Here is a 144,179-nt window from a genome sequence, read left to right as displayed (position 1 = left end):
AGCCTCAGAATAGTCTTTTTTGTTTTGCTTGAATTTAACTCCTATATTCAATTTTAGGACTTTAGAGTATCCTGTACTATGATTATATGAAAGCTACCAAATTAACACAAGGAGCTACTATTTCCTGTTTATTGTTAGAGGTAATATGAACCTTTTATATGAAATAGAGTATAGAGAAAATTAACAAAATTTACAGGAGAAAAAATGAATTATTAATAAGGTTTATGATTTGATTCTGTGATCAAAGATTGTCTGAATATGCTTTTGTCTTTGTTTTGAGATAGGAAATTTGGAAAGCTCAGAATATCACAGACAGGGCTGCTGAACTACACTCAAGGCTAAGCTGCTAGATTTAAAGCCCAAATCTTGCCAAAAGGAGAAAACAAAACAACAATAACAAAGACACTTCCACAATCACTGTGAACTATACTTCACAATTTGTATTATTTGCTTTTCTTTGCCAGGATCTTGAATTTGCTTGAAGCACTATTGAATCCTACAAGACCTCCTCTTTTCTGCCAGTGATTCACCCATCCACCTTTCCTCCACAATTACCTTTATTAGTCTAAGACTTAGAGAGAACTTCTTGTGACTCTACTTGCTCTCCTCCTCTCCTTTATTTATCACCAGCACCTGAGTCAAGCTCTGGTCTGGATTCTTCTGCATGGCATATCATTGGCCATATGCTTCTTGACTAGCTGTTAGAAGGGTGGTAATATAAATATATCAGGGAGGGGAAGCATTTTCACAGCCCAACAGAGTAAAGTCCTCCAGAATTTAAAGGATTCATATCTAGCAGAAGAAATCAAAGTTTCAGCTTTAAATACAATTATCTGTAAAACAGAAGCATACTTTTGTGTTTTATAGTTAGTATTGATATTGATGGCAGTGGTAATGGTGGTATATGTATATTTGATTAGTTTTGCTTTTATCTATTTTCTTTCAATCCACTGAGACAGAGTATAGGTTTAGGTTGTAATATGAATAATTCAGCTTTATTGTTAGGAAAATAGCAAATTACAAATGTAAGCATTGAAACACTATCCTAGGGAGTACTATGACAATAGTTTTCTTTCTACTTTTGCTAGAAGTGTTGCAACATAATAAGTATTTCTGTCATTGTCCAGATTGTATGTCATGTCTAATTCAACATGAAGCTTTATTGCAACCCTAGTTATTAACCTTCAAGTATAGTATTTTTGCCACAACCCCTCCTTAAATTTTCATTGAGATCATGCGTTTCATGGCATACTGTAGAAAAGTATGAAAAATACATATAATTCTATCCTTCCACAATCCTTAAAAATGCAGTTTCCTGTAAGATCCTAAAGCCCTGCTTCTCATATATCTATAAGTAACTGTGTTTTCAAAGAATGTCTTCTAAAAAAATAGAAAAAATAATATATTCTCAGACGATATTTTCATTCTCTTCATCTAATTTTAAATAACAGCTCTGTAAACTTCTATTAAATAAAATCTGACATTTCAGAAGAGACTTAAGCAAACAATAACTGGAATTGTTATGAAATGACAAAACTTTAGAACAAGTCTCCATTGCCATCTTTTTAGTTATCATAAAAAGAATTATTTTGCTATCTACAGGCATGCAATTAATAAAATCTGATCAAGTACAGGAAAATGATTATTATCTGTTATTTCAGATCCCATACATGATTTTGATTGAGTTTGAATTGTATAAAACATGTTGAACAAATGCAAATTAGAACAAAGATAAATTCTTGTCTCGTTTGACTTTAAATAACAATGTTTTGTAGCTGAAAGTCATTAGTTACTAAGCTTACAGATTTGTTATATCAAATGAGATAATGCATTTGCAAATACATTGTAAACTTTGAAACATTAAAATAAATATTCAACATTACTGTTTTCAAAGATAAAGCAAATGACCTAGAGCAAGCAAACTTATCTAATTAAGAAAAGACACATGCCTGCATTAGGGAAAAAAAATGTTCCCACCTGCTTATTACATTTTATTTTCAGATTGCTAAATTTATAAAATAAATATTGTGGATGGTGAGTGTGCTCTAGCTAATTCTTAAGCAAATGTTATCAACTTGAATTGATCAAAAATGACTGTAAAACTTACTAAAGCAAAGCAAAACAAATAATACATTTAGTCTGACAGCTTATATGTCTTATATGAAATGTGACTATTTTATATTACCCTTAATGCAATCGACAAAATAACAGCACTGGAAATGAAGTTCCATGCACCCTGAAATATGCGCACCTGGACATTTTCAAAGTTAGGGTTAATGCTAAGAAACATATTATATTAAACATCCTGTAGTCTGAATATCCCAACAGCAGGGAGGGGGGATATTGCCTATCAGCCACTTAATTATCTGCAATGTATATGCAAATACTCAGAGTTTGATGAGGTCTTTACATTTCACCTCTAAGCACCACATTAGTAATTCATGAATCCACTACTAATGTTTCTGTGGCATTCATGCAGCAGTGAAAAATTAAGCAATAATGACTTCAAAGGTGGAAGAACCACAAAATAACTCTGTACCTTTGAGGTCATTTTTACCATTTGAACACAAATTATATGAGTGCACTTCATTGGCTTCAGCATTTGCAAAGCATTGCTAATGAATAGGGAGGATATTTAGGAAATGGAGTGCAGGAGGTGGATATAGATAGAACACTGACGCTTAGCAGAATTGATTCCAAATATAAAAAGAAACACATTTATTGCTTTTAAATGGCCTCAAATGCAAAATCCACAGATGAAACAGATTTTGAGAAAATCCAGGGAATGCACTAAAGTTGTTCAATCAGCATTATCAACTTCAGGTACTTGCTTTCGTGAATCTTCCTTGGCTCAGTAGGAACTCACAACTAATCATATATAAATGCCTCTTTGCTCTGTACAGTAGTTGTTTTGAAAATGCAGTCATACAAGACAAAGTATACCCTCCTTAGGATTGCTTAAGAGCAATTTTCCTTTAGGTGACTAAATTGTACATTGATACATATTATCATTGTGTTAAAAATATTAAAAATGTAGTAAAGCAAATTGACTCAGCCTTAACTGTAAAACTTCACCATTATAAAAATAATAAAGGAAATATCAATTTGCAAATGGTCTATTGTTTCAATTTTTTGGAAATCATTATGCAAAATGGTGTAATGCTAAATGTAAAACAATATATTTTGAAATATTCTATATTATTTAATTCAATGGAAACGAGGCAATCATATTACAGTATGTATTAACTACAAATAAAGACATTCCCATTTTACCATCCGGTAACCATAAAAAAATCAGAAAATCAACAATGATATATTAATACAATGTAATTCTCAGCCCCCATTCAAATTTTGACCATTATCTCAATAATATCCTTTACAGAAAAAAGATCAAATCCAGGATCACTCAGAGAGAGAGAGAGGCAGAGACACAGGCAGAGGGACAAGCAGGTTCCATGCAGGGAGCCCGTTGTGGGATTCGATCTCCGGCTCCAGGACCACGCCCTGAGCTGAAGGCAGGTGCTAAACCGCTGAGCCACCCAGGGATCCCCATCCTTGACACTTTTAATGATTACAGGCCAGGTATTTTGTAATTTACCCCTCCATTTGGTGTATCTGATAGTTTTATATCATTAGATTCAGGTTATATTATCTTGCCAAGAATATCACAGAAAGGGGATCCCCGGATGGCTTAACGGTTTAGCACCTGCCTTCAGCAGGCCCTGCCTTCGGCCCAGGGTGTGGTCCTGGGGTCCGGGATCGAGTCCCACATCGAGCTCCCTGGGTGGAGCCTGCTTCTCCCTCTGCCCGTGTCTCTGCCTCTCTATCTCTGTGTGTCTCTCATGAATAAATAAATAAAATCTTAAAAAAAAAAAAGAATATCACAGAAGAATATTCTGCTCTTCTCACAGCATCCCAGGAAGTGTACCCAGGAAATATCTGTCCCACTTCCTGTGATATTAACTTTGGTCACTTGAATAAGGATCTATCTCACTACTTTAGTGTAATTCCTTTTTACCTTTGTAATTAATAATATTTTATGGGACCATACTCTGAGACTATGTAATTATTAATCCTTATCGATATATTATGTTGTCTTATTAGCAGCTCTTGCTGTTTCTTGCCTGAATTAAATTTAAGTATGATGGTGGCAAAGTAATTTTCTAATTTCTTCAAAATGATTAGTTGGCATTATCCCATAGAAAATATCTCTCTGGTCCCCCTATTTATTCATGTCTTCATTTAGTTTATTTATATCAGTAAGAACATGTGAATTGCTCATTTATTCAGCAAGTTATAATCTTTTATTTCAATTATCTGCATTAATGTTTTGGCCAACAAGAGCCCCTTCTTTGTCTTCTTGACATGTTTCCATTATTTTTTCAGCAACCTGTAGCTTTCTGAAACAAAAAGATATCCCTTCACCGGCCTTGGAATCAGCTCTTCCTTCAAGAACCCCATGAAATGCTTTTCCAAGTAATACCTTATTCAAGTGATCAAAGCTAATATTACAAGGAGTAGGACAAATCTGTAATGTGAACTGCCTTATGAGGTGCAATGAGAAGAACAGGACATTCTTTTGTGATTTTGTTGCCAAGATATATAACTTGAATCTAATAATGATGTTTGAAAATCAAGATTTGAGTGTTAAATATGCTCACTGCCATTGGAGATTGCTGTTCTCAGGTCCTGTATGTGGGTAGAACTTGGGGTTACAAAATATAAACGGATGTGTATATCTTATTTTTCTGTATATGTCTGCATGTATTGAAAACTGTAAGTGCACATTAACAAAACCAAATTTGGTCTAATAGCAGAAGGTTCATTGTAGTGTGTTATCCTTCATAATATTTGGTCATACATGGGACACTAGAACCCTTTGACCATGAGAAAAATGGCTGCTATTATCTTCAATATTTTTACTCATTTGATCAATCCTCCTGTGAGTAAACAGTTCCTTTCACCATGGAAGCCAATGACCCTCTTTATGGCTGCACTCTTCACATTTCTTGTGCTTTGATATCCTGGACCAGGTCAGGCCAGTCAACGTGGACCACCCTCATCGTAGCTCACTCTCTACATTAACATCTTCTCCATCAAGCCTGGGCCCTGACACCCTACATCAAGATTCATAGATGTGCTTGTCACTCCACTCAGGTCTGACAGCCAACCAGGTTAATGCTGTCACTGCTCAACCTGCACAGACTCACACTTTGCTCAGTCCTCTTCAGCCTCCCCTAATGACTTTCAGACTAAAGGAATCAAAGGAGAAAGGGACTTATCATGATCTTTCTCTTGATATATGCCTATGATCTGTATATATAAAATACATAATGCATATATGTGTAGAATGTATATTAATACATTGTATTTCATATGCATACAACATATATTTGTATATACATATATAATGTAAATGCATTAAAATATATATGCAAAATATGTATAGATAATATCTATGAATCATAAAATATATATGTATTTATAAAATATATATTATATGCATATATAAAATATATATGCATATATACATATGTATGTATATATATTTTTATTTTTATGAATCACATAGCTTATAATCTTAAATGCTAAAACAATACAAATTTTATGTTTTGTATTTTACCAAAGACAAAATGAGGTTCAAAAGTGTTAAGTGACTTGCCCAGGGTCACCCCACTTAAAAGTGCTGGAGTTGAGATTTAAACTCATCCAACTGATCTCAGAGCCAGAGCTGATTGCGCCCCATTACACTGGCCCCTAGATCTTCATCCTAAGGCAAAGAGCAGCTTGTATTGATTATTGGTTTGAGGGTTGCAAATCAGTGAATAGGTGAATCTGCAAATATGGCATCCACTAATGGCAAAAACAACTATTAGCATACCTATACATTTATATATGTTTATATATCTATATCTATGTTATTTCATATAAATACGATATAACACATTCATATATATATGATATAATATAATATATATATATATATATATATATATATATATATATATATATATGATAGTGTTGAAGACAGTTTTCCCTGTATTTTTCATGTTCCTGAACCATCTGGGCCTTCTGAGAAAACGGCATGTGTGAACAGCAAACATGCCTTGGAAGTTAGAGAACATGTTTTCCTAAAGAGAGAGACCCCAGAAATATCCCAAGGCTAATAATAAAGATAGAGCCTTCTCCATGCTGTCCCATGGACAGCTGTTTCCATTCCAAGGTAACGAGTCATCACTTTCTCTGGAAGGGGGTGTGAGCAAATGAGTCAGCCACTCATAAAAACTTAGCACTTCTTAATTTGGAGGTCCTCTCCTGTGATGCAAACCCACTGCATGTGCAGGTAGACAGCTGACCTTGTCATGTCTCACCATAGGGATGGGCATCTGGAAATCCAGTATTAAATGTATCTGGCTGTTCCCTTTCCTATGCCTTATAAACCATCTGTGTCTCTGATTCAGGTTCTAGTGTCTTCTGTCAGCATATTCCATGAAACTGAGGCAGACTGACTTTCTAGCTTTTAAGAAAGGAAAAAGATTAGATCCTTCATAGCCATGGTTTTGGACTTAACAGTAATCTTCAAGAAATATAATAAAACTAAAACAAATAAACAAACAAAAAATCTTAACATTATATTTGAAATAATTATTTCTAAAATTAACAGATGAAAGAAAATACCTTTGCTAATTGCAGTATTGATTTTTATATACCTAACTCTGGCCACTGAAAGGAATAGGGAAATTTTTTTTTTCCCAACTCAGCCTAAGAAGAATCCTTGATACCTCTTCTCTCTCTGTTTCTCAAACACACACACACACACACACACACAAACGCACACACGTCCATATCCAATCAGTCCTCAAGTGCTGCTGCTTTCGTACCTTGTATTACTTAGAATAGTGTATTTTATGCAAAAGAAAACTGTACAGTCAAAAATATCTGCTTGACTAATGACACTCAATATATGCTGATTCATATTTTCAGTCTTTTTCCAACTTGATTTTTCATGAAACTGTTGGCTGCTGAAGTCTTCTATATTCATCTGGCAGCCAGCAAAAGTGTTAAAATAACTTCCATTTGCATTTCACTGTCCTCAGATTCTACCTGGATTCAGTAAGGTCCAAGAAATGTACCCATGGCTAACCATTTAACCAAACAGCAAGTTTACATTATATAAGAGGGCAGTAAAATTTTTCAGTTGGAAATACAACTATCTCAGTTATACCTTAATATATACCCCTCCTCTGTATGCCCATTTTGATCAACCACACATAGATTTTGGCCATAGTTTCATAGGTATTACTAAAAAAACTCCCAAAGTAATTTCAATGTGTCCTCTCTTCTCCTATCCACTAAAATCCACTTTCTCTCTTCACGCAAATTGAAATCCTAATTATAAAATTAAGCATGCTATTTAATTTAGTATGCATCCAGGGACTATTCTCTGTTTCTCAACATGATTTATGAAGCGTCTGTAATAACTGGCCTCTGCCTATGTTCTCACTCTTCACTTTGGACAATTGAAGGCTCACCTTTTATGATCCAGAATGTGAACTTGTAATTTCTCACACATCACTTCCTTTTCACCTTGAATTACCATTAAAATACCAAGTCAGAAGTGATCTACTATGTAACCTTTGCTTATTCAAATTGGCTGGTTTATACAACATGACAAAATGCAGTATATGATAGTATTTTTTATTCTATTGTATTATTAACAGGACCAAATGATATGTCATTTAAGACTTTAATTTGGAGCGTGCCTGGGTGGCGCAGTTGGTTAAGCGTCTGACTCTTGATTTTGGCTCAGGTCATGATCTCAGGGTCGTTGGACTGAGCCCTGCATTAGGGTCCACACTCAGCACAGAGTCTGCTCAAGATTCTCTCCTTCTGCCTTCCCCTTGCTCAGGCTCTCTCTCTCTCAAATAAATAAATAAAAATGAATGAATGAATGAATCTAATAGATAATATGAAATTCTGTTTCACTTGCTATATACCATGTTGTTTCAAATATCAACATATTCAAAAGTCCATCTTGTTATATTAGACAAAGTAAATGACTGTGCCAGTTTCTCTGTTCCAATAGCAGGTTACATATAACACTATCATTTCATACGCTAGAACACATTTTGCTATCTTTATCCCCAATTGACCTGTAATAGCTTAGAGTACAGAATGCAATTTAAAAAAAAATTACTGTTGAAGTATAGTTGACATACAATGTTATATTAGTTTCAGATGTACAGCGTAGTGTTTCAACAATTCCATGTGTTATGTATGCATTGCTCACCACAGCAAGTGTAGTCGCCATCTGTCACCATACCACATTATTATAACATTATTGACTGCATTCCCTATGCTATGCTTTTCATCTCTGTGACTTATTTATTTACTTATTTTATTTTAGCATAGTTAACACAGTATTACATTAATTTCACGTGTATAGCTTAGTGATTTGACAAGTTTATACATTATGCTATGTTCACCACAAGTATAGCTACCATATGTCTCATTACATTGCTACTCTAATATCATTTACTGTATTCTTTATGTCCCTCTTTTTATCCCAGTGGCTTATTCTTTCCATAACTAGAGGCTTATCTGGTCATTTTTTATCTCCTGTGTTAGCAGAAGATTTAGATCACAGATAGTAAATAGGTTTGCTAAGTTTTATGAAATGTGGTATGTTTCAAATAAAACATTATTTTTAGAAATTGGGTAAGATGCATTAATATAGGATCTTGACTGGAGCAAGATATTTTTGAGACTCAAATACAATAACTATAATAAAGGACTTTGTTCCATAAATGAAAGTGATAGAATAATATAATAAAAATAATTCTAACCATTCGACTTTCCCATGAGTTCCTGAAATTTAAGCTCCATTTAACATTCTATCTCTATGATTTCAATTTAGGGAAATTATCATTTTCCACTCATGTGAAAAACCATTCTACTTTTTAATTTTTTTTTCTGGCTCAGAGATACAGGGAGGGACCCAGAGATAAATTGGGAACTGCATTTTTGCACTGCCTTTTAAAATCTTTACCTAGAAAAAAAAAATAATATAAATAAATAAATAAATAAATAAATAAATAAATAATAAATAAATAAAATCTTTACCTAGTGCTTTCAAATTGATGCTACCTTTCTTTTAAAGTACATCTTTGACTTTCTACATTTTAACCAGCTTTGATTCTAAAATATTTGTCATTTTAATGGACTTTTGGAGACTAGGTTTTTGTTTTGTTTTGTTTTGTTTTTTTTCTTATTTGACATTTTGGGGAAATTTTTCCGAAGACTCTTAAAGTGCACTAACATTTTGATACCATTATTACACTTAGTGACAGTTTTTAAAAAGGTGAAGATTTAATACTGTGAAATATTTCCTTCAAACATTTTTTACAGATTTTATTTATTTATTCGAGGGAGAGAGAGAGGCAGAGACACAGGCTGAGGGAGAAGCAGGCTCCATGCAGGGAGTCTGACGTGGGACTGGATCCCGGGTCTCCAGGATCATGCCCTGGGCTGAAGGCGGCTCTAAACTGCTGAGCTACCCGGGATGCCCTCCTTCAAACATTTTGTCTGTAAAACTGAATTACACCTTAATTGGTAAGCTGCTAAATAACAAATCTTTATTCAGCTGCAATCATGTAAATTAGTGGAATTATATATGCTATGCACATATTTAACACCTAATGTTCTATTTATTGTTTTAAAAAATAAGAAGAGTTTTAAAAAATAAGAGGAGTAAGACAGTGATACTAAACAGAAAAAACTGAGCATGACTTCATTCATATATTCATCAGATAAATCCCAATTGCCTTCCATTTATATGAGACACTTTGTTAGAAATGGGGGCTTTGTATAGGAGTTGTATATTTATTTCTTGTTTTCTTTTTTTATTTCTTGTTTTCCTTTCAAGATAAACGAAATAATACATACATAGCAAAAACATCTATGTGAAGAACAGATAAATGCCAGAAAATATTTTCTCTCTATCTCAATATACATACAATCCAAGCTGTATTTTAATCTCACAAAATTAAGGGCTGGAGAAATAAAGGATTATAACTAACTCCCAAAGTGACTATATCTTCTTCCAAAGAGCTTGGAATGTATATATTAATGTGTTCTAATTATACAGTCTAAGAAGCAAAGCAATGAAATCTCCAGGTAGTGACTTCATCTTTAGGTATATATCTAATCATTATCACTGTGTATTCTCAAATAGGAAGAACATTTTTAATTTAAGGTATGTACAACTTTTTTTTCATTTCTAATATGAAAAATAAAAGTGCTTTATCATAAAAGATGGAAATAAAGTCAAAGACAATTTTTTTGGATCTATGTTGTTTGCATTAAATCATTTTTTAGGTGATCTAAAATAATGGATTTGAAATTTATAAAAAAAATAACTAGATAATTTATTTTGGAAGGGTTGGTCAATAATTAAGTCATATAAAAAAAGAAGTCATATACTGAGTAGCATGGCTATGAGACTGATGAAAATAAAATCCACAGTATCTATTATAAATTAAAATACTAGAGAGATTACTGGCAGGTGGATAAAATCAGATAAATATGTGTTTTTTTTTAATTGGTAAAGAGTAGTTATAAAATGCATACTATGTTCTTTCTATTTGAATTATTATTATGGAAGAAAATGTATTAATCCAATAAATATTTATAGGAAATTTACTATATACTATCATTGAGAGGCTGCAGGGGAAAACAAAACAAAACAAACAAACAAAAAAACAAATCCCAAAAATAATAACATCAAAAACCTATCCCTGCTAAAAAGAAGTATAATGAGAATTAGATTCAATAAAATCATGATCACAACAAAATTTGTTGGTGGTCCAGCAGCCGTATACAGGGGAATCTATAAGGGGACAGAGGTGGTTATAGATTTCATCTCGGTAAGATAAGGGCATTCCCCTGGGATAAATAGGATTTAAAACTCTTTTGAAGTACTATTGGAAATTGGGAAGCTAATTTGGCTAAATTTAAAGTGTTCCAAATAATGGGAACGATGTTTACAAATTAGCTGATGAGTTAGATCAAGTATTCTTGAAGTGATTCAGTATAACAGGAATAAAGAGAGAGGGAGACAGAGAGAGTGTGTAGGCTTTGACTTCCATCTAGATCGCAAGCTTATATTTTATTGTTACTCTAAGAATTCTGCCTGTATTTTGAAGACTGTAGCACACTTTGCAGTACATATATATGCTATTGTATAGTTATTCGATATTTCCTACAGGTGGCTAATTTTATTTAATAAATATCAAATTAAATGGCACTCTTTAAGACTTCTTGAACTTCCGAGTGGTTTGTTTTCCAATTTCAGACCCCCGTTTTTCATAAACAACAATTTACATTCAGTAGTATTATTCTGACTGTAACAAGAATTTGATAAACCAAATATGGAAGAAACACTTTAGGCTAAACTGCCAAAATATTCTGAGGAGGCTTAGCTCAGTTTTATTAAAATAAATTAGTTCTCTTATCGATTAAATAAAGTATACTTGGCAACAAGTTATGCCATTTCTAAAACCTTCAAAATATTTTCTAAGATAGTAAATCATACACTCCTCTATATATGCTTTCAGTAAAACATTCTTATCCTCATGCAAAAACAACAACAGAATACTATTTAGGAGTAAACAGACATCTCTAATGTGGGATATTTCACTCACAAACATAAGGCTAATAAGAGTAACAAAAAATGTGCCCACAATACATCCTATTTATATAAAGTACAACAGACAATCAGTTTACAGGGTTAGGTTGTAATGGTGTGTAGTGACTAGGAGAGAGAACAATGGGGTCTTCTGGGTGCTGACAATGCCATTTCTTGATCTGGGTACTGCTCTAAATAGGTGTGTTCTCTTAATGAAAAACCATCAAGCTCTGTATTTATGATTTGTGGACCCTAAAGGAAGTTCCCTTAAAACGTTAGGAAGATCTATTTACCATGATTCCCATTTTTCTGCATTTTAAGGGAACCAATTTAGCATTAGTTCTGACTCGCTCATAAAACATATATATCAATGGTATTTAGAAATTTAAAAATCATATTCTTGGATTTATGGTATGAGATCACAGAGTAAAATAATTTTTGTAAGTGTTGGGGGGAAAACTGATATTCATGTTAGTGTCAACCAGGCACTATGGAAGACTTAAAAAGGATTTTTCTAATCTAAACTATTCATATGATGGCAGCCCAGGTGGCTCAGCGGTTTAGCACTGCCTGCAGCCCTGGGTGTGATCCTGGAGATCCAGGATCAAGTCCCACGTCCGGCTCCCTGCATGGAGCCTGCTTCTCCCTCTGCCTCTCTCTCTCTCTCTCCCTGTCTCTCTCATGAATAAATAAATAAAATCTTAAAAAAAAAAAACTATTCATATGAAACAAAGATTTAACTCTACGTTGAAAAAGTACAAACTACTCCTTTATTCAAAAAGCAAAGAATGAAATGAATGTTGGCAGTCTGAAGATTGCATGAGGAACCAAAGCAGATTCAGGACAGATGCATTTTCACATAAGAATGGCTTATCAAGGGCAGCCCTAGTGGCTCAGCAGTTTACCTCAGCCTTCAGCCCAGGGCGTGATCCTGGAGATCCAGGATCGAGTCCCACATCAGGCTCCCTGCATGGAGCCTGTTTCTCCCTCTGCCTGTGTCTCTGCCTCTCTCTCTGTGTGTCTCTCATGAATATATAAATAAAAAAAAAAATCTAAAAAAAAAAAAGAATGGCTTATCAAAATGTTCTAATTGATAAGCTTTCTGGTAAGGAAATGCACTCATCTTCAAAGTTAGTGGGGTCAATAATTCAAAAACTATTCATTAGATTTTGTAGCTGTGATCTAAAGAAAATATAAATTTAAATTGTTTAGTTTACAGAGAAAATCTGTATTCAAATCATGAAGCTGCATGAAGGTCTGTTACTAATCTAGCAGTGTATTTTTTAAGTAGGATACAGTTTATGTGCAGTGCACTGTTCAGTCTTCCCAAACCAGTGACATAGGAGTTATTTTTAATTTTATTTAAGCCCAATTTGCCCACATATAGCATAATGCCCAGTGCTCATCTCATCACGTGCCTTCCTTAGTGCCTGGCACCCAGTTACCCCATCCCCCCACCATTCTCCCCTTCTGGAACCCTTTGTTGTTTCCCAGAGTTAGGAGTCTCTCATGGTTTGTCTTTATCTCTAATATTTTCCCACTCAGAGTCTCTCCTTTCCCTTATAATTCCTTTCACTATTTCTTATATTCCACATATGAGGGAGACTGTATGATAAATTTCTTTCTCCATTTGACTTATTTCACTCAGCATAAACCCTCCAGTTCCATCCACCTCAAAGCATATGGTAGGTATTTGTCCTTTCTGAAGGCTGAGTAATATTCCATTATATAAAGATTATATATATATATATATATATATATATATATATATATATACACATACATATATAATTTATACATACATAAGTATATAATGATATATATCATATATAGATATCATATCTTCTTTATCCATTCATCTGTCAAGGGCCACATAGCACAATTTGGCTGTTGTGGACATTGCTGCTATGAACATTGGGGTACAGGTGTTTCATCATTTTACTAGATCTGTATCTTTGGGATAAATACCCAGTAGTGCAATTTCTGGGTAGTAGGGTAGCTCTATTTTTAACTTCTTGAGGAACCTCCACAGTTTTCCAGAGTGGCTGCACCAATGTGCATTTCCACCAACAGTGCAAGAGGGTTCCCCCTTCTACACATCCTCACCAACATTTGTTGTTTCCTGTTTTGTTAATTTTTGCCATTCTCATTGGTATGAGGTGGTATCTCATTGTGGTTTTGATTTGTATTTCACTGATGTTGAGTGATGTGGAGCATTTTTCATGTAGTTGTTGGCCATGAGTATGTCTTTGGAGAAATGTTTGTTCATGACTTCTGCCCATTTGTTGACTGGATTGTTTGTTTCTTGGGTGTTGAGTTTGATAAGTTCTTTATAGATCTTGGATACTAGCCCTTTATCTGATATGTCATTTGAAAATATCCTCTTCCATTCTGCAAATTGTCTTTTAATTTTGTTTGCTATTTCCTCTGTTGTACAGAAGCTTTTTATCTTGATGAAGTCCCAATAGTTCATTTTTGCTTTTGTTTCCCTTGCCTTCATAGACGTGTCTTGCAAGAAGTTGCTGTGGCCAAGTTAAAAAAAAAAAAAAAGTTGTTGTTGTGCTCTCCTCTAGGATTTTGATGGATTCTCAGAATCATTTTGAGTTTATCTTTGTGTAAGGGGTAAGAGAATGGTCCAGTTTCATTCTTCTGCACGTGGCTGTCTAATTTTGCCACCACCATTTATTGAAAAGACTGTCTATTTTCCAGTGGATAGTCTTTCCTGCTTTGTTGAAGATGCATTGACTGTAGAATTGAGAGTCCATTTCTGGGATCTCTATTCTGTTCCATTGATCTATGTATCTGTCTTTGTGCCAGTACCATATCGTCTTGATGATCACAGCTTTGTCTATCACTTGAAGTCAGGCATTTTGATGCCCCCAGCTTTGGTTTTTTTTCAACACACTGCTGGCTATTCGAGGTCTTCTCTGGTTCCATACAAATCTTAAGATTATTTGTTCCAACTCTGTGAAGAAAGTCCATGGTATTTTGATAGGGATTGCATTGAATGTGTAAATTGCCCTTGGTATCATTGACATTTTCACAATATTTATTATTCCATCCATGAGCATGGAATGTTTTTCCAGCTCTTGGTGTCTTTCTCAACTTATTTCATAAGAAACCAAGTAGTATTTTATGCCAAATTAGAAGAGGATTTCATTCTTTCTTTAGAGGAAGTTTTATCTTTGTAATTTTTATTTTATTTTTGTTTTGTGGGAGATAGTTGAATATATGATGCAACATTAAAAACTTATTTATGGGGGGATCCCTGGGTGGCTTAGCGGTTTAGCGCCTGCCTTTGGCCCGGGGTGCGATCCTGGAGTCCTGGGATCGAGTTCTGCGTCAGGCTCCCTGCATGGAGCCTGCTTCTCCATCTGCCTGTGTCTCTGCCTCTCTCTCTCTCTCTCTCTTCTCTGTGTGTGTGTGTGTGTGTCTATCATGAATAAATAAATCTTAAAAAAACTTATTTACAATATAAAATCTTATTATATGTTTTTAACACCTTATATATGATACGATAACACTTCTTTATGGACAGTGATTTATGAAGAATTTCTCTGTCTCCATTAAAAAAAACATAGAACATAAAACAACTGTGCTTCCCTGTATGGTGTAATTCGAATTTTGGATTTTCTACAAAAGACACAATGATCCATTTTAAAAGCTGGTGGCTCAGTTATTTAAGTATCCGACTCTTGATTTTGGTTCAGGTCATGATCTCAGAGTCATGAAATCAAACCCTGCAACTGGCTCCATGCTCAGCTGGGAGTATGCTTGAGATTCTCTTTCTCCCTCTTCCTCTGCCCCTTCCCTCACATGCTCAATCTCTCTCTCTAAAATAAATAGTCTTAAAAAAAATCAATCAATCAATCAATCAATCAATCAATCAATCAATCCTAGGTATAATGAAGAGGCTCCCCATGCTGTTAGATGCTGGGTTGAACAAAGACATACATTAATGATTAGAAAAATATATGAAAAGATAACATGAATGAATATAACATTATACAGGAGCTGACTTGTATAGGCTGACAAGAGCCTATTATTAAATACTCAGTAATTTTTGCACAGGCTATTAAATACAAATGTTTTTTGAAGTAAAATATATGAATTGTACTATATATACATATATATATATATATATACACACACACTTATATTATACTAAAACAAAAGTAATGGTAAAAAAAAACTTAAAACATAAACTTTTGGGGTACCTAGGTAGCTCAGTGGTTGAGTGTCTGCCTTTGGCCCAGGGAGTGATCCTGGTGTCCCACGTGGCTCCCTGCATAGATCCTGCTTCTCCCTCTGCCTATGTATCTGCCTCTGTCTCATGAATTAATAAATACAATAAAAAAAAAAACTTTCATGCTTTACTAACTTTTACTCTTGTCTATGCCTTGAGGTTATTTTTGTCTATTGTACCTATAGAGTAGAAATGATAATAATCATGTGCCTATTTCTTCCTAACTCTATGTTGTTTTTTTAAATTTTATTATTTTTTATTGGAGTTCAATTTGCCAATATATAGCATATCACCCATTGGTAATTTTCCATTTGTATAGTAAAATTTTCACTATTGATTTCTGATGTCTTTTAATTATATCTTCCATTGAGTGAAGGTTTATTTGCATTAAAAATAGTTGGATGAAAGATGAATGGATAAAGAAGCTGTGGTCTATGTATACAATGGAATATTACTCAGCCATTAGAAACGACAAATACCCACCATTTGCTTCGACGTGGGTGGAACTGGAGGATATTGTGCTGAGTGAAATAAGTCAATTGGAGAAGGACAAACATTATATGGTCTCATTCATTTGGGGAATATAAAAAAATAGTGAAAGGGAATAAAGGGGAAAGGAGAAAAAATGAGTGGGAACTATCAGAAAGGGAGAGAGAACATGAAAGACTCCTAACTCTGGGAAACGAACTAGGGGTGGTGGGAGGGAAGGAGGGCAGGGGGTGGGGGTGAATGGGTGACGGGCACTGAGGGAGGCACTTGACGGGATGAGCACTGGGTGTTATTCTGTATGTTGGCAAATTGAACACCAATAAAAAATAAATTTATTATAAAAAAATAAAAATAGATGGATCCAATATGTGGATTTTATGTGTTCCAATTTTATTTTATTTTATTTTTTCAGATTTTATTTATTTATTAATGAGACACACACAGAGAAAGCGAGGCAGAGACACAGGCAGAGGGAGAAGCAGACTCCATGCAGGGAGTCTGACGTGGGACTCGATCCTGGATCTCCAGGATCACCCCTGGGCTGAAGGTGGTGCTAAACCACTGAGCCACCCGGGCTGCCCATGTGTTCCAATTTTAATACATCATAATGCATAAGTTAGATTTTGTCACTGCTCTCCTGAAAGGCCAATTGCTTCTAATATTATTTAGAGCAAAAGTAAATCAATTATATTTAAGCTGTCTTTTAATCCAGAAAAGCTTTAAATATTATTTTTGCAAATGATTCTAAGATAAAAATGAGTAAATGTGAGTCTAAAATATGTTAAATGGTGATTATTGAGCTTAACAATTAAAGCAATTCGGACTCCATTATAAAACAGAATATAGGGATGAACCCGATATATTCCTTTGCATTTTCTTTTCTTTTTGAAGTGATCTGAAGAATTTTTTTTTTTTTTTTTTTAGCCAGCATTCCAACTATATCTGAAAAGAGAGTAAGAAAGATTAAGAGAGGGAGAGAAAATAACTTTGTAATTAAAATCTCATTCTCACTAAAGACAGTAGAATTTTTATTATAATGCAAGTTACAAAATAAATACACATTTGATGACTACAGATTAAGGTCAAATTTGCCTAATATGAGAATAATGAGCTGCTCTAGTTTAAGAAAACATTTCTCAACCCAACCAAAACATAGCTCCCTGCCACATGTAACTGAGCCTCATACACTAGAATGAATGTCGTGAATGCAGAATTTCAGAGCAAATTGGGATTTGACATGACTAATTTTATACCCTCCGTAGGTAAATATATTAAAATGGTAAAAATCACAAGTGTATTTTTGATTTTAAAAAGCTACTCACAAAAAAATTAAAAAATTAAAAATAAAAAGCTACTCACAATTTCCAAAATGAGTAACTGATATTATTGTGAGTTTGCCTGATCAAGTCATTCTGCTGGGCATTCTGGGTGGCTCAGCGGTTTAGTGCCGCCTTCAGCCCAGGGCCTGATCCTGGAGACCCCGCATCGAGTCCCACATCGGGTTCCCTACATGGAGCCTGCTTCTCCCTCTGCTTGTGTCTCTGCATCTCTCTGTGTCTCTCATGGAGAAACAAATAAAATCTTAAAAAAATTTTTTTAAGTCATTCTATTTAATTTCTTTATTATCACATTTTGAGAATAAATATATTCTAGGAATTGACCTATGGAAACATTATCAGTAAAGACTAGTTATGGTTTTAAGGTTACAAAAAGTACCTCCAGCTGGCTGAGCCATCCTGCTAGGCCTGGATATGGCTGGGGTTTTTTTATTATTCAAATTTTTTTAGTTGTTGTTGCTGTTGTTTTGTCTGTTTCTTTGTGTTTGTTTGAGGCTTTTTTTTTTAATAGGGAATTTTTATTAACAATATGATATTTTGTATGGACAGAAGGTTGCCAGAAACACACTCATGCGCACACACACACACACACACACACACACAAAACACACGAAGAAAAAAAATCATACATCATAACCAGTGTAATCACACATATCCCAAGGAATAGCATATTTATACAACCCCAAAAGCTGCATCTACCTTAACTAATCAAAACTTTCTCCCTCCATCCTTAATGAAAATATAATTAAAGTTTCATGATTATCATTTCCTTTATTTTCTTTATACTTTTGCCCCATATAAGCATCTCTAAAAGCAGAACATTTTATTTTCTATTTTAAAAATTTATATTAATGTACTCATGATGTCAGTTTTTCTTTGTGCCTTGTGTATTTTCCTTAATATTAGTTTATTTTTTATTCATTCTTCTTCTACTGGTATCTACAGTTTATTATTTTCATTATTGTATGGTTTATGTGTTAATATACCGTAGTTATTTGCTCATCCATCCTTTTTCTGGTAGATATTTTGATTGCAAGTAGTTTTTCAAAACAACGGAAATTTCTGCTATGAACTGTTTTGTATAATCTGATAAGATAGGTGCAGGCATTTTTCTACTGAATTTAATCAGAAACGAAGTTGCTGGATCAGAAAACACATCTTTTCAAGTTTCCTAGATAATTACTCCACATTTTCCAATGTATTTTTTATCAGTTTATGCTCCAATTATCAACGCATGAGATTCCCTTTCTTTAGAATACTCCTTGACGCTTAGTAATGCCAGACTTGAGTTGCAATGGTATCTTGTGATTTAACTTGTATTTCCTTAATAGATATATTTAAAAAATGATATGCCAAATTCATTTAAAATAATACTACTTAAGAACATAATATGAGTGAGTCATTTAATCAGTGAAGATATGGTCAGAAAAGCAGAAGATGCTCTAGGTATAACCTGGAAAGAGATTTATCCTAAGAAAGTAACAGAAGCAACTATTGGTAAGTCAGGCAGAAACTAGAATCATAGCAAGATGTCAGAAATGGCTGATTCACAGGAGATCGTTTGGAAGCCACAGTGAATCTCGGCCATGTTATTAGAAACTAAAAATACTAGAGATTTTTTTTTTCAGGAACTTTCTTCAAATCCTCAGGAAATCTCAGCAATTGAATTGTGTTTTAGATGTCTACTACACCCATGCTGTTGATTTCCAAAGATTTCTCTCTGCTTGTTTTACCTGCACCTTCCTCCATGGAAGGAGTTTTCTCTTCTTTTTTCTTCCAATTCCATTGAGAACTCTTTAAGTGCAATCCATGTGGAGAAATGGATCCTGAGCACATCTCCAGCTCTCCGTCTACGATGTCTGCAACTGCACAGTGCTGCAGCTATGCAGCCCAGTCAGCGCACAGCACCTAGATATCCTTTGAGCTGCCCCCAGCTCTCTGAAGCAACAACACTGCAGAATACCCTGTGCTTCCACTGGGTGGAAGTTCAACTATCTCTTGCACAATAGAAAACAGAAATCTGTTTAAAAAAAAAAAAAAAAAGATTGTATTTATTTATTTACTTGAGAGAGAGAGAGAGCACAAGCAGGGGTTGGGGTAGGGAGGGACAGAGGGAGACAGAGAAGCAGACTTTGTGCTGAGCAGGGAGCCCAAGGTGGGGCTGGATTCCAGGACCCTGAGATCATGACCCGAGCCAAAGGCAGACACTTAACCGACTGAACCATCCAGGTGCCCCAGATTTATGCTTTCTCCTAAAAGAGTAGGTAAAGCTCATAAAAGTTCATCCATTTGTGGGTGACAATCAGTGTTACTCTAGCTTTGTACGTATCACATTATAAAAATCTTGAATTATAGGTTAATATATCCAGGAAGAGGAAACTGACTAGTGTATACAAATATGTACATAAAATTACAGAAGAAAATGTGACTAGTTTCCCTATTTCTTGTCCTTCCTAATGGCAGCCATCAGCCATGTAGCCATGGTGCTATGTATAGCATCCTCTCTCTGCTCTTCAATTGATATTCTCCATTTTTAACTGAGAACCTCATCTGGCTGTAGAACTTCATATTCAATTTCATGAAAGAATTTACACACTGATAAAATATATGAACTCGATAATTTCAAGTGGTTTGAGGAAAAATATCTATATAAGGCCCGCTCATAATATTCTTAAACATTATTAGAACTATAATAATGCATTATACTCAGTAGAGTTCTAATACTTTAGTCTTGGTGCATAGCAGCTGATTTCCATGATTAAGATGCTTACCATATAGGAAGTATAGATCTTACATCAAACCCATTGCTCTTGCAGTAAAATTACATGCAAAAAAATCAAATGTAAAAAAATATAAAATATGAATGCAAGAGCACTGAATATATAAGTAAAATAAAATACAATATAGCACATAAAAATGCACACCTGATCAATTGAAATTAAAAGCCAACTTTAAATAAGACTGACATTAGTGTTATTTCCTCATATTCCTATGGTATAGTTTTTGTCAATAATATTAAGAGATTGGGGGGCACCTGGGTTGTTAGTTGGTTAAAAATCTTATTCTTGATTTGGCTCAGGTCATGATCTCAGGGTCATTAGATCCAGCCCTGCATCAGGCTCTGTGCTCACCTGGAATCTGCTTCTCTCTACATCCCCCGCTCTGTCCCTCTTCCGGCTCATGCTCTCTCTCTAAATAAATAAAGTCTTTAGGGATGCCTGGGTGGCTCAACAGTTGAGCATCTGCCTTTGGCTCAGGGAGTGATCCTGGAGTCCTGGGATCTAGTCCCACATTAGGCTCCCTGCATGGAGGGAGACACAGGCAGAGGGAGAAGCAGGTCCATGCAGGAAGCCTTATGTGGGACTCGATCCTGAAACTCCGGGATCACACAGATGCTGAACCGCTGAGCCACCCAGTCATCCCTGCATTAATCTTTCACTATAATTTCTTATTTCCCAAATGATAAATTATTGCCTTACTATTTGCATTTTTAATGTATTTTTCCTCCTTGTGGTTTATTTTTTTTAATTTTTTTCCTCCTTGTGGTTTAGAAAATCTAATATTGTCTTATGTGTAATTTTTTGTATGTAAAAACCATATTTAAAACCTTTTATGTTTATATATTATTTTCAAGTAATAACTACTGCTCCTTTTCCCCACCTCCTCAGAGATAAGACATGTAAAGTTGATTTATTTCCTAATTGGTTTCCCTACCCATTTCATGGATTTTGCTAAAATGAGCTGGACTTTCAAAACCAGGTATTATCACATTTTCCTTCACTCTATTTTCTTATTCTCTTCGGTGGCAAAGGATGGTTTATGTGAAATTACACTTTTTTCTCTGCCCTGGTATGACATCTATATTCACTGCTCCAATTATTATTTAGCACTCACTCCCTTTTGTTTTTGTTTTTGTTTTTGTTTTACTATATTGCCTCTTCCCTCAATCATACAACAGGGATTGAGTAATAATTTGTCCTCCTTCCTGCATGTGTAAATTGATGTTGGAAGTGCTCCTTACATCAAAATTTATCGATTATCATTTCATTATAAAAGAGATGCCCTTGTGAATCTTATTTAATTAATTTTTCAGATTAATTGAAATATTTTCTATCATCTCACTAATTACAAAAAGTGTTAAATATCAGGAATGATGCTCAGAAATAATTTTATTAAAATTAGAGCTGTTAATTATGTTCCCTTGTATAGATGATAAAGTTATTTGTTACAGGAATTTGACCTTACACAGGGATTTTTAAACAGGCTCTGTGAGGCTGTTGTTTTCATATCTGAAGCCTAAGCTGAATAGGGAAGATATGCAGCAAAAATTGGAGAAAGTAAGAACAAGCTGGGACCTATAAATACAAATACAAGCCACAAGATAGACTGGAATCTATGTGTTTATGGGTTCTGGCCTTTGTGATGTAGGTATCTTTCAGAAATTAGGGTCCTTAGTTCCAGAACTAAACACATACAAACCTGACCCAATAGTAAGAAAAATTAAAGGAGGGTCTCATGGAAGGAAGAGCAGTAGACGCACAGCAACTGTGTGATGCTCACCAAGCGAGTCACTAGGTCAGTGACAATGGGTATGAACCATTAAATGGTTGTAGCTTCACGACCACCTCTCAAATCTTTCACAAAAAAACATTCTCATGACCCACTCCAAACAGGGACATATAAAAATGGGAATTCTTGAAAAGATAGTCCACCTCGGCCAAGTTGTCACATCACAAGGTCACCAAAATGAGCCAAAGCAAATACTTTAGCTCTGGAGATTTTCACTCTACAACAAAATTAAAATAGAGGCATATTTAGGTAACTCTCAAAAGGACCTTAATAATGATTGATGGTATGCATGCCTTGCATTCATTTGGTTTAATATCTCAGAATGATTTGCAGAAGCAAAGTAAATAATAGATCCAATTTTAATGTCTTGGAAATTTCAAATTTGGACAGGTTATGTTTTTCTATGAAGGAATAAAGGAATAAAGAAGTTTGATTACTTGATTAATGAAATGTCAAACATTTACCTTATCTACTGAATAAACAAAAACATGCATTATGACTCTATAAGCAGTGATTTATATTCTAAATAATATGCGATCTGATCTTTTTAGAGAAAAGCAGAACTTAACAGAGAACAGTTTAATTATAGTCTATAATCATTATGATGAAAGGGTGATTTTAATAAGGATGGACTGATAAAATAACAATATGGTTATGATTCATATTTTTTAATAGAGCATAAAGACTCTTGAATAATGGAGAGTATTCTTCTATAATATATCATCCATTATAATGTGCAACTTAGACAATCTTGTAGAGATGGTTAAATCTTCCATGAAGTGTTAGAAAGGATAATTGTCTTCTGTTTTCAGTGTATGTGCTCACGATGCTCCAGCATATGTATTTTTTTCCTATGATGGAAATGAAATCAAAGAAGGGGAGATAATTTTTCAATTCTTTGTATTACATCCTGTAGCATAAGTAGGGTTTATGTGCTAGAATATATAATAAATGACAGAGAATCTGAGAGGTTAAGATTACAATATTGTCATCATTGTATTCAAGGCTGATTTGACAAGAACAAGTTACTGTGACACATTCCAGATACTGTCATTCAAAACTGAAAGCAAATATTGGATCTACTCACATTTTTTGTAGAAATAGTTGATAGGGATACTAAGTCCATTTAAATAAGTGGTGATGCTTTCTCTCCAGCCCTGGCCTCTGTGCAAAGCTCTCAGTTCTTATATTTGTGTATTGAAAATCTTTCGAGCAAATGAAGATTAAAATTTCCCAAACTAAAATTTTGATTTACTTCTAATATCACTAGCTCTATCAACTCTGGTCTTTCTCCATGGAGCCCCATGGACTCCATGGAGTCCTCTCTGTAAATAGTAGGACAATTTACTGTGTTGTCCATTGTTCCTGGATCTTCCCTCCCAGTAATCTCAACTCCAATCAGTCTATAGCAATGATGATTGCACTTTCAAATATATCTATATTTGGAACACGTCTTGCTCCCTTTCCACTCTATATACCATAAGGATAAAAACATCAAGTATAGGAAATAGACTTACAGAGATACGTTGTACTACTAACTAATTGATTTATTTATATTTTTGTAATGACTTGGTATTTCTATGCTATGTAAAATGTCAAGTATTTCTTTTTAAAAATGTTTTAATTTAAATTCCAGTTAGTTGGGGTGCCTGGGTGGCTTGGTCAGTTAAGCATCTGCCTTCAGATCAGGTCGTGATCTCAGGATCCTGGGATTAAGCCCTGTGTTGGGCTCTCTGGGTAACAAGGAGTCTGATTCTCCCTCTCCCTCTCCTTCTGTGCTCTCTCTCCCTGTCTTCCTCTTTTTCAAATAAATGGACAAAATATTTTTAAAAAATAAATAAATTCTAGTTGGTTAATGTACAATGTAATATTAGTTTCAAGTGTACAATGAATTCAACACTTCTATGTAACACCTAGTACTCATCACATGTGCCCCAATCCCTATCACCTACTTAACCCATTCTCTCACCCACTTCCCCTCTGGTAACCATCAATTTGTTTTCTATAGTTAAGAGTCTGTTTCTTGGGTTTGCCCCTCTCTGGCTTTTTTCCCACCTTTGTTTGTTTTATTTCTTAAATTCCACATATAAGTGAAATATATGATATTTATCTTTCTCCAACTGACTTATTTAAAATGTTTGTGGTTATTGGATTTTTAAAATTGAAATGGCATTGTAATTCTCTATTTTAGATATATGTTTACCTTTTAAAAACTAATGGGAGTATATATATCTATATCTGTATCTATATCTATATCTATATCATCTGTATCATCTCTATCTATCTCTATCTCTATCTCTAGCTATCTCTATCTCTATCTAATCTATCTATATAATCTATACCTATCTACTTTCTCCTAAGGAAGAACCCTCTGAGTTGTATGGGCTTTATAAGTAAGCTCAGAGTTAATGAGGACTCATCTCAATTTTAACTCTCCAAAAACTTCTTGAAAGATAAAGATATTAGCAGATATTCTGAGGAGCACTCACAGTGGGTTGTGCCCTTCCACAATTTGGGTAGAATGGAATAATATTAGCAAAGAAACCAAGCATAGATTCAATGACAGCTTTCCAGAATCTATGAGGTAGATCAGATAACCATCCACAAAAAGGTAAGTCCTCTTACTTACTATATAATTACCAGTAGGAAAAGACTGAAAAGCCAAATACTGTATTTCCAAGTTTCCCTCAACCCTAAGGTTGTCATGTGACTGTTACTTGCCAAAGAATATAACTAGTAGGAGGATATCACTCTCTGGTTTATGGCATTTAGACAGGTAATGAGCCTTTTTGTCATATTCCCCTTACCTGAAAAATTAACAAGAACCCACATATGTTGTAATCAAAAGATAGAAGGACAGTAAGACCCTAAATCACCATGTGGTGGAAAGATACTAATCACCGCAATCCTCTTGAAGAGTCCTTTGACTCTCTTGATCATTACAAGAGTGATGATGAGGCAATCATCATTAAATGTTGAAAACAGGCACCTGGGTGGCTCAGTGGTTAAACATCTGCCTTCGACTCTGGGTGTGATCCTGGGGTCCTGGGATTGAGTCCCACATCAGTTCTCTTGCAGGGAGCCTGCTTCTCCCCCTGCCTATGTCTCTGCCTTTCTCTCTCTGTGTGTCTCTCATGAATAAATAAATAAAATATTTAAAATAAATTTAAAATGGTTGAAAACAGAGCCTATTACAAAACAGCCATCTAAAAATAAAATTAATTATCTTTAAATTTTCTTTATTACATAATTTTAGAACATTACTCCATGATTTCTGGTTTTATTTATTTATTTTTCTAAACAGAATAGTTTCACTGCCTCAAAAATCTCTGTGTTCCACCAATTCATCCATCCCTTTTCCCTCAACTCTGGCAACCATGGATATTTCTAATACTGCATGCTTTGGTCTTTCCTAATATGATATATAGTTGCAATTATATAGTATGTAGCCTTTTCGGATTAGCTTCTTTCACTTCATAATACGCATAATAAGTCTTTTCATGCCTGGATAGCTCATTTGTTTTAAGCATTGAATAATACTCCATTTCTGAATATACCAGTTTATCCATTCACCTACTGAAGAACATCTTGGTTGCTTCAAAGGTTTGGCAGTTATGAAAAAAGCAATTATAAACACCCATATGCAGGTTTTGTATATACACAAGTTTTCAGTTAATTTAAGTAAATATTAAGGAGTGCAATTGCTGAATTGTACAGTAAGAGTATGTTTAGTTTTGTAAAAAATTGACAAATTATCTCCTAAAGTGGCTGTACCATTTTGCATTCTCACCAACAATGATATTTCTACTGCTCCATATCCTTGCCAGCATTTGGTATTGTTACTGTACCAAATTTTGGCCATTTTATAGATGTGTAGTGAAATTTCATTGTTGCTCCAATTTGCACTTCCTTGATGAAATCTGATATGGAATATCTTTACACATGTTTATTTGCTATCAGCATATCTTCTTGAGTAAGATACCTGCTTAAGTCATTGGTTATTTTTAACCAAGTTGTTCATTTTCTTATTGTTGAGTTTTGATAGTTCTTTGTATATTTTGAATAACAGTCTTTTGTCACGTGTGTTTGAAAAGATTTTCTCCCAGTCTGTGGCTTGTCTTCTCATTCTCTTGAATGTATAGAAGTTTTTAACTTTAATGAAGTCCAGTTTATCCAGTATTTCTTTCATAAATCATGCATATAGTGTTATAGTTTAAAAAGTTTTAACATCTCATGGTCACCAAAATTTTCTCCTATGTTATTTTCTAGAAGTTTTATATTTTTTGTCTTATATTTAGGTATAAGAAATAATTTTTGGGAAGGGTATACATCTGTGCTTAAATTCTTTTGTTTTTCTTTTTTGCTGTTGATGCCCTGATGTTCTAGAACAATTTGTTAAAAAGTCTAGTTTTGCTAGACTTACTCCTTCATTAAAAATCACTTGATTGGGCAGCCTGGGTGCTCAGCGGTTTAGCGCCTGTCTTTGACCCTGGGTAAGATCCTGAAGACCCAGGATCGAGTCCCACATCAGGCTCTCTGCATGGAGCCTGCTTCTCCCTCTGCCTGTGTTTCTGCCTCCCTCTCTCTGTGTGTGTCTCTCATGAGTAAATAAATAAAAATCTTTAAAAAAAAAAAACACTTGGTTTTCTTTGTGTGGATCTATTTAAGAGCTCTGTACTCTGTATATCTATTATTTTGCCAACACCATACGTTTTTGATTATTGCAGTTCTATAGTAAATTTTGAAATAAGGTCACATCAGTTCTGTGACTTTGATACTCTTTTTCAAAATTGTGTTGGCTATCCTAGATCTTTTGCTTTTCCACTTAACATTAGAATCAATTATAGATATCTATAAAATAGCTTGCTGAAATTTTGATTGGGAATATGCTAAAAGCTAGAAATCTAGATGGGAAGAACTAACACCTTGATGATATTTGGTCTTCTTATCTTTGGACATAGAATATTTTGTTTTTCCTTGAATTCTTTCATTAGAATTTTATAGTTTTCCTCATACAGTTTTATAGTTACGTATTTTAGTAGATGTATACATAAACATTGGCTTTTTGGGGTGCTAATGTAAATTTTATTGCATTTCTAATTTCAAATTCTACTTTTTCATTGCAGATGTATAGGACATTGATCTACTTTTTTACATCAACTTGTTTCCTGCAACTTTAACATAATTGTTTAATAGAGCATTTTGTTTTGCTTTGTCTTGTTTTTTTTTTGTCAATTCTTTTGATTTTCTACATAATCATTTCATCTGTGAACACAGACATTTCTTTCCTTGTATCTGTATATATCTTTCATTTCTTTTCCTTATCTTATTGCATTAGCTAGGATTTTCAATATAACGTTCAAAGTCATCTTTGACTTCTTCCTGAGCTTAGTAGGAAAGCTTCGAGTTTTTCACCATTAAATGTTAGACCAGTTTAGTGACTAGTTTCTCACCATTAAGTATTTTAGATAGTCTTTATCAAGTTGAAAAAAATCCCCTCTATTCCTACTGAACTGGAAGAGTCCTTCCTTTTTCTTTCTTTCTTTTTCTTTTTCTTTTTCTTTTTCTTTTTCTTTTTCTTTCTTTCTTTCTTTCTTTCTTTCTTTCTTTCTTTCTTTCTTTCTTCTTCTTCTTCTTCTTCTTCTTCTTCTTCTTCTTCTTCTTCTTCTTCTTCTTCTTTTCTTTCTTTCTTTCTTTCTTTCTTTCTTTCTTTCTTTCTTTCTTCTTTCTTTCTTTCTTTCTTCTTCTTTCTTTCTTTTTTCTTTCCTTTTCTCTCTTCACTTTCTTTTTCTTTCTTTCAGAATGGGTGTTAGATTTTATAAAATGCTTTTTATCATTTTTCCAGCTTTTTTTTCAGTCTGTATTTTTTGGTCTACAATTCTTCTTCAGTCTGTTGATATGATGGATAATTCATAATCTTAATATGTTCATAATTGCTTTATAAATATAATATATTCTCATATATATAATACACATGCACACATCTCAGATCTGAACCAAGAGTTAAACCATTCATCAGAATGTAAAAGCTGAAGAATAGGGATACATATGTAAATAAAGAGAAATAGGTAAATATTGTATTTTATACAATTGCAGATTTTTTCTTTGCAATAATAATAAAAAAGAATAATTCCTAGAAAGTTCAATGAAATAAATGAAGTGTATATATGTCATCATTTATACAAGCATAATATTGAATAACAATTTTATTAATTGATAAAAAAAGCCTTAAGTATTATGACAAACTGATTAAAATAGAGGAAATAAAACTAATTCCAATATATGCAGAAGAGACTAATATTGCAAGGAATGGATTCCTTCATTTGACCAAAGACATGATGTTGATCATAAATGACACATAATTTCAAAGTCCAAAAGAGAGATATTATATGCTAATTTAATATACAATTTCAATTACTTATAGAGTTAAAATGGTTCCAACTTTCCTATTTTCCTCAAAATTTAATTTAAAAAAATAAATACTTGCAGAAAGTCTGAGTGACTTGAAAGGGATTTGAAGGCATCAATGACACTTCACACTTGAATAACTTATCATGAAATTTGTAAGTGTAAAGACACTGGTTTACATAAGCACAACATCATAATATCTATCTAAAGAAACTAGCAATCACCACAATTTATAATCTACTCTCTTGTACAAATTCAAATTTCTCCTTCTTGCCCAAAATGCTTTTTAAAAGATTTAATCAAGACTTATGAATTGTATTTATTTGTTAGATTTTTTTTTTTTTTTTTTTTGCAATTTAAAATCAGGGACAATAACCCCATTTATTTTTCTTGAATTGTCCTTCAAAAAGTTTACCTATAGGTTATATCTCATTGTTTCCTTATGTTGTCATTTAATTTAATACCATCTGTATTTTATATAAAAATGTCAGAAGATGAATAGACTCAGACTAATCAGATGATTATGAATCTTTTCCATTAGAAAGTACGTGATGATTGTTATACTGACATTAAAAAAATATCTTTGAACAGTTAATCAAGGTGATAACTGCCAAATCTTTCCATTATACAGGTATACATTTCCTTTTGTAACTAGATAAATAATCTGTGGGGAGATGCTTTTAGGTGCCAGTAATATCTTATTTTCCAAGTCAATCATTCAGTGATTCCGGCTCACACTGATATTCCTTCTATAAATCATTTATTGTATTAGGGATTATAAACCAGTGATGTTTCTGATTACATTATTCTTTTTTTCTCATTAGTTACTTGGTGGTATTGTGTAAAGAAGAGTTTTATTAATTCTCACTTTTTAAATTCTTATCAAGGATTTTTAAAATTCATTTCTTCATAATCCATTATGATCATCATTTGTGTTTTTAACATTCCAAATCTGTCCACTTAGTGCCCCTTTATTGTTAGTTCCCCTATTCTTTTTCAAGGAGGATGTCTCAAGGCACTTCTTGAAAGCATGCACTACCCTGTTTCTCTACACCAGAACTAGAATAAAAAAATTATCTAAGAACACTTGAGTCCTGTTATTGGACATAGGCAATGCTAATTTAAATCTGAAATCTGATCTCTAAGCGAACAGTTTGTAACTATTTATAGAATTAATATGAATAAAATTAATATGTCTATTTTCTTTTTCAGTTGTATATTTCTTCATTCTGTAGTATATTAAGTCAATTTCCTATTTTTTTATTTTTTTATTTTTTTCATTTTTTTTCAATTTCCTATTAATAGTTATTTTAGTTTTCAGTCTTTTATCAATACAAGTAGTACTACTTATATATAGCTATATTATTTATAGTATATATTTTTTAAAGATTTTAAAAATTTATTTATTTTAGAGAGAGAGAGAGAGAGTGTAGGGACAGAGAGGGAAGAATTGGGAGAAGCTGACTCCGTGTTGAGCATGGAGGCAACAGGGTGCTTGATCTGATTACCCTGAGATCAGGAATCAAGAGTCAGTTGTTCAACCAACTGAGCCACCCAGGTTCCCTGTTGCTTTATTTATTTATAATACACTTCTTGAAGTTGGAAGTCAAATAGCAATTATAATATATATGTATATATTATAATTATAATAATATATATGTATATATTATAGTCACTATTTATTATGCACATTATGTATATACACAATATGTGATATACATACAATATATTTATTTAAATATGTATACATACATAATTTATATATATAATGTAAATACAGCCACATGTGTCAGATATCACCAAGTTCTATTCCATAGGTGTTGTATCATTTTATTCTAAATGCAACTGAGGGCCTTTAAATACAAGACAGGGTCTGTTTTCTCAAGACTATCAAAAAAGTGCTGGGATAATTCTTGAATATGTTCCAATTTCTGACTTAAATGGCCAACATTAATATTCTGTATGATAAGACCATATTTACTTTTATCCACTAGTTCACGGGACAATAGTAATACATGCCAGGGATGCTTTAGATGGAATCTACACATTAGAAAAAATCTGACCTTTGAGATTCTAGAAATCTTTATCATTAAAGTAAATGAAGATCAGTAATTTAAAGGTTTGCCTACCTCCATTCTGAGTCAGAAGTTTTAAAATGCTTTTGAAATGGGAGAACCTCATTTTTTTTATATTAGAAATTCTTAGATATCCAAAAGACTAAAGGTCTCCCATGCATGAATGGTTCTAACCAGTTCTGGTAATAATCTAGCATTGCTTCAAGGACATATTCAACTTCGTTACAATTCAGGACTAAGCTGCAAAGAAGCATCACTTTCACTGAATTGAACTTATGTAAATAGTAAAGCATAGCAGGTCAGGATGTAAAATGTCCTGTCAATGTAATATACATGGTTTAATCTTTTGTACAAAAGAAAATGCCAATGAGTTTCCACCTAATATTTGTTTTTGTAAGAAATTTATTTGGTGCATTTAAAGTATTGGTTTTATTTAGCATGTTTTAAATGTTTTTGTGTGTATATATATATATTTTTTTTTACTAAAAAGATGTGCCTAACATTTTTCATTTAGGAAAATTACATCCACCTCCTCAAAATTTGAAGTGGTCCATATCTTTTCATATCAACACATATCTTTTTTAAAGATTTTGTTTATTTATTCATGAGAGAGACAGAGAGAGGCAGAGACATAGGCAGAGGTAGAAGCAGGTTCCCCGAGCCTAATGTGGGACTCTGTCCCAGAGCCACCCAGGTGTCCCAATATCTATACATATCTTGAAAAGTTCTAGGTGTATCAGTCTTGCTTATGTCATCAATAGCCTTTTCATAATACTTTATAAATATGACGAAGTTTAATGTCAAATTCAACTAGAAAAATGCATATGAACAAGCACAAGTCTTTTTTAAAGAAACAATATCCTGTACTTGTAAAGTTAAATTTGTAAATAACATCAAAATTCATATATTCCTTTCTGCTATGATTGGTTCTTCTGGGAGGTCTCAAAATGGTTACGACTTTAGAATATCCTAGCAATCACTACCTGATTTTAGTTATAAAATTAAGTAGAATGGTTCACTCAACATTTTTTCAACAGAAATAAACTAAATTGTTCTAGAGTAATCTGATTAAAATAAATTGCATGTAATTACTCAGTTAAGCATTTAAGGAACTATTGTTTCATGTTATAACGAGAAGTACTATTTATTACTAGAAAAAGTAAATATGATTTCTCAGTTGGAGAAGTGCAATGTATTTTTATTTTCTGGATGATGTATAGGACAAACAGTATCAATCTGGTTTCTCTTTTTGAGCTTTAGTAAATTTACTTTTATTTAGTTGAAACTTATGACTAGATCTTTGAAAGCCAAGCATTCATGACCAATGACACATATCCTACACAGATCATATGTAAGAACCAGGAAATCTACAAAGAAGCTTAAAAGTCTATTTCAAATGCTGAAGTCTATAACACAAAACAGACTTTAAAGGCAGAATCAAGTTGTGTGGGGGAGGGAGAGCAGAGACAATATTCTTTGAAAAAAAAATAAAGTGCTAGTGAGTTTTGCTTTAGGATGTGAATTACCATCATATGCAACCCCTCCCATACCTACATACATATCACTCACTAGTGAAAGAGAGATAGCAGAGTAAATCAGATCTAACCAAGCATTGGTTTAAGCAACTATTTTTACTTTCCATCCATCCCCGTCATCCTAAAATAAACCAATCACTTGCTTTCCTGCTGAATTAAATTGACAAAATATTCACTGTGTCAACAAAGAGTGAACTTAAACATACATTACTAGAATGAGGTCTAGTGCCTTCTCCTTTGTCTTTTAACTATTAGTCAAATCAGCCTTATCAAATGTGTGTTATGTCTTCATGCAGTAAATATTCAAGAATGAAAAGCAGAATGATGATCAAGGCAGCCAAAAGCAGGTATTCTGAAGTAATACTCAGAAAAATTGATATGACACAAGGAAGAGTCGATCAAGGGAAAAGAACTCACTGTAAGGGCTATTTACACCACCAAATGAAGTAAGATCCAAGGGTGAGAGTAATCAGACTGCAGTTATTTCCACAAAGTTTTCTTTTATTTCTTATTATATATTTTGGTTAGGTTCTCTTTTTTTTTTTTTTTAAGATCTTATTTATTTATTCACAAGAGACAGAGAGAGAGAGAGGCAGGGACCCAGGCAGAGGGAGAAGCAGGCTCCATGTGGGGAGCCTGATGTGGGACTTGATCCTGGGTCTCCAGGATCACACCCTGGACTGAAGGTGGTGCTAAATTGCTGAGCCACCCGGGCTTCCCGTGGTTAGGTTAATATGTCCCCCTCCTCATCTTATATACTGTAAAACACATTCATATTTGTACAATTTGGGAGATACACACACACATCTATACAACCACTACTGCCTCCACAACCACGTGACTTTTTCTCTCTCTCTTATATTTACCTTGCTGTAATTGTGTGAATTATTTTCCAGAAACATGATCACAGGAAGCAATTTCATAATGTAATTTTCATCATAGAATCTCTATATTAAGAATACACCATAAATGAGTGATTGTGTGTTTTAAATACATGTAGTACTAACACTAACACAGTTAACAGTGTGGCAAGGCAGCCAGGGTGGCTCAGCGGTTTGGCACCTGCCCTTGTCCCAGAGCATGATCCCTGGAGTCCCACGTCAGGCTCCCTGCATGGAGCCTGCTTCTCCCTCTGCCTGTCTCTCTGTCTCTCTCTCTCTCTGTCTTTCTGTATCTCAAGAATAAATAAATAAATTCTTAAAAAAAAAAAAAAACAGTGTGGCAATGTAAAGAATTACAGAGGCTGTTTTCTCAGCCTATTGAAATTATTAGGACGACTCATTAGTACTATAATTTTATAGGTCAAGAACAAAGGCTCATAAATGATACACTTCAAAATTTACTTGGTATTATCTAACATAAAAATCTTCAGTCTTTATCTCAAGGTTTGTTCTCCTTCAATCATTTTTTAAAAGATTTATGTATATATGTATGTTATTTATTTATTTATTTATTTATTTATTTATTTATTTATTTATTTGAAAGAGAGAAGAAGAACAGGAGCAGGGTGAAGGGGCAGAAGGCAAGGGAAGCAGGCTCCCCACTAGCAGGAAGCCTGATGTCAGCTGGATCCCAGGACATAGGGATGGGGCCTTGACCTGAGCCAAAGGTGGATGCTTAGCCAACTGAGCCTCCTAGATGCCCCTCTCATTCATTCTTATAAGTCTCTCTCCACTCCTTGTCACAATCAAAATTCTGCCTCTTTACACTAATAAGAACATGAAATATAAGCAAAATTTTAAAAATTGATTTACTCAAAAGAGAGAGAGACTGATATCTATTAGTAGACTATTTCATTTGTGACGTTCTTTAGTTTTCTATGCTCCATGAAAGGCAGTGCAATTTAGTGGACTGATCGCTGGATTTAAAATCAAAGTGGGTTTAATGACTCCTACTCTAACCAGGTATATAATATCAAACATGGATTTACAATTGTTGAGTTTTGTCTCACCATGAAAGTTATGGGGAGTACCACTTAAAAAAAGCTCAATATCTGCAATTTTAGCAATCTTTTTAGCTTTACTTTAATCATCTTTAAAATAGTGTATACTTTCTTTTTTTTTAATAGTGTATACTTTCTATCCTAAAATGTGTTCTTCAACTTTTTGTTTTTAAGAAAAAAGAAATAAAAATAATTAGAAACTCTCATCCTAAATTTTAATGCAAAGAAAACTAAAATAAGTTGTAAATACCAAGTGAAGTTTTAAGGTAGAGCTTAATTCATATTTTGGCAGTGTAAACTCACCCTGTTTTGCCTTCCAGAGTGTTTTTAGCATATCACTGGCTAACATGCTTAGACTAACACTTTTGACTCATGTACGGCTGGTATCATTCTGCTCTCTATGGCTAATTGCCTCATCTACTCTCTTTAAAATGACATGGTAAGTTAGAGTAACAATCCTAAACACTATTATATCATTTGTTTAAGGAACCCTAGACAGATAATTAATACAGTTCTCCACAGGTCGAAATCTGGAGCTCATAATGAAGCCTAAAAATCTATAACTCCACCCAAGGGCACCTCTCAGGAGTTCAACTCTATCCACTCAGGCAGTTAAAAGGATCTCATAATCTTTTATTGCTCTACTCCTAATAGCTGCACTGAGGAACAAAAAGCTTTCTGTTTCCATGCATTCCACTCCTACGTTATCAAGTCATGTATCACTTCACTATAGCTTGGCACATACATTCATGTCATTTATATGTCCTAAATGAATGCATCAATGAGAGCTATTTTACTGTATTTTTTCATAAAATTAGAAATATTGTGTGATTTTAATTTAAATAAGGTGATAAAGCAATATTAATGAAAAAACAAATTCTATAGATCAAAATAATTATATCTTGTGTTGTTGATTTTATCCATTGTGACAGATGAGTGAGGTGATATCTCCTTATAGTTTTGATTTGTATTTCCCTGAGGATCAGTGAAGTTGAGCATCTTTTCATGTGTCTATTGGCCATCTGGATGTCTTCTTGGGAGAAATGTCTATTCATGTTTTCTGCCCATTTTTCACTTGGATTATCCATTTTGGGGGTGTTTTATAAGTTCTTTATATATTTTGGATACTAACCTGGTATTATATATGTCATTTGCAAATATCTTCTCCTATTCCATAGGTTGCCTTTTAGTTTTGTTGATTGTTTTCTTTCCTTTTCAGAAGATTTTATTTCCATTGTACTTAAATTTAAGGAATTTTGTCTTATAAAAATATGTTTAGCATATTATCCAATGCTCAGGATAAACTCTTAATAAATGCATTTACTTTGATTCACAACTCCTGATAAAAATGAAGTTTTAGTAGAAATGAGATATTTTCTTAATTACTCACAGCTATATAATAGAGAAATCTATCTACGTATTTTGTTATGTTATTTCCACTAAAGGGGGATCATTTTTTTATGTTGGAACTGTAATTAGTAATCAGTACAGTATAGTAATCAGTACAGTATAACAAATAACTGTAACTTCCATGTTTAGATATGTACCAGAATAGCTTCTTGCAGGAAATTATTCAGTAACCACCATGATGACTCAAGGGCAGAAAATGAGAAACCTGTACAATAAATTGTAACTGAAATGAGGTGTTGGGATGGGAACGTCAATGAGGATGGATCCACAGAAAACTGCTGGACATAGACATGGACCGTGATTCCATTTCTGACTTGAATTCCTTAAATTCCCCTCAACATGGTGGACAGTTGTGGTGTGTGGGGTCCTCTGGTACTATTTTGAGCTCAGAACCTAACAACAATATCCCTGGATGGTCTAGGTATTTATTTTTCCCTACTCCTTTAATTAATGGTAATAAATCCCTGGAGGGAAGGATTGGACAATTTCTTATCAAACAAATGTATATGTATGCCTCATATATTTATTGAAACATTTCAGAATTTTGGTTCAAAAGAATATGTCTCCTCTATGACTCTGGGTTTAAGATTTGGCTTCGATTTAGAAACTGGTAAGGAATCTAGTTGTAGCAGTTGATATCAGCATTTTGCTTTCACCTCTCAAGAAGTTTTTGTTTCCCCACAGATAAGACAAGAACTAGCTTGGTTAGCTGCAAAAGTAACTTGCCCCTACGATCTTTTAGCATTATTAGCAATTCATGCAGATAAAGGCATCCAAGTTTCCTTTCTAGTCTTCTTGCTCATTAAGGTAATGACCTCTCTCTCATGCCAATGCCCTTCACCTTTTCATTTCTTACTGAAGAAAGTGCTTTCCTTTATTTTTCTTCCTTTGTTGAAGAGTGTCCTCTAAGTCTTCCTAGGGAATACAGTCAAATGGTAAGTTCTGGGATGCCTATAATAAATTCATATTAACCTTAGTCCAGAACTATCTGACTCCTTATTCCAAACTCTGCTAAGGAAGTCCAGGCATTCCGGTCTCACTGACTTTAGGCCATCTTATTGCAAGTTTAATGGAGCTACCCTAGAAGCATTTTAAGATTTTTCCCAGATTTTTTCCCCAAGATACTTCTGGGGTAGCCCCTTTCATACTGTAATCGGTGTGCATCTGGTTGGCCTGGCAACAGCTACAGTATAAACATGGGTCCGAAATATGTGAAACCGAATAATGCATATGAAGTATTCCCCATGATGTCTGGTCTATAGGAAGTATTAAATCTCAGCTATCATAGAAAAATCATTGGGCACAGGGTGGTTCAGTCAGTTAAGTGTCTGCCTCTGGCTCAAGTCATGATCCTGGGGTCCTGGAATCAAGCCCAGTGTAGGGGTATAGGGCTCCCAGCTCAGCAGGGAGTCTGCTTTTCCCTCCCTTTGCTCCTCCCCCCTTCCCCTGCTCCTGCATGCTCTCTCTCTCTCTCTCTCAAGTAAATAAATAATATCTAAAAAAATAATTAATACAATTATAATCATTCTTAAATGCAAAATAGCAAATGAACAATCTGATAATTCCTAGCAGCAGTGGAAGGCACAGAAATCAGTAAAGAAGACGGATATTGGATTTTCAGCTTTTATTCTCAAATAATGTACTTTTAAATGGAATTGACATACCATTTTGAAACATGACTCTTCTCCCATTCTAGACCAAGCTTCATTGACAAGTACACTCTCCTTTAATCTTCAATTAAGCACCCAAGAGTTTTGAGTAAATAATACTCAAGCTATCCCTATAATGTTACATTGGGGCTATAATAAAAACGAAGAGGGAAAGAATATAACATTTATTGGGAGCCCAATATGTGCAGTCATTTTTATTTAATTTATGTAAAAGCTTTAATGTTATCCACATCATAATTACTTTATATTCAGTGTTCTGACTATATGCATGGGGAAGCATGGTACTAACAAGATAAACAGTTTTGCCAAAAACATACTATTGATATGTAGCAAATCTGTAATTTAAAATTTAAAATAATGTTTCCCTAAGTCCAAAAGCTGCTTTCTTTACAAGTATGAGGAAGCTAAATTGACCATTAGTGGCATATACTAAGCCATAGCATAATTTACATGACAAAAAATGTGAATTCTACAAAATCCAATTAGATTTACAATTAATAAAACTATTATGCATCCAAAGTTAAGACCTGCGTGCTATGGAAGAATGTTTTTGTAATACTAATCCTTTAGGGATCTTTAGAGCTCAAGTAAAACTATTGAGTTTTCTTAAAAAGTGAAATCCTTGTAATTAATTTCAAGGGGAGAAGAGGATAAAATGTACTTAAAGATAGACAACACACAAATACATCAACCTACAAGCACCACATTTACAGAATATTCATTATATTTGTGGTAGAATAGTATTTTGAGATAAAAATGGAAGTTTTCTTTCTCCACACTTTTTATGCTATTGTCATTTCACAGTCGGAGAGAGGTTCTTATGGTATAGCATAAAAACAGGAAATATTTCGCATTTAGAAGCCAGACTTTAGGCCTATGAGACTCAGTGGTTGTGAGCTGCAAAATTTTAAGCTCTGAAATCTGTAGGACCAGAGACATGAACCCTGAATTTTTTAAATGATATTTTTTTTTCTGTTCTAGAGAAAAATAACTATTCATTGGTTAGTAAGGAAGAGAAAGAGCAATCTTTGAGAAAATTTTATAATTTTTTTTCTTCTAAAGCTGATAACATACCTCCTGATACAACTGGGGACCAGAGAAGAAGAAATGCCTTGCGGTAGAGGACTGTGTGCAGCAGCCATAAGCAAACACTGGCTATTCCTTACCAATACAGGGACATGATGGAAGCTCCAGGACAGGGTAAAGTAAAGTGGCTAAGCTTTAAACTAGATAAGATTTGATTAGCTGCTAGGGAAGTTCATCTCCAAATAATGATAGATTCATCAAGATGGAAGATATAAGTCTTTCATGTTAACAACTTCCAAAGAAATGTTGTTTAGGGCTATGTGATTTTCTGATGCATGGTGTTGGAATTTCAGGCTTCTCTCTTGTTGCTCTACATTCATGACAATGGTCCTGAAGTTATCTGATGGTCCAAGATGGCAACTCTAGGTCTAGTCATCATGTCTACATTTAAAACTATAGAAAAGAAGAAAAGAGGGAAGTTGGTTCCTCTCTATATAAATATAAAAGCTTTCTCAAATTTTGCTCACACCACCTTTTCTAACTTCTACTTGGCAGAATTAGGTTATGTGGCCATACCTGACTGTGAAAAAGGCACAAAGAAAATGTAATCTTTAAAAAAAAAAAAAAAAAAGAAAATGTAATCTTTGACTGTACAGCCATGTTCCTAAGTTATAACGTTATACAAAAAGAGAAAGAACAACTAATTATAGCATAGCTAATAGTTTCTACTACCAGAAGGAATCCTTGATGATTGAGACTTATTTTCAGTCACCCAGAGAATTTGTTATTTAAATGTAAAAATTGTTATTATAAAAAAATAAAGTCATATTTCATGCATGACAAAATTTGTAACCCATTTGTACCCACAACATGTTTCTGCATGAAAATTAGAAAATTACATCACCAAAATAATTTGGAGTCACACCTCCATCAAGAACAGATGAAGAACCATACTTTTCAAACTTCATCTATCACTAGTTACTTTTTATGGCCATCTGGATATTCCTTTGTGGCAATTCCTTTTTAACATTCTGTAATCGTAAAGTAATTGGCAATTTCTTACAAAAATTAAGAAAATTATTTTTTATAAAGCCCATATGTTTCTAACATGAATACAGCTTAAAGGTTTTAAAGGGCAACAAACACGATTCTTTAGGAATCACAGATTTTGATGGCAATAAAATTTTATCTTTTGGATAAGTGGCAAATGATTTAGCGATCTAAGGGTTTGGATATTAAAATGGATTCTCTAAATGTCAAGCAAAACTAAACTTAAATCTTACATCATTATCTACTTAAATGTGTATATATTATAGGCAACAGTTGGGATATTTAAGACAGACAAAATCAATTTGTAATAACAAGAAACCATAATGCGATTGACACAATTACATACAAATTTAAGTTGCAAACTAAACACACTAGGAACTTTTTCTGATAGAAATGTTAGAAATGATTCTATTAGTCCACATTTCTTCCACTTACATAAAATAGTGGGAAACTTTTTGTTTGGAAATTGCCTTGATAGAATGATTATCAATATCACTAAGTTTCACTCTTTTAAATATGTGAACCAGAACATGGATTTGGAACCAGTCAGCGTTACTTTGTGATACATTTACTTTTCAATTTACTTAGCTCACTAGAAACTAAAAACTTAGAAACTAGAAAATTAGCATATGTGTTTTATTATTGGAGATTGGCTTAAAAAATTAAGATAGTATGATAGAATAATTCTGTCCTTTGAGATTCCTAATAATTTGTCTTTATTCCTGGCATATCCACTGGAAGTTGCACCTGAACAGTATTTCTGAAGATTGTAAGAAAAGGATGGCAGATGATGACTTATGATTTTCTTAGTCTCCTCTAGCCAATGATTTCTGTTTCTCTTTAATAGTTTAGTTTATGGACTGTCTTGATGTTCTATATGTAACACCTCTTAGCTTCATCACATTGAATCAAGTAGATAACACTCTTTTAAAAAATATTCACCAATATTACACACACACACACACACACACCAAACACAAACAAAAACATAAAAATAATATTTTCTTTAGTTATGCATCATTGAAGATTTGGGGAATGGAAGTTCTCAATGAAGAAATTTTATAAAGGAAGCAACATAAGTCATTGTAAATCTTAAAATAACCTTTGACAGTTTTGGCAAATCAACTGCAGAATTATGCCATTTTGTTAGCCACTGTTATTTTTAACAGTTCTGGAGGCTGGGAAGTCCAAGATCAAAGTGCCAGCTGATTCAGTTCCTTGTTAGAACACTTTTCCTGGCTTGAAGAAAACTACCTTCTTGATGTTCTCACTGGTGGTGGAGAAATTTCCAGTTTTGATATCTCTCCCCTTTTATATAAGGTCACTAATCCCATTATAGAAACTCTACCCTAATGGCCTCACCCAATCCTAGTTACCTCCCAAAGGACCCCTTACAAATATTATATTGAGGGTACAGCTTCAACATATGAATTCTGAGGGAATGTAAAGTTCATAACAGGGAATAATTTTAACACTTCTATCCAAAAAAAGGTGAAGTCAAATTCTTTCTGAAAGAAAATACTCATGACAATAAAAATTAAACATGCTACAGAAATATTTCAGAGTAAAAGTTTAATGATATGGAAGTTCACATACTAGATATTTACATCAAGATATTTGATCTAAAGAGAATCTTACAGTGCAACTCTGATAAAAATTATAAATTTTTAAATATATTTTAGTTCAATATAGTAATAATCTAGCTAACACATGTTTTTCTAATGTAACTTTTAATAGAGGATAAGCAAATTTTGTGCAATTGTATTCTTATACTTTGGACTAGACACATGGCTTACTCCCTTCAAATAGTAAAACAAAAAAATTGAAAATATTTCAATTACTTCTGTGACTTAAAGATTTTTGAAAAAGAAATAAATATTTCTATTCTAAATCAAAATTCAGTGCATTTCAATTATTGAAATATATCAGTATCATTTTTTGGGTTTTTAAATATTTATAGAGAAAACAATCAAATTTTGGACAAATGCCAATCAGCAACTACTGATAGTACTAGAGGAATAGTACTAGTAAAGGAGGAATAGTACTATTATAGGAAGAATAGTACTGTCTGCAAGACACAGAAAAGTCACTGGTTTATCAGGAGTTCATGACCACATCTTATATTCTCCATTAAATAATAATAGAAGGAAGTGGACTTCACAAAATCACTAAAGATAAATGAGGTCAGGGCAGCCCGAATGGCTCAGCAGTTTAGTGCCGCCTTTGGCCGGGGGTGTGATCCCGGAGACCTGGGATAGAGTCATATTGGGCTCCTTTCATGGAGCCTGCTTCTCCCTCTGCCTATGTCTCTGCCTCTCTCTCTCTCTCTCTCTCTTTCTCTCTCTCTCTCTGGGTCTCTCATGAATAAATAAATGTGTGGGAAATATCAGAAAGGGAGACAGAACGTAAAGACTGCTAACTCTGGGAAACGAACTAGGGGTGGTATAAGGGGAGGAGGGCAGGGGGTGGGAGTGAATGGGTGACGGGCACTGGGTGTTATTCTGTATGTTAGTAAATTGAACACCAATAAAAAAAATAAATAATAAAAAAAAAAAGATAAATGAGGTCAGTGGAAAAAATATTACTAATGGGTGACTGAGAGTTTTCCTGAATGTGGTGGAATCTTGTCTTGGATATCTTAAAATATTTGTAAAATTTTGATATGTGAAAATTATAGTAAAGACAATGAATGCTGTCAAAGAGAAAACTTCAGGCATATATTTTCTGGGATAAAATGAAAGAAAAAAAAACAGTAGTAGATTATTAGGGCATACAAGAGATGATCTTGAATAGTGGTATAAGCAACTATTTTATCCTGTAGGAAAAAAATAGCTGGTGTGTGTGCGTGCATGTGTGTGTGTGTGTGTGTGTGTCTGTGAGAAAGAGCGACCCACACAGAGAGAAAGATTATATTCAGATCATGTTTACATACCAGTGAAAGAAAAATTTTTTGTCCTCATCTATAACAGCATTTCAAAGCACTATTAGTAAATAAATACAATATTCTATTTTGGATTAACTTACTGAGTTTCAGTGGGAAGAAATAAACAATTCCTATGCATTGACTATGTTTATGGGATGGAATAGAATGTATTGTGCATGTGTGCATGTGTGTGTGGGTGTGTATGCACACGAGCATGTGCACACACACGTACACACCTGGTTAATGCTTTCTTTTATTTAATTTTATTATATACTTATTCCATAGTATAGTAAATAAATACAAGTAAAGATTTAAAAACAACACTGTAACATGCCCTTAATTACATTTCCAAAGGCACTCATTTCCAAACCTTTTCTATTTGGGGTTCTAATAATTTAATCCAGTAGGATAAACAATATTCTCTTGTCTCTAATTCTAGATTTATCAGCTCCTCACAATATATAAGAATCTTTCTATGAAAAATGAGAATTTAACAAACCCTACCAGCTCTAATTATCCCTACCCTTCTGAAAATATTTGGCAAATTTAGTATGGAATTTTAATTTTGTTATTGGACCTATCGATGTGTTGTAAATTTTTATAAACCTATTTTTATCAAATTTTCTTAATGACTAAATATCTCTAAGAAGATATTGTTATCTCTTCCCCTTCTCCCAATTCCACCTTCTAAAAAATGTAAATATGCATTTACACATAGTTTCTCCAACCTTAATTAGACTTTTCAGATTTTATCTATAGTCTGATTTAAAGAATTAAAAAGTAGTAACATTTATATTAAAATGACAGAATTATTTTTCATTGCAGTACTAATGAATGTGCTTTAAATAATGTTTCTTTGCCAAAATACCCAGTGATAAAATGCAAAATTCATTTGATTGATTATATTCCCATTCAGGTAAACTAATGTATTTCTTCTTACAAACCATTGATTTCAAAACTCATTTAGCGTTTCATTTTGATTATATTTAGACTTTATTTTTTTCTTTATTTTTTCTTTATTTTTTTAATATAATAGGACCCATCTTTTTCTTTTCTTTTTTTTATTTTTTAATGATAGTCACAGAGAGAGAGAGAGAAAGGCAGAGACACAGGCAGAGGGAGAAGCAGGCTCCATGCAGGGAGCCCGATGTGGGATTCGATCCTGGATCTCCAGGATCGCACCCTGGGCCAAAGGCAAGCGCCAAACCGCTGCGCCACCCAGGGATCCTTATTTTTTTCTTAAATAAATTTGTCTACTTTTTTGTTTGTTTTTCCTTGCAGATGCAGATTTTGAAAATTTGTTCATTTTAAGAGTAACAATAATAGAAATCAGATATACCCAAGTGTTTTCAATCTTGGCAGTCACACTAACAGTTACAAATGTAAGACTTTTTTAAGACTTTTTTAAAAAAACACGGGCACTTTTGCAAACATACTTCCTCTTCTGATCTCTGCCTGTTTTATATCTACATCTTCTATGAACTTTCCTTTATTGCATTTCTTGTTTAGATCCATTTTTTCAATAGATATTATTTTATCTTTCTTTATCTTGTATCTCTCACTCATTTTGCTTGATAGCCTCCACATATGGAAAAGACTTTGTGAAAGACAAACTTATGGACTCATATTTTTTTTATTTTTTTTGTTTTTATATGGAGTCATATTTTAAAGCTAATTTCAATGTCTATGTTTAATAATTGTTCAATATTTTTGTAATGTAGAAGTTGTGAGTTAAAGGAATATTGTTTTATTAATAATGGGTAAGTATATCCATTCTATTCAGTTATGAAAGTTTTAATTTATTCAGATTATTTTAGAGCAGCTATTGAAGTGATCATACTGAATTTCTCCTTGAACTTATTAATGTGATAAAATACAGTTATCTGTTAGCATATCTTAAATATTAAGTATACTTCTGGAATAAATAGTACTGAGATCATGACCTGAGCCAAAATCAAGAGTTGGATGCTCAACTGACTAAACAACAATCCCCACCTTGTGCTTTTCTTATTTGTGGAAAAAGAATGGTGGTTGAATACCTGGATTTTTTTTTTTTTTTGTCTGCTAATTTTAAATATTTAGGATGTCTTGGTAAATTATAATTTGTAGAAAATATATATAATACTTAGATATTCAAGTACATAGCATATGTTTTTCTCTTTCATCTCTTTTGTATTTATAATTATATATTTTTTAAAAAAGATTTTTTAATTTATTTACGAGAGAGAGAGAGAGAGAGAGAGAGAATGGCAGAGATACAGGCAGAGGGAGAAGCAGGTTCCATGCAGGGACCCTGACGTGGGACTTGATCCAGGGTCTCCAGGATCATGCCTTGGGCTGAAGGCGGCACTAAACCTTTGATCTACCCGGGCTGCCCAACATTTATTTATAAATTCTCTCTCTCTCTCTTTTTTTTTTTTAATTTTGATCTTATGTACTAGGAATTTAAATTATGGCTTCCTTAGCTCTACTGTTTCATATTTATATTTAATTAACTCCACTATCATTTTTGTAAAATCTATTTTCTACCTTATTTAGGTTTATTATTTCGTTTATTGGTTCGAGATTTGAAACCTTCAGTATTTCGTTAAAATTTTGTTTGTTTGTTTGTTTGTTTTTAAGATACAGTTTGGTAGGATTTCTACTTCATGGAAGATAGAGTAGATATGTTTTTCCCTATCCCTTCTGCAAGTTCAGTTAAAAAACCCTGGACATTATACATATAACTAACACAAAGAGACTTAAAAGTAAAGCAAAGAAGTTTAGCTACCTAGGGAGTTTAGACCCAGAATTGACACAAGGTTGAGTTTCCTTGTTTATATTTGATTATCCCAGACTGGGTGCTGGAGAAGCTGGAAATGTCCAGATGCACAGATGACAGAAAGAAAAAAAAAAATGTCAAGAAAAGGCTACTTTCTCTAACCAACATGCAAAGGAAGGGGCAGCCTAGAGAAAAGAGAAACTTTTAGAAAATAACTTCTCTACTCCAGCCACATTTTTCTCCACAGTGGGGGAAAAAAATTACAAGGTTTTGGCACTTTTCTTTTGACTAGAGTTACCTGCCTCAACCTTCAACAACTGTATCTACCTGAAACACACCTAAAAAATATATGGGATGTTATTACTGAGTACCACAGTATTTCTGTCTAAAAACTATTTAAGTGATAACAACAATATTACCCAATGGCAGCTCTTAGGACTGTTTACTATTAACTGGCCAAGTGTACAGTCAATTCTTATTGATAATGCCTTCAACAGATAGAGCCACTTCTCCCCCTAATTTTGATTATCTCCTCTTTTGAAAGACATTTTCTCAATAATCTTATATCTGAAGTTTCTCTACAACTTTCAGTTTGTCCTTTTAAGATCTTTCTCATAGCTTTCCAAGACTCTTTGAATTCCAATTACCTTTTCCAATTAAAGAGCAACAAAAATTCCAGCTTCTTTCTTAATTCATTCTAATAAGACTGGTCAGATATGTGTCTTTCACTTCCACAGATCTTCCCTTAAACACTCCCCTCCCTACAACTCCTTGTTGTATCCTATAGCAGATACAATCTGCTATCTCCCCCGCCCCCTTTATTTCATTCTTCTTATGTTTAGAGTAAGGTAAGAATGACTTTCACGTTGTTTTCATCCCTTCCTTCACTGTATCTCTTTGCAAACTTGACTCTTCAAAATATTTGTTGTTGGGATAGTCCCATTGGGTGATTTTCCTCCTCCTCCTCCTCCTTCCCTTTCTTCTCCTTCTGCTTTCTCCCCCTTCCTCTCTTCCTCCTCCTCCTCTTCTTCTTCTGATTGACCTATTCTCTATAAGGTTTCCTCTTTTGCCTTTGTAATGTATACACTAAGATACACTAAGAAAGATCCACTTACCCATGTTCATAAAACTTGTACTGTAAGAAAAGAAAAAGTTTGTTCTGACTCTCTTAGGGTCTCTAGCTCAGTCTGAGAATTAAACTGACAACGACAGATTAACAGGAGAAAAGCATAAACATTTTATTGATTTTTTAAAATATTTACATGACAGTCTTTACAAGGGAATAAATACCTGAAGAAGTGACCAGAGAATTTTTTTTTTATGTTTTCCAAAAAGAAATAATAAGCTTGTAAAGAATTGATGAGACAAAGTGGTTTGTACCAGGAATAGTAAATGGTGAAGAAGTAACTAGGAAGATAAGAGTTTAATAATGTTTGTTTCTACAGATTTCTTGGTCTTAAATTTCCATCTCTAGTGGCAAGAATATTTTCTCTCCTGGTACAACCAGGGTACTATTCATACAGGACTTTTATGACTGAATTCAAGGAAGAGACAAGGGAGCAAGGTCAGAATGTCCTTCCTCCTTCTACCATTTTTTAACAAATATTTTCAGCTTAAGATATTTAATAGGCTACAGTACTAGAATTTAAGGTATTTTTTTGAATTTTTTTTAATTTAAGGTATTATGTCATGAACCCCATCAGTATATTTACATTTTGTCTGTTTTCACATAAATTTGTACTGATCTTTACAAGGTCTCCATGTATGACTGAATTTCCAAAACATAGGAAGTCATTTTTCCACTCTAAGTAGACAAATTTGAAGCAAGCTTTTATGTACCCACTTTAGCTTCTTAAGCTTGAAATCCCAGTTAAGCTTGTCTTAATTACTAAACTTCCTCTCTTATCTTGCTCAATCTAGCCATGGTCTAGTGATCAAAAAGACTATTAACACTTATCCCCTATCCCCTTAGAACTACCCACACTGGTTTAACCTAGAGATACATCTGAGGACAATAGCCATTGTAATATGCAGAGATAAAAAGTCCATATATATAAAATATAACTTCTTACTTCTAACTTCTTACTTCTAAGGTTTAAGGTCTCCAAGCTACTTCTTCATGTGCTGGAGGACACTGTGGGTCTCCATGTAGTGTGTATGGAATGGATGAAGAAAATATATTGCCAGTAAATCATCCACAGCCCCTACAAATTCTGAGACAGATTTATTCTAGGAACAATGGGCCAGAGAGAAATTAAGCATCAACATCTACTTGATAAAACAGAATTTAAGGTTAGAAGTTGGACCAAAATCTAAAATAGGAATCTCTTCTCACTCCTCCATGAATGGAGCAATTGGAAACAAAGTAGCCTTTTTCCACAGCACATAAAGATAAATCTAATCCCAGTGAGCATATCATGTCACAGAGGGAAAGCAAGGGAAAAGTGTTCCACATATGGTTAAGGAGTTCACAGAGAATGCAAGAGAAACCACTGTTCTCTATTTTTAGCCAAATAATTCCATTCACTATTTTATGGAATGTGGAAAATCTCCACCACCTGGGAGGTGGTTTTGTCAAGGTTTAATGATGAGTAAAAGTGTGCAACACATCTTACACAGACACTAAAACTTAAAAATTAGACATTTGCAAAGACTTGAGGGTAAGTTTTTCATAATAGTGTGCCGAAGCATCTATATTATTTATTATGACCAAAAGATGTATACTTTTTAATCTATTGAATTTCTGATAAACTTGGAAATTATATTTGTACATGTGTATTTTGCATACCTATCCTCAGATAGTTGAAAATTAATTTTTTGTGGATCTACTATTATTTTAACTTTGATATTCACATATGGTTTATTTTCTGACATTGGTATCATTACTTAGGTGATCAAATTATTTATTTATGTGTTTGTGTATTGTGTATGTATGTATGTCTGTATTTATTTATTTTTACTGTTTTCTTATCCTAGTTCTACTGTGGGTTGTTTCCTTCCAATTTTTCACTTTGTATTTCCTTCATGTTCCTTGTAAGGGTTCCTCACTATCCTAAAATACACATTGTCATTTACTTCCATTATATTTGAATGACTCCCTAAAAGCAGACTTTTAACTTCAATGAAATTTGTCCTATGTTTCCATAGTAACCTGCTCAAAACATCATTGTAATCTTATCATACTACTTCACAAAAGCTTTTTGATATATCCCAATTGTTGATGAGATAAAGTTCACACACCTCAATTTGGCATTCAAGGAAATCTGTGATATGATGCACATATTTTTAAAGTCTGACTTTCCAAACTCGATTATATTTTATTGTTTAACCAAATTATAAAAAGTCATTATTCCTTACATGCATCTTACATTCTTCTACCATTTTATATTTACTTTTTATAATGTTCATATAATGTGGAATATCTTGACCTTCAAAAATATGTCTTTAATGTCTTCCTAGCTTTAAATAAATCCACTTTGATTTTTATCTCCCTCATGAACTCTTTTCTAAATTTCTACAAACTCTAATTCTAATCCAAGTTTCTCTGTGAATTAAAAATGACTCTCTAGCGAAATATTCACTGACTACTGGCTATTTTGCTACCAATAATTCAATATCTTCAAAGCTGAATGTATTTATTCTCTTCTTTTGGCAGAAACTATATAATTGTTTATGAGACAATTTCCATTTCCTCTCAGGAATTCAGATTAATTATATCTTCCAGTCTTCTTTATAAGTATATGGAATAAAGTAACTAAGTTCTAGGCAATGAAAAGTGAGCATAAATGAAAATAAACTACTTCCCACAAAAGTCCATTAATAAAAAAGCCAATCTACAATGATACTCTTCATGTTTTCTTTCACTATGTTCTATTTAATTAAAAAGAAGACAAGATCTTGAAAGGCTATAGAGTCCCATTCAAAACAAAACTTTAGGTACACTTGGATGGCTCAGTGGCTGAGTGTCTGCCTTCAGCTCAGGGCATGATCCTGTGGTCTGACTTCTTGCGGGGAGCCTGCTTCTCCCTCTGCCTGAGTCTCTACCTCTTTCTGTGTGTGTCTCTCATGAATAAATGATAATAATGAATAAATAAATACATTAAATATTTTAAAAAGACCCAGAACTTTAATCTTTTGGTGACTACGTCAGTTTATACTTATATAGCTTTGAGCACTGATGTGAAAAGTATGTTTCACATGCTAAGCCAGTGATATCATGAGGGTCTACACTAACTGATTTAGCCTAGAATATATACAAAAGCCTGTCATTTCTTAGTTCACTTCTATCACCATAGTCCAAGCCAATATTATATATTATCTGCAACAGTACAAACTTACTAATAGCTCCCCCTCCTTCTGCACTTAATTCAGAATAATTTATCTTCTTTGCAGCCAGAAATCTTTTCAAATGTAAATTCAGTTATACCATCTTTTATTAAAATTATATAATTATTTCTCATTTCACTGAGAATAAAATGATGAGAATAAAATCCACTTTTCTAATCCTAATTTTTAAAGAATACTCATTAAATCAAAACTCTTTTAGCAAGAGGCTTTGGGAAGTGAAGTTTCTATGTCAGGTTTGCAGCATTTTAGGGTTACAGACCTTATAGTTTAGGGGAAGCAGTAAAAAACAAAACAAAATAAATTAAAACAAAAGGTAATGTAAGTTAACTGCAATACATGCCCATATGTACATCACAGTAGATTACAATACAATAAAATCAAAATCATACTTTTAAAATCAACACTATATAGTATATTGAGTTATCAATATATATGTAAAAATGAATATTGAACCAATACATGACACATAGATCATATTTATTTTATCAATAAAGCCCTATTGATTTTCATAGGTATTGGTCTTTGTAGTTAATCATGTGTTCTCTTGAGTTATTTCTTTTTTAATTGTATATATTGACCTCTATATACGTATATCTTGTATTTATATTATATTGTGAATTCTCAGTGATGAACTGCTCAATTCAGATTTGTAATTGGTTATACATAAGCATGAACCATTAATTTAAACATAAACTGGAATTCTTTAATGTAAATATGAGGATGGTATATAATGAGCTAGAACAGTTGGATAACAATAGATGAGCTCAACTGGATATGATTTATGGTTGAGCATTGCAAGAAACAAGAAAAGTGCTTTCCTGCCGCTGTCATTGATACTTAAAATATATCATTAAATGCAGGCAAAGTAGAGTGAAGAAAGTTTTATGTGACAATATGTTTTAAAAAAAATCAGCAGATTCGGTGCTGGCAGAAATCACTTTGTCAGATTTCAGCTGCTGATCCAATATTATCTTAACTAAAACTGGTACTATAATCTTTAAAGTGACACCAACACAAGAATGAATATCTTAAATGAAAGTAATCTTCCCCTCCGAATTCGTGCTCCAATGTATTATATCTTTGAGGTTTTTGTTTTGTTTTGTTTAAAGATTTTATTGATTTATTCATGAGAGACCCAGAGAGAGACACAGGAGGAGGGAGAAGCACGCTCCTCACAAGAGGAGCCCAATGGAGGACTTGATCCCAGGACCACAGGATCATGCCCTGAGCCGAAGGCAGATGCTCAACCACTGAGCCATCCAGGCGTTCCTGTATATTTGTTAAGATGAAAATTGTTCAATCTTTAATGTACAAGTATTTGATTCAGCAACTTCAATACTTAATAATACTTAATACTTAATAATACTTAATAAATCTATACTTTTAAACAGATATAAATAAACATATAATATTGATAACGATATAAAAATATTGAGTAATTGCTTTGTGTCAGGTAGAGTTTAAGGATACTTACAAATGATCACATATACATCTCACCATAAGTCCAGGAAACAAGTACCATAGTTATCATTATTTTATATTGAAGGAAACTGTGGTAGTGTACCAGACATGATGAACAAAAAATTAATATAAAATAACAATTTAGATATAGATATGAGGTGAGTATAGTTCCCAAAAGTCTCTGGAGTATTTTAATAGTTATTATGGAATTTGGATTGGCATTTCTTGTATACAAAATTATGAAATTTTGCCACATTGTTTTATGTACATCTTGCAAGCTACAAAAGCTACAAAAAATGGATTACTGAGGAAAAAGAATAGAATCAATGGGATTAAATAAAATGCACTGAGAGGTGCTTGGCTGCCTTAGTAGATTAAGTGTCAGACTCTTGGTTTTGGTTCAGGTCATGATCCCAGGGTCCTGGGATGAGCCCCTCATTAGGCTTCCTGCTCAGTGGGGAGTTTGCTTCTCCCTCTCCCCCTGCTGCTGTTCATTCTCTCTCTCTCTCTCTCTCAAATAAATAAATAAAATCTTTTAAAAATATGGAATTATATCATTGAATTCCAAATATTTTAGTCTTCTTTTTGATGCAAAGTTCCTTTTAAAAAATGTTTCCAAGTTGTAAAAATGTGTGGGGATAGTGATACTCTTACTGCTGACTTCACACTGTATTATTTTGTGGAGAAAATATGTTCTGCTTGCTACTACTGATCTTTTGCAATTTGAAAATGGGATCAGTTAGTGAAAAACCCTGCATATGCTGAGAATATATTTTCTTTAATGTTGGATGCAGTTTTTTATTGTTAAAGAAATGTGCCAAAGATTATCCCTGTATATTGATCCCTACTTCTACTCTACCAGCTGATGCTAATTACCTTAAAAGTCCACAGAAACCAAATTCAAATTTTTACACATCAATTACTTTAATAATAGCTCAAATAATAAGTTTCTAGCCACTTAGAGCCTACTTGGTTGGTATATGCTGCAAAGCTACATCCAATAGCTGTCACCCATTGATAAGATAGACTTGTTATTATAAGACCCAAATTATTATGACCCTTCAAATTTTCTAACCCAGGGACTCCCCACTATGGTGCCTGGCAACATCACCTAAACATGTCAGCCCCCTCGTAGACATTCTTCTTTCCTGAGAATTCCCTTACTCTTCCTCCCTTCTAGATGGTGGCCCCTATGCTGTAAGTCTCAGGATGGTCTCATGCTGTGAGGAATTTCGCCTCATGAAACTCCCTATATTTCCAAAAAAATATCTCCTCCAAGTGCCACCCACCAAAACTCATGTGTGTTACTGCCTCTAGTGGTTATATTTTTCTCTTTGATCAATTCCCAAATCTCACAAACTCCTACATTTCTATATGTCCATAAATTCAAAATTATCCATTATTTTTTCTTCAAATCTTCCAAAACTCACTCAGTTTTGTTTGTCTTATTAATCCGTTAAGGAAGGATTGGTGACATAAATATCCTACACTTCCTGTGGATTTATTAAATTCTCCCTTTAATTTTATTATACATAAAAGTATTATATATACACATGCATAAGTGTGTGTTTATATGCTCTCTACAAGTTATATCTGCAAGTATATAATACATATATTTGTGTTATAGAATATATAAAGGCTATATAGGCAGTACAAATTATAGATCTTAGTCCATGTGCTTGGAGATATTTGCTATAAAAATCCCTTTGAATTAAATCTTTCATTATCCCGTTTACTCTTTTTATCTTTAAGATCATTTTATTCATTAAAATCTGTTTTTTCTCTTTTATGGCTTGCGTGTTCTCCTGTTCAATTGATAGATGGATTTTTTTTTGGATCAATTAATTTCTTCCCTGGGGGAAATGCATGAGGTTTTTATTCATTTATCCTCCTTTTCATGATAATATCTGCTTTCCAGTTCAACAAAGGCAGTGTCATTGAACACTAACACTGAGAAATACACACACACACACACACACACACACACTCTCAGAGATGTTAGAGACACTCGTAAATGTTTTTTTTTTTTTCTCGGTGTGTGTGTTTCCTACTTTAAAAAATATGTTTATGGGGATCCCTGGGTGGCACAGCGGTTTAGCGCCTGCCTTTGGCCTGGAGACCCGGGATGGAATCCCACGTTGGGCTCCCGGTGCATGGAGCCTGCTTCTCCCTCTGCCTATGTCTCTGCACCTCTCTCTCTCTCTCTCTGTGTGACTATCATAAATATATATATATATATATATATATATATATATATATAATGTTTATGAACATTTCAGTGAAAAGCAACTCCTTGACTAAGTTAACCCCTCTAGCTTCCATAGCCCTCATTTTATTTCCTCCATTCTTCTCATTTTATGTTTAATATCGTTTCTGTGAATTGCCCTATACTTTATTTTTTGAAGTTTAATGGCATAAACCATATTAAAACATGTTGCTTTGAACGTGTATTAAAAAGTGAAACTTCAGGGGCACTTGGGTGCCTAAGTTGGCTAAATATTGAGCTCTTGATTTTGGCTCAGATTGTGGAGGCGGAGAAAATTAAGGCCATTCCACTTTAAGTTCAGCGCTAGCACAAGTACAGCCCTCCCAGACCCCTGTGAATAAGAGCTGAACTTTACCTTACTTCACTTACAGGAAGAAAACAGCTTGCAGCTTAATGTCCTAGAAAGCCCCATATTAGAATAAAAACAGAGCCCAAGCCAAGGGCAGGAAGCCCCTATTAGAATGAGAACAGAGCCCAAGCCAAGGGCAGGAAACCCCTATTAGAATAACAGAGCTCAATGCCCTTGAAGGCCCCATATCAGAATGTAGACAGAACTTGAGAAATTCCTCCACCCCTTCTGAAGATCCCCTAGACCAGCCCTTAAAACTAAGCTGAAACCCACCTCCGGGTCCAAGTCCCTGCTCCACTGCATGGGGTATACTTGGACCCAAGCTCGAGCTTGTAAATAAACCCTCGTGTGTTTGCATCGATGTCGGCTCCTTGGTGGTTTCTAGATTCGCAATCTTGGGCACAACAAGATCAAGATCTCAGGCTCCTGGGATAGAGCCCTGGTCAAGCTCCCCACTCAACAGGGAATGTGCTTGTCTCTCTCCCTCTGTTTACTCTCTCTCCCTCTAAAATAAATAAAATACATCTTTAAAAAATGTAACTTCATAAAAATAATTATATATTGTAACTTCATAAAATAATTATATATTAGTGTTGAATATCTAGGTGGTAGACAAAGTACCTATTACATAACACCATATCTCGGTGTAAAAGAGAAAGAGATAAGGACGACAAAAATGGTATTGTAAAATGGCTATCAGTAGAATATAAAGTGTACATGTTTAATCTATATTCAAGATTGAAGCTTTATTTTCTCATATGTAAATCGAAGGGGTGGAATAAATGATTTCTAAGGACTCCAGCTAGCTCACTTGAACCAAAGTGAAATCTGTACCCAAATTTTCTTAAAATTATTACTATTGTCTCCCTAAAGAAACTGGATTTTATAAATGTAAACATGACATGTAATTTGCACATGTATATGAACAATACCTCTAAAAATCATCCTCAGTGAGAAGAGTATTATTTTACATTCTAAATGATTGGCATTTTTGTAATGTTAGTAACTAGCATTTAATAATTCTATGTGTGCTGGCTGTAAACAACAATGCTAATTCCTTAGGCTATAGGAGTGAAATTTTCTAAAAGGCACATCTGAATATAAGTTTGGAACCTAATTTCAATTGCTTTCCAAAAATTATGATCAGTGATTATTTTTAGACATTTGACAATAATATAACTATACAATAAGTAAAAATTATATATATGATAATTCAAATTAAACTATCTTTACAAATATTATTTTTAGTGAATTAAATATTCTTGAATAAATGAAGCAGGACTCATCATACACACAATATTTACTAAATTGCAAAGAGCCAAAAAGAAAAATACATTACCTTGTCTCAAGATTTGACATGATATAGCTGATGTTGTTGATTTTAAGAAAGAATTGATGAAACCTTATGAGAATGTAAATTGACTCAAAGTCCTCAAATGATTGGCCTTTAGGAAAAAAAATAGATATATTTTTAAAAAGCACAAAATATTTCTAAATATAGGGGAAATAAATTAGTTATATTTTACTAAGGGGAATATGAAAACAGAAGTGAGTGAGTGAGCTGCATAGGATTCTGGATTGATTTGTTTCACAGGCTACAATCATGGCAAGAGTACATGGAAGTCAATTTGTTTTGCTCCCTCAAAACCATTTCATAGGTCATCACTTCTCTGGTGCCTGCTTCCACCTTTGTTTCCCTTAATTCTACTGTTATTATACTACCAAAGTGATGATTTTAAAATATAATGTTAAAAAATATATAATGTTGATTATGAACATTGTATTGCTAAACTGTAATTAATAAGTTAATTATGGTTCCTGATTTACGTCACAATTAAGCCCATATTCTTCAAAACTCATAAAGCCCTTTGGCCATCTCCGACCTCATATAATGCAACTCTTCTTCTCCAGTCATACTGGCTTCCAGGCTGTTTATATAAGCTAATTCAGAAAAGACTCAAAATACAATTATCCAATTAGTAATCTCTTATTTTGCATTTTCTCCATTTATTTCTCAATTTCCAGTTGAATGTATTTACCTTTGTTTCACCATAAAATGTTGTAACTTCCAGGATGCCTACACTAATACAGAAAGGCTAAGAGGGATCCCTGGGTGGCGCAGGGGTTTGGCGCCTGCCTTTGGCCCAGGGCGCGATCCTGGAGACCCGGGATCGAATCCCACTTCGGGCTCCCGGTGCACGGAGCCTGCTTCTCCCTCTGCCTGTGTCTCTGCCTCTCTATCTCTCTGTGTGACTATTATAAATAAAAAATTAAAAAAAAAAAAAAGAAAGGCTAAGAGGGAGAGGAAACAGGGAGGGAAATTGGAGTTGAGAGAAGAGGAAGCAGAAGCAGAAGCAAAGCAGAGGAAGAATACGAATAGGAATAGGAATAAGAAGGAGGAGGAGGAGGAGGAGCAGGAGGAGGAGGGGGAGGGGGAGGGGGAGGGGGAGGGGGAGGGGGAGGGGGAGGGGGAGGGGGAGGGGGAGAAATGGTAGTTATTAGAAAGACTGAAAAGTAAAAACTGCTCCGTATCTTTTTTTTTTTAAACTTCAGCACTATTAATATTTTAGGCTACATAATTATTTGTTGGGGAAGGGAGGAGGCTGTCCTTGCACTGTAGGATATGTAGCATCATTCTTGACCTCTGCCCATTAGATGCTGGTAGCACTTCCCAAAGATTGTGACAATCAAAAATGTTTCAACACATTGATAAATAAGCCCTGGAGGTGAGGAAATAAAATTACCACCTGTTATCACCACTGATCCTAATTGACTATTTAGAGAATTATCTGATTATTGCTAAAGAAATAATAATAAAGGTATTTTTGGAAACAGGAAACAGGGTTTTGTGTCACTCATTTTTAAGACTAATAATTAATACTGGATTTGATATTTGGAATTGTTATATAGGAAAAATGATTACGTGAAATATAGACTTATTGACAGTAATTGATGAACTCATGCTATTGTTTGTCAGTATCTTAAAAGACATGGAAAGGAAAAGAAATCTGGTCAGGGAGGTGGTTTAGACTGTGGTTAGACCTAATTTAATGAATGGTAAGAGCCTTGGTACATTGTTGGATTGAATATCAGTAGCTTCAGTATGACACCCTGACACTGGCGTGATTTGTCACGCCAGTGGTTTTCTCTTGAAGTGCGTTGTGAAATAATGAGAATAATTCCTTAGCAAAGATTAGAATTAAGATATTTTCTTCCCTGTTCAATTCAAGTTTCCTATTTTGCATAGTATCAAGGAATTCAGCGTCAGTTTGGAGGAGGAGATGGGAGATGGGGCCCAGGGGTAAAAAGAAAGTAAAAGAACAAAATCATTCGGCCTAAAAAATGATTAGATGAAATCTTGTGGTTTAACTGTACATGAACTGACAAGGAGGAAATTGATCATTCATTTAGTGTTTTTGAAATAATGATATTGGCAGAGAAACACAGTCTTGACCTACAAAAACCTGTAATTCTTCCAATCCTAAAGCAATTTCCTGGACCTACAAACCTATGTCAAGCAGCACGTGGGCTACCAAAGCTGGACAGACTTGTTGATGGGCAGTCTTGCCAGTGGAGTCCTCATATGTGGCCAAGGAGGATGCGAGACCAGGAAAGCAGCACCCATGCTCACAGTGGACGATTGACAAGTGTGCATCTCCCTGTGAGGACAGCCAAATGTGTTAACCAAGGCATTTTCTAGTAAATGAAATCATCACAATTGTTTCCTAGAGGACTACTTTGTTTTCTGATATCCTGGAATGTGACCCAGTGATATTTCTAGACTGGATGCTGAAAATGACAAAAATGTGAGAAGAAAGTGCATGTGGGTATTTGAGTGACCAAGTGGCAAATGGATAGACAGTATATATATATAATAGAAATATATAATAGGAATGCAAACTGGTGCAGCCACCCTGAAAAATAGTACAAAGATTCCTCAAAAAGTTAAAAATAACACCATGTTTATATGTGTGTGTGTATATATATATATATATATATATATATATAGTTAGTTAGTTAGTTAGTTAGTTAGTTAGTTAGTTAGTTAGTTATTTCCAGGGTGGCTGCACCAGTTTGCATCCCTAGATTCTCTTTGTCTGTGTCCTCCCCAGCATCTGTTGTTTCCTGTGTTGTTGTTAATTTTAGCCATTCTGACTGGTGTGAGGTGATATCTCCTTGTAGTTTTGACATGTATTTCCCTGATGTTGAATATATTTAAGTGCATATGTTGGCCATCTGGATGTCTTCTTGGAAAATTGTCTATTCATGTCTTCTGTCCATTTCTTAATTGGATCATTTTGGAGGGTGTTAAACTGATAATTTCTTTATGTATTTTGGATACTGTTTCTCAGATATATCATTTGCAAATGTCTTCTCCCAATCCATAGTTTTCCCTTTAGTTCTGTTTGTTTCCTTCACTGTACAGAAGTCTTTTATCTTGATAAACCCTAATAGTTTATTTTTGCCTTTGTTTCCCTTGCCTCAGGAGACATAATTAGAAAGAAGTTGCTGTGGCTGATGTCACAAAGGTTACTACCGGTGTGTTCTCTTCTAGGATTTTAATGGTTTCTTGTCTCACATTTAGGACTTTCTTCCTTTTTGATGTGTGTGTGTGTGTGTGTGTGTGTGTGTGTGTGAATGGTGTAAGAAAGTGGTCCAGTTCCATTCATTTGCATTTTGCTGTCCAGTTTCCCCAACACCAATTGTTGAAAAGCCTGCCTTTTTCTAATTGGATAGTCTTTCCTTCTTTGTCAAAAATTAATTGACCATGTAGTAGTGGGTTCCATTTTGGGGTTTTATTTTCTGTTCTATTGATCTATATGTCTACTTTTATGTCAGTTCCAGACTGTCTTAATTATTACAACTTTGTAACAAAACTTGGAGTTCTGAATTGTGTTACCTCCAGCTTTGCTTTTCTTTTTCAAGGTTGCTTTGGCTACCTGGGGTCTTTTGTGATTCCATGAAAATTTTAGGATTGTTTGTTCTAGCTCTGTAAAAAATGCTATAGTATTTTGTTTGATAGGGATTGTATTAAATGTGGATTGCTTTAGGTAATACAGATATTTTAACAATATTTGTTCTTCTCATCTATGCGGATGAAATGTTTTTCCATTTCTTTGTGTCATCTTCAATTTCTTTCTTCAGGATTTTAGAGTTTTCAGAGTATAGATCTTTTACCTCTTGGTTAGGAATATGGCTGTGTGGTTCATTAGCATAAACTTTCATGACAAAAAGAGCTTGGTCTCAGGGACATCCCTAACAGCTGAAATAGTGCACGCCATTTTAACCAGCTCAAAGCTGAGAGCTATTTATCTAAAAATTCAAAAAGTGGAAAATAAAATCCAATAGTAAGAAAAATTTAATCTACATGCTGATATTTTATTATGCTCTAACTGATTTACTTTGAATCTTCATATTTAAGTATTTGGAGACAGGCTATTTGGACCAAACGCTAAAGAAAGCAAAGTAGGCCATTTCTGGTTTACTTTAACCTGTGTTTTCATAAGATTGCTTTTCAAATCCCTGTAGTTAAGGGGAAGTAAAAACACATACATACACTGACATAGAAATCTATTAATGCATTACGGAAAGACAAGAGAAAAAAAGCATGGAGGATCATATATAATTAAGACTTTTTTGCAGTCTTGGTTAGATAAATTAGTTTCATTGTATTAGTTAAGTAACATTATAAAATCTTATCAAATGTAGTTTTTAATATTTAATAAAGATAGCCTGACAACTGCTGCTCCAAAGTTTAACGACTTCATTTAAAATGGGAGAGAGAGAGACCAACAGAATGGACATCGGATGTCATAAAAGACCTTGAAAAATACTAATAATGTAAAAATAGCTATTATCATCTCGGTGTTTTTTCCTTTCTCTCTCTCTCTCTCTCTCTCTCTCTCTCTCTCTCTTTCTTTTTTTAAATCTGTGCCTCAGCATTCTCTATAGCAGGTGGCTTTTAGCTGAGTATTATTGGGTGTCTCCTTGTTCCTAGACTGAGAAGTCTTCTGTAAGTAAAGGAGACAATACTGAGTCTAGTCTGCTTATGGGATACTCTGCAATAGATAAAGACAGCAGCCTTGGAGAACAGCAGATGGCATGGGCAGGCATTGTGCCAGCTCATTATTATGACCTTGTAGGCCCAGGGGACCACTTATGTGCACCTTAGACCTGGAACTAAATGGATTCATATTTTTCCCTATTATATTCTTCGTTTCTATTGATGTGGTTGCTGATACAGTCATAAGAGAATAACAAAGGGGTTGTGTGTGAGTGTGTGTGTGTGAGAGAGAGAGAGAGAAAGAGAGAGAAAGAGAGGAACCTAATGGAATACATAGCAACCATAGTAAAAGAAATAGAATTTGGCCATTTATAAGTCACAATGGTTCACTCTGTTACTATAGATTTTGAAGTTGCTGTGTCTAATGATATTGCTTCCTATTCAGATATAGGCTGCACTTGTGTTTATTGACCATCAGCTATGTGGTTAACGTACAAAACAGAAAGCTGTAATGTTTATCAATTTCATAATTTTTCAACATATTAAGGTTGATAAAAACCAGCTCTTAGGAAGCCTATCATAGGACCCAGTGTGAGCAATGGAATCTTTATTCAAAGAGCAGCAAGGCTGCTGCTAGCAGTCTGTAAATAGATGTGGAAGTAAATGGGAAGGACAGCATTACAGGTACTGGAGTCTACATTTGGGCGGCTATCATCCCTTGAATTTCATAACATAAAGTTGAGGTACACGGCAGCTTCAGGTGTTGTAGATATAATGAGGTGACTTAGCTTTCCCTTAATTTTCTAAACAGAGACAATAAGGGAGATAACAGACATTACAAGGGAGGAATGGTTGGGACACATTTTCTTCCTACCCTTACCTTATTTGAATTTTTTTTAAATCTCCTAATGATATTAATGAAGTAGATTTTTTTTAAAGATTTTATTTTTTTAATTTTTATTTATTTATGATAGTCACAGAGAGAGAGAGAGAGAGAGAGGCAGAGACACAGGCAGAGGGAGAAGCAGGCTCCATGCACCGGGAGCCCGACGTGGGATTCGATCCCGGGTCTCCAGGATCGTGCCCTGGGCCAAAGGCAGGCACCAAACCGCTGCGCCACCCAGGGATCCCAATGAAGTAGATTCTTATAGAATCTGTCCCCATTATTTTATGCCTCCCTGTACCTACCTCTACCTCTCTGTATCCCCTTCCACAGTGAATCTATGCTTGGTGAAGTCTTGAATAACTTTGCACATTGAGTTTTCCCTCTCTGCTGAACTTGGGAACACTGTAACTATCAACATGCAAAAAAGCTTTGGTAGTATGCTGTTGGATGAGAGACTATGAAGAAATCCTGAGACATACTTGCTATATCACACAAGACCATGGCAAAATGGCCAAGTCCAGTTAGGCCACCAGCTGACTGGAAAGCATGAGTAGATCCAATCAGATCAGAACTGCTCTTCACATGAGATGACAATTATTAAATAAATTATTACAAATGTTTTATTTATAAATGATAAAATCTATACAAGTGTATACATTTATAAGTCATACAAATTTATAAAAGTGTGTTAAGTCATTAAATTTTGGGGTGGCTTCCATGTGGCATTAGAAAACTGACATATTTCTGAAAAAGAAATAAACCCCATATACACCAAAGTGTCCACCTCGGGATCACTTTGATCAAAAGTGAAAAATCTTTTAGGAGCTCTCTAACACAAAGCCTCTCAAACTTTATTGATTTTGATACACTAAATATGAAGTGAAACCTAAAAATATACCTTTCTAACCTACTCCCAGATGTTGTCTATAACAAAATCTAGAATTCTTCCTCATTCTAGAATTACAAAAACTGAGAATCAGGGATTTTGCAAAATCTTGACCAATTGTTTCTTGAATACAGTAAAGTATGTCTTTGTTTATTTGTGTATAGTTGTCATTGTTTTCAACAACTGAAGAAATAGAGTTGTCTTCAGATAAAAAAAGATGAGACATACAGATCATGATTTAAAAGCGAGGAGGTAATATACAAATAACATAACTTACCCATCTGAATATCTGAATCTGTTAGTGAACTTCAGTTTATCTAAGACAGAAATGACTCTCATACATTAGAAAATAAGACAAATCACCTACAAGGAAGAATTAGGTTGACATTCATCTACCGTTCAGTAATATTGTAAGCAAGAAATAGTGGTTTGTCTCCAAATTTATGATGAATTAATTATGACCCATACCCCTACAGCTAGATTAAATTACAGCCATTTTGAGTTTATCATCTGTTCGTATGACCACACCCTTGGTCTCTTTTTTTAGGGTCATTTCCTCAGCTGAAAGAAATTAATGATAGCCACGCAATTCTTTCTTAACTCTTAATAAACCCTTGATTTATCATTGGCCTGAAGCTGGCCCTTAATGACTGCATCTCTAGATGGTTAAGAAAACATTTCAGTTTCCAGATCCATCTGATCTAGAATTTCTGGTGTGTGTGTGTTTGTGTGAGTGTGTGTGTGTAAATTTTCTTGCAATTTAACCAGTTCTTTTGTGAGCTCCTTTTTTTTTTTGTTTTTTTTTTTGTTTGTTTGTTTTTCCCTAGGAAACAAATTTCAACAATCAACATTCTGTTTGGGAACCATTTTACTGAACCTGTAAGATCAGTTAACTGTACCTTCTATTTCCCATGTTTTTGCAGGATACAGTTGAATTAATTTTTCTTTATTACCTATATAGCAAGTCACCTTCCTATACCAGTCTCCTCATCACCCACCGTTGGTCTCAAAATCAATGCGACATTTTAGGTTAGCAGCCTTCCCATTTCACCTTTCCTTGTTAGTCAGGTTTTACATGGCTATTGCCATCTTCAGATGAATAGAAGTGAAAACAACTATAAACTTAATCCAAGTCATCATTCTTAGCCTTTATATTGAATTATCCCTTTTTATTTTGGCTTATATCAATAGCCAAATAAATTTGGTAGTATGGCTAAAGAAAATAAAACAATTGTAGTAATCTATACTAGAAGGGTTGAAAAATACCACAGTTGTCTTATATTATTTAGAGCTTTTAAAATGAAAGGGTCTACTGTGAGCTTGAAAATAAAGACAGGGCAGCCCGGGTGGCTCAGCAGTTTAGCACCACCTTCAGCCCAGAGCCTGATCCTGGACATCGGGATTCGAGTCCCATGTCAAGCTCCCTGCATGGAGCCTGCTTCTCCCTCTTCCTGTGTCTCTGCCTCTCTCTCTCTATGTCTCTCATTAATAAATAAGTAAAATTAAAAAGAAAAGAAAGACATGTTATACATAATTTTAAAATGATTTAAAAATAAAGCTTTTTCCTTCTTACTAGCTCACTCACTGCCTCCCTCTATTTCTTCCATTTTAAGTCCCTCTCTCATTCATTCTTTTAAAGCATTTTTAGAGAACAGAGTTCCACAAAATATATTTTTATAAGCACTGTATTGAAGCAAAATAAATGCATGATGCAATTACTCACTTAAAAATTATTTTTTCTATTCTACTTTTATCAAAACATATAATAGTGTTGCTTATTAGCTGAAGTTTGATTACTTTTCCATTATTTAAAAATTGGTATATCGCATAGAGTTAATGAAATACAAATATGCACTTGTCTTCCAGAAGAAATATGCTTCTTAAATGAAAAGCATAACAATTATAAAATGATATAAACTAAAACTGTAATAAATCCTCATGTGATTTTTTTAAAATGTTGGTATTTTTGAAAAAGAATTAATATATATTATAAGTATTCAAATAAGATTAAACAGTTACTTGAGCAACTATAGAAAGAAAAGTGTTGTGTTCTATTTCAAATAATCCAAAGAAAGATACTATATATATATATATATATATATAACTATATATATTACCATATATTCACATATTTATATTTAAAGTGACATCATATAAGTATCTATCTATCTATAATCTTTCTTTGGATTATTTATTTATTTATTTATTTATTTATTTATTTTCTTTGGATTATTTATTTATTTATTTTTTTCCCTTTGGATTATTTAAAGTAGAATGCAAACTTTTTTTTTTTTTACCATAGCTGCCCATATATATAATGTAGACTATGTATATATAATTTGTGATAATGGTTCACACAACAAAATTTATAAACCACATATTAATAGATAATGGAGAAAACATATTGTCCTATTTTATATAGACTAAAATTTTCAGGTTATTTAAGACTAGAGATATGTTTCTTAGCTAAGTACTTTGTATTTTGGAGCATTGTTGAACTCACCTATTCCCTGAAAAAGAGCAGCTTAATATAATTTAGAAATTCTGTATTGGTGATTATTGCATTTTTATATATTGAAATGTTTAATTATAATCATAAAGGCATTTTTCAAATTCACTCTCAGGGATACTAAATGAAAAAAAAAAAGATAAAGCCTAAAAAAAGGAAACCAAGTTAAAGCACTTAACAAATAATTTAAAAGGGGATAGATTTGTTATATAAAATTGCACTAGTTTCTTATAAGGGCCATAATGAATTCCCCACTGAATAGGTGCTTAGTGCTTAATGAGAGCCCAGAGAGAGTGACCTGGTGCTCTTGAGTAATTAAGTCATTGCCCCTTTATCATTGAATAAAGCATGAAGTTCTTTTAAAGAAGGCGCTCATTTCAGAAAGGTAACATGAGGTAAAGCACATATTTTAATAAAATGATGGTGTCGTGTATTTTCATTTCCTCCTCTTTACATGGCATTCTTTAAGAATCCATTCAAATTTTAAAAAGTCATTTCAATATTTTAACCGACTGATGAAGTTTAAGCAGCTCAGAAACATGAACAGATGTCTGCGTGTCTCACTTGACTTTAAGAGTATTTGAAATACTTTCTTCCATCTACATTTCTTTTGATTCTCTAGTTTTGCCTGAGATGAAAGATAAAATGGAAAAATAAAAATATTTTTTTCATTGAATTAAAATATATTATGGACAGAATTTTTATCATTCTTTATTCCTATTTGTATCTCATGTGTTTCTGCACAATTTCAGTATCTTTTTTTTTTTTTTTCAGTATCTTTTTAACCAAAATTTTCTGGTGTTTTTCTATCAAAAATATTATTCATGAAACATCAACTTTACATAGGACTTTCAGTTTTGCAGCCTTTTCTATCCAGAAGATTTGAGTATAGAAATTTTAATATCTATTTGATATCTCTGATTTTATAAAATCAAAACTTAAGATTTTGTTTTATGGTTAGAACTATGTTTCCAAAGAGTGGTTTTATTCTCCTCCTTTCTCTCAGAACAAAAAAGAAGATCACGGAATAACAAAATCTGTTGAAAAATAAAGTAAAACTGACCAAATAAGACTAGAAATAATTTCAGTAATAAAAAAAGCCAGATATCAGGAGAAAAGTTTCATGGAGAAGTTAGCCCTGAAAAAACAATTATTCAAACACATGACTCAAAGTTAGAATGAAATGCTAAATTTCACTGAATTAGCAAGCTGAAACAAATTAAGATACATATAATGTTAGTAAATAGTCTTTGAACTGGGCACACATACTCAGTGGTAAATCAGGCCACCTGAAATCAAGTCATGGTTTTAGAATTCAAACTTACAAAATAAATATTAAAAGGTTTTTGTCGTGGCATCATTTTTAAGGAAGAAATATGAATACAGAAATACACAAAAACAATAACTTTCAAGCTAACAACAAAACAAAATCTGAACTCAGCTCTTCCCCAATTTGGGATGAGGTTACATCTGATAATCCTATTGTAAATTGAAAATATTATATGTAAAAAATGCATTTAAAACATACCTAGCTAAACATCATAGCCTAAACTTTCCTATCTTAAACTTGCTGAAGACACTTACATTAGCCCAAATCCTTGAATACAAAATCTATTTTATAATAAAACTTTGAATATTTCATGTAATTTTATTTGTTAAATGTGCTGCTGACACTTTCCAACTCTTTGGAAATAGCCTTTTACTCTTCTTGCTATCATACCAATTTTGAAATTAAAAATAATAGTATTAACAATAATAAACAGTAGTTAAACATAAACATATGTAGGCCTTAATGAAAAATAGAAAATATATGAAATTTATATTTTGAAACCAGTGATGTCAGTGGAAAATGATAATTAACTAGAGAATGGAACTACCAAAAATTTTAAGAGTTAGGTAAAATAATATAAATTCCTGTCAGAGCAATACAGTCTACAAGCAAGTTGCAAATAATTGACTTAAAAACAGCCTAAATGGCAAAGGGACTGTAGTAATCTAAGCACAAGCACATTTTAAATACATAATGACTTTAAAATAAGTGCACAGGTTGTGATGACTTTAGAGTTTTCTTAAGGGAAAGGCAAGTTTCAGGTTGCTGTGGGCATCCATCTAGTAGGAGGATGTGGTATATGGTGTTGCTGAAACATCCCTGAAAAAATTGCTTCTTCCATAGAACTCAGAGTAATCTAAATTTTTAAAAGTAACCTCAAATCACTCTGATGCATGAGGCAAGTAGAAGAATCTTTGAATAATAACTAAGACATACCAGAGTTAGAAAAAATGATTTTTCCATGTTTAGCATTTCTTTAGTGTAGCTTAAAGAGCTGCCCTGAGGAGCACCTCGGTGGTTTAGTCCTTTAGCTTCTGACTCTTGATTTCACTTAGGTCATGATCTCAGGGTTGTGAGACTGAGCCCCTTGTCTGGCCCTAGCTTAGCGGAGAGTCTGTGTGAAATTCGTTTCCTCTCCATCTCCCTCAGCCCCTCCCTGCTCACATACATGTGTGCTCTCTTTCTCTTTCTAAAATAAATAAATCTTAAAAAAAAAAAAAAAAAAAAAAGAGCTGTGCTGAGACATCCACATTTCCTGATGAGTGTTCCTTGAGCAGCATCCTCATAAACAGACCCTTACCCTTTCAGCTGAGCCCACTCATACGTGCAGGAAATGCCTGAAAAGCTATGGATGGGTTTTAATTCTGTACTACTCCAGACTTTCTGCCTCAAAAAAGAAGCATAACATATGAAAAAAAATAAATAAATAAATAAACAAAAACACAATATTTTAGAATCAAATAGATGTCTCTTTAGCTTTTTAGTTGCGCACATCATATACATTAGTTTAGTATTTTTTTCCCCTTAAGCCCAATTTTCTTTATTTTTGATAGAGAAAGAACAGTTATAAATTCATAAGATTGCTTTTGGAGTTAAATGAGATGATCATTTAAGTAACAAATAGTTTCTGAGTATCAGAAACTGGAAAAAGGGAGAGCAGGAAGGAGGAAGAAGAGGAGGAGAAGAAGAAACAATGTTTTGCCTCTGATTTTGAAAGACTCACTTTGTGCATTTCATGTTTATACCTCATGGCTGGCATTTGGAGCACACTTGTTTTATTAAGTTACTTTTACTCATCATCAGCCATTATAATAAAGGACATTTAAGCAAATGAGTAATAATTTTTCTTCCCTTTGTGTTTTTTTTTTCTTTATCCTTCTCATTGATAACCTCACCAATTTCAAGACTTTCTTTCTCTCCTATTTAATTTTTCTTCTCTTTCCTTTCCTTCCAACTTCCTTCCATATCAGTGGGAAAATATAAATGACCTTCAGTATAACTAATAACATTATACATTAGGATGAGAAGTAACCAAAAAGCAACACAAAGTCTAAATAGGTAACAAGAATATAAATGTAGAAATAATTCATTTTGAACTCAATTGATTAACCACAAACCATTTCTTTCTTATTATGTATGAATATGATTGAATTACTTTTATGAAACTATTGATTGTAAAATCTGGTTCATTAGATTCTATTTGGCTGAGTTATAAACCTATTAATTTTGCTTTAGCTGTGCCAGAATTAACAAGAATAAAAAATCTGACAGATGAAAAAGCTTGAATATATACCAGCTGACTTACAAATGTTTCATGTTACTTTGTGGCAGGTTTCTAAATATTCACACCTCAAATAAAAACATGATGTGCTAAAATATTTGTATGTGATTGAATTTTAATATATCCAAAATAAGACAGCATTATCCTTAAACACAAAATTATAGAATCCTTCATACAGATTGACTCTGTTTTTACAGGAAAAGGAAAAGATAGAATTACTGGTGTTAGAAACACCTGCAAATAAAATAAACAAGAATATTATAAAAATTCTAAATAATCAATTCTCAAAGAACAAAGATAATTTTTAAGGGAAAAAAAGTCCATGCATTTTACCTAATGAAATAATAGTATTTCTGTGAATATGGCTACTGGGATAATATATATTTTTGTATTCTTTTTTTTTTTATTTTTGTATTCTTATTAAATAGTGCATGTTCTTATAAACATCAGGGGATAGAAATCTGAATAACCGGGGATCCCTGGGTGGCGCAGCGGTTTGGCGCCTGCCTTTGGCCCAGGGCGTGATCCTGGAGACCCGGGATCGAATCCCACATCGGGCTCCCGGTGCATGGAGCCTGCTTCTCCCTCTGCCTATGCCTCTGCCTCTCTCTCTCTCTCTGTCTCTGTGACTATCATAAATAAATAAAAATTTAAAAAAAAATTTAAAAAAAAAGAAATCTGAATAACCACAGTACCTCAAATTATAGAAACTCATAATCTAGCTGGGGATATAAAAGCATGCATAATACACAAGGCATATCATACATTTCTAAAGAAATATCCAGTGGATCATATAATAGCAATTACTGGTGACTATTTATTATTTATTAAACCAAATATAATAAATAAGATCAACAAATAAGACATAGAAAAAGAATTAAATAAATAGCATTTACAATAACTAAAGAAATGAACTTATATTATAACTCGGTGTGCGTGTGTTTTCTTCCTAAAATATACTTCAGGGTAACTGGAAATCATGTGGTTCAGGAGCTTATTTACAAAGAAGGAAACATAGAATAAAAATATTATATCAAGTTTTCAAAATCTAATTACAGTGGAACCTAGATGCCTTAGTGAGACAGAGTATAGAATATTGGAATTGTCATCATACATCTGATTTGTTGATCTAACTCAATCACTATTTAGCACTATTTTGATTATTCCATAATAATGAAATCGTCTCAGTGTTTAAATGTAGAATTTAATGATGCAATATTATTTCTAACTCAGTAACCCAGTAAAATACTGTTTCATTACTGATTTATTTATTTATTTATTTATTTATTTTTTAAGATTTTATTTATTTATTTATTATTTTATTTATTTATTATTTATTATTTATTGGATCACTGTTAATCATTACTTTTGGGTAATAAGCATAAACTAAGATTGCCTAGGCAAATTGGCACATGTTAATTTTAGATTAAAGATACCCAGGACCTAAAAGTCACTGTCACAAAATAGTTTACATCAACATGACCATAAGATTTGAATCTTGTTCAATGAGAAAAAGTGAAAGCATTTTACAAATATGGTCAATTTTGGTGATAGTATCCATTCAAATGGTCCAATTGTATCAAAAGCATAGTCTGTCTTAATCTTTGGAAACTTAATATCCTTAAATGTCATTTCTATTAGTATCCTACTATTAAAAAGTCATATTTTAAATATTTTTTATGGAAAAAATTAGTTAGGTTCCAAATACGGTAACATAATTCCTTCAAGGTCTGAAATACACGTTAAGGATTGTAAATGTGAATCACTTCTTGGCCTTTGGCTAAGATCCAATGGATGATTGTAAATGTGAATGTCATTCTAGGTCAGAGCAAAAAGTCCAGTTCTTTCTAATAATTTTAAATTTCTACAACTGCTATATTTACTGCACTAGCAATAAAAGTAACTGAAAATGAAAATGGATAAAAATGAACTATGGAAATAGAGAAGATACAAATGCATGAAATCTTTCTTTAGGATATTCTGTGTTAACTGTAGTATACTAGAAATTATGAATTACTAAAAATGTTCATAACCAAATTCAACATTCTATGTTGAGTATTCTAAGCATAATTCATTTACCCAACCTGGCCATGGGTTTCCAGGACTTACTTTTATGCTCTCCAATTACTTGTCATGTGTTCATTTGCAAATGAGAATCACTCTATTAAAGATGCAATGGTATTTATATTCTTATCAATATTCTCCTTTATTTGGCATATTCTACTTTGTGTTCATTAAAATCTATTTAACATTTAAGTAAGTGTGTTAATATCAACCATCTTCTTTTCAATCTGTTTTCTTCACTGATATTTCCTTAAGAATTAAACTTTAGATATTACAGTATTATGCAACTTCGAGCAATCACCATTTTCATTACTTCATTCAAAATTTTATTGGATAACTATGTATTGGGTACTATGGAGGTTGATAATAAAGAGAATAGTGTTACAAGACAAATTGTACATTAAAATTTTGAAGAATTTGTTTGACCAAACATGGAGTTGAATCTGGCAGTGCCAAAATGAAAATGATTAGGAGCACTTAGCCAACAGAATCTAAGGGAAAGATTCTTGTAGAGTAGACACAGAAGTAAAGCTTAAATGATTGCTTAATTTGGGAAAGTCTAGTTGGCTGTTTGTGATTGGTTGTTCTTAGGTTTTAATTTCTTAACCTTGAAGCATTTATAGGAATTAACTCTGGGTTACATTTCAGTTTGCTTACATAGACTGTCAATGCATTGATTCCACCTCAGTCTGATGGCCTCTTTGTTTAATTACTTTAACAATAAAAAATGAAATTTCAGGTCTCATGGAGTTTACATTGTATGTCACCAGCCAAGTGGGTTTTGATTGCATGGATCTATGGTTGGAAAAAAAAAAACGTTAAATCTCCCACTTGCCTACTCCTATGTTTAGATCTATATTTAAAAAATACTGTATACCACTTGTATATACATGAGGTATATCATACATTTCTAAAGAAATATCATCTACTTACCTACTCTTATTTTTAGATCTGTATTTTTTTTAGATCTGTATTTAACAAATACTGTATATCCACTGTTTTCATCAAAGTCAAATATGCCCCCCCAATTTAAAGTACATTAACCCTTTCCACTAATATGTTAGTAATATCTGCCAATCATAATATTCCGTGAATTCCTAATGCCCTCAGAGGAAAAAGAGCATAACAGATCAGGTAGGTTAGAAGGACTTCCATAAATACATTACCTCTTATTTCTCCTGGCTTATTTCCTTCCGCTTTTCCCATCAGCGTGTCACATTCCATGCTCCAACCATGTTAAACTACTTTGAATCTCTTTCAGTCCTAGATAGCATAATTAATAAAATGATCACCATCAAATCTGTTTGAGAGTGTCCAAATAGTGTCCCAGGGGTAAGAATGACCTAAAAACTTTGTTTTCCTTTTTTTCTCATCCTAGAGCCTTGAAGACTAGTGAAACTGACGTAACAAAACAGGAAAATTTTGTCTGCACACCTAGAAATCTTCAAACATGTTAGTAATTCAATAGAGTTCTCTAAATAATTACATATTGTCAACTAAAATCCTACTTTGAAGTAGATGGCATTTAGATTGCAAATAAATTCATATGTATTAGAGCTACTGAATGTAGCATGAATAGCTAAAAAAAAACATGCATAATTTTATTGTGGACAAACACGTGAAATATATACTGAAAATAGCTTTGTCATAGCCTTTGATTCTATACTACTGAATAAGTGATGACATTTAAACTTGTGTATTACTTGAACATATAAAATTGAAAACATTTTTCTTAAGAAAATAAATTTCAGGCAACCCCGGTGGCGCAGCGGTTTTGCTCCACCTGCAGCCTGGGGCGTGATCCTGGAGACCTTGGATCGAGTCCCACGTCGGGCTCCCTGCATGGAGCCTGCTTCTCCCTCTGCCTGTGTCTCTGCCTCTCTCTCTCTCTCTGTGTCTCTATGAATAAATAAATAAAATCTTAAAAAAAAGAAAATAAATTTCATCAAACTATAAAAATGAGAAATTTAACAAATAATTATTATATGACATAAATATGAACCTCATTTTGAGTAAGTATCCACTGTAGGCAAAAATGCCAATGTTTTTGTCACTTTTATAAGAGACATAAATGTGTAAACGATTAGAACTATACAATGAAAAATGATATATCTTTAATATATTATTATGAACTAGATTTACTATAAATCATAAATGTCATTATAAAACTTTATGTAAGAATGGTACTTTTTTACCACTTTATTACATGTATATTTGATCCTACTCTTAATTACAATATGCCAGCTGATTTACTATATTGTACATAAATTTAAAAGAACATATTTTTATTTTTCTACTGCTTTTTATAATGGAAATAATATGATGATAAAGCTTGCAAATAATGCACTAAGCATACATTCCACATTTTGAATCTTTTTAGAATGTAGAAACAGTTTTTATATATAAATACAAAAACAAATGTTTATGCATGTCAAATATTTTTAAAAATCACTCAAATCATTTATAGAACATTCTCTTCTGTCACTCAATATGATTTTTAATACTAGGTCTTTTATTACATGACAATGCAACAACAGTTGACATTTTGTAAGAAACTGGCTCTATAAAAGTTGATCTAATATCCCCTCAGAGCTTTAAGTTAAAACACATGAGTTGTAACTTCTTTTTATTAAAAAATATTTTATCACTGAACTACTTGGAAATTGTGCATTAAAGGGTTAACTCAATAATTCTGGGCTGCCTAAACCCACACATTCTAGCATTCTGAATTTCTTTAAGAATGGTTATTGACTAGCTCCTGGAAGATAACCTCTGAACCCACAGGGTGCCCTGGTTGATAAGAATATCTTTGTATGCTATAGCTACTGTGGAAAACAGTATGGGGGTTTCTCAAAAATTAAATTAAAATAGAAGCACCATATGATCCAATAGTTGCGCTACTGAGTATTTACCTAAAGAAAATGAAAACACTGTTCAAAAAGATATATGCACACCTATGTTTATTGCTATATTATTTAAAATAGCCAAGGTATGGAAGCAACTCAAATATCCATTCATAGATGAATGAATAAAGATAAGATATATAAATACAGATATGTTAACTATAGGATATACGTGTGATTGATATATATGAGTGTGTGAAAAACAAATACCACACAGTTTCACTTATATGTGGAACCTAAAAAGCAAAACAAATGAGTAAACAAACAAAAAAACAAAATCAGACCTACAAATTCTGAGAATAAACTGATGGTTGCCAGAAGGGAGGGTGGTGGAGGTATGTGCAAAATGTGTGAAGGGGAGAAGGAAATATAGGCTTCCAGTTATGGAATAAATAAGTCATGGAAATAAAGCTACAGCTTAGGGAATATAGTCAATAGTATTTGAATAGTATTGTATGGTGACAGAGGGAAGTTTTACTTATGGTAAGCACAGTAAAAGGTAAAACATTGTTAAATCACTATTTTGTACACCTGAAAATAATCTAATATTGTGTGTCAACTATAGTCAAATAAAAAAAGAAAGCCTTTATATAACTGAGGACTTATGCAATATGAGATAATTTATGCTAACAATGTGACTTATGGCAAATAACATTCATGACAATGGTATTATACGCTCTCAACAGCTAAGATTGATCTCGAATGGTTGGTTGATTTAACATCTGAAAATAATTAATGTAACATACGACATTATAAAGAACAATAACCACATGATCAGACAAGAGATGAACAATCATGTGAAAAATAATATACCTAATCAATGAACTGGGAATAAATGGGATTTTTCTCCACTTGGTAAAGTGCATCTATGCAAATCCCTTTGCTAACATCATATTTAATGTTGAAAACTGAAGGCTTTCTCTAAATATAATGAACAAGGCAAAGATGTTTACGTTTGCCATTTCTATTCAACATTGTAATATGCATTACTCTAGCTAGCACATTAAGACATCAAGACAAAGAACAACAAAATAATTTAAAGGCAGCTAGTTTGGAAAGAAAAAAAAAAACTAAAACTCTACTAACTTCCAGAAGATATTATCTTGCATGTAAGAAATTACAAGGAATACCCCAAAATAACTATAATAAACACATGTAGGGATGCATGGATGGCTCAGCGGTTGAGCATCTAACTTCGGCCCAGGGCGTGTGATCCTGTGGTCCTGGGATCAAGTCCTATACCAGGCTCCCTGCATGGAGCCTGCTTCTCCCTCTGCCTCTGTCTCTGCCTCTCCCTCTGTCTCTCATGAATAAATAAATAAATAAAAACTTAAAAAAACACACATTTAGCAAGGACACAGTACACAGTTCATTATACAAATAACAGTCATATTTTTATACAGTAGCAACAAACAATCACAACTTGAAATGAAGTAAATTATTGCATTTGCAATGACATATTTAAGCCAATTAAATGTATAAAATACCATTAAAATAATGAAAAGATAAGCCACAGACTGGAAGAAAATATTTTTCTTTTTTTTTTGTTTGTTTCAAGTTTTTATTTAAATTCTAGTTAGTTAACTAAGAGTGTAATATTGGTTATAGGAGTACAATTTAGTGATTCATCACTTGTGTATAACACACAGTGCTCAACGCAATAAGTGCCCTCCTTAAAGCTCATCATACATTTAGCCCATCCATCCACCCTCTTTCCCTCTAGCAACCCTCAGTTTATTCTCTACAGTCAACAGTCTATTTTATAGTTTGTTTTTCTCTGTTTTCTTTTCTTTTTTTAAAAAAAATATTTTATTTATTTGATAGAGAGCTAGAGTCAGAGAACACAAGCCGCAGGAATGGCAGAGGGAGAAGAAGAAGTAGGCTCCCAACTGAGCAGGAAGCCTGATGTGGGGCTTGGTTCCAGGACCCTGAAATCATGACTAGTGCGGAAAGCAGAGGCCTAACGAACTGAGCCACCCAGGCACCCTTCTCTCTTTGTTTTTTCTTTTTCAAATGTTCATTAAACATATGAGTGATATCATATGGTATTTGTTTTTCTCTGACTAACTTACTATACTTATTATGCTTGTCGTGATACATGTGAACTCTATCCCTGTCATTGCAAATGGCAAGATTTCATTTTTTGATGGTTGAGTAATATAGTCCATTATGTGTATTCATACATATGTATACATATGTGTATATATACACAAATATGCAAACACATATTCTTTACCCATTCATCAGTAGATGGACATTTGGGTTTAGGTCTTTCCGTAATTTGGCTATTGTGAATAATGCTGTTAAAAAACATCAGTTGCATGTCCTTTGAATCAGTATTTTTTGTATCTTTTGAGTAAATAACCAGTAGTGCAATTACTGGGTCATAGGGTGGTTCTATTTTTAACTCTTAGTTTTTTCAAGTGACACTTTTAAACAGCTTATCTCAGACCATATAAAGAATATCTAAAGCTTTCATTACTAGGAAGACATATGATACAATTTAAAATGGGCTAATATGAATGACTAATAAGCATCTAAAAACATGATGGATACTTTTCAGAGCCTATGTTAGGTGAAAATGGATTCAAAAGGCCACATTCTATGATACCATTGTAGGGCATTTTGTAAAAGGCAAAAGCCTAAAGACAAAAGTCAGTTAAATACTTGCTAAGGGTTGAGAGTAAATGGAAGGATTTGTTACAAATGGGCATGAGGGATTTTTTTAAAAGATTTTATTTATTTATTCATGAGAGAGAGAGAGAGAGAGAGAGAGAGAGAGAGGGACACAGGCAGAGGGAGAAGAAGGCTCGATGCAGGAAGCCCAATATGGGACTCGATCCCAGGACTCCAGGATCACGCCCTGGGTGTGTAGGCAGGCACCAAACTGCTGAGCCACCCAGAGATCCCCAAGTATGAGGGAATTTTTGAAGGGGCAATTGAGTTCTATAGTTTGTTCATGTTGGAGGTCATGAAACTTTATATATTTTTAAAACTTACAGAAATTTCCAACAAAAATATGAATATTATAGTGTATATTATACTGTAAATTTTTCAAAAGACATTTAGTAAAACTAAACAGAACAATACAAAACAATAATTTTAAATAATATTAGAATTTCAACTCTAGGGCAGCCTGGGTGGCTCAGTGGTTTAGTGCCACCTTCAGCCCAGGGTATGATCCTGGAGACCCAGGATCAGAGTCCCATGTCAGGCTCCCTGCATGGGGCCTGCTTCTCCCTCTGCCTGTGTCTCTGCCTCTCTCTCTCTCTCTCTCTGTCTCTCATGAATAAATAAATAAAATCTTAAAAAATAATAAAAAAATAATTTCAATTCTAAGTATGATGTTAAAAAGATACAAGGGAGTGTTGGCCCAACCATATCAATGTGAGAAAGCTCCAAATCTACAAATCATGACTTTCCTTGAGTAAGTCAGTTGTGACTAGGGAGTGTTGGCCCAACCATATCAATGTCAATTGAATTTCAAAGGGGGATAATTCCTGCAGAGTTGAGACAGAACTTGAACTCTTTCTTTTATCTTTAATAAATCGTTGAAAGAAAACACAGTCACCATAGAGGTAGGTAGAAACAGATTAAAATTTTATGATATTTTTAAAAAGATTTTATTTATTTATTTATGAGACACACACACACACAGAGAGAGAGAGAGAGAGAGAGAGAGAGGCAGAGACACAGGCAGAGGGAGAAGCAGGCTCCATGCAGGGGAGCCCGATGTAGGACTTGATCCCAGATCCTGGCATCATGCCCTGAGCAGAAGGCAGACACTCAAACGCTGAGCCACCCATGCATCCCTAGAATATTTTATTTTATTTATTTTATTTTCCTTCCCTAGAATATTTTAAATGCTGAATGTAAACTGTCACTTAGTTTAGTGTCCCGGGAACATCAAACAGGAAAAGCCTGAAATCACTGACAAGCTCTCTTCCATGGTCGGTCTCTGTGGATACTTTGATAAAGATTTTAGGTAGATATGGAGATCAGTGTGGCACATGGACACTGTCTGCTCCCCAAATCCTTTTTTTAGGGGAAATAAAAGCTTTGAGCCACTGTGGGTAAAGCAGCACAGGGTCTAGGCAAAGATCTATTGCTATCATAGAGGCAAAGCCTATGGAAAAAGAAGTTAACAAACAAAAAAGAAGAAAGAAAATCCCTGACCTGGGAAAAAGCAATAGACAGCTGAGGAAATAAGGAAAAAATCCTTCTGGTCCAGGGAGACAGGAAGCCAATTCTGACATTAGCATAAAGCAGCAGGAAACTCCCTTACATATGGCTGTCACAGGCAAAGCTTCACTGCCACTGAACTATAATTTCTGAATTACTTAAGAAAGTTTGTGTATTATTAGATCCAAAAGATATTCTCCTAGTATAGCCTCCTAAAAAGGTTCACGGTTTTAGCTATTTCTTTAGGTTTCGGATCCATCTCAAAACCGGTATCTATCAAAACCATTTGTTTAAAATATCTTCTCTTTCAAATTGAATTCATTTAGTGCTTTTATGAAAAATCCAGTGAGTATTAGGGAAAAGAAGGAAGTGGGGAATGTCTATTCAATGGGTATAAAGTTTCAGGTATGCAAGATAAATGAGTTTCATTAAGAGGGAAGCCCTTATTAATATCAACACAGTAAAACAATCAAATGAGTAAAATTATAGGTCTATTATGGAGTGTTCCATTAAGCTATGTATTGAATCATGGACTAGTGTCACACTACTTAATTACAGAAACTTTATAGTAGATCTGAATTCAGGTGTTATAAGTGCTTTTTTTTTTTAAGATATCTATTTTTAAGGGAGTTCTGGGTTTTCTAGATTCCCCAAATTCCCATAAAGTAATAGAAGTCTCTGTCATAGGAGTCAACTGGAAAACTGAAAAGTTCAGTTTATGATTGAAAGCAGACAAGCATGGTATTTGGGATCCCCAGATATTACCAAAAGTTATTATTGAGGGAAAATATTCATATAAGAAATTAAAATAAGACCTTGACACAGAATTATGTCAACATTTCCTTAAGCAATCATCCTAGATAAGTAGAATTCTTTTTTGAAAAGATTTTATATATGTATGTATGTATGTATTTATGAGAGGGAGAGAACAAGCAAGGGGGCAGGGGAGAGGAAGAGGGAGAAGTTGACTGAGTAGGGAGGCCCATGTGGGGCTCAATCTCAGGACTTTGGGATAATGACCTGAGCCAAAGGCAGACGCTTAGCTGACAGCCATCCAGGCACCCCAGAATTGAAATTTTTATATTCAGATTTACATATGTTAGTTTTCTGTTAAGTATAACTTCCAATAATTTGGATTTTTCTGTAATAATTAGCATATATCTAAGTTAAAATGCATAGAGAAACAGTTTTAGCCCTTGTATTTTCATACATTTTGATTATTGTAAAAGTAGAGGATAGAAAATGCAAAAGTGACCACAATCACTTTACATTATGCATTTTGTAATTGAGACAGTTTCATAGTTATCTATCTGGCCATTAAAAAGGATGGCCTTTGATTTTTCCCCAGAAATACAGAAATATGTATGTCCATAAACAGAAATTGCATGGTCTGTGAAGAATGAGAAATAGAAATGCAATGAAAACAAACTGATATGACTAATACACACATGAAATACACAGCACTTATTTGTAGGGTCACTACCCTAATCCCTTACCATACTATCCAAAGATCCAAAGAAAGTGCAAATAGATGAGCTTTTCAGAAATGGCCAGCAAATAGCTTTGTTGTTCAGTTAAGATACTTCAGCACTCCCAACTCCTTAGCTTCTTTGGTTCTCACATTCGGGAGATAAATGAATCATATCATGGCATAGAAAGATTTTCTGAAAGGGTTTATTTTGACATCTATTTTGACATCACTCCAGCTAATGTATTATGTGAACAGATCTAATAGTTTAACAACATCAGCTGGCAGGAAATTCACCCTCTCCAGCCCGTAGGGTACCTATTTAGCCTTGGTATTAAACACTCTTATTATCACTATTACACTTAAGGTAACCAAAGCTTAGTTAGAGCTTAATTAAATTTCTCAAAAAAACTCAAGATGAATACTGTTTGTTTTACCTCTGGAAAATAACTTAATTAAATTTCTCAAGAAATTTAAGATGAATACTGTGTTTGTTTTACCTCTGGAAAAATTGCTCCTATTACAATATAGTGTCCTTATTTGTGGAGAACAAAGTATCTTAAGGGATAAATAGATTAATATGCCTTGTCTTTCAAAAAGTGGCACATTCTTAAGGGGTTTGCTAAATATAATAGATTAAAGAAAAATAAAACTTTTAGGCACAGACCCACATAAAAAGTTTTTGGACTAATGATCACAGCTGAGAAAGACAGGACATCTGTTGTAACAACCATAAAAGAGTTGATATATTTTCACCAAGTAAAAGAAATTCTTAATTAATTTTACAGAAGTGCATGACTATGTATCTCTAATAACAGACATTTAAAATATTGAAAACGTATTTCAAAATTCAATAATATTTCAGAATTAAATAATTTCAACACACACACACACACACACACACACACACACAAAGATAAAATTACCTGTGTGTATCAGTTAGGGTCCTCCATAGAAACTTCATGTTTGGGATGTCTGGGTGACTCAGTGGTTGAGTGTCTGCCTTTGGCTCAGGTTGTGATTCTGGGGTCCTGGGATCAAGTACCACATCAGGCTCCCCACAGGGAGCCTGTTTCTCCCTCTGTCTATGTCCCTGCCTCTCTCTGTCTCTCATAAATAACTAAATAAAATCTTAAGAAAAGAAAAACAAGAAACTTATGTTTTACCCTTAGGACCTTTTAACTACTTGGATGAGGTTCACTCACATTATTGAAGGTGATCTTCTTTGCTTAAAGTCCACTGATTGTAAATGTTAACCACATCTACAAAATGCCTACACACTACACCTAGATTTATGTTTGCTTAAGTAACTGGGTACTATACCCTAGTCAAGTTGACATATAAAACTAACCATTACATGCTGTTAAAGATGTTTTAAGAAATGTGCTATAATTCTGATTTGTACATTAATTATCTTCTATAATCAAGAGTTTTATAATGCTACATATAGATAAATCCTTGCACAGTAAAAACGTGTTTCCAAAATAAAGGGAAAAATTCATTTAATACAATCCTTTTCCCATATCCACTGGTTCAATATTTTATTTAATCATATAGTACCACTAGTGTGTTGAATTAAATGTTAGATGCCAAATAAATGTAGGACGGGAAGTCCTACATATTTTTACTCATTAACTTTTTACACTTGTTTAACAAATCTCTCTGGATTCCAGAAACATGATGTGCAGCGATGAGATATTTAGCTTTTATACATTGTTAAACTAATTCCAAACTCTGCTAAGCTTTGAATAGGACCCAGAGCAAGGATTATCCCTTTGTCTTCTTTTTTTTTAAATTTTTTTTTTTGCCTAGTCAAGATTTTTAAAATAAATAGTTGTAAATTGTAACATTAAGTATTAGCAAAATGACTCAGTTACAGTATCATGTCTGGGAGCATTCTGGAATCACAGAGTCTGGAAGTATTACAGTAAGTATCTAGGACTCAGTGCCAGCGAAGGGCCATTTTCAGTAGTTACCAATAGCTACCATATTCCAATCAGATTATTTTTACATCAAAATTTTGGCTGTAACTTTTTTCTTTGCTTCTGGTCCAGTTGGGCGCCCCAAAATTTATTTCACTCATGATTTCCAAACCTTCATTTTTTTGTTCAGTTACAGTCCTGATATGTTAGTATCAGAGCTTTTTAAAAAAATAAATGTAAATATTAACTCCCCACCCCGCTTTTAAGTTGACAACCATACCCACAAATGTGACATATAGCACTATAAAAATGAGGAAAATGGACAAAGTCCTCACCTGCCTATAAAATGGCAAATGAAAAGATCTCAAAGACAGGGAGTATATAAAGAAATTGTATAAAATCCTGTGTGCAATGCAATGTTTCCCAAGGAATCCATATTCTTTAAAAATCTTTCAGTCAGTGAGAGAGTGGGAAATTTTCTGTACATTCAATAGCTAAGACAGTCAATACTCTTTTGGAATTACCATCAGGAAAAAAAAAGGGTAATGATTGCAATTTGACAGAAAATAAAGCTGATGAATAAACCAATTTCAAAGCCTCTCAGGCTAGTGGTAAATCTCCTGATCTAAAGTAAATGGTATAAGCTCCACACTACCACATGGAACAATATTATAACTCCTATTTATTTTTACAATACGCTTAACTTAGATTTTTATAGGATGATATTATAAAAAATACTTGAATATGTAAATCATTTTATTGACACAAAGAGATCACCTACTTTCAATGAAAATATCATATTCTCACTCTAAATTACATTCTATATGCATTTGATTTTTCTAAATGCTAAGATAAATGTCCATATTTTTAAAGAGCAATTAAGAATAAACTGGTACATCTTAATGACTGAACCCTTCTTGCATCACAGAATATTTCTTAGCTCACTGCTGTGATAATAAATAAGTAAAAAATTTAAATAGGATAGATGAATAAAACTCATTAAGAGGGAGTTTGAAAGTACTAATATCTCATGAAGCACTTAGAAATGTTTGATATATAGGACAATACTCCTGTTTTCTCCTTTGATATGAAGATACTATGGAAGAATATAACATTCTGCAAAAGGTTAAATTTTGGGGGACAATCCATTTTATTAGTGTTTTAAAAAAACAGAACCATCAGATTTTATTAAAAGGAGTTGGGATATCTGGTGGTATAGTTCTAGACTGGGTCCAAAAGCCTGAAAACTAGGAGAATGATGATATAAGTTCAGAAGACCAATATCCAGCTCAAACTGTCAGACAGAGAAAGCAACTTCTCCTTTTCTCTACCTTCTTGTTCTATTCAGACCTTCTCAGGTTGGATGGTGGCCACAAACATTGGGGAGAGCAATCTGCTTTCCTCAGTGCCTATCCAAATGCAAATTTCATCCAGAAATACCCTCACAGACACCCAGAAATGATGTTTAACTTACATGTCTGGCACCTTTCTTTCTTTCTTTCTTTCTTTCTTTCTTTCTTTCTTTCTTTCTCTCTCTCTCTTTCTTTCTTTTCTTTCTTTCTTTCTTTCTTTCTTTCTTTCTTTCTTTCTTTTCTTTCTTTTTCTTCTTTCTTTCTTTCTTTTCTTCTTTCTTTTCTTTCTTTCTTTCTTTCTTTCTTTCTTTCTTTCTTTCTTTCTTTCTTTCTTTCTTTCTCTTTCTTTCTTTCTTTCTTTCTTCTTTCTTCTTCTTTCTCTCCTTTCTTCCTTCCTGTCCCCCTTTTCTCCTTCATCCCTTCTTTTTCTGCCAAAACAACAAATAATCATACTTAACATTTGAATGTACAAAGATACTGAGGGATAGATATAATGGACTGCTGTCTTCCTTATGACTCAAAGAAATATATTCTACATGGATCAATCTAAATTCCCTCACCTTGCATATCTGTACATTCCTAATCCCACAGTGACAAACAAGGCTTCCACCATCTGCCATCCTTTTACATAATTATTCCATTCCCATAAAAATGTTTAGCACTCTAAGCATTACCAATCCAAACTCTCTTAACTACTTTATCAACCAGTGTGTAGTGCTTGTGTGCAGTTCCTTACAGACTCCACTCATTCTAGAGTTACTTTGGTCATCATCTCTGCCCCTATGACCTTCAGTGAGATTATTTCCTACATTTCCCATACAGCTAGATTCTCTTGTATCAGGTGTCAGGGATTCCAGGATGACATTTTGTGTATTTACACTTATTAAGTTTCTTGTTTTTGCCATAAATTTCTGTGGATTTCAGCAAGTGCATAATGTCCTTTATCCACTATTGTGGTATTCTATAAAATAAATTTACTGCCTTAAAAAGCTTCTGCATTCTGCTTATTATTCATCTTTCACCACAAATTCTACCAGTGGTAACCATTTTAGTGTCTCAATAATTTTGCCTTTTCTAAAATGATACAAAGTTGAGAATATGCAGTACGTAGCTTTTCACTGGCTTCTTTCACCTACCAATATGAATATAAGTTCCCTTCATGCCTTTTTATTGCTTTATAGCTCATTTATTTTTATTGTTCAAGAATATTCCATGGTACAAATGGACTGCAGTCTATTTAACCCTTTGCTTTTTGAGCAATATCTTGGTGGCATCTAGTTTTGGCTGATCTTAAATAAAGCTACTACAAATATGACCATGCAGGATTCTGTGTGACTACAAGTTTTCAATCAGTTGGATAAATATCTCAGAGTACAACTGATGGATCAAATGGTAAAGCTATTTAGCTTGTAAGAGACTGACAAACTATCTTCCAAGATGCATACATCATTTTGCATTCCCACAAGCAATGAATGAGAGTTCCTGTTGCTCTACATTCTCACAAGCATTTGGCATTGTAGCCATTCTAATTAGTGTGCAGAGAGACCTCATTGTTGTTTTAATTTGCAATTCCATGATGACAAATGATGATGAGCATCATTCATATTTATTTACCACCTGCCTATGTTCTTTGGTGAGAAATCTGTGAAGGCATGCTGCCGATTTTTAATTGGTAAGAGTTGAATTTCAGGAATGTCTGTTGTCTATCTTAGTTCTTTAGTGTTCTTTTGGTTCCTTTGGATCTTTTCCCTCTGAGTATAAAGTTAAAAGCAGTTTTTCAACATCCATAAAATAACTTCTGGGAATTTTCTTTGAGATTGTGTCTAATCTGTAGATCAAGTTAGGAAGAATTGATATCTTCACAATATATTGCTTTCCAGTCCATAATTATGAATAAATATTCATATTTATGGTTGTTACTGGGTTTCCTGTGTCAGAGTTTTATAGTTTTCTACACATGGAATCTGTATATATTTTGTTGGATTTATATCTAGAAATTTCCTTTTGTGGTGCTATTGTGAAGAGTATTGTGTGTTTAATTTAAAACCCAATTGATGGGGTAGCTGAGTGGCTCAGTCAATTAGGGGTTCAACTTCTGATTTCAGATCAGGTCATGATCTCAAGATTGTGAGATTGAGCCATGTTGAGTTCTGCACTGGGCTTGGAGCCTGCTTAAGATTCTTCTTTCCCTCTCACTCTGCCCCTTCTCTCTCTCTCTCTCTTTCTCTGAAAGAAAAAGAAAAAACAAGTAAAATGTTAATTGCTAATTGCTGAAATATAGAAAAAAACTTAGCCAAAAATAGGGAAAAAAATCAAAACCATCCAGACTTTTGAGTGGGATTTGAGGAGATTGAGAGCTTGGACATCAGATGTCTACTGATTGGTCACCAAATTCTCATTTTATGTTTAAGAAAAAGTGAAGCATTCCAGTGAACACTTAGACTATCTCCATTTCTATTTTCTAAATGTATGTGTCCCCCACCAAATTTATATGTTGAAGTAATCGTATTAGGAGGTGGGGCCTGTGGGTGGTGATAAGGTTGTGAGAACAGAACCTCCATGGAGTGTATTAAGCCTGCAGGAAGCTTGTTTGCCCATTTTACCATGTGAGGACACAGGAGAAAAATAAATTAAAAAATAAAAAAAGAAAAGCAAGTGAGAGTGTGTTTTATTCCTCTAATAATATTCTAAAGGAGTATCACTTTCCCCCCTCCAAAAAAATAAGTATATGACACATCTATATAAACCATAAGATGGAAACAGGTTTTTACTCACTCTACTGTGGCATTGGAATAGCATAATGTTTTTATCATGTGAACAAAACAATGGAAATCAGGGAGAAAAAAACTTGGTAAAAAAGTGGTCTTTGCAGCAATGAGGAATCAAGGAGCTATTTTCAAAAGAAATGATGAGTAGATGAAACATAGTTTAAAAAATCACCTTTTGATTTACTAATACATCAACTTCTAAGAATTTTAGGGAAAATGGAGATAGGACAATTGTTGATTGCAAATTTTCATCTTCTGGAATATGCAGTAAATGTCTTTCCTATTGCACTTTACTGCTGTGTCTGGAAGAAAACCTGTTCTCAGAAAAGTCTTCAGGATAAAGACTTATCCTGAAGATTTTTGCTCTGTTGTCTAGAAACCAAGTTAAATGAAAAATTTAAAAATTACAATCTACGTCAAAACAAGACTGATTCTATGGCACATTTCAAAACAATAAACCCATTTTCTAAGTAGCTTATTTTTTATTTTTACCTAGTCATTAAAGACCATATTAATGTGGTCTGCAACCACACAGATGGATCTGCAAATAGAAATATTATTCTTACTGAAGTGTTCTTTTAGGATGTTTATAACAAGTAATACCTTTTCACATTTAATATAGTCTAAGTCTGAAATATTTATTCTGTTCATACCACCAAGATATCTTGCATTTATGTTTTTCAAAATTATATATACTAAGAAAATTGTATTCAAAATAAGATATAAATTTCATTTTGCAAATGTCTTTAAATGTACCCTTGCGTATGTGAGCCACAATATATTGCCACATTTGTCAAGGTTCGCAGAACACAAATTATTTAAATAACCCTTGGTTTCTAAATATGCAGCAAAGATAAATAAGTAATCTTACCACAGGCAACATTTTCATACTTCTCCCACTGTCTGACAGCTGGACCTCTTTAATATCCCAAACCATAACTGATTGGCTAATGCCACCTGTTCAGCACAAATTCAAAAGTCATTCATTTGTGTAAAGTAAACAAGCACATAAAGAAAGCATATTTTTGGAGAAAACATTAAATATATACTCTAATGAGAAATAGGAGCAAAAAAATGAAAGAATGTACTTAGAAGGGAAAGCTATGTGATTTTGTAAAACATCTAACATAGTATATCCATTGCAACATTAAACCATTATGACGACTTTCTTTTCCAAACACATCATAGTTTGAAAACTAAAGGTTGGTAAGATGTTTTAGATCTGTCATTTGCCAGGTGTGCTGTCTTTTAAAAGATATTTATCCTCTCAAATATGCATTTCTGCATCAGCAAAATAACACTTAATTCAGAGTTCTTGCAAATATCTAATAAGATAATTAATAAAAACTGATTAATAAAGTACTGGTTTAATAGGATACTTCAGTAAATGTTAACAATTAAAAAACAAATCTAATAAAATTTCATACACTGAAAACTTTGATACAAAAAAATAAATATTACTTGCCACTCCATATACATATATTTTCATCATCATGCATATTTGTGATTTTTCTTGAATTAAAGAACATAATGAATCTTATTAATAAATAATGTCATTATAAATATTATGTGATTAAAATATTTTTCCAAATTGCTATGACTACTCTATCAGTCCAATTTAGTGATGTAAATCAGTGACCATTCTATTATGCTCTTGGACTCTGTGGTTTAGGAGTTGGGGCAGGACTCTGATGCACAACTTTCATTTGGAATGTCTGATATTGTTTCAGTTAGATGTTAGCTGGAGCTATAATCATCTGAACACAAGGAGGCTGGGCAATCATGATGGCTTGCTCACATGGCTTTCAGTAGGCTAGAAATTCAGCTAGTGCCATTGACTAGTGTCATTGAATAATCCATAGCATTTTCTGCATGAGGGTTGCTCGCATGGATTTTCCCAGACTGAATGTCCAAAGATAACCAGGTTAAAGCCACATGACCTTTTACTTCCTAATCTTGAAAGCCATAAAGTGTTGCTTTTATCATACTATAGTCAGAAGTATGCCCAGATTCCAGAGAAACTTACTTATTAGGTAAATTTACATTGCAAAAGAACATGTTGGATGGGAAATAGAAATGAGGAAGCTGTTTTGGGGGTCATCCTTCTGGGAAAAGTTGTATTTAGTTCTTTCTCTGATATACTTGGAGAAGACAGGAGATTCCTGATGAGATAGGTGGTGATACAGTCTGTGACTGGATGAATAAGTACATATAACTAAAGAATGAAGCAGTAGAGATTTTACAACACCACAGTTCTCAAAAGAGACCAGGTATCGAAGAACATTTTTGAAATAGTTTTGTCAGTTTTATATTAGTAAATAAAGATAATATGAGGAGAACATTATTGGGGAACATGTATCTGCAGAAAGATGTTCTGTTTCTCAAAACAAGTGAGAGACAACACCAAGAAATAATGCTTAAAACAATTAAATCAAGTAACAACAACAAGAAAATGCTAAAAACTGTGGAACACAAACATACTTAAATGCTTGTACAAATTAAAAGGAAAGAATGTGAAAATTTCAAACAAGTCTTATGGTGAATTGCTTCTTTTATTTAAACTTCAGATTCCGAGAGCTCATTAACTACTGTGAAAATCTACCATAATTTTTTACAAGAAAAGGGGAAATTCTAGGCATTCAGTTCTTGTAAGGCTATTTTATTCTAAGAGTTTTACAAAATACAAATGTTGTTTCAAAATACAAAATGTTCCTACTAGTTGGTGAAGTAATGTCACAAGAAACAATTAGGTACTTTCACTATATTCATTCACCTTTATTTTTTTAATTTTTTAAAAGATTTTATTTATTTATCCATGAGAGACACACAGAGAGAGAAGCAGAGACACAGACAGAGAGATAAGCAGAGACACAGACAGAGGGATAAGCATGCAGGGAGCCCGATGCAGGACTCAATCCCTGGACTCCAGAGCACTCCCTAGCCAAAGACCGACTTTAACCACTGAGCCATCCAGGTGTTCCAATATTCAATCACCTGTAAAAAGAAACTTAATAAATATAATATTCTTTGTTCCTGTACAATATACATATTGTATCTACAAAGCCTAATTCTAAAACTGTTAAGTGTATTATAATTTGTAATTCAGAATGTTTTTGGATTTCAGAAATGAAAGTAATAGGAATACGTATCTTATATTGTAGGATACCACTTCCAAATTTAGGACTTCTCCTTTCCATCAACTATCTATTTCCTCAAAGAAGTGTGTGAATATTCATAATAGGTAGATTATAAATACATTAAGTACAAGTCAAATAAGACTTTGTAACAAATCTGTAATAAAATCAAAAAATTTTGTCAGAAGATTTTTGTTTTCACATTTTTAGATGAGAGATTTGGGGTCCAAATGTAGGATATAGTATGTCTCTGTTTCTCAATATAGATAGACAGACAGGTAGATATGTACATATATGCACATACACTTAAAATATACACACACATCCATATACATTTTTGCTTCTTTTACCTTTCACACCTATTTATCCTTGAATTATTAATACATTAATAGAAAATATGGTTGAGCAAAGAAAAGAAAATGATAAATATCCATATTTTAGAAATAACTTTGAGAAAATGAAGAATTAATGACGCTGACTCCGGGCAAATTTAAGTTTTGCTTATATTGATAGTAGGTAACACTATATTATTAGGATAGTTTCATTGAGCTATGACATTATCAAATTTGGTCAGTTTAAGTAAACCACTAAACTCTTTTGGTTTCTCTAAAATGAGATTCTTTGGGATCCCTGGGTATCTCAGCGGTTGAGCATCTGCTTTCAGCCCAGGGCGTGATCCTGGAGTCCTGAGATCGAGTCCCACATCAGGCTCCCTACATGGAGCCTGCTTCTCCTTCTGTGTCTCTGCTTCTCTCTCTCTCTATCATAAATAAATAAATAAATAAATAAATAAATAAATAAATAATAAAACTTTAAAAAATAAAATAAAACAAAATAAAATAAAATAAAATAAAATAAAAAAATAAAATGAGATTCTTAATTTCCAAAATGAGAATATTGAGTATTTGGTATCTCACTTTCCATCTGGTCTAAAATTAACATGGTTATCATCACTACTTTTTCAGAACATATTACCTTGATCATGTTTAATAAAATAGCCACTTCCAAATAAAAACAAATCTGGAGTTAGATAGGGATGTGTTCATTAGAAAGATTATTGCAGTTGGGAGAATGAATCAAAGTTAAATCAGCAAATCTCAAAACAAACAGAAAGAGACATTTCATTTATAAGAAGGGATAGGAAGTAAGTAAGGGGAAGCTGAGTAAGTTAGTTGAAATGATCAATAGGTTCTGACAAGAAAAGTGAATTCCTGTGATCAGCCTATTCTCAGGTAGAGTGGTAAGGATACCCACCTACTTCTTAGTGCTTGCACACTCTTGGAGGCAAACAGATTTCAGGGACCAATAGGAAGGAGAGAAGCCTGAGTAAAGTCTGGTCAAAACAAACAAAGGGTGACCAATGGCAATTGTGAGCACTTGGAATCAGTCTATCTCCCAGAGACTGCCATCTTTCTCTGAAATTTTCAGATCTAAATTTGATTTAATTTTTAAAATGTTGTGATTCCTTCCCTTAGGGGATGCTTAAATATATAAATGTTGCCATATCCACATCATGCTTGCCATTCTACTGTGCTAAAAATATTTTAATATGTGGAATCCATTCTGTTGTCTAATATTTCATGACAAATCTACTTATAATCACTTCACTAATGGTTCTGTTTAAATCAGAAACTTAATCTAATGATATGTAACTTTTTGATGGCCTTATAAAAGCAAATTGCAATATTTGAGATGAGAGGGCCAAATGGTGAGAAACTAAGAATGTTTTCTAGAGGCTGAGAGGGCTCATCAGCTGACAGTGATAAAAACAGCATTTTTGTTCATATAACCTCAAAGATATTACTTCCTTCAAGATCCTTCATGAGCCTGAAACAGAATCTTTCCTACTGAAACTTCTAGATTAAATGGCTGCCTGACAGACAAAGTGATTTTAGCCCTGTGAGATACTAAGTTATCCCCAGATTTCAGATCTACAGAAACCGTGAGGTAATAAATGGGTATTGCTTGAAGGTGCTAAATTTGGACAATATTAAAGCAGCAGCATCCAGTAAGTAACAAGGCGCATATCAAAAATCTTGCAAATATGTTTGGCTTATTATTAAACAACCTGTAAAACATATCATTGTCTTCCTTCTTAAACTAATTCAATATGAAAGTCAGAAAAATCTGTTAATTTAAGTTTTACACCTATTGTGTGGAAGCCATAGAAGTGGTTCCCACAGTATCATAATACTTCACAACTTTGTAAAAGATATAGATATTAGATATAGATATGGAAATTAAGGATGTATCACAACAAAGCACACCAGGAGACAGTTCTGAAAATAACAAATGCTAGCCCTTATTTGAGAAGTACACTTACTAGGATTGAATATCAATGAGACATAATTGCTAGATGCTTTCATATTCCAGCTTAGCAAAATAAAACTGTCTAATTTTTGAAATGTTGAAAATGTCAATGTATGCAAATTTGAGGAAGGGCTGGAAATCACAGGGTGACAGAAGGGAAGAAAGAAAGGAGATGAAATCCTACAATTAGATTCTCCTGATGTGAATATGAAATGTAAAATACACGTAAAAAGACTAGTAGTAAATTCCTCAATTGCCAATGTCACCATGTTCTATAAAGTGATAAGTGGAGAGTCTATGTTAAGAAAGATGAATGACCTCAAACTTTGTAACCTGTAAAATAGGATTTTGAAGTTAATAAATGGGCAGTTTCCCTTAAGACATTATTGCCAATGCAACAAATATAAAGTATATTTGCCAGAAAATGTGAGGGTCTTTGTAAAGCTATTACCAGTATGGATATTCTTTATGACAGATAAGCTACTACTTCCCTGCATTCTAAATATACAGAAATTCATAACTCATTAAATGTAGATATTATGCATCACTTCCTTTTTCTCTCTCTGCTCTAAAGATTTTGTTCAATCTATTTGAGCAGCTACTATTGTCCAGAAATACTTAAAACATATTTGATTACAGTTTGGTACACTCAATTTTTTAAAAAATTATATTTTATTTATTTTTTAAAGAATAATATATTTACAAGGAAAAAATGAAAAGAAAAAAATGGTATGTTGTGAAAAATAATCCTTTCTTACCCACTCCCTCAGTGTTCCTCTTTCTACTGGTCATTGTAATTGTCCGTCTCATGATTCTTCTTATGAAGATATTGAATGTGTATATAACTGTGTGTGTTTGTGTGTGTATGTATATACATATTTTGTCTGCATATGTGTAATTGTTGAAAGAAACTTCCCTTACCAATCACCAGTCTTACTCTCAAGAAGCAAACTCTTTTAATGTATAAGCTTCCACTTGTGATGGCTCATTCCATCTCTTTAAATAACTCATTAGTATCACCAGATAATTTTATTAATTTAAAAGAATATTTGCTAACTTTTTGAAATAATAAATACAAATTTTGCTGACCTTCCCATAATTCTCCTCCTTTAGGCCTCGAACTTATATATATTGCAACATTGGAAAATATTATTTCTCATTCCATCAACTATTGAAAACTTGTCCTTAAGAGTTAAAGCTCAGAAAGACAATTAACAGAACAGAAAATCCTGGTATACCATAAACATATAAAATATTACTCAATTTGACCAGCAATGAAATAAATAAAGCCTATATTGATGATAGCATAGCAAAGTAATTAAGGGAATTTATGTCCTGATATGTAAAGAGAACCCAACTGTAAGCAAGAGAAAACCATTTTAAGATTCATAAAATAAAGCAGTGTAAGGTGCCACTCCTGTAAAGTTTCAAGTAAAAAAAAAAAAATTCAACTAAGCCATTAATCTGACATATTGTTTGTAATTGTATATACATATGCACTGTATATACATATATGCAAATATGTAGTTATGCATGGAAATTATATATATATATATATATATTTTTTTTTTTTTTTAATTTAAGGTTGCGGTGACCACTGGGTATGAAGGAATGTGGAGAGATTGAAGAATGTGATCCTGTGTGAAGTCCACAGGGCTGGTCCTCTGTTGGCCTTGTGTTGCTTCTTAAATTGTATATATATTTTGTTATATGTTTCATAGGCTTTGTATGTTTAATATATTTCACATATTCTTAAATCTGAATTTAGTTCACTCTTCTCATTATATTGGGAACACCTGAGCAAGTAGAAATAGATTTGGGACAATTTTCTTTGTTTCAACCTAAAATCTTCTATTTCTTCTAGTAATCAGCATATAATTAATATACAATATTAATTCAATATATTTTTGTTTGTATCATTATTTTTATGATTTTAATAATAAATTCATATTCATAGTTAATTATATCTTTATCACAATAAACTGGGAAACAACTATCATTGGTAAGGTAAACACAATGGTTAAAAATAATGGTCTGTAACTTCTCTTAGCTACATGCATTTTTGGTGTTAGAAGACACTAGCAAATTCAATCATAACATGTTATGCATGCATTTAAAAATTTTTAAAGACTTATTTTTTATTTTAACTTTTAAAGAGAGATTTTCTTATATACCTTAAAGTCTGCATACTGATTCAATAAAATAACTGGGACTCAGATATTCACACAGCAACAATCATTTCCAGGCTTTAATTTCATATTAATAAAAAAAAAAAACTTGTTGACTTGGAGGCTCATTTGAATTAATTATATTATGTGCTCAGAAGCTGTGAAAACTAAGCAACACACATTATTGAAGAGTGACTTAAGAAGTGAGATTAGGGGAATTGTTTCAGAAGCTTTTGATTCAAGAGAAGTAATTACTTCAATAAATACAACAACACTGGCTATTTTTCTACATAAGTTCACAGATTCAAACAACTGAAGGACGGTGAAATTGATTCCTTCAACAATTTAATCAGCTGCAGAGTTTATTAGTGTTTCACTCTGTTTGCATCATTGGATGCCTACCTTCCTTATTAAAATTTTGCATTCAAATTTTATACAAATACTGAAAATTGAGGCTAAATGTTTTCAAATGATAAACTCAAACATATTGGGAATATACTTAAAGTGTGAAAGAGTTGGCAAGAATATGTTTTACATATTTTAGTTATGATTGGCCCGTTATGTACTAGGTGAATGTGACAACCCTGAAAAATATTCAACTGTCTTTTAATTGATATATTTTAGGGCAGCCCAGGTTGCTCAGTGGTTTAGCGCTGCCTTCAGCCCAGGGCCTGATCCTGGAGACCTGGAATTGAGTCCCACGTCGGGCTCCCTGCATGGAGCCTGCTTCTCCCTCTGCCTGTGTCTTGCCTCTCTCTTTTAATGTCTCTCATGAATAAATAAATAAAATCTTTTAAAAAATAATTGATATATTTATGTTAATAACAGTTTCCCTCCCAGGGAAAGTACACTTGAAGACATAGCAATACTTCCAAATACATAATTATTATTAAATGGAAAAACAACTAATATTAAAGCCTCAAATGTACCATTTTTATCTTTTTCAGTTATCAAATTCTCATTTCTTTTTCTCTTAAAATTTTATTTATTTGACAGAGAGAGAGGTCACAAGCAGGGGGAGAGGCAGACAGAGAGGGAGAAGCAGGCTCCCCACTGAACAGGGCGTTGGATTTGGGCCTCTATTCCAGGACCCTGTGATCATAACCTGAGCTGAAGGCAGACACTTAACTGACTGTGCCACCCAGGTGCCCTCCATTACACTCTTTATTGTACATGGTTACACATCTGTTGTGGTAACCCCTCAGAGGTAGAATGTATTCCACCACACCCCTAAAATTTGGTTTGTTGAGTCTGATAATGTTACACATGTACCAGGAGGGTATGAAAACGTTTATGGATTACATAATGAGGTTTTTGGGGAAAAACAAGACAAGCTTTCAAGCTGGTCCAAGATTGGCTTGCAAGAAAAGGAATGGAGATTTGCTTCACTTCATAATAATAATTAATGGCTAGAGCTGGGGTGAGTGTTCTGCACTGGTGAGGGCTTGCACCGTTTGATTTTTCTACCAATGCAAGATCAAGGAGAACCTTGACTGTCTAATTACTTTGCTTAGATGTACAGTAGAGAGAAGGCAGCCATGGTGGGACTTAAAACTTGTATGCAAATACCAAAAATGGATTCCAATTTAGTATTATAATTTTAATGGGTCAGATATTGCTGAATAATGAAGTTACCTAGTGCTTTTTATTCCTGAGCATCTTGGTGCACTATGTATCAAAGTTCAAAGCAGTCAAGGATAAGCCCTGTGACTGAGTTGTAGCCATTGAGCATTGAGAGTGACATTAAAAATTCTGAACCTAGATTTTCAAATGTAACACACAGTATTAATTACAATTCCTTTCTTGATACAGAAAAACACAATCACATTTATCAAGTGTGATAATACATGTTAAATCTGTAACTGGTCTACCAGTTCATTGCTTTCCCAATGAGGATGGCAATTTCAGAAGCTTCTGGGCATTTTTATTGCTTTCTGCTCCAAATGAAATCAGCCTCCTTTGGCAGAGAAGATGATAGTCTTCATGACCTATTCCATCCCAATACAATTTCTGCTGGAAGTAAGCCAGAAGGGCATATGAAAGAACCCTCAAGGAGGAATGCCACAGACTTTTACTCTTCTGAACCAAAGCTCAATAATTTTTCAAGAAAAGAAGCTTCAAATTTGTTATATTCCTTTGATCAGGTTCCAGATTCCTAAAATGGCCATTTTCCACGATTTTACCCATTTTATAGTTACTGTAGTTTCACAATGTGATTTTGTCAAACTTCGTAATCCACCATGTCATAATTTATCCCTTCTTCATGTCTGTTGACTTTCTTTTCTTCTTTTCTATCATAAGTCTTGTTTTCCTTAGAACACTTTCCATAGTGATGAAGTTTTGGAATTATGGGTGAGGTCTAGAGACAATGATCAAGAAAGAATTCTTGAGACGTCTTTGGTGAAAAATGGTGGTTTTATTAAAGCACCGGGACATCACCCATGGGCAGAAAGAGCAGCTGCCCCAGGCCTGTGAGGGGTGGCTGATTATATACCTGGGGATTGGGAGGGGTTTGAGGATTGCGTGCTCTCTAAGGAATTTTGGAAGCAAGGTTTCCAGGACCTTGAGGGGGCTAGCTATTGTTAGGAAAATGTCACTTATTACCGTCTAATAAAACCTGAGTCATGAGACCCGTTAGATGTGTTATCAGTGGGCCATGTGCTTGGGGGATGATCGCTGATATGTATCTTGGGGGTTTAGAGATAAAGGAAATTTCTAAAGGAATTTTTATATGTTAAAGCAGACTTGCAGGCTCCCGGGGGTCAGGCTAAGATTGCCTTCTGCCCTTAGCTAAGTATGAACATTGAGGCAGTTGAGTCTGTAGAGGAAGGTACCTCTGCATGGGCTTGTCAATATGCTTTGTTCTCCACTAGTCCTCTGTTTCCCCATCACGTAGTATGCATTTATATATTTTTATATTGATGTCAATTTTAATTCTTATTTATGAAGTTATTTTTCTTTTATTTTTATTTTTCCTGAGTTCAGATATCATTCTTTTTTAGTTTGTGTCCTCATTCAATCATTTTTCTCATTTATACTAATTCTGATTTATTTTCTTCATTTATTATTTACTATTATTTAAAAAAAAATTTTCTTTTTTTTTATGGGTTACATATCTTTTCTGTTTGTGGGACTATCTTTAGAGCAGGACTTTAGTGTTTTGTTTTGTTTTATTTTGGAATAAAATGAAAAAACAGAGTGAAAAAACTCTGTTCCTCTCTCCCTCTACTATCTAAAAATTGTCTTGCCTTTACCACCTACTGACCATGTTTGACTTAAATCTATTGATATGCTTACTGATTTCTATTCATTTTAGAGTTTGTTCTAGCAGGATGTTTTGGCCAGCTGGTTGAATATTTTTAGGGCCTGGTATGCAGCAATACCAGATATTTTCCTACTTGCTACAACTCGTACATGTTTTACTCAGCACAAATCAGAACTCAAAACTCCTTTTGACTATTTTTCTCAAGCAGGCTTAGAAAATTTCCATTTTAAAAGAAGACTCACTTATGTAATGAAAATTTGTCAGAAATCTCTATTTTTCATCTATTTTTCATTGGTCTCAAGATCATTTAATGTTTCTTTATTATAGCATTGCTTCTTTCTAAATAGATTTTAAATCTATAGATATCGTAACTCTTATGTCTACTTCTAGTTGGTTGCTTATGAGAATACCTTGTTACCTAGTTTTTATTGATTAGGTTCTGGAAGTTGTTTTTAATAAGCTAGTTTGTATGACATTTTTATTTCTATAGGAAAGGGATTTGGGAGATGTTTTTGACACACTATTACCTTGCTGTTAGCTGGTGTTTTGAATGTGTCTCTGCTGTAAACTAGTCTTTTAAATGTTCTCTTAACACAGTTCAAAAGAAATAGGAGTAAATGGGACACTTTAGTATGATATTGAACGGGAGAAGAAAAGAATATAAAACAATACAATACTGAAATTTCTGTGAGACTGATGATATTTATTTAGCCTGGTGAAAGTGAACAGTATGTTAGACATAATTATCGTATTTTTTCAAACTTTTAATTTTGAACTAATGTTAGGCTTACAAAAATTTGCAAAAATATTACAGAGAGCTTCTGTATGTTCTTAACCTAGGCTCCGCTATTGTTATCATTGTGCATAACCATAATATAATTAGCAAAAAAACTGGAAATTAATATTGGCACAATACTATAGTTACACTGTTGATCTTCATTAGTATTTTCTCAATAATGACCTTTATTTCTTTCCTGATCCAGGACTCAAATATTTCATACTACATTTGTGATATTTCTGCATTCTTTCCTTATCTTTCATCACCTTGAAACTTTTCTTTCTTTAAAGATTTTATTTATTTATGTAGTGTGTGTGTGTGTGTGTGTGAGAGAGAGAGAGAGAGAGAGAGAGCGAGCATGACTGGAGGGGAGGAGCAGAAGGAGAAGGAGAAGGAGAAGCAGGGATCCCTGGGTGGCGCAGCGGTTTGGCGCCTGCCTTTGGCCCAGGGCACGATCCTGGAGACCCAGGATAGAATCCCACGTTGGGCTCCCGGTGCATGGAGCCTGCTTCTCCCTCTGCCTATGTCTCTGCCTCTCTCTCTCTCTCTCTCCCTGTGTGACTATCATAAATAAATAAAAATTAAAAAAAAAAAAAAGAGAAGGAGAAGCAGACTTCCTGCTAAGCAGATAACACAATGTGGGGTTCCATCCCAGGATCCCAGGGTCATGATCTGAGCCCAAGGCAGATGCTTAACAGACTAACCCACCCAGGCATCCCTCATTACCTTGATACTTTTAATGATCACTGGTCAGTTTTTATTTTGAAGTCCCTTAATTTAGGATGGTCTGATATATCTCAAGAATAGAATAAAACTACATCTTTTTGGTTAGACGATCTCAAAAGTGCTATGTCTTTCTCAGTACATAACATCATGATGTCAGTATATCTTATTATTTATTACAGATAAGGTTAAACTCAACCAATTAATAACAGTTGTGTCTACTGGATTTCTCCACTGTCATGTTACATTTTCCCCCTATCTTTATGATGATTAACATCTTGGGGACAAAATTTTGAACTTATACCATTTTTCAAACATTCACATACTAGCTTTAACAATTATTGGAGAAAATTTTGTTTATTCTAAGTTTTTGATAAATATTTTTTTTTTTAGTTTTTGATAAATATTAATGAAAGGGCTACACCCATTCACAGGTAGATTTCTCTGTAGACACTAATCTTGAAATAAATTGGGCAAATCTATAAATTCAGTTGTTGGATTATGTGGAAAGAATACACTTAGCTTAGTAAGAAACTACCAACATGTCTCCAACACATCTGTACTATTTTTCATTCTCTCCATCAATGATTGAGCTGTTTTTTGCTTTGCATCCTCATCATCATTGGTATTGTCAGTGTTTTGGATTTTATCCATTCTATTTTTTTAATACAGAGTAATTTTTTAAAGATTTTATTTATTTATTTATCACACACACACACACACACACACACAGAGGTGCAGAAACACAGGCAGAAAGAGAAGCAGGCTCCATGCAGGGAGCCTGACTTGGAACTCTATCCCGGGTCTCCAGGACCAGGCTCTGGGCTGAAGGCAGCGCTAAACCGCTGAACCACCTGGGCTGCCCAATTTTATTCATTCTAATAGGTATATAATAATTGCTCATTGTTTTTTGAATTCAAAATTCCGTAATGATAAACAATATTGATCCCCTTTCATATGTTTAATTGCCATCTGGATCTCTACTTTGACAAAGTTTCTATTCAGATTTGCCATATTTCATTGGGTTGTTTGTTTTCTTATTACTAAGTTTTAAGAGTCCTTTGTATACTTTGGATTCAAATGATTTATCAGGTATACATTTTGCAAATATTTTTCCTGGTCTGTGGCTGTATTTTCACTCTTTTAATATTTCTTTTATTGAGAAGTTTTTAATTATAATAAATTTTGGGTTGTCATTTTTTCCCATGAATTGTGCTTTTGATATTGTCTTAAAATGTCATCATAAAATATAAAGTCATCTAGATTTCCTCCTATATTTCCTTCTAAAAATGTGAAAGTTTGCCATTTAGGTCAATGATCTATTTTAAGTTAATTTTAAAATTTTTTGAACTAGCTGAAAAACAGAAATGCAACTTATCAAAATTTATGAGATGCAAACACAACAGTGTGTAGAGAGAAATTATAGAATTAAATAATTCTAATGGGATTATTTCCAATAATTTTGGGAATTAAAAATCTAAAATCTATATTCTAGGCCTAGATTGTTGGAATAAAGTACAAAAATAGTAAGTTAAACCAAAATCATAGGAAGAAACTAATAAAAATTAGAGCTTAAATCATAAATGAAACTAAAAATAGGAAAACAAATAACCAATAAAACCAAAGTTTAGTCTTTGAAAAGGCCAATAAAACTGATAAACCCATAGCTATACTAAAAAAAAAAAAAAAAAAAAAAAAAAAAAGGAGACAGAAATGATCAATTTAGAAATAAAAGGGGCATTATAACACCTAATCCCATGGACACTAAAAGGATAACAGGAATACTATGAATAACTGTATGTCCACAAGTCTGATAACTTATATATAATAAACTAATTAATTGAAAGACACGTACTAAAAAAATCACATAGAAGAAATAATCTAAGTTTATATCGATTCAAAAATAATAAATAATTAATAACCCTCCAAGACAGAAAGTATCAGGATTAACTTTACTGGTGAATTCTACCAAACATTTAAAGAAGAAACTATACCAAATCTCCACCACCACTTCCAGGAAATACAAGGAGAGGAAACACTTCTGACCTCATTAATGGGGCTAGGATTACCCTAAGAATAGAACCAGATAAAAATATTACAAGGAAGTAAAACCATAGATCCATATCACCCAAGGATGTTCATGCAAGAATCCTTAACAACATATTGGCAAATAGAATTGAATAACATTTTACAAAGATTATATACTCCAACCCAGTGGGATTTGCAAATGATACTAACAGTTGGATTAATATATACCACGTTTGTAGCTATTTTCTATTCATAGCATTTTTTTATCCCTCCACTTTATGCCTTTTCTTTAAAAAAATATTGTATTTATTTATTTGAGACAGAGAGTGTGAGAGAGTGAGCTTGAGTGGAGGTGTAAGAGCAGAGGGAGAGGTAGAAGCAGGCTCCTCGCTCAATCCCTGAACCCCAGGATCATGACCTGAGCCCAAGGCAGAAACCCAACTTAGTGGGCTACCCAGGTACCTCTGCTCCACTTGTTTTAATTAAGCATTTCATATGATTCTATTTTATCTACTTAGCACACTGATTATATTTTTTAAAAATGTCTAGTGATTTTTCTAGCATTTTCAATACATATTTCATCTACTTTAAGTATCCTCTCAAGCAACACTATACCACTTCACCTGTAGTAAAAATACCTTAAAACAGACTACTCAATTTTCCCACCAGTCCCTTTTGTCATCACTGTCATCCACTTCACTTATCCATATGCTATAATCACCCAATGCATAGTTAAATGATTAACTGTTATCTTTTAGATATATTAGAAGTAGAAATATGTTTTATTTTAAGCAGTTAAGTCTATGCTCTCTTATTATTAGGACTGATAAGATTGTTCTAAGTGGGTAATGTTTTATCATTTTTGTATTTGCATTTGCTACATTTACTTCTCTACAAGATATGTGCTCTTTTCTCTTGTATCTATTTGCTTATTTATTTGTTTATTTAGGAAAGTTTGTACTTTGTCTAGTTTTTATCTTTTATTTATATATTTTTCAATATCTTCAGAACTTTAACCTGTTAGTATATGAGTTTACTAGAATATCCCTTAATACCAACCGTTTGCCTATATAAAAATAAGCTTTTCTATTATCTGTTTTCCATTCTCATCATTTTTATATATTACAAAATGTTCATCAGTTTTCCTGCATTCTGTCAGAAGATGGTCACAAGGTGAAGAGATCCTTATGTTTCTGTATGCTGAAAACTATTTTGTTTTTTGTTTCTAAAGCCTTGATATATAAGAGATAGATGAGCTGGATATAATATCCATGGCCTCATTTTTTCATTTATTATAATAATAATTATTATTAATGTTCTCAATCATTACTTCTTTTTACATGCCTGCTTCGAGAAGTCTGATGAGAATCCGAAACTGTTGCTTTTGTAAGTTGTTTGATACTTTTTCCTGAAGACCTTGATAATTTTATTTTGTTTTGTTTTTGAAATCTAGTACTTATACTAGGATATGACTTGGATTTGACATTTATTATTTTTACAGTTATCCAATAACCACTTTCACAAGCTTAGATTCATGTTTTGCTTTGTTCTCTTTTTTCTTTTGTTTTTCTTTCTATTTCTGGAAGGTCTCTTGAATTGTAGAGTTTGTTTTCATTTTTTATATTTATTTTAAAAATTTCTACATTGTTTAATTTTATCTTCAGGAACTTTGAAATTTAGAAGCATTTTAATTTTTTTCTGAATCTTTCCATTTCTACTATCTCTTTTTACTTTTTTTCTATTTGTCAAGTTCTTCTTCTTGGTTGTTTTTCTTACTTTCTTCAAAGTCTATTAAATTTTCATATGAATTTAGTATTCTTGGAGACTTACAATTTACTTTTCCTTTCTGAGAGTTTGGGTTTTTCTTACATTTCTTTCTGATTTCAATCAATTTTCTTCAGTAGTCACTCTTTTTTTGTAATTTTTTGTTGTTAGTTTTTAAATATTGATTCACACACATCTACTCAAAATTTGTTTGAAATATGAATATATTTAATTTTGTTTGGAGTGTTGACTTACATTTTCTTCTGGTTCATTGCTGTTTTTCATAGGTATGGCACATCAGCTTACATATTTAGAATTTTGTTTCTAGATTTTCCTCAAATAGCTGTGAAAGGGCTTTACTTTCTTCTTAACGGATTTTTAATAATAAAGAAGTGTGTCATAAGATTATTAGTTGAATGGTGCCCTCTTCTGTCAGGATAGGAAAGTCCAGTTACTTTTAGCATATAGTTTTTTAAAGTTTGCTATGGGAATGTGAGAGATTGTGAGTACTCCAAATTGATAGTTTACTTTTGTCTTTCAACACCCTAACATCTCCCCCTTTTTCCCCACCCAGTTGCTAGAGGATGCTTTTCTCTTTCTTTCTGTTTCTTATTTTTCTCCCACTGCATCCATGTTGCAACAACTGCCCTTTAAATTATGCAATCCTTTAAAATTTGACTGACCTATTTAAATAACACTTGTAGCTTTAAATCGTGCCTTTTCAAGTTGCCGATCCTTTGTATCCATTCCCTGTAGACTTCAATCTGTCTGGACACGTTTCCAGTGGTTTATACTGGATTAATCTTGATGGTTGTTCCAAATCATTTTCATGGCCCTTCACTAGTCTCTGTGTTCTGTCTTCCCTATAGATTTTCTGTCTTTATTTGCTCTTCTCAAAGCCTCACAGTTGGGGTAAGGTGGAGTGGCAGCCTAAGATGCTACACACAGCAATTTGGTGATATTTTACTTTTTACTCACTGCTATTTTGCAATTTGACATTATCTGTCTTTAAATTAGACTAAATGTACAGCTTCAGGTTGAAATTATTTTTTCCGTCTCATTCTTTCATGTTAGCTGGCAAGGATATTTGGAGACATGTTTTGTAATGCATCCAATGTTGTTCTTGACTACATCTCTTATGACAGTTTAAGAGTGTCCTTCAAAAGAAGCATTAGTATTGATACTTTTATCCCTGGGACAAAAAGTATGATCACTAAAGAAAGCTATTTAGATATCAATTTAAGGAAGAATATCTAGCAGTTCAAAATAACAAAGATGAAATAGGCTGCATTCAAATACACTGACTGTCCCATAAATACAGCTGGTAAAAGCTTTTTTGGAATCATCACTTGAGAAAAATGGTATGAATATTTTGGATGCTATGGATCTTTGAGAATTGTCTAATTCAAAATATAGATATTCTAAATTTCCTCTAACAACCTATACAGCTCTAAAGATCTTTAATTTTTTGATTATCAGATACCTGATAACCAAATACTTTTTGTAAATTTTTTTTTACTTCTATAAATTTATCCTCCATTTTCTAGTTTCTTTCTTCTCCATCTTTCTCAGAACATTCAATATATTTTCTGTTGTTATTTAACACACCACCTATTTAATCTTAAACCTCTACAATATGTGTTTAATTTTTAATTGTCAATAATTCTTATCTCCTTTAAATCATCCACTGTAATATTCACATGGAAGATTCTGTTATATATGCTTGACAAATAAGCATTCTAAATATATTTTATTGTTAATCTTTGTTTTTAAAGATATTTGTTTGTTTGTTTGTTTGTTTGTTTGTTTATTTATTTATTTATTTGAGAGAGAGAGAGAGAAAGAGAGAGAGAGAAGCTGGGGGAGGGAGACAGATAAGCAGATGCCACACACAGCTTGGAGTCTGATGTAGGGCTCTATCCCAAGATAGGAGATCATGATCTGGGCCGAAATCAAGAGTCGGAAACTGAACAGATTGAACCACCCAGGTGCCCCTGTTAATCTTTAATATATCTTGACAGATACTTAAAGTCTAATATGATAAATATCATATGACTCTGAATTCAGTTTACTTTTACTCTCTCTTTTTTCTTTTATTCATGGGAGACATACAGGGAGAATAGAGACATAGGCAGAGGGAGAAAGGGGCTCCCTGCAGGGAGCCCGATGCGGGATACCATCCCAGGCCCTAGGGATCATGACCTGGGCCAAAGCCAGATGCTCACCACTGAGCCACCCAGGAGCCCCTCACTTTTTCTTAAAATGAAAAAGAACTTTGCAAAATACTGTGACTGTAAAATCAAATTTCTTTTTTTCATGATGATGCCAGTTTTATGCTTAAAAGTAATGTACTAATATTTTAGCATTATTTGTTTCAGACACTACTTCTATTCTTAGAAGACAAGTAAAGAAAATCGTTTTAAATTAAAAAATAAAATGTCATTGCATCACAATAAATGGTAGCATAGCTTATATGAGCAAACAGACACTGTACCCCAAAGGGGTAGAAATGTATGATGTGGAGCCAGAATGCCTAGTTTTAAGCATTGAGTCTACCTATAACTATTTATGTGACAAGAACTTTATGCCTTTCTGTACCTCAGTTTCTTCATCTGTAAAATGTGAGTAATAATTGTAATTACTATAATTAAAGAGTAATTACTATAATATTAACTAGTCAATGTTGTAAACTAAATGAATTAATATCTATGCAAAGGTTTATAGGATTACTAACTATAATCATATAATAAAATCTAGCTTTTTATAATCTTCATTATTGGGATTTTATACTAAAGTGAAAAAAAGAATTAGTGATTTAAAGTTACTTACTCTTCTATAATACATTTGGGTGATAGACATTAAAAATAGTCTGTCAACAAATAATATTATTATACATGAGACTAGATTTTCTTTAAAATTTGATAGTCTTTTTCTTCAGTTTTATTGAGGTATTATTAGCATATAATAAGTCTAAGGTGTATAATGTGATCATTAGATGTATATACATGTCACAAAATGATTGCTACAATAAGGTTAGTTAACACTTCCAACACTTCCATCCATACATAGTTAATATTTGTGTGTGTGTGGTGGTGACATTTAAATTTAAGATTTACAGAGGATCCTTGAGTGGCTCAGAGGTTTAGCACCTGCTTTTGGCTCAGAGCATGATCAGGAATCCTGGGATCGAGTCCCACATTGGGCTCTTCACGGGGACCCTGCTTCTCCCTCTGCCTGTGTCTCTGCCTCTCTTTCTGTGTCTCTCATGAATAAATATATAAAATCTAAATTAATTAATTAATTAAAGATTTAAAACTTTCAAGTATATAATATTGTTAATTGCAGTCACCATGCAGTGCATTGCAGCCCAATATCTTACCTACCTTAGGGCTGGCAGTCTGTGTTTTTGACCAAAGTCTCCTCTTTCTGCTATGCCCTGTCTGCCCACCAGCCCCAGCAACTGCCATTCTACTCTCTATTTCTGTAAGTTTGGCTTTTTTAGATACCACATATAAGCGAGAGCATACAGTATTTGTCTTTCTCTGTCTGACATATTTCTCTCTGCATAACGCCTTCAAAGTCCATCTCTGTTGTTGCAAAAGGCAGGATTTCCTTCTTCTTTTTAATGGCTGAATGATATTCAGTTTTGTATGAGTGCACATGGGTACCGTATCTTCTCTATCCATTCATCCGTTCTTAGACACTTAATAAACATGGGGGTACAAATATTCCTTCAAGACAGTATTTTCATTTCCTTCAGAAGTGAAATGGTTAGGTCCTATATAGTTCTATTTTTCATATTTTCCACAATGGCTGTATGAATTTATATATCCCATAATAATGCACAAGGGTTCCTTTTTCTCCACAGTTTACCATCATTGTTGTTCTTGTAGTTCACTGAATTTCTTTTAGAAGGTTATTCTGAATTATTTGTTAGACAATTCATAGATCTCCATTTTTTTTGCAGTCAGTCATTAGAATTTTAATTTCCTTTGATGGTACCACATTTTCTTGGTTAATTATAATTCTTCTTGCTTTGTGTTGGTATCTGCACAAAGATATTGGTACTTCTACCAATCTTCACAGACTGACTTTAGGAGGCAAAACCCTTCACTAGTCATCCTGTCCAGACATTTATGTGTGTGCATTCTGTTGTGTCTGTGGATGAGCTTGCTTGGAATTCTTGAGGGGCCTAGTACTGAAGTGGATCAAAAGTCTGGGACAGTGGTATCCAGCCTGAAACTGGCCCCCCTGGAGCCTTGATTTATGGCCACTCATTGGGATCCTGAGGTCACAAGCCTCACCCAGGCTGTAGGGACTGAAGCCAGATTGCTGGGATTGCCAGAAGCCTGGCTTTGCTAAAGCCCTCTGGGAGCCCCCTGGGCCAATGGGAGTGGCCAGTGTTGAGTGACTCAGGAACGTGAATGCAAGGAACTAGGTTCAGTGGGAGGTGGCCAGTGCTGGGTGCAGGGGACAGAAGCATGGATCATCGGAGCTGCCTGGGGCCATGGTAATGTCCAGCGCTGGCAGGCATGGAATGGATTGTGGGCCTAAGTCCATGGGAATCCTCAGGGAGCCTGGAGCTCAAGAAGCTATCTGGAATTATAGAAGGCACGTGGGGTTTTGAGCTGGCTGACACCCAGGTGGGCCAGGAACCTGGGTTTGCAGGGGCTGAGAGCCTGGGGTTATAAAGCAGCCCCAGCTATGGAAACTGTCAGATTGCTGGAGCTGGCAGGCACCTGAGTGGGCCTAGGGCTGGGGTCCCAGGTACCTGCTGGGTCACAGGATGTGTCTGAGTCTGCTGAAGTTGGCAGGCATCAGCGTGACACAGAATTCTCCTGGGAACCTAAAGGGAGCTTTCCATGCAAGTTCCCTGGAGCTGTGTGTGTTTCAGGGGGTGCCTGATGCTGCAAGAGTAGGCAGGTGCCATTATGAGAAGGGGGCATGAGTCCTAACCATCTTCAGGGAGCTCTGCTGCAGAAAGTACTGGGCCTGTGGGAGGTGCTTGGGGTCACTGGAGAAGGCAAGTGCCAGGGTGGGGTGGGGACTGAATTCCCAGGAGCCTTCAGGGAAATTTGCCATGAAAGTTACCTAGGGTCACTATATTAGGCAGGCACAGGGATTAACCAGGGTCTGGATTCACAAGAGCAGGTGAGGAACTTGGTACCAAGAATGTCATTTGAATCCACTGGAGTCACCTAGAAGCTAGTAGGTGCTGGAGTGAGCAAGATGGGGAGGGCCTGGGTTAATGGAAGCCAAATAGAGCTGTGAGACTTACCTGGTGCAGAGGCAGGACAGTTCTGGGGCCCACAGTAAAGTTGTGCACTCACTTTACTATCCTTCTCCCAAGGGGAGCATGTCTTTCTCAGGGTGGGGCTGCACAAGCTTGGAGAGGGGTAATGAGGGTTCGGGTTCCTGAGAACCCTTTGGGACTCTGATGAGACAGGAGCTGCCTGAGGTCACTGGAATCAGCAAGCACCTGGGTGAAAAGAGGCTTGGAATTCTTGGCTCTTGTGAAGTATCTTTGTTGTTCATAAAGATAGTTGTTTAAATTGATGTTTCTATGGGGAGACTGGCCCACGGAAATTCCTCCACCACCTTTTTTTTTTTTTAGATTTTATTTATTTATTCATGAGAGACACAGAGAGAGAGAGAGAAGCAGAGACACAGGCAGAGGGAGATGCAGGCTCCATGCAGGGAGCCCAATGTGGGACTCGATGCGGGGTCTCCAGGATCAGGCCCTGGGCTGAAGGCAGTGCTAAACTGCTCCGCCACCCTTTTACTGATGTCACTCACCAATTCTTTTGTTAATATGACACTGTGTTTTTCAATTTTTAATTTAAAATGCATACCATCTATTTTACCACTTTATACCTCTTTTAGGAAATGCATTAGAAATGCTCAGAAAAAAATATACATTGAGGCCACGTTCAATAATTATTCTTAGCTAAATCATTTCATATATATGTACAGAAATGATTTTAATTAAAAATAAAATGAATTTGAATTGCAATGAGGCCCCAAAATATTCTCTCAGAAAAACAACTTAAAATATAATATTATAAAAGAAAACTATGGGTATCTGTTTGATTTTTGAAGAAAACTATGGGTATCTGATTTTTGTGGTAGATTCTTCATAGATATTTGATTTTGTTCATTTGTGTATTTGATTAGTTTGTTCACATTTTACACATTTTAAGTTAGTTAATACGGTAAGATTTTTTTAAAAAACTGAATTTGAGGGGTGCTTGGTGAGTCAGTTATTTAAGCATCTGACTCTTTCTTGGTTTTGGCTCAGGTTGTGAACTCAGGGTCCTGGGATCCAGCTGCACATTACACTTTGCCTCAGTTTGGAGTCTGCTTGTCCCTCTCCTGTGGGCCCACCCCTATTCTTAAGTTCTCTCTCTCAAATAAATAAATGAATAATATCTTTAAAAAAATGAATTTGATTCCCATTAACCTCTATTCACTATTATATAAAATTCTGTATTGATTCTTAGTATCTTATAGAAATATATATATATATGATATTCATGTGTATCTCTTAGATTTTTAGATACTGAGAATAGATTTAAAAATTCATATAACTTTCATTACATACATAACAGAAATGATATTTAGAAATAATCAATTACTGGTCATATTCAGAACATGAATGATATTAATCTTGGCTAAAGATTTTGGTAAACAGGCAGCCCCCGTGGCGCAGTGGTTTAGCGCCACCTGCAGCCCAGGGCGTGATCCTGGAGACCCTGAATCCAGTCCCTTGTCAGGCTTTCTCTATGATGCCTGCTTCTCCCTCTCCCTCTCTCTGTCTCTATGAATAAATAAATAAAATCTTAAAAAAAAAAAAAAAGATTGTGGTAAACCAAAATTTAAGTTTGACAAAATTTAAGTCAAATCAATACTTAATATTAGTTGATTTTCCTTCCCTTTTGATCAAAGAGTTTTTATATATTTCTATGTGGATACTTTTTTAAAACATATAGGATTTGATTTAAAAGTACGGGCACCTGGGTGGCTTAGTGGCTGAGTGTCTGCCTTTGGCTCAACTCATGATCCTAGGGCCTGGAATCAAGTCCCACATTGGGTTCTTGCTCTGCAGGGAGTCACTGTCTCTTCCCCCCCAACCCCGTCTTTCTTGACAAATAAATAAAATCTTAAGAAAAAAATAAAAGGTCTTAAGAGATATCTGGGTCAGTAAGTCAGTTAGGAGTCAGATTCTTGATTTCAGGTCAGGTCATGACCTCAGGGTCCTGAGATCTAGCCCCTAGTCAGACTCTGCACTAGGCATGGACCTGCTTAAAATTCTCTCTCTCCCTCTCCCTCTGCTGCTCCCCTTCCCACTTATAGGTGTGCTTTCTCTCTAAAGTAAAATAAAATAAAACAAAACAAAATAAAATAAAAAGTCTTGAATAAAATTAACAGGAAGTAAAATTTGTATAAAACATATTTTTCTGATGTGTGATAAAACTCAAGTAATTTTTTACTCAATTGTGAAATTAGTTCCCACATCACCTTGTGTTTCATTTACTAGCAAAAATAATAATTTCCAAAATGTGTGGATATTAGCACAACCAGTAAAAATTCTTTGCATAAGGTTAACAAAAACCACTATCTAAAACACACAAAACTTAAAAAAATATCTTATGCTTGTATCAAATGCAACAGCTTATCTCAGAGATTATCTATAATAAAAGAAACAGACAAAACATTTTTTTCTCAAACTTAACTATATAATTGTAGTTACTTTATAAAAAAATGTTGTTACTGATTTGCAACTTGCAAACTTTCACTCAGTCCACAAATTGCTAGAAATGATCAAACTGCAACTTGTAAACATATTATTTTTATTTAAAAGCCGGTCTTGCTATAAATAGCTAGTTCCATATATTTTGTTTTTTTCATTTTCAAAGAGCAAGTTTATTCCATCTCAAATTTCAACTGTTTTTTCTGGGAATGACCTTAGTTTTCCTCATTCTAATATAATGCATAAATAAATATAAATTACTTTTGGAAAGCAATATAGAGATACAAAACATTTGAAAAACATCAATGGAAGTTGTTTTAAAATCCATTTGTAAAGTAATTTATTGCATATCCTTTCTTTTCAGAAGATGTAAACTGATGTATTCACTAGGAAATTCTTCTAAAGTATGTAGATGTAATTTTAGTAGTGGTTTATTTAAAAATGTATCATCTTTTCTGCCTATATGTATTGATTTCCTAATTCATTCAAGATAGATTTGACATTCTATATTTTTTGTTAAAACTGTTTTAAGTGAACTTACAATACATCATTTTAAAATTATAAAAGAAGTGTGAATATTAATAAATATCCATCCCTCCCAGGAAATTGTGACCTTGAATTTGATGGCTGATTATTACATAATTATTTTCCTGCTTTTATGGTATCATATAATTTTATGGATTTTGAAATATGTACTATAAGTAATGTCTTCCTCTCCCTCTATCTTAAGAGTTATTACTTATAACATTCCTGTTAACTTCATAGAAATTCTAATTCATTACTTATAAATGTTTAGCTATAGAGTAAGACCAACTTAATTCTCTCACAAACCTGAGGACAAAGAAACTCATTTTCTAAATACCAAATAATTTACTTTCAGACTTTAACATCAAGACATGATGCCTTTTTATTTTTTTTATGTTTTTGGCTGGAATTATTTCTGGGTAGTAAATTCAAAGTACATATTTTTTCTAATGATAACATCAAAAAATCAATGAAATCATTGTTTTTAACCAGACTAATGAGATTATAATTAAATTCTTTGAGTACGTGTTGGTATATGGAAATGAGTTATTAATTCAAGTGGTTTACTAACACTCCTGTTACTGTATCAAATAATATATAGAATTATTAATTAGGGTTTTAAGAAGTCTTAGAAGCCATCTGAGATAGTTGTTTTCTTTCTTTTCTTTTTTTTTTTTTTTAGATAGTTGTTTTCTTAAAGAAAAGAACATTCTGTATTGTTCCTTAAGAAATGCAATTCAGGGGCACCTACGTGGCTCAGTCCATTAAGTGTCTCCTTTGGCTCAGGTCATGATCCCAGGGTCCTGGGCTTGAGCCCGAGGTTGGGCTCCCTACTCAGTGAGGAGCCTTCTTCTTCCTCTCATTGTTTCCACTCTCTCTCTCTCTCAAATAAATAAATAAAATCTTTTTAAAGATAAACATTACAATATCAACGTCCCTGTTAAAATTTGAAGTACATAATTCAAAAGCAAATCCTGCTGTGATTTGATGGCCCATGTAGTCCTGAGGCCTAAAATTACAATAGCTCCATCTCTTAACATAACATCCCAAACAACACTTTTCATATTTTCATAAAACAGATAAGGATAAAGCATCTAATTTTCATTTTCTTATTTGCATTTTTTGAATTACATACAAGACTTCTTATCCTTATGGAAATTGTTCTTCTGGGTTCAATATATAATTTTATTCTTTAGAGAATATCAACCTATAAAAAAGATCAGTGCCTACAAATTTTAATGTACTCCCATCGACAAGGAGAATATAAAAGCAAACAATGGTAATTAAAATATATGCCTTCCTAAAACAACAAATAACATACTATGGAAACACTGAAGAAAGAGCAGCTAATCTGATCACAAATTATAATGCTCTCAAGTCATCCTCTCAAGTTAATATTCATCAAGAGATCTCCTTATTCGGCAATATTCCCCTTCATGTACTGATAAGTTGAACAACCTAATTCACTGTATTTTTCTTCATTCATATTCCTGATATCATTCTGAGTGGCTCCAGTGTCCCTTCAGACGCCTCTTCCTTAGCCCTGTTATCACACTTACTAAACAATTAATTTCTCATGACCAAGTTCACCCCATCTCAGTCACCACCTACAAAATCAGTCTCTTATCAGTATCACCTAAAGCTGTTCCACTTCCCAGTAAAGTCCATATTTCTTTTTCTGAAACGAGAAAATCATATTCTTACTTGTTCAACTACCTCCACTATGTTAAATGACCATACCCTAGAAGAGATGTCTTTGATTTTATGCAAATCTATACTAACAAATTCTATCCTTTTGAAATGTTTTCTTCATAGATTTTCATACTTTCTGCCAAGTTTATTTCTAAACACTTTGTTTTGTTGCTAATGTATTTTTCTTCAATTATGCCTTTTAAATGATTATTTCAATTAGATATGAAAGGCTATTTTTGTATGCCAACTTTATATCTTGCTAGATTATTTAATGCCTTTTTGCCTTTATTACAGTTTTATCACCAGGTTTCTTGGTATTTCAGGTATATTATTTTTAAATAGAAATATATTTATTTTTTTTCTGTTTCTTGTAACTGTATCTTTTGCTCTTCTAATTGCATTGGCTGATATGTATATACATTTTTAAATGATATTGAATAGGGAGAGCACTTTTGGTTTATTTTTTACTTTAGCAGGGATGACATTAACATTACCTCATCAAGTAAGGCAGTGGCTTCCTAGATAGCTCCACAATATACTGGATGACAGGGATGCCTGGGTGACTCAGCGGTTGAGTGTCTGTCTGCCTTTGACTCAGGGCCTGATCCCAGGGGTGCCACATCAGGCTCCTGCAGAGAGCCTGCTTCTCCCTCTGCTTATGTCTCTGCGTCTCTCTCTGTCTCTCATGAGTAAATAAATACATAGATGGATGTGACAAAATCAAGAATATTTGTTGAATTCCTGTTGAGCATACTGCAGATAACCACATAATTTTTCTCTTTAGATATATTTAATGGTGAAACATTTTACTGAGTGTCCTCAATTTTTGCATTTGGGGATTAAACTCTACTTTATTATAATATATACAATTTTAAAGTATTTTTAGATTATTTGTGTTAATATGCTAATATTTGAATCAATAACTCGATGTCCAACTTGCTTCTTTAAAATAATATTTTGATCAAACTTATTTTTCTATGTTACAAAGTACATGGGACCTTATAATCTGGCCTTTCACACTATGGTAGACTTTATCTGTGAAACCATAGAGGTTTGCTCCATTATTGTAAGGCTAGATGAAATATTTTCTGACTTTAATGGAAATTAATTAGACTTCCTTTCTTTGCAAGACTTATTTTTGATAAATTACATTTTCTTTGGAATTTTTCCATGTATAGGATAGGTCAGTGAACAGAGTCCCCCCCACACACACACCCAAGAGGAAAACCTGGCCATACTCATTTCTTTGTGCCTCGTCTGTGGCTACTTTCATAAGATGGTAGAATTAATAGTTGAAACATCATTGACTCACACAGCTGAAAATAATAGTATCTGGACTTTTCCATAAAAAGTTTTCTAACCCTGATAGAGATTAACAATTATTTGAGTAGGGGCACCTGCATGGCTCAGGTCGTGGTCCCAGGGTCCTGGGATCAAGTCAGGCATCAAATTCCCCGCAGGGAGCCTACTTCTCTCTCTGGCTATGTCTCTGCCTCTCTCTATGCCTCCCATGAATACATAAAATCTTAAAAAAAGAAAAAACCCACAATTATTTGCCTAATTTTGAGCAAATAAGTCTCTGTTTTCAAAATTTCATTTGCTTTGACAGTTATTTCTCTCTTGACTTTTATTTTGTGTTTTTATGCTTTCTTTCTCATTTTTTTAAAAAAGTTTGATCAGGTCTATTTTATTATCTTAAAATTCTTTAACGTATGCTTTTTAAATTATTATTATTATTTCCACTTCTTTATACCACTTTATACCACTTTATTCCACTTCTTTATCCATATCTTTTTATATTTTTATAAATAAGATATTCATTATTATTACTTTTTAAAAACTATCACTTTTTTTTTAATTTCCTCTTAGAGTGAGTGCCATATTACAATGTGTTAAAAAACAAACACACAATGTGGAAGGCTCTTTTTACTTTTGTAATAATTTCAATATTTATTTCATTTGTGGTCTGTGTTTTATTTTTATTGTTTTGTTTTTAATTTATGAAATTTGTTAAACTTTTGATTATGGATCTATATTTTATCAAATTTCATGAAAAGGCTATGTGGACTTCAGATGAAGGCATATTCTGTGTTACTAGTGTGCAAGGGCTTTGGGACCTGAGTATAGCTTGATTGATGTCAGGATTGTAGTTTCCATCTTTTAATTGTTAACATTTGTCTGCTATATCTTTGCCATTTTCTATTACCATTGCCCATTCAGTTTCATAAATAATTTGTTTCATATGTTGCTATATAAACAGGATATACTTGGGATTTATTTATCAGCGTTCAATCAAGGAAGTAGAACTGATGTGACTGATATGAAATAAAAGGCATATTATAGGAATTAGATCTTCAGCATTTGTAGAGAACATGTGAAGTTGTCCACAGTAGGATCTTACCGCTGTCAGGTTGTAAGCCTTAAGTCACTGAAGTCAGAAGTAATAGTAATCAGAAAGGAAAACTGAACATGACATTGGAAGGTATGAGGATCAACTAGATCCTACAAGGAAAACTTGAACAAATGAGGTCAAACTGAAGCTTAATTATAACTCTAACCTCTTAATTATAACTCTAACCTCAACAATATGAGCGACCCTCCAAAAACCCTGACTTCCTTTTTCATGAAACTATATATCACATATGGCACAGAACAAAGAGAAGCTAAAGGAGAAACTAAAGGAAAAGATACAATGGGTTCCGGAAGAGCTTAGGCCCAGCTGCTCCCTGTGCAAATAAAGGAAGTTAGAGTCTTGTGCTTTCTACCAACCTTCAGAGCTTTATGACTGAAGCTTCACTTTGACTTCTGAATATAGCATACATTTCTCTGGCAAATGATAATCTTGATGCATACAGTGAAATATACTTTCAGTTTATTTAAATTAATAAAACTAAACAAGAAGAAAAACAAAAAAGGTATTTACATGGATGTGTTCACAGACACAACCACATATTGTGCTGCATAAATTTTGTTGGCCATTGTAATATATAAAAGTTCAAAGCATATGTTAATTATCATATACATTTATAATATAACTAGCTAATAATCTTAAAAGCCAATAGTCTTTTTTATTATCAACTTTAGATGATTTACTTTCATTGACTGAAGTAAAAGATGTACAGGAAACAGTGGAATCAATATATAGACATAATTTAATAAGACTCTAGACAGTTATTTTAAGAAATTAATTATAGTTTTTTTTTGCTTCAAAGTGCAGATTAAAAAAAAATAAATGTAGATCAATGCATTCTAAAACAGATAATGCCTATCATATAGTATATGTGAAACTTGTAAAATATATCTTTGTAATATGTCAATTAATCTGCTACAGAGATAATTATTCCTATTTTTTACCAATTAATATATTGAATTTTAAAAAGACTACATCATTTGGTCAAGTTCACAGAATAAGTGGAAGAGTCAGGAGCTAAGTCCAAGATATCATGTCTCCAAAATAATGCTCTTTTATGCTGCCCTGATTCAGTTCAAAAGAGATGAAGGCAGAAAACAGGTCATAGTCACCATTTGTGTTTGAGGATTAAATGAATAAATTTTTGATAAATACATGTACCAATAAATTATAAAAGAATGGATAAAAAGGTAATATTCAAGAGTTAAAAATATTGATAAAATTATGACCAACTTTTACAGAAGCTTCTAGATTATTATATCAGGTAATGTATTTTTATATTTTGGGGGCCATTCAGTTTTGCCTCAGATGATAAGATTTTATTCACAAGAAACTTAAAATTAAAGCTCCACAACCACTGAATTTTGAGAGTCACTAAGATATGTGGGAAATTCTAGCATAACTTTTAGAAAGATAAGAAATATAAAGAAAATAAAAGAAAAAATACCACATTATAGAGCAATATATTAAACTAAAATTTCTACTAAAGAAAAGACTTCTTATTCTTGAAATGAAAATGTGCTTATTCATCTAATATGTGGAAATTATGTATTTTACAATTCATATCATTAATGCTCTGTACTTATAAATGAACATGAAATTATTTCTAAATCATTATTTGATCAGTCTCTCTTATAGTAGAAAACTGAGTTTAATAATTTCCCAAGGGCATTGAATTAACTCTTGTAAATGAGCTTTATGGATAAAACCCCCGTCCTTCCAAAGTTTATAAATTAACTTGCTTGTACATAATGGTTGCAGAAGAACATCAATTTATTAGAAAACTATTGCCAACAATACTTTAGTCTCTCCATCATTCTTATGGAGAAGTATCAAATCTATTTCAAATACAAAATGCATATTGGAGAATGGTGTCAAGATATATGATGTCAGAATATTCTCCTCATCTCTTCCTGGAAATAAAGTGTGGTCTCAGAAGAAGAGGAACAGTGTCAAACAGGAGTTTGGAACCAGACACAGCTTTCTGAGTAAAAGTTTCACTCTTCATAGTTACATGACCCTGAGGATTGTAAAAAAAAAAAAAAAACTCACTAAAATTCTGTCTTTATCTGTAAATAAGAATGGTATCAAGTATCGTATGATGATTTAATTATTTCAAGATAGATTAGCTAACTTTAATAAACCCTGTGTCATGTCCAAACTAGATATGTGTGTCTGTATCCAACTTGAATTAGAGAAATGTAACCTGATCACCTTAGCTAAAATGGCCCCAGACATATTTTTCTATTTTATTTTTATCACTGTAACTAACTGTACCTGAAAGTGTCTTACCAAGTGATTTATATGTTTAGATGCTCATAGTAACAGAACCACTGGTTATTTTGTTCACTGCTATATCCTGAAGACCTTGAACTGTTTCCAGAACATACTAAACTCTTGATTTTTTCTTGACAAAGGAATACACGATATAAATGTGGGAAAATGTTCTAAAAGGTACAATGCATTAAACAATTACTTTGACATCCTTTAAAAGAGTATTAGTATGTTAAATATCATAATTCATATAATTATTTCCTAAGAATATAGATTTAATAGTGTACTAAGCTCAACACAATAGGGAGTAAATATAAAAAAGGTGGTTAATATTTTTCTAATTATTATTCTTTTTTTTCTAATTATTATTCCTAATCCAGTACTTTATCAGACAACACTAGTTTCCCTCCACCACCATTTTTCCCCTTGAGTTTTAGAACCTCTTGAGTTTTTTAGAGGGCACATGGCTGCTTACCTAAAAACTACATTTCTTAGCATATCTTGGAGATACTTGTTACTATATGACCAGATGTTTGCCATCTAACTTCCACTAACATGAGTGGAAGTCTTGCATGTTACCTTTATTTTTCAACTTTTTTCTGGATTTCAGTGCAGATATGATGGTAAGAAATGGCGTAGCCATTAACCATCTTGTACCTAGATGAATGATGAAGCCATTCTCTAGTACAGAGAAATTACATAAAATAAATAAATTAATTTAAAAAAAAACTAAGCTTCTAACATTATAAAGAGGTTGTATCAGAATTATTTTATCAGAGTTTTAAGTGGGGAAAAATCTTCATTTTTTAAGTCATCTCATTACAGACTATAGCTTATATCTTGACTAAATCCATATGAACTTTCAAGTCAGCCACTCCTGTTATATTCTATACCAGAGCTGTTCTACAGAAATTTCTGCTGTAAAAAAAAAAAAAAAAATGTTCACTATCAATGCTATCCGGTACAGCATCTACTAGCTTCATATGGCTATTGAGCATTTCAAATGTGCCCAGTGCAACTGAGGAATTGAATTTTTATTTTATTTTAATCTGCATTTAAATTTAATTAGCCAATGTGGCTAGCAACTAGCATGGTGGATAGCTTAGCTTTAGACCTTGCAATTCCTAAAAAATGTACCCCTTTGGTCACCTCAATTTCAGGCATGTTATCTTCAATCATGCTATTCTTTACTTTGTAGAGGACTCTCTAAAACATCAATGTCATGAAAGTCAAAATAGGCGCAAAAGAATGACTCCAGAATTATAAACTAACAATGATTTAATTCTTGATTGCATCCTCAATTAAAAATAAATTTGGTATAAAGGATATTATAACATGCATTACTTAGACAATTGGAGATATTTGAATATAGATTGTATATTAGATACTAACATTTCATTATTAAATTTTTTCAGTGTGATAATTTTATTGTGAATAGATAGAAGCATACCTTTGTTCCTAGTATCTAGAAGATATAAGGCACTAAACAAAGGAGTAGCTTCTTTAAGGTGGTAAAAGAAGGAAAGTGACTCCTAGGGTACTAGTATAACAAAACTATCCTTCAAAAATGAAGGCAGTTTTCACTTTTTATACAGGGATGTAAAGAGATGGAAGGAGCTTCTTTCTCTTTCTCCTTTCAAGGAGAAAATCCATAGTACATTTCAAATTTTTGGCTTTTTAACTTTGAACTCATCATAGAGTTGAAGTAAGAGAGGGCAAACCCTGACTCAAAAATCTAAGGAGAAACAGTATTTTCAGGAAAAGAGGAGATTGGAACACATGTCCATTTGTGGTAATCGCTACAACAGGATATTAGAACAAGAGTCCAGCTGGAAAGGCAGACAAATTGGAAAAGCCTGCACTAGGGCTACTGAGATAATGTGAAATCCCTGGAGTGCAGAATTGGAGAGTTTGTACCTCCTTACTGGCTCTTTGCCATGAATCCACCAGATAGATAGAAAAAGATCACAAAGAAGCCCTATAATTGTGGGGTCCATTTTGGTGCAGACTTGGCCAGGTAATAGCAATGTGGACAAGAAATTCTTTACTCATGCTATTTCATGGGAATTTTTGCAATGAAAGAATGTCCCTCTTTTTTCACTATGGGACGAAAACCTTAATAGTGGGGAAAATGGCAACACTGTTGGCCTTAAGATATTGATGAATACTCCTTACAGCAGGAAAAGGGAGACTGAACCCTTTCAGTTTCAGTAAGTGATTTCCTGATGATCAGTGAGTTTAAGGGTCTATTGATAGAAACAAGAAAAAAAAAAGAACATGTTTAATAAATACAAATTCAGAGTATTTACAAAGAAGCTATTTTGTGCAAGGTTTTAACCTTTGTGATCTAGAAAATATTAACACTTCTGTGGAAAATTAATCTGGTTAATGATGCAAATTTGTGAGGAGGAAATTTTATTTTATTTTATTTTATTTTATTTTATTTTATTTTATTTTATTTTATTTTATTTTATTTTATTTGAAATTGAGATAAGGCATCCATGTGAGTGACTTCTAAAGAGATGGGAATGAAAGATGGAAGTGGAGATGACAAGCCTTTGATATGTGAAATCATGATTTTGATGGCCTAGGTACTTGATTTGGTTTCAACCTAATTTCCACCCCGCAAAACCTACAGACATTTTATTTTACATAGGCACAGTTCCAAAAACTGCCTTGAGATTAGAAAAGCTCTGACATTCCTTGTATGTTTCTTACTTTAAACTGTTTTTCCTTCCACAAATGGGTGCTTGGGTGCATCAAATTTCTGTTTTTGTTTATAGTTCTCTGCCTAGGCCAGCTCCAAGTGGACCCGTAATGCAGCTGCAAACTATCTTTCCTTCCTTCCTTCCTTCCTTCCTTCCTTCCTTCCTTCCTTCCTTCCTTCCTTCCTTCCCTCCTCTTCCTTTCTTTTTCTTCTTTCACATTCTTAGTGAGCCTATCCGTTAAGAAAGCTTACATTTTTTCCTTCTCTATATGCTGCTCATAGGGACGTCTATATTACCATAGGTCTGAGCTGGCTGAGAGACAGGTGCCAATACAATTGCAGGAGAAATGGGCTAGGGCTCTAGGCCACCTTACTGCTTACATTTGTTCCACCAACATTTTGTTTCACCTAGTGTAGGAGTCAAATTTATATCCCTAACCATGGAGCATGCTGATGCCAGGACCCCCCCCCCCCCACCGCCCCCGCAGAAAACAGCCTGACAGGCATTGTAATTACATCAATGCGGTGAAAAGAATCAGATGCAATAGCTGATCTTTTACATTTTTAACAATGTCTCTGTAACCCCCAGAATGCTGGACCCCTAAAATCACTGATGTGGTGGGCCCCTGAAACATTATAATAATTTTTTCCTCTTTCTCAGAGGCATTTACATTGCCAAGGCTTCCATTGTATTGTCACTTTTTGATTATACAATCTGATTAACATGACAACATTGATAGAGTGCAACAAGGTGATATGCCACAGATTGGCCCGGATGCCAAATTCCTTTGAACTATCCTACAGCAGAAGCCAGTGGCAAGTTAACATAGTGCAAATTAATACACGTATCTTACGTAACTGAGGCTGTAGTGATGTGAGTTAGCAAATGCAGAACAATTAGACAGCAGCTGCAATGGAAAATAATTTGATTGCTTTGTGGTAGTTTGCTGGTGCCCTTTAGGATCTATCAGGTTTTTTTATTTTTGATTTTTGTTTTTTGTTTTTTGTTTTAAACAGGGGTATTAAGTAGATGATATACTAGGGTCCCACCATCCCTGCATCCTTTAGGTTTCTTCTCTTATGATTTAATCCTTTACTTTCTCCTCATCCTTTTCTTCTTTCTGATGCAGGAGGTTGAAATCTGTATATTTTACCAAGGAGACATTCTGGCTTTGAAACTTAACTTTTAATGGAAGATTAATAATTCTTCATCTTTGTCTTTTCCCCAAAGCATTGACTTCCTAAGTATCTGGTGCCATACAATTAACATATCTTATGTATTTCCCAAACACTTGCTATCTTTTACCCTCAGGGGAATTCCTTTCCCCTCCTGTATTTTCCTCTGAAAGTTTAACAAACACACCACAATGTCATGTTCTAAATATCACCACTGATGACCTTACTGCCAGCCAGGCATTGTATAAACCAGCTACAAAAGCACATTCTAGGGTCTGTTTTCTAACTGCTTTCTCCCTACTTTGAACAGATAGAATAGTCACATATCTGGTTTCTCTTGAAGCAGGCTTTGAGATGCAGATTTCTACTCAATAAATTTACTGGAGAGATTTGAGGTAAAAAAAAACATTAAGAGAGTACAATAATGGGCAGAGTAAAATGATCTACAATGCAGTTGCAAAAAAATTTTAGCTTATGATAGGGAGCTCTGGAGATGGGATAGCCCTTCAGCTTTGTCTCTAAATTGGGTGAGGGGCTATGCCACTTATATTCACGACAACAAATCACTGGACATTTCTAGAAGAGGATATGAACTTAGGACAGGTGGCCTCATTGAAGGAAATCCCCAGCAAGGGACTCAGTTGAGAGCTATCAGCTACTCACAGCAGTTGGGGAATGAGTGCCCCAATCCTGAAAGAGGGGAGCCTGGGTGCCTCACCTATTAGATATTAAATACTGTGTAGTCCTTCTCACTTTGTACTGTTTGAGGGCTTTTAGGCAATTATCATGGATAATAAAGATTTATTGAGGCAGGAGACACAATGGTGTTCACTATACTTGATCCAGAAAGTGTATCATTCACATATTTCAGAAAAAGTGATGAAGTTTGTGAGTTAATATATAAGCAATGGAAGGATGATTGGTCTTATAAGGTTTAGATTATAATGTAAGATGTAACATAGAGGTCTGTGTTTTATGATACTATTCCCTATAGTGTTTTATGTTTCTACGTTAGTAATCTATAACACGGTTTCAGCACAGAGAATGCATATATAATATACATATTATATATAAAGTACTTTAATAATTTGCCTAATCATTAGCATCAGTCACGTTTTACAATTTACCTCTTACCCTTCTTAAATCACATCATTCAGCATCTCTCTCTTGAAAATACTTTCAACTGTGTTTTCATTTCCATCCACTTTTTCTCCTACTCACCTGCATAAATTCAACTATTTACCTTTACTTTTTATGCACTTCAGCAATTGAACATTATCAAAAAAAATAACAGAAAAGATTTTCTTCATTTAAATTTTGTGATCTTAAATTAAATAGCCACTATCATCGCCATAAAATTCTTATATTTACCTATTTTTCCCCCTAGGCAGAAATATTATTCTTCTACTCTTTCTTTGGATCTCTCTTATCTATTAAGAAATTAGAAGCCATGAGATGTGAAATCTCTTCTATCCCTACCATTGCATTTATAGCCATATATATATATATATATTTCTTCACTTTTCATTAAAGTACCAAGTGTCTGTGCTCCTGTATATAATAGGCCATTTCTTAGATATTTGCTTTCAATTCCACCATCTCTCACCCTCTCAAAGACATTTTCTCTAGTGTTGTATGCTTTCTGTTTTATATCATTAATTTCATCTTTTCCACTAGCTCTTTTCTCACTGAATAAAAATATTTTATAGAATTTTACGCTTTCTATAAAGTGGGATGAAGAGAAAGAGTAAGGAGAGAAAACAAAGAGGAGGTGCTATGTACTTCAATTTCACAGGACAATATTTATTTTTTTAGGTTCCCCACACTTGTTTTCATTTCTTCACCTACTCTTTATATTCCAACCAGTTTGATGTGGTTTCTGCCTCTATGCCTCTATTGAAATCGATCCTGCTAAATCAGCAACCTCTTCTGCATTAGAAAAAGTGACACTTTTTCCTTCTTCTAAGTCTCAGCAGCATTTGTCAGAGCTGACTACACACCATTTCTTGAAACAATCTCTTGCCTTACCTAATAACTAATGAAAATTTCATGTTTTACATTATTTTTGTTGAAACATAGATGGAAATCTTACATGGCAATTGGTACCAGTATAGGGAATATTTGCTGTCATTTAGAGAAATGTGAGGAATCATGAGATAAAGCAATGCAAACTTGTTTTTTAAAGATTTTATTTATTTATTCATGAGAGACACAGAGAGAGAGAGAGAGAGGCAGAGTCACAGGCAGAGGGAGAAGCAAGCTCCATGCAGGGAGCCTGAGGTGGGACTCGATCCCAACACTCCAGATCACGACTTGAGCTGAAGGCACATGCTCAACCACTGAGCCAGGCATCCCCTTATGTTTGTATTTAACTCAATCAAGCATTTATAAAGAGAATGTTTCATGCTGGGTACTGTATTTTGTTGCTAGGTATAAAGAGCTGACCTGCCTCCTGTCTCTATGCTTACTGGGTTTGCAGACTAAAAGCAAATACCATCTATGGTTCAGTCAGGAAACAGAGAATGCATAATAATTTGGACAGAGGATATTTGTTATGAGGACTTTTTAATCCTAACAAGAGAGTGATGATAAATATGGAAAGGAAATTCAAAAAATGCCTTAGGGCTAAGAAAGAGTACTTTTGAAATGATGAACATAAAATGGCACCCATTTCCAAGGCTCTAATTCATTGTAGAAGGTGGAATTAAGGTCCTTTAGATGTCATGTAAGTTTCCTAGGCTACAAGGCTGGAGCTGATCCACAGTTGTCAGCCAAGTGCAGTCATCTGGGGTACACACAAGCCAAGGCTATTGGACCCAGATTGCACAGAGAGCCAGGGCATTGGACACCTGCTCACCAGGTCTGTGTGGCCAGAGGAAACAACCCCGAAGTTGTAGTTGGGCTGAGTCTAGAGGGCAGGTACTCAGAGGGATTTGGAACTTTAGGCATCTACTATACAATAGGGCAGGGAAAAGTCTTGGACATGTGGTAGATGCCTTGGGAATACCGTTACTATGTGGTCACTGGGCCAGGATGAGGCAGAGAGTATAAAAGAGTTCACTATATTTGATCCAACAGATGTATAATTCATACATTTCAGATGATTGCACAATTAAGCCTGGTACAGAGCGTCATTGGAATATTTTCACACATATGCTACTGAAAGCTGTGCAGCAGGAGTGAGAACAAATAAAACAGCAGCACACAGGAGCCAAAAATGATTCCCCTTCCTACTTTGAATCAGTAAAATGGAATGCAGTCCTTAGAGCAAGGCAGAAATGTCCATCACTGGACAGGAAATGAAGAGACAATATGTAACATTGTGACAATCAAGTTGATAACTGACACAGAAAATAGGTAATTACATTGAACTGAAGATACTATGAGGAGTAGTTAATAAGATGGTCCTTGCAGCTACATTTATGTCAAATTTTATTCCATTCTCATTTTCTTCATTTTTCCATTTTAAGCTATGGTTGCACCATCAACCATATAACATAGTTGTATTTTTTTAAACTAATTTATATACTTGAGACAGAGAGAAAGCATGCACAGGTTGGGGGATGGGCAGTAGGAGAGAATCTTCAAGTTGATTCCCACTGAGCATGGCCTGACTTGGGCTTGATCTCATGACCCATGAGATCATGACTTGAGCCCAAACCAACAGTCAGATGCTTAACCAAATGAGCCACTGAGGCACCCCTAACTTAGTAGTTTTATAGATTGTAATATTTTTACACTTTAGAGATTTCTATTACTTGATTGTAAGCTCTACTGATAATTTAACATAATACTATTTACTATTTTTACATTTTTAAGTGCTTTGAGGAGATATTATAAATTATATCACCTGCTGTATTTCCATAATTGCATATTTAATTGCATATTGGTAAATAAGCAACTATAAAATATAGTTGTTTTTAAATCCAGTATTATGGATTCTGATCTGTATGCTTTTTTTTTTTTTTTTTTGGTTCATGATCTTCCTCTACATGATTACACATTTTATAATTATAAAAGATGCTATATTACCTAATTTTGGGAATTCTTGAAGAGATGTGACAGCTACCCTAGATCATGACCAAACTGGCTTGTAAAATGTCACATTATAAGGTTTTTTTCTCTCAGAACTTTTTAACGTTTTCTACTGCTATCTGATAGTGACTGTTGCTGTAGATAATAAATCCCATTTTATAACCTATGATTCTCTCTTAGGATTCTTTGTTTTTTTTCCTTAGGTTTAGAACTGTGTATCAATATTTAAGAAGGCAGTTCATTTATTGACTATCTTAGTACAAGGGCATGCTTCATTTTCTGCTTTGTTCGTAAAGATCTGTGGAGAGTTAATCATGGAAAGGATTCAATTTTAGAAAGGAAGAAAGAGACAAGAATAATGGAAACAAAATGTGTCATCCCAATAGCCTAAAATTCTAGAGAAAATGGAATGTATCAAAAAATTAATGGAAATGTTATGGCCCATGGTTTACTTTTGTGTTTTTTGAGACTCCTCAAAGAAAATGACCATTTAGACTGCTGCCACAATAACTTGGAGAATCAAGATTCAAGTGGAAAATTATCGATGTGTGGAGCTTTTCTAAGTAGCCTTTGCATCCCATGTGGTAAAAACAAAATCCAGCATTTCCTTTATCATCCAAAATACTGCCAGAAAACATTTGACCTAAAAAACAATAGATGTTACATGGGGATGGACTTGATGAAGGCTAAGATATGTATCCTAGATTTAAGAGACAGATGGAAGACAATAGCCAATACTTATTGCCTTGGCAAAAGTAACAGTCAACCTGAGGGCTTGAACCAGAAATTATCACAATGACTTGAGTACTTCTAAACCCCTAAGGTAGTTAAGAATATCCAACAAATGTCAGTGGTTTTTATTTATATTTTTAAATTTAAATTTTTAACTTTTTAATTTAATTTTTATTTTCACTGACCTTGACAAGTTTTGGTATTAAGATTACACTAGTCTTAGAAAGTAAGTTAATTAGATGATTCACCATTATTTTTTGTCTTTTTTATTATAGTTGTTTTTAAAAAGATAATATATTCTTTCTTTGAAACTTCTTAATGCATCTTTGAAAATTTTTATTCTAAATTTTTACTACTTTGTTTTGTTGGCAATAATATTTTAACACTGTTTATGGTGGCATTTTTATGGTTATTTTTAGATTCTAATATTTTCAAAAAAACATCCATTAACTATTTTATTGGTCCTTTAAATTTTTTCTAAGACTTTTGCAATAAATACATAGTTCAATATTTTTGTCTTACACTATTAGAATTTTCTATATTTTTAAGCAATGTAAAAGTGTATTTCTTGCATGAGAATGGGAGTTCTGGATTAATAAGAGTAAACCAACAGAATCTTTTGAAGATTCACCATTTGTAAACCATAAATCAGTCTGTAATTACAATGTTTTTACTAGCTAAGACAATATGTTTTACTGTTTATTACTCAATTATAGCCACTTTTACTACTGTAAATTTAATTAACAATTAAATTATATTGACTCTTCTTATGGTTTAACGTGGAGGAACCCTTCTAATCTGAATTTTTGTTGACAAATAAATATGCAAATTATGATTATGATGGCATTTTATAAATTGCATCTATATCCAATATCATTCCATTGGCAAGACCAGAAGACGAGAGTTAAAATTTTTGTAATGTTGCTCCTATGTATTTGCATCTTATACAAAAGGAAATAAAATTGTATTGATTGAAGACTTATGCCATATATCTTATCAGTTAGTGTTTGATCAAATAAATGGGAAAAGCATGAATGATAGAAAAATTGATTTATTGACATAGGTATGATATGACATAAGCAATTTATTGTAAGGATTGGAGCTTAAAGCAATTTTAGGAGCTGATAGAAAAATCTAATGCTGTTTCATCTGCAATTAGTATGAGACCAATATCTCTATAGATCAGAATAGCTGGCAATCAGGATGAAAACCTAGACATTAGTGGGCAAAAGTTAAGGCAAACTAGTCCACATGATTGAAATTAAAATAACATAAACTCTCTGATTCTGATCAGGAGCTGAGATAGTCATCTGCTTATTGATTTTACTGTTAGTCTAGTATCTTTTCTATTCTGCATTATTTTTAAATTATATAATCTCAAATTCTTGTTATCCAATAATGGGCATAAAGTATAATTTTTTCAACTATTTGCAAATCATATCTAGATTTGGTTTTTGGATGTCATTGAGTGATATAAAAATAAAACAAATTAAAACCAATATGCCTATTATCTTAAATTATGAAATATTGGTTATTTTCTTAATGAAATGTACTAAAGTGAAAGAGTGTTTGGAGTCACTCAAAATAAGCAATAATGAAGATTATCTTTTAATTTGCCTAATTTGATGGTAGTTTTAGAACAAAGGGAAGTATAATTGTGGTTATTTTACAAATAGCTAAAGGGAATATATGACCCATTTCAGAAAACAAATTAGTGAAAACAAAGCATAAACACAGCATGACACTTATCTTCTTAGGTCTAATAATTTTTTCATCTATAATGAAATCCTTGACCTCACTTTCCAATGGCTTATTTTTTCTCCTTGGTGAGAAAGCAAAATAAGTATGTCATACAACACACTTGTAGACTTGGAAATAATAATGTATACTGACTAGATTATAATTAAGATAAATTATGTTATAGAGCGTCATATGCATGTATTTTATTTTGGTTGATTTTTTTGCATCATGATACAGAGAATTGGATATTATATTTGAGCTAATTTTCCTTGTTTCATTTTTTACCTACAAATGATATGCTTTGAATCTGATGAAGTTGCAGACTTTTGCTACTATTAGATTACTTGAGTGATATGTAATATCAGAACATATTCTATGATACAGAGTATCACTACCAGAAGATAATGACTGATATGAAGTCAGAGTAATGCCAGAGAATATTTGACTATAATGAATATTATACTTAGTAGTTATTTGACAAGAATGTATTGGGTCCTACTATGAAACATGTGTGTGAAAGACATCGTCTTCCTATAAATGTTCAGCTCTAGGGATATAGTTTTCTATAATCTGGTCTATGTTCCTGGAGTTAGGACGATTAACAGGATTTCCTGGTGCCAATATTACCTTACTTCCCCTTGGAGAATATTAATAAAAAGTATCAAATTCTATCAGTATCATATATCCCTTGGAATCACAGTGCAGGTTGCTGCCACTATCAGATACTTGATATATGCATTTGTTGTGATTCTTATCATATTCCCACTTATTTTTTAAAAACTTATGTACATCAGGAAAGAGATGAAATTTGAGGGATGATAGTGAATTTTAAAGAGTTTAATCAAGTCATATTTCAAACTGCAGCTGTTGTTGCAGATGTGGTTCTTGTTGGAATAAATCAGTATGGATGTTGCATCAAGGGAGGCTTTTGCTCCACTGCTTGAAGAGAAAATATTTTTAAATGATGATTTTACGTAGAAAACATAATATTGCAGTGATATGAAAATATCAACACTAATATCATATCAACAGTAATCCTCTTGCCCAGTGCTCCAATTTAATTACATGAACTTTGAGAAGTTCTCAATCCCACAGGACATTGTGCTGATTCACTGTATTGAGGAGAGCTGCCTGATAAAACCTGCAGTTACTTTAGATGCCTTGCATAGAACAAACTTAATGAAGAATGGGAGATTATTATCATCAATATGTATCTGATTGAAATTTCTGATGATCCACTGGGATATATGTTGATGGAGCACTAAGTATAAAAAAGTTCCCATCATTGGTGGCTTATGCCAAAGCAAAAAATTGCACTAGACAAAGTTAAGAAAGACTTGACTCACTCAAGGTGATTGCGAGAAGAGAGAGGCTAGAGCTCAGTCTGATAATAGCCCTGCTAAAACAAAAGTCGGAAGGACTTTTTAGACATGAGATGAGCTAGTGGAAAAATACAAAGGAGGACATTGATTGCAGGGAGGATGGTCAATAGGATCTGTTGAGTACATTGAGTTATTCCTGAGTTTGCAAATGTTTGTCTCTATAATTAGGCCATCTGTGTTTGTGAATTGGCCCCCACTAAAGGTAGGCTCCTAGGTCATAAAGTTGGTGAGATCTTTTAAAACTATTTAAATCTCAAAAAGAATTAAATCTCAAAGAAATAATTTATAATTGTAAGTTTTCTAAAGTAAATTTTCTAAGAAAACTAAGCTGAGCCTAGAGTTAGGAAAGAACCTATCTAAAGTTTAATCATGCTGAGGGAAAAGCTAAAGTGATTGTGGTAGCTTACTTTTGATTTTGAGGGTAATACAGTTAGTTATTTGAACTATTTCCTAGATAGCCTAAATGATTGAATGTCATATGGGAACCAACAGAAGAGGGCTATTCTTACTTTTCTGACTACATAGGAAACACCTCTTCCTCTTTGTGAGATGCAGCAGTGTAGGAAATATCTATAACAAATGAAGATATTTCATCTGTACCATGGCAATTCATGTGTTGGGAATCAGAAGGCCCACAAATGTTACTGAAACAAATTATCCTTCATTTGTAAAATAATTTCTTCTGCTTTCTCTTCTCCTTCTCCTCCTTTTTCTCTTTTTCCAGGAAAGTTTCCTGACTTGTTAGGCTTTGACAATACTGAAAAACTTACCATGAGACATAAAGACATTCCCTGATATAAGCTTCTCATTATCAACTGGATTTTCAACTAGCTATATAGAGTTTAAAACAGCATCTCATAATTAGAATAAAATGGTGTATCTGAATAAGATCAAAGTTGGTTCCAAACGCATAATTAGGTTGTATGTGTGGTGTGTATGCGTATATACTATTTTGCATATACTATGCAAATTCCTTTCAAGGGCAGCCATTGCCTCCCCTTATCATGTTTGTATAAGAATTTCCCTGTCTAGTGTTTTTGGGAAGAAAATCAGATACTACTGTTTGCTTTATAGTCTTAAACAATGGTGGCCCTAAAGGACAGTGGAAAAGTGCAAACTTCTCAGTGGCAAATTCAAAAGAAGACAGTTTCAGTTCAATATCTATTCAGACTTATAGGTACTAGGCAGGAAATGGGAAGAAGTATATTCGGTATTTGGGTGACAAGGAGTTTTTGAGAAGTAGTAAGTAAAATAGTATCAACAGAAGGGCTCTGCTATAATCTGAATTTTCCTAAAATCCATATGTTTAAACTTAGTCTCTACTCCGATGGTATTTGGATGTGTGGGGCTTTTGGGAGGTGATTAGAGCATGAGGACAGAACCCTCATGAATGAGGTTAGTGTCTTTATAATGAGGCCTTAGAGAACTCCCTTGACCCTGCCGCCACATAAGGACACTAAGAAGATGGCCTCTGTGAACCAGGAAGTGGGTTCTCACCTCACCAAATCTACTAGTGCCTTGATCTTGGACTTCATAGCTTCAAGAACTATGAACAATACATTTCTGCGATTTAAAATCTGCTAAATCTATGGTATTCTATCACAGCAGCCTGAATATTCTCAGATAGGCTGAAAATAAGAGACAGTTCTACCCAGTATAAATATTAGAGAGGTCTTCCTAATCTGGAGGTCAGGACAGTAATATACTTACTGGAATGCCAGTTGAACACTTTCTCTAGCCACACTAGAGTCTGTAGGATGGGATCATAAACACTGTCCACAGAGCCAGAAACGGAGATTATGATGGCATCAGCAAAATGGACTTTCCCCTTATCAAGGCTGCTGAGTAGTTAATTTACCAGTATTACAATTACATTTCAGCTCCTAATAGCATATCTCAGGGAAGTCAGCCAGCTGCCTAAAGACAACTTATCTACATTAGAACCAATGCATAATGGAAGAGTGTATTCATTCTAGAGGCAGTATCCCAGGAGACTGTTGAGAAGTTTCTATTTTTCAACCCTGGAGATGCCTTAATTACTTCCTATTTCCAAGCTTCATTTCAGATTCCCTGGCCAATCTGAGATGTATGCAGTATCCTTCAAGTAAGTTTCCTTTCCATATAAACAGGAATTAGTTACTGCTATTTGCAACTAAATATTATTAATATTGTACAGTTTAGATGAAAAGAAGGCAATATATTACAGATCAATTAAGACATAAATATCAACAATATTTGGCAGATTGATTAGCTATCACAGTGGAGAAGGATAATAAAGATTAATGCTCAAGTTACTTGGCCACCAGATGGACCATTGCTTCATCTACGGAGATCAGAAATAATAACTCCTTTTTGTTTGTTTTAATAATCTGGGTGGAGTGAATACTAAAGAGGTCCTGAGACTTAGTTGGACAGGAGGCTCTATATGGTTTTTGGCTGTAAAGCACTTTCACAGGCTCTGCATCAGGCATGTAGTATGGGGAACCTAGAGCTCCAGGAAGATGGTCAGCCTGCTGGACACAGCCATGGCCACACAGGCCTATTAGGCCTGGATGCTGGAGGGAAGATGTGTTGGAGAGAACTATATATGCACCTTCCTGAGCACTTGGTATCCAGGCTTCCTGGAATAGGTCCCTGGGGTCTGGGTTGTCTAGGAATAGGCTTAGCCACAGGTAGGACTTCATCAAGTTCCAGCCCACTCTGAAAGAGAGACCCCTCTTTCCTTGAAGCCAGATCTCTTGGGATCTCCAAATCTAGTCCAGGTCTGACAAGGTCTACAATGGATGAAACCAGCTGGGAACCATGATTGCCAGACAGGCCCCAAATTCTTTAAAGACAGTAGGCTATATAAGGTCTGACTATAACCATATTTGCAACCTCATCAGTGATGCTGTGTGGAACTGCTGGCCCCAGGCTGATGACCTGGTTGGCAAGAACAGGCCCTGTCCTCACAGGCTTTACGGGCCTGATGTTCCCTGGTAGGTGGGTACACTAGAGTGAGGTTCACATGTGTGTGCTTAGGGACCTAGAATCCTGAGATCAGGAACAAAGGTAGGGTACATGTTTAATAATGATAACTGATTCTTCTACTCCTTCTAATAATAATAATGATCATGATACCAAATGATAATAATTCACATTGATTGACCATTGTGTGTCAGGCTCTGTGTTGATACTTACCAGTATTAATCAATTCAGTTCCCACAAAAGTCCAACATGAGAGCAATAAACTTATTCTTTCAAAGATAAGGAAATTTAGGGGTACTTGGATGGCTCAGTCAGTTAAGCATCTGACTTTAGCTCAGGTCATGACTGAGGGTCCTGGGATAGAGTCCTGCATCAGGCTCTTTGCTTGGCAGAGGGCCTGCTTCTCCCTCTTTTTCCCTCTGCCTGCCACTCTGCATACTTGTGCTCTCTCTTTCTGTCAAATAAATAAATAAAATCTTAAAAAAAGATAAGGGAATTTAAATACGAGAAGGTCATTCAACATATATAAAGTTATATAATAGCTAGTGGTGGAGCAAGAATGTAAACCCAAACTGATTTCAGAGACCATACTCTATTATTCCCATAAATCTAGTTTTAACATACTGAGATGTTGGTAGCTAGTTTATATTCATTACACGGCTCTTTCTATGTGCCTGAAACTCAACAAACAGTTCGATAGTAGGTACATATTTTGAATGTTTGTCCATATGTGAATGATTGAGTAAAGGAATGAACACTATAGTAAAGAGTTTGAGACTTAGAGAAAGACTTTCTGAGGTTAAATAGGGACAAATACTAATCCATCTTTACTAAATCTGAGGGCATGGGTTAAAAAGTATTTTATATTTTGTGGCTGTTAAATAAGCAACTCTTCTGAGGAGATATTTTCCTTCATGTTCACTACAAAAGCTCAAAACGGATGATATTTCTTTTGAAGAATTAAAAGAGGGAGAAATGAATACTTTCTACATATGCTCAAGTAAATGAAAAGCAGTATCCAAGTTAAGATATGACCAATGATCTGTGTGCTTTAAAAAAATAAACCTTTTATTTGAGATAATTATAAATTAATCTGCACTTACAAGAAATTGAAAGAGAGATTTTCTGATTCTTTACACAGTTTTCTCAATGGTAGCATCTTGTCAGACAATAGTGCATTATCAGAAGCTGTGATATCAATGGTGATATGGTTATATGTAGAACTAGAGATCCTTATCATGCCTTGTAACCACAGCCACTTGTCTCCCACATGCACTACTCTCTTAACCCCTGGTAATCACTAATCTTTTCTCTACATCTATAATTTTGTCATTTCAGCAGTGTTATATAATTTGAATTAATAATACAAATGATATGAATTTAACCTTTCAATGTTGCTACTTTTTGCCTGTGTCCATTGGCTTTTCTGGGTTGCGAGTAGCTTCAACTACAAGTCTTAGAAAAATGAAACAAAAAGAAAAGCCCATGGAACTTACCACCATGAGATTCATCAGTCTCAATTTCCCTAGGAGATCATCTGCCTTTTCTCTACTCTTTGAAATTTTCTTTTTTTCAACCTCTTCCTCTTTTTTTTTTTTTTTTTAAAGATTGTATGCATGTATGTATGTATTTACTTGACAGAGAGAGAGAGAGAATGATCAGAGTGAGGATCAGAGAGAGAGGGAGAAGCAGACTCCACACTGAGCAGGGAGCCAATGCATGGGTCGAATCCCAGGACTCCAGGGTCATGACCCGAACCAAAGGCAGAGGCTTAACTGACTGAGCCACCCAGGTGCCCTTTTACTCCTCAGAGTCTTCTTCTGTCTGTTTTATATATAATATCCAGAATTTTTAGTTGCACTTAGTAGGAGAAACAGAGAAAAGCATATTGCTCCACCTTCTCAAAAGCAGGGATTATAGTGTTTTAATTTATGACAAAGATAGTAGACTACTTTTTCAAAAACAGCAAATGAAAGAAAGGAGAAGCATGATGAGCATTGTGAAGAGGGCCCAAAATGGGAAATCCTGATATAGAATTGGGGTAACCTTCTCTAAGTGTCTCATTTAAGCGATAATACTATTGTAAAATCAGCCTTGGGCTTTCTGAAAAACTTTGTTTCTTCTGGTTATATAATTTTATGTCTGGTAATTTCAGCCTAGAAAAAATAAATGGTATTTTCTTATCTAAGTCTTGAGAAATTTCTTTCTTTTTAAAAATTTTAATACATTTCAGCCTCAAATATACTTAATCTTATTGTTAGATAATGAAGTAATTATGTACTTGTCTTTGTTCTTAAAAATGACATATAATAGATAAACGTATTCATTTTTTTCAGATGAATAACAGGTCACATATAGATGTGGGTATAACTTTGTCTTCAAAATATTGTAAATGTTAAAATATTTCTGAAATGTTTATAATATTGTCATATATCTTTGACTTTTCCTTGTGACATCATATAATATCATCATATAATATACCATTGCTGCTAATTTTCAGGAAGATAGTAAGATTTCCTAAGAAACTGATATTGAGATCAATATTTTCCCTCACTCTATTCCCACTAAAGATAAGGGTGGTCAGAACTACATAGAACTGTCCAGTACCTATAATAGATGGTACAACAGGGGTACTACTAATGGAAGAAAGAATTTCTAAGAAAAGCTTTTCTCAGGTGCTTTACTTCTTAAGAATAAATCTGATCCAGATATACAGTAACTTATATTTACATAATATTTATTCAAATTATGTGATGTTTATTTCTAAATTCCAAAAAATTAGAATATTGGGAATATTATATTGATGTCCTTTGAACATTGATAAAATTATAAATATAAATATATGTTTTTAATTTTTAATTTATAAATATAATTCTTAAAATTATAAATAAATAAATAAATATATACATATATACACACACACATGCACGCACACAAACACAGTTGTAAACAAGAGTTCAGAGTTTTCCACCAGGAAGGTAACTTCAGACAGGGCAAGGTGTAATCAATTTTCCCAAATCACATAAAGTAACCAAGTATGTTATTGGGAAACAAGTGTTCTAATACTTGTTCTTGAAGTGGAATCATATTTTTATAATGAAGTTAAATAAGAATAAAATAGGTGTTCAAGATAAGTGGTTTATGGTTATAATAACTTGATTAGTTTTTAATGTCCAATTTATTCAAAAGACTACTTTGAAAATCCAAAAGAAAAAATATATAAATTCTGGAAAGATAATTTTAGACATGTAATAGAATGCAGTACTGAAGCTTCTGCATTGATCACACAATTTTTATAATAAACTTTACAAACTGGAACTGAACTTTGTCAGATTCAAATATTATGTTAATAACTAATAGATGTTTCCATGCTCTATGCATCAAGAACATTAATTTATATCCTGTATTTTGGGACTATGAATTAATATATAGTAGAATAAGATTTATAAATACTGAAGGGTGTAATATCCAGCAAAGACAAAATTACCTACTTTTAATTAAACACCATTCATGAGAATTTCCTCCAAATTATGGCTATATAACTTATAGAATGTTATCTAAATTATATAGACTATTACTACCCAACTGATAAAAAACCCAAGTATTATTAAAACCCAAGTATTGTTAAAATCCAAGTATTGTTAATGCAGCACAAAGTAAATATAAATAATTAGAGTAGCATACAAATATTTTAGATTGAATATTAAAAACAATTTAAGGGGCACCTGGGTGCCTCAGTTGGTTAGGCATCTGCCTTTGGCTCAGGTCTGTATCTCCTACATCTGGCTCCCTGCTCAGTGAGGAGTCTGCTTCTCCCTCTGCCCCTCCCACCACTTGTGCTCATGCTCTCTCTCTCTTTCTTTTTCTTTTTGCAATAATAAATAAAATCTTTAAAAAAATCAATTTAACATTTTAAACTTTTTTAATGTTTGTAATGATAAACTTAAAACCATAACTGAACCATTTAAGAATGGCCTCATTCTAAAAGTAGGACACCTGGGGTACCTGGGTGGCTCAGTGGTTGAGCATCTCCCTTTGCAAACTCAGGTCATGATCTGGAAATCCTGGGATCAAGTCTCCACATCGGGCTCCCTGTGGGGAACCTGCCTCTTCCTCTGCCTATGTCTCTACCACTCTCTTTCATTCTCTCTCTCTCTCTCTGTGGCTCTCATGAGTAAATAAAAAGTCCTTAAAAACTAAAATTTAAAAAAAATAAAAGTAGGACACCTATCTAGAAAATCATCATTTTTGTAAAAAAAACACAAAAAAAACAAACAAAAAAACACAAAAAACAGTACTTTGTTTAGTCCACATTAAAATAACATTGATTACTATAAAGATAACGTGAATCTTTAACACATATACATTTATACATTCCAGAATAATAGTTTTAGATGCCAGAAAGAAATGTAATACTGAAGCTTCTAAATTGGTTACATAGACTACTTTTTTTTTTTTTTTTTTTTTGATAGTCACACAGAGAGAGAGAGAAGAGAGGCAGAGACATAGGCAGAGGGAGAAGCAGGCTCCATGCACCAGGAGCCCGACGTGGGATTCGATCCGGGGTCTCCAGGATCATGCCCTGGGCCAAAGGCAGGCGCCAAACTGCTGCGCCACCCAGGGATCCCACATAGACTACTTTTATGTTAAACTTTATAAACCAGAAGTAAGTTCATATGACTAAAATGGAGTGATGGGAAATGGATTTATCTTCTTATCTCAAAGAGCTAAAGAGAAGAAACACAAAATTTATGTCAGACACTTTTAGGATATTGGATATCAGTTAATGAGAACAGTGATTCCCTGAGAAATGAGAAACAGAAGAGCCAAACCCTACAATTATCCCAGCTTACCTCCTGGAGAAAGCTCTTAGGCTGTAACTTACGAAGAACACAGGTGGAGTTCAGATTTTTCCTTGAAGTGAACAAATAGAACTGGGAGTCTGAAGGCAGGAGGAAGCTATGTTTCACATGGACAGAATATCAAACATGAGTGAGGTGAAAGGGAGTGAGATAGACAGGCAGAAGGAAAGAGAATATAAGAACATGAGAGAGTGCACAAACACTGGAGATCTGAAAATGAACCCCTGTGATTCTTTAGCTGCCTATGATATGGAAGAGAGGACATAACATGAGAAACGGGAAAGAGTCATCTAAAAAGACTGCAAAGAACAATGCACCCGAATTATACAGTAAAGAGAATAGTTCTTTTTCTACCAGTCAAGTTGAAAAACCTCATAATTCATAGGGGTATTGGATAGAGTTCAGAATGCTTTTGCATCTGTGCTGATATAAAATTAGCCTGAAATTAAATGCTGCTCTGGCCCTGCCTAATAAAGCTTATCCACAAGACTTCAACACAATCAAAAGTTTCCAAGTAAATTATCTGTGTCCTAAATCAAAACTCAAAAATGTTGATAGGAATGAAAAAAAAAAAATTCCATGCCCAACAAAGTAAAATTTGCAAAATAAAAATTTATGAAACAAACAAAGGAGAATGAAGACAGGGTATATACTGAGGAGGAAATGTTATCAATTGAGTCAACCTCAAAATGTTACAGGTACCAGAATCAGTAGACCATAACTGTCATTTAATATGTATGAATCTAAATGAAAGATTGTGCATGTAGGATAGTGAAAGAGACCCAAACTGAAATTTTATATATGAAAACTATAGTAGCTGTGATAAAAATACAGCAATAGCATCAAAAGTTTATTAGACATCATAGAAGAATAGATATGTAATCTAGAAGACAAAAATTATTTGAAGTGAAGCAAGAGTAAAGACTTATTTTTTAAATAAATTTTAAATGACATCATCAGAGATCTATGGAACAATTTCTAAAGGCCTAATATATATGTGTGTAATGGGAATTTGCCAAGAAAAGAGGGCATGATAAATATTTGAAAAGAATAATTTGATGAAAACAAAAATCTTCAGATAATGAAACTCAGCAAATCTGAAACAAAAGAAACCTGAAGAAAACTATACCAAGGCACTTTATAATCTAATTACTTAAGATCAGTGACAAAGGAAAAATCTTAAAGCATCCAGAGAAAAAAGACTCCTTATCTGCAAAAGAACAAAAATTAAAATGGCAGATTTCTTGCCAAAAAAATTAAAAAGCTGGAAGGTAGTGTACCACCATATTTAAAGTAATACAAGGGTAAGTGTGGAAACTACCAAACTGAAATTCAATACTTGGCACAAATATCTTTTAAAAGTAAAGCTGAAATGGATATTTTTTTTTCAATTATGCAAAGTTGAAAGAATTAACTGTAAAGACTCACACTATAGCAAATATTAAAGAAAATCTTCCCATCAAAGGAAAAAGGCTACTTTGTGAAAACCAGACTATATAAAAGGGAAAGAAGAACAATGGGAATGGTCACTGTGTGAGTATAATATAACATATTTATCTTACTATCTAAATCTTTGGATAATTGTATGATGGTAATAAAGAAACCTGAGAAGAATAAGGAAGCATATATTTTAATAAGTTTACTTTATTGTAACACATATGAAGCACTGTGAGATCACTGAATTTAAACTATGAAGAGTTAGAGAATAAAAAAAAGTTAAAAAATGAGGGTATAAGTGAATTCTGCCCTGTTAAAAGCTGAATATATTACTAGTTCTATAAATTTGAAATGTTTGTATTGGCAAAGCTCAGGACATTTTGGAAAGAAAAACTTGAATTTAAACTAGAGGTCAGAAAAAAATAGAATGCTGTGAATTGCATACATACAAAAGTCACTGGACTTTTAAAAATTATACCATTTCTCGAATATTTATGGTAGCTAGATTGATATAAATAGATTCCAAGGACAGCTCTTTTGAAGGTCTTTGTGTTAAACAATTGTAGACAGTGATATAATTTTGCAGAAAATTATTATAAATTATGGAGCACATAAAACAATATGAAATGAAAATGAAAGCGTTAGGATTTTGTTTGTTGTTTGTTTTGGTCAGTCTGGCTCCTTCTGGCATCGATATTCTCGTTTTTGTGGTCTTGGGTATTCCAGACACAAAATCACTTACAAAAATATTCTAAGCACATAATATATATATATATTTAATTTTTCTTCTCCATTTTGGATATTTAGGAGTCTTTCTTTTTTCTCTTGGATCCACCAAAACTATAATTATGTATTTCATTCTTGATTTCTCAAAAAACAGTAGTCTAATGTGTTCCTATCATCATCATGTTGTATACATAATGTTTTTACTACTTGTGTAGCAAATGTGATGTCCAGTCAAACACTAAACATTCTTTCAAACTCTACTACAATCTTCGGGTTTCGTGTAAGGGAACTGATTGATGCAAGTCTTTGAAGTAAGTGTTCAGGACCATATACCTCTCCAATGTAGAGCTGGGATTTGGACTGTGGTTGGTACAGAAGTCTGTACTGTTAATAACAAGGCTCTGCTGGGCCGGTAGCTAAATGCAAAAGCAACAATGCCAAAACTATCGCCTGGTGCTTAATAAATGTTAGGTCAATATTCACAAAGGGAATAGAGAGAGAGAAAGGAGGGAAAATAAATAGGTGAAAAGAAAGGAAAACTGTATTACAGCCAAGAAGAGGGCATTTTTCCTTAGTCACATTATTGTTTTCTCTAATTTTCAGGTAGTAAGAGATTTAAGAGATTAAAATTTGTCCTATAAAGTGATATATTTTTCTCAAGACTCTGCTTCAATTAACTGTAGAGTCTGATGTATAGGATATATTAGTTTTGACTGTGAGCAGCACAGACTTAAAGTAGCATTGACTTAAAGGAGGTAGAATTTTCTCTCTGATTTAAAACTTTAGAGGGAGCTCATCTATAACCTATTCAGAGATTCAGAGTTTTTCTGTCTTTTGGCTCGACTTTCAAGCATTTTATTCATAGTACAAAGCTTTTCTACTTCCAGAAATGTCAGCTTTTAGGCTAGTAGATAGAAGAGAGGGAAACGGAGAACAGGAATAAGGAAGGGAGTAAGGGAGGGACAGAAGAAGAGAGGGAAGGAGGAAGACAGGGAGGGAGGGATGGAGGAAGGAAGGAAGGAAGGAAGGAAGGAAGGAAGGAAGGAAGGAAGGAAGCCGTCCTTTCAGGGAATAGATGACTGTGGAATTGTCATAGGACACTTTTGCTTATATCCTACTGGCAAAAATTGGTTACATCTCACATCTAACTATAAGTACAAGGAAGACTTGAAAATATAGTGTCGATCTTGAAAAGCCTAATGCCAAGCTAAGAATCAGGATTCTGTTATTCAGGAACATAGTGAAAATATATTTTGGGAAGAAATTACCAGTCTGTCACAGGCCAACTATAATTCATAACAGCAAATCTAAATAAGGTAATTTCAGTCATTAATACTGACTAAATTTGTTTTCTTTATAAGGGTTTTAAAGCATTTCTTTAGGATGGCTAAATTAACATCTCAGGTAAGAAGACAGACTGACAATTGGGATATTAAGAAAAAGTAAATTATTCCTAAGTCCAATACAAATACTACCTTAGGAGAGTTATGCCTTTTAATACTTTGTCTTGCCTAGCTGAGCCACCTAAAACTCGTGAATTCTCATATTTTAGAACGGTTTACAAATATTTTGTTCAAATTCTAATTTTATTTTTAATTAAATGAGTCAATAACTGTATTCAGTAACTCCTTTACTCAGTATTTGGGATGGTGGGTTTTATGTATCAACTGGGCTCAGGCTATCGTCACCTGGTTGTTCAGGTAAACATTGATCTAGGAGTCGCTTTGAAAATATTTTTTTTTATAATACACAAAGTTGATGTTTTAATACATGTGGTTAATATCTACAATAAGTTGATATTAAGTAAAAGGAATTACTTAGATATGTGGGTAAGGCTCATGCAATCAACTGAAAGGTGTAGGGGCAAAACTAAGGCTTCCAGAGGAAGAAGAAATTCTATCCAAGAAAGCAGCATGTGACAGGTAAAGCATGGTGCATTTGGCAACTCCACTGAGAGAAGGCTTGGGGTAAGTTTTGATGGGGAATCCTGGAACAGAAAGTAGGTCAGAAGATGGTGGATGAAGTTGAGAAGAGTGAATAGGAAGGAGAAAAAGAAGATGAGGGATAAGGGCCTGGCACAATTCTGGAAGAAGTTTGGGAAAAAGAAAGATAGAGGTGCCCTCAATTAATGGTTAGGATGGCACTTTTGCAAGAAGAAGGTTTTTTTTTAAGATTTTATTTTTATTTATTCATGAGTGACACAGAGAGAGAGGCAGAGACACCGGCAGTTGAAGAAGCAGGCTCCATGCAGGGAACCTGATGATGGATTCAATCCCAGGATCCCAGAATCACAACCTGAGCTAAATGCAGATGCTCAACCACTGAGCCACCCAGGTGCCTCTCTAAGAAGAAATCTTAACAAAGGTTTGCTGAGAGGAATTGCTATATACAAAAATGGCAGCTTTGCCAGAAAAAGAAGATCTGAGGGCTCTGCTAGTTGACAGGATCTGAGGGAACAAGGGTCTGTAGGGAGCCAGGGTCAGAGAGTGGGCTGGTACTCTACTAAAAGAGAACACACATAGTAGGCTTGGCGGAAGAGCAAAAATTATGTTAGAAGACAGGGTTCAACTTCTTTGGGTGTGGCAGTGAACATTCTCTCATAAAGGATCTCAGAAACACAGCATGCCTGGGTGGCTCAGCAGTTGAGCCTCTGCCTTCGGCTCAAGGTGTGATCCTGGGGTCCCCGGACTGAGTCCCACGTCAGGCTCCCTGTATTGAGCCTGCTTCTCCCTCTTCCTGTGTCTCTACCTGTCTCTCTCTCTCTCTCTCTGTCTCTCTGTCTCATGAATAAATAAATGAAATATTAAAAAAAAATAGCTATCAATAATGCAAAGTGGAATGTGCAGTTTGAGATGCCAAATGTACTGTGGTTGAGAGCCCGAGCTTGGATTCATTCAAACTTGAGTCCTAATAAGATTGTGTCATGAAATTGGAGAAAATTCTTCATTTCTTTGAACTTCTATAAACTGGAGGTGATTGTAGTACTTACATTACTAGATAATTCACAGTAAGTTGATTGGCACAATGCCCTGGCACATTATAAATACTTTAAAAATGTAAGTTGTTATAATTGAAAAAAGGAGTTTGCATATTCAGGCTTCAGACTATATAAATTCAGTTGTAATTTATATAGTCTAAAGTTTACTACTTTGAGCCAAAATTTTCAGCATGCGTTTAAAACTTAAGTAGTCTCTAAAAGAGGCTTCCTAAAGAGAGTTTGAAGCAAGGTACAATATAAAATATAAAAATAAAGGACAATTTATAAGCAAAGGAATATAAGGAAATATGGGCAAATAATTATATTAGGTATAGGGAAAATAGTTACCACAATTAGACATTGATTTTGTTCTGCATTTCCAGATAAAAGAGAGAAAAGAGGGAAAATGGTAATGATCTATATCATTCTCATTATCTAAAGAAATAATAATCATTAATCAATGAAGAAAAATTCTATATTATAAGAGGAATTTGTTACCTAGAATAGTGATTCTTAATCTAGAGTAATGTACAAACCCTTATTTTTTTTTAATTTTATTTATTTATGATAGTCACATAGAGAGAGAGAGAGAGAGAGAGAGAGGCAGAGACATAGGCAGAGGGAGAAGCAGGCTCCATGCACCGGGAGCCTGACGTGGGATTCCATCCGGGGTCTCCAGGATCGCGCCCTGGGCCAAAGGCAGGCGCCAAACCGCTGTGCCACCCAGGGATCCCTGTACAAACCCTTATTGAAGGAAAAATAAATCTCTTGAAATCTGCATACCTTTGAAAATTCCATTTTAAGAGGCACTAATGTAAGAAATTAAAGTCTGCCCAACAGTATGAATGCATGTCACGTCACTGAACTATACACTTAAAAATGCTTAAGGAGAGGGGCACCCAGGTGGCTCAGTTAGTTAAGTGCTGGACTCTTGATATCGGCTCAGGTCATAATCTCAGGATCTTAAGATCCAGCCCCATGTCAGGCTTATGCTCAGGGCGGGAGTCTCTTTGCCCCCTCTCTCTGCTCCTCCTCATGCTTGTGCTTTCTCTCTCTCTCTCTCTCAAATAAATAAACAGATAAAATCTTTATAAAAAATGGTTAGGATCATAAATTGTATGTATGGTTAGGATGATAAATTGTTATGTATAAAGATGCATGTGGTATATTTTGCCACAACAACAAAAGGAAAGAAAAAATAACTACAGCATTAGCTCTTACTAGAGAGTTTTATTAAATATTTTATTTGTTTGTTTATTTTAGAGAGAAAATGAGTGGGGAGAGAAAGAGAGAGAGAAGGAAAGAAGCTCAAGCAAACTCCACGCTGAGCAGGTAGCCCAACGTGGGGCTCATCTCAACCTTGAGATCATGACCTGGGTGGAAATGTCAACCGACTTAGCCACACAGGCATCCCCCTACTAAAGGATTCTAGCTTGCTGGCCTGTCCTATTGATTTCATACTTGCTAGTCCTTAAATCTGCGAGTCCATTGCTTCAAATAAATCTCACTGTAAATATTCTACTAGTTTTTGGAGAAATCTGTCTGATAAAATGGTACATAAAATTTTGGATTTATACTATTTTTTGTTATATATTTATACATATATTTAGGTAACAATAATGTGGAAAAATTCCATTACTTTATTTTTTTCTATGTCTTAATGTACCTGATTGTGAGAATTGGCCTGTATGTTTAATCAGAAGTATAGCCATAAATTAAGTGCTGTGTGTTTAGATTTCAGATGACAAATAGTATTTTTTTAAGTATTGTGTTGTTATGAGATCCAGAATGTTTTATCCTTGAATGTTATCAAAAGAGTATGTTTTTTTTATGATGTATTAGGGCTAGTATAAAGTAATGTTGATTGAATAGATTACATGTCTTGTTCATTGGAGATATAGCTATTTTACTATGTGGTGCATTGAGTTTAACAAATGATACAGGTCAGATAGAGTCAATGTATCTGAATCAGAAAGTACTATGTCTTATTCAGAGAGTGATACAACTAGTTCAAGCGTGATCCTGAGTAATTCATCTTTAGGTAGCAATATACTTTGGTTTGTGGGTAATTATTCTTGTTTGTAAAATATCTTTCTTACATTTTGTTTAAAATTTCATGTTTGTATTCATGACATCCCAGTCTGATGCCTTGTCTCATTTACTTACATAGAAAACAAATAAATGAACAAACAAACTCTTCCTTTTTCTATTTGCTGGCATTCTATTTACCTAACACGTAAATTTGAAAATCAAAGAGGAAAATCATTAATTCAAACCTTTATTGAAAATATTTTAATGTGAGGGATGCCTGGGTGGCTCAGGCATTGAGCATCTGCCTTTGGCTCAGGGCATGATCCCAGGGTCCCAGGATCGAGTCCCACATTGGGCTTCCTGCATGAAGCCTCCTTCTCCCTCTGCCCAGGTCTCTGTTTCTCTCTCTGTGTGTCTTTCATGAATAAATAAATAAAAATCTTTTTTTTTAAAAAGATAGTATTTTAATGTGAGAACAAATCAGGACATATTTTTAAAATATCAAATAAATTATGTAAAGTAGAAAGCTTCATTAGAACCTAACCGTATATTAGATTTAGTAGAAACATGTAGTAGAAAACAATCAAAACCAAGTACATCCTAGATCCTCTTAGAAAAATATAAGCCCATAATTACAGAACAATCTTGTTATCCATTGAATTCACTGATAAAGATGTGCTTTACCAAGCATTCTGAGAACATTGTTAGCAAGAGATGGTACCACCATTCCTTTATTATAGACATGCTGGAGATCAACAATACTTGAGTAGATGAAGGTATTAAAAGAGCATATATGTTTAAAAAAAAAGAGAAATCTATCAAAAGGTCTCCGCTACATAAAACATTTATAAAAGAACTTACAATAGCAAAGGAGAGTGAAAATGTGAAGTTTAAGCAACAGTAGGACAATTCATTTATATAGTGTAAGTAATAATCCAAAATGATTCCAATATGATTTGAAAATCATTAGAACCTAATGGTATTGGTGTCTATTACTCATAAACCTAAACATTAGATAAAATGTGTTGAATAACAAATTCATGTCACGTATTTTACAGTATTATTGATTTTTTGTTCTAATTAGCATAGAAAGCTATCACATAGAGGCAATTGTCCTACTTTAAATGCAAGAAATTTCTCTGAATAAAAGTACAAATGAGGTTGACAGTTTTAGCATTCAGGCCCCATTGCTATGTCTTGGAATAACAATTACTGGCATTCATATAGCAATTTTTTGTCTGAATATCATCTATCCATACCCAATCACATTCAGGTCTCACCCCTGAGAGGCAATTTTAGTGTAGTTTCATAGATGAGGCACTTGGGGTGACTGTGAAAATAACCGCCTCATGGGTTCCTTGGCAATTCAAAATGTGCTAGGCACTTTACATACATGATCTTATTTGATGCTTTCAATATTCATGCCATTAGGTTTTATAATGTACATTTTACAAATGAGAAAATGCAGTCTAGAAAACTTGCCAATTATTATTTATCTACACAATCACGGAGTTATTATGTAAACCCAGTTCTAATGACTTTGTTACTCCATATTTGTTTCTAGTCCCACTGAGGAAGTGAAGCAAGATAGAACTGCATTCACTCCAGGATTATGTATATGCAGTGGGTCAATGTTAATAAAATAATCCCTGGCCTAATATGTTCATACATTCTTACAAGTTTTAAGGCTGATGGAAGAATAGTAGGAGCATCTCATCGAAGTGATAGTCTAATCTAACACAGAGGAACTGAAAATCAGAACCTGGGAATCAGGTCTTTGTTCACTCAAGCTAGACAGCTCCTGACAAGATTGAGACCAGCATGACGCTGGTTGCTAGATGGAGGGATTGGCCGAAAACAAATCCCATTTACCTTATTGCCATTCATTACATGTCAGATTTTAAATTCTTGTTTCCAAAATAATTACTTCATGCTAAATGTCTTCCATCTAGTGAACGAAGGGAAGGATGGATGAGTGAATGGATGAGTAATAAATAAGTGATGAAAATAAATAACTAGGATAGAATAGGAATCATGAAATGACATTCTCTGTTATGTTTTAAAAAGTAGACCATTGTTGGGATTCCTGGGTGGCTCAGCGATTGAGTGTCTGCCTTTGGCTCACGGTGTGATCCTGGAGTCCCGGGATCGAATTCCACATTGGGCTCCCTGCATGGAGCCTGCTTTTCCCTCTGCCTGTGTCTCTGCCTCTCTCTCTCTCTCTCTGTATCTCTCATGAATAAATAAATAAAATCTTTTTAAAAAAGTATACCATTGTTTCACTCAATTTGAATCTGACCCTAATGAATTACGCATTTTAAAGAGAAATTATCTTTATAATTCTGTTTGTATACAATCATTTTAGTAAAAAAATAATATGTGGTAACACTTTAAAATATTACTGGATTAAGTTTTGTAAAAGTTCACAAAAGGAGCACTGGGTGACATGGAAATTATATCTGCTCAAGGACTTAGAGCTCA

The 144,179-nt window shown here is 33.8% G+C and overlaps 1 long non-coding RNA gene across 1 annotated transcript; it reads left to right on the top strand.

The window, feature by feature from the left end:
* The first annotated feature begins 59,984 nt into the window (after positions 1–59,984).
* LOC144282970 (uncharacterized) lies at positions 59,985–141,191 on the top strand. The gene is made up of 3 exons (XR_013351379.1): positions 59,985–60,238; positions 70,889–70,962; positions 140,931–141,191. It is a non-coding gene; the product is annotated as an uncharacterized LOC144282970 (long non-coding RNA).
* Positions 141,192–144,179: the final 2,988 nt, after the last annotated feature.

Source organism: Canis aureus, chromosome 14, assembly GCF_053574225.1.
Source record: "Canis aureus isolate CA01 chromosome 14, VMU_Caureus_v.1.0, whole genome shotgun sequence".
NCBI classification, from domain to species: Eukaryota; Metazoa; Chordata; class Mammalia; order Carnivora; family Canidae; genus Canis; species Canis aureus.
The sequence above is the reverse complement of the archived record's forward strand: the minus strand, read 5'-3'. Positions and strand labels throughout refer to the sequence as shown.